Here is a 121,896-nt window from a genome sequence, read left to right as displayed (position 1 = left end):
TGTGTCCCTGGTTGTGTGCCCATTCTTGATGAATCTTCGAGTAGGGGTGTGTGCCACAGTAACACAAGTGGTAGGAAATCCTGAAACTGTGTTTGATACTTATGGTGCATTTCTGTGCCTACAACTGTCACCATCATTATTCCCTCGACCAGTACCGTCCATTGCCTTCTACTGATGACGTTGCTGAGTATACGTCTCACATTGTGCATTCGCTTGTTTTCCAGTTTGTAATTCGATCTAATTTTTTAGAGGTGCAGTGCATAAACATAAAAATTGCCGCAGATAAAAGCTGTGAACTTTGTAGCGGATAAACGTAAACGGTGCATGAGATTTCGCGTTGCATAGGCTGAAAGTTAGCAAAATAGTACGCATTCCTCTTAGTTGCAATACATTTCATTAACCGCTTCACTAAAATTTCGCTTCAAGTGGATTCCGACATGTACGTTAGATATCCATATTTCTTTGGAATAGTTTGCGACGGACCTTCCGTGTTAAAGGGAGCCCGTAAAATTTACGTAATAACAAGTCATCTTACAGGCCAACGCGTATGTTTATTCACACTCAGATGAGCCACGTTCTGTAAGTTTCTGTGGCGTTCCACTCATAAGCAAGAGATCGGGAGTTCGCCTCTCTTTGATCCTATTCCAATTTAAGGATGACTGAAAAGTGTACGCAGGTTTCGATTCGCGTTAAAAAACTCTAGGTAATCGAAAGTATTCAGAATCCACTAGCATTGGCCTCTTATGTAGACCGTGAGAGGTTTAGCTAACTTAAACCTTAAAATGTAATCTTTAATTTACGCAGAACGAGTCTTCTGTTTTCTCCTCTTTAAAACATTGAGGCGGCAGTACATGAGCACTGAGTAACCATATAAGCCCCTCTAATATTCCCATTTTTGTATCGATATTTTGCGTTCCTGACAACCCGTTTAACCTCTTATGACCTGTTGTCGCGATTTCGCATCATACCGGTTTTAAGCCGCACCACCAGAAGAAAACATCTGTAGCCGCTACCCCTGCGCTCAGAGGGAATCCACAGATGTCTGGCAACACGTGGAAAAGGCAGCGCCATCTATCGTCGATTCAGTAAAGAGCTGACGGCTGCCATTTCTCCAGTTGATGCCGACGAAGAACATTTCTCACTATCCATCCATTGACATCCGTCTCCATTCAAGGTATGTAAGTTTTTTGAATATAAAAAAATTTTGCATGATAGGCACTTGGTTGAATAATGCACGCAGATCACGTAAATAATTTGTTTTTGAAGATTAGTTGTTTTTTCAAGCGTGTGTCGCTTTGTCGCGTTTTCGCATCAACAGGCTGTAGCGTCCCGATTTGTGCACAACTTCGTCTTCCTCGGCATGTGGTCAAAAAACTAGTAATTTTTGTTTTTTGCAGTTATTCGGTGCTTTTTGTTCGTGATGGACACCAGAAGGTTCTACGGGATCAGGGTTCCACCCGTTGAAGAAAGCGAAGATAGCTGCCTCAGCGACAGCGATTCGGAATACAGCCCTGACACAGTACATGCTGCCCCATCAGATCAATCTGGGCAGTCTGGGAGCGACACAGGTGCGCAATTTTTTGTTTGTTGGGCGAGTTGCATTCGGCTGCAATGTGAAACGCCGTCAGCGTTCTTTCGTGTTGTATTGCAGTGGCGCGTCTTTTTCTTTTGAAGCCAAAAGCTTCACTACGATAGTCAACACCGCGTTTGTCGGAGCACGAGTGACGTCACGCACTGCGCAGGCTACTGCCCATGTGCGCCGTCGCTTCTCCGCGCCACCGTTTGACCTTTCGCCGCAGCCGTGCGCATTTGAAAGGAGGGGTATATAAGGCGCGCTTGCCCATAGAACAGGCGCACGCTGCCGCGCGCTATGCGTCATCGTTTGACGTTCGCCGCAAGCGCGTGTTTATCGCGGATCACCGCAGCTTTTCGCTTCGAGATATCCAGGCCCTTAGCTAAGCCCCAGCCAATTTTTTCAAGCCAAGGTTTTTGTGGCTTCTCAAATGTGGTTTGCGACCTCGCAGTGATTTCTTTTTCTTTTTTTGTTTGCAGATGAAGAAGGTGAAACGGAAGAGCCGTCAACGTCAAGCGCAAGAAGTTTCCTCTGGAAGCAAGTGAACCATCCGCGGACATGCCACCCTCAATGGGAAGACGGTCTTCCAGACCCTCCAGATGAGCCGAAAGCTCCCATTGCGTACTTCCGGTATTTTTTTGACGACAAGCTTCTTGAGGAGATTACAGACCAGTCCAATCTCTATGCAGTGCAGAAGAATGCCAACAAAGCATTGTGCCTAACACGCGCTGAACTGGAGCAGTTTCTTGGGGCCACAATGTATATGTCCATATACAGGCTTCCGCGATCGCGCATGTACTGGAACCGCGAGATGCGAGTAGAAAAAGTGGCAGAAGTTATGTCACGTGACAGGTGGCAAGCGATAAAGAACAGCCTTCATTTCAACGACAACAATCTCCTACAAGCAAATGCTGGCAAAGACAGGCTCTTCAAAATTCGACCACTCATTGACAATCTGCTGCTCAAATTTCAAATCCTTCCAAAGTCACAGATGCTGGTGGTCGACGAGCAAATTGTGCCGTTCAAAGGCCGCTCCTCACTCAAGCAGTACGTCCCTAGCAAGCCTCACAAGTGGGGCTACAAGATTTTTGTACTTTGCGACACCCACGGACTTGTCTCTGACTTCTCTATATACACAGGGGACATCCGCCCTGTTCCTGGATTACCTGACCTTGGAGCAAGCTCTAATGTTGTGCTCGAGCTTTCGCGCTCCATCCCAGAGAACAAGAGCTACTTGCTCTTTTTTGACAACTGGTTCACATCCATAAAACTGCTGGTAAATTTGCATCAGCGTGGTATTCCAGCAATGGGAACTGCACGCGCAAACAGAATTTCTGGATGCCGACTGCCCAGCGATGCAGAAATGAAGAAGAACGGTAGAGGAAGCCACGTGGAGAGGCAGGCTACTATTGAAGGGGTCGAAGTCCGAGTAGTGAAGTGGTACGACAGCCGGGGAGTGAATATTGCTAGCACATTCGGGAGTGCCCAGCCTCTAGGAAGCTGCCAGCGGTATGACCGCAAAAAGAAAGAAAGATGTGAAGTTGAGCAGCCAGCCATTGTGAAGGCTTACAACACTTTTATGGGTGGAGTCGACCTTCTCGATGGGCTCATGGCGTACTACAGAATTTTTCTGAAGTCGAAGAAATTCTACCTGCGATTTTTTTTTCATTTTGTGGACATGGCTGTTGTGAGCAGCTGGCTGCTCTACCGGAGGGATTGTGATGCTCTAGGAATCCCAAAGAAACATCAACTGGATCTTGTAGCGTTCAAGGCTTCTCTAGCCAGCTGCCTGTGCAATCAAAACAAGGACGTGATGAAGAAGAGGGGCCGGCCGTCTCTTTCCGTGGAAGGAGAGCTTGAGAAGAAGAAAAGAAGAGGACCAGCAGCTCCAACACCTAATGCTGAAGTCCGTCAAGACAATGTTGGCCACTGGCCTGAAGTGTCGCAGCAACGACAACGATGCAAGATGCCTGGCTGCAAAGGCCAACCTGTTTCCTTCTGCACAAAGTGCAAAGTTCATCTGTGTATAAAAAAAAGTTCAAATTGTTTCATTTCTTTTCATAAGAACTGAGATACAAATGTGCTAAACTCAAAGAAATGAGCTCTCAAGTGTGTTTGAAAATAAACATTTTTTGATCCATTACGACCTGTTGTCGCGTTTTCGCGACATAGCTGTAACTTTCTTCCTAAAACCCCGACACGCATAAAAGTTGCTGTGTAACTTCCTCATAACCAGAACATAAAAAGCCACAGCAAAAATAATTTTTTTATGCAGTATGCTAAATTCAGGCTAGAAGACGTTAATGGCGGTGCCTCCACATGAAGGCGCTACTTATTTTCAACGTAAACCTCTGGTAACCATAAATAAAGTAAAAGGTCACTTAGGGACGGAGTATACTGAAAAACTCATATTTTAACACGTCCACGAAATGATTTCACGAAAGGACGGAAACGATTTGTAGCGTAACGATGTGCTAGCTAACGAAAAATAATGTCATATTTCACGTCATAACGGGTAATCTTACAAAAGAAAATTGTACTTCAGGAGTAGGACTATAGGGTTCGCGAGTAGATGCATTCTATATTTAACTTAAACCTCGCCTAGCTAAATATATTCACAGCGCAGTGCCTCTTAACTCGGACAGACGAAATAAGTCCGGAGTGTCCCACCTTCCCACATTGACACATTCCACTCCATTGCTGAATTGATAGCTGCAAAAACAATATTGAACAAGAAAAAGCGTGTGAGATTGGTTAAAAAAACCATTGTTTCAAGCCTCTTGTTAACGGAGACTGGGTGTTGGGGGGGCATGGTGGATTGCTGAGAGTTGGCGGAACAGGCACTGAAAGGGTGTATAATCACATGTAGTCAAAATAGGGTGAGTTTTCGACGATGAGAAGTAAATTCATAGAAGAATAAAAAGGGGTTGGATAGCACACGGCAGACATTGTCAGCTCCAGACTGGACGGTTACCACTATCATTGAAAAGGAAGGTGTGCAATCAGTGCATTTTACCAGTGCTGACATATGGGGCAGAGACTTGGAGACTGACAACGAAGCTTGAGAAGTTAAGGACCGCACAAAGAGCGTTGCAACGAAGGTTGTTAGACATTACGCTAAGAGACAGAAAGAGAGCGGTTTGGATCAGTGAGCGAACGGGTATAGACGATATTGTAATTGACATCAAGAGAAATAATGGAGCTGGGCAGGTCATGTAATGCGCGGTTAGATAACCGTTAGACCATTAGGGTGACAGAATTGATACCAAGAGAAGGGAACGCAGTCGAGGACGGCAGAAGACTAGGAGGAGCGAGGAAATTAGGAAATTCGTGGGCGCTAGTTGAAATCGGTTGGTGAAGGACAAGGGCAATTGGAGATCGCTGGAAGAGGCCTTCGTCCTGCAGTGGACATAAAACAGGATTATTATTATTATTATTATTATTATTATTATTATTATTATTATTATTATTATTATTATTATTATTATTATTATTATTATTATTATAAACACGATTAAAATAGTACAGCTGATTTAATATATCTGCCTGTACAGTGGACTCTCGTTGAACGGAACCTCAAGGGACCAAAAAATTATGGTTCGTTTATCAAGGGTTTATTGCCCAAGAGATTCCGCGTAAGAGTACACGAAATGTTTTGATGGAGCCAAATTCGTTATTAGCAGAAGCCTATAAGTAAAGCAGATCTGATTAGAAAGCTCTTCCTAAAGAATGCAGGCGCTAACTAGAACCAGATGAAACCATGGGCGGTACAACGTAAACTATTCCAAGCTTTTCTATGGTTACTATGCAATCAGCCCTCGACAATTAGTAAAAAGTTGTCGACACATCGTCTATCTATCACGCGACACCTCGAAAACTGCGGCAGCTCCCCATCCGATATGACTTGTATAGATTGATTATGCATGAATGGACTGAGCGCAAGAAAAATACTTTTTTTTTCTGATTCGACATCTTTTTGCCATTAGCCCTCTCCTTGATCAAAGGCTTTGCGGCTGTGCCCACGGCACCTGCCTGTAACGCGACGTCACTAAACTGCGAAAGGTCACGCGTTAGTGTGACGTGCACACTTTAAAGCTGCATTCATACGCCAAACAAAATTTACTTTTCTTTCTGAATAGTTGGGGACTGCTCCGCTTGGAAAGGAATTGAGGACGGCTGCCGACCGATCGCTCAGGCACTGGCTATGCCCATCTGCCGGAGAGCACAGATTTTTTTTTTCATACCATACAACTTTTTGCGTGGCAATAAAACGTTGTCGAGCCCTTTCGGCACGTGCTACATATCACTACGCCAATTCTTCTTCGCTCAGGATCCGTTTTAGCGGCGTTCTTAGCCTTCGGCTGCACACCGCCGCGATTTTCGTTCAGCCACCGTAAGCCAAGAGGAAGCCGATCAATCGCAAACGCCGGCCCCACTCTCCTCATCCGGTTATCCAGTTTCACTGCGCTGCCTTGGCGCTATCGAAACCCTCTTCCCTTGAGTGCACTCCTCACCTCCTCTCAGCCAATGAGATAAGAAAGCAGTTCAATGTAGGCAATGATATTTGTTTTGAAAGGCAACAAAATTGACCTCCTATGCAAGAGGAGCGCTTTTGATGGGATAGTTTAGACGACGCTGCGGGCCACCGCCCGATGCTTCCGTCGGCGGTTACGTAAGTTCGGCGTCAGGAGATTGGACTTAAAACAGATTGGAAGAGCTTTACGTTATCGGGCCCCATAACTACAAAAAGCTAGAAAATTTGTATATTAAAAAAATATTGCCGTTTTAGTGGTGTAACTGCTCTCGAAAACATTGAATACATTGATCTTCATGTCTAACGTGAACGCATAGTGCAGGCGTTTTGCGGCCGCCGTTTTAAATGCTAAACAAACTCACACCTCAGTGACATTCTTCGCACTAAATTCACAGCCAGCCACGACTACGGTATACAGCCGTTGACGAGAACGTGGAGAACTGGTGGTGACTTGGAAAAGACAGGAAAAAAGGCGCAAAGAGTGATGGATAAAGGGTGATGTAGACGAAATTAGGCGTTGAGTTTCGTTTGTGTTAGTATCTTCAGTTTTGTTTGCCCGAATTTGGAACAAGTCTCCTTAAGCGTAAAGAACATGTTGTTTTCATTGCCTTAATGCAAAACCAACCAGCGATAAGGCAGTTCCAATTAAGAGGCGATTCCGCCTACGCTATTTCCGTTTACACAGATTCTACTTTTTGTTCTACAGAGTTAGGCATCATATTGGGTTGAGTCCAGTGATGACGTTCAATATCACGAATATGTAGGTTCAGACCCGTCCCACCTTTGAAAATAATTAGGAGAGGATTACCCTCGCGTATTCATACATATACCGTTTGCGATTTCGCTCGTGCTCTTGAAATTCATAGTCACGCACTTGCATTTTGACCTACATCCTGTCTCATTTCAATTTCTCTGAAGGGAGCACTGCAATGAAATCGGCATCTTTTTAAATGTTAGTTATCACATTCATTTGGGAAACACGCCATAATCTAACCCAATGAAATAGGTATTCACGGTCTCATCTCACTTAGTGCGAGAATAAAAGGTGCGTAGGCTCAAAGGTTACTGTGGCTGAAGAAATGAAATGCATCGGTTAGTATCAACACAAGAGTGCGCATTTGTTAGAAAAAGAAGGAAAAATGATCGGTGCAATTAAAAGGAGCAAAGAGGCACATGGTATATCTTAATTACTTAAGCAGACTGTGCCGATGTTTCGGCATGTGCTAGACCTCATTATAAGCTGAATAAAGCAGTTTATTTTTAAAGAAGCAAAGTATTTATCAGAACATCAGTTGCACAGATAATTTACATACGCCGTGAAGTTTCGGAGACTATTTGCGTCCTAACGGCGTCCGCCAACAAAGTTTGTGTCATTTTTTCGCTCTGTATAAGCAAACATTTATGCGCATTCTTACATAATGCGTCGTTATTCCTATTCTGTTCTGGCGTTTTCCTGCCGAATATGAAACTTTTGGTTCGGTTCCCAGCAGGAGCAGTCCAAATTATAGCGGTGTGCTAAAATGCTTGATAAAAGTTTTGTGCACATGGTAAATAATTGCAGGTGATGGAAATTAATCAGCAATCTACCATTCCTCCCAGCACCCCTCCTCCCCATACCTTCCTTCAAAAGATGGTGTGTTGCTTTTGGATGTTAAACCTTACAATTTTTTGTTGGCTATCAACGCTCTATGTTTCATATTCATTTCGCTTTCCTATATTGTGATGGTTTTCTGGAACAGGGTATAGGTAAACCAGACTAGTCTCAAATATATAATATTACATTAGGAGGGCTAAATCCCGCTGCATAGGAACAGATTTATGTAGACGGTTATTTCATGGATTTTCAAGATAACTGTAGTTGAAATTTCACAGTGACTGTACCAGAGACACCTTAATTCAACTGGCAAAGTGTTCTGTTCGTAAGTGAAGCAAGTCGTACTTCCCAGTTGTTGACCCCGTTAGTGCAACATGTAATTTATGTATGCAAAACAAGTTCAATATCACCTCGCCACCACAATACTCCCCATTGCCTAAATGAGAACTGCAAAAAATGGAAAAGAACACATTAAGCAAACAGGCCAGATAATATTTATCATACACATATGCAGTAAATGAGTGGGTCCCAAAAAAACACCTCCTTGTATGGTCGGTCATTCTAAAGGAGGTATATTGAATTTCTCACCAATACTTCACTTTTGTTGTGTACTATAAATTTAATTAGGTGCATGAAAGCGGGAATGCGTGCCTACCATTGGCAAATTATCGCTGGTGTCTCCCATGCATTTAGCCACGGCATATGTCCTCTTAACACCTACGTGCACAGCGAATCAAAACGCTAAACTGGAGCGTGGTAGGCCCTATTTGCGCACTACATGTGCGGTAAACCAGAAAATTTTACAGACAAGGGGATCTCGTAAAACGTTGAAGTTTGGAGCAACATATAAAGGCAGCCAGTAAAACTGAACATCACTATGTTGTTCTGGGGTACTACCAGTAGCTGGAAGTGCGAACACCAGGCTGTGATGTGAAGCTGCTGAGATATTAAGATTTTTCTCAGACTTCTTGGTCGGTGAAAGTTTGTAGACGACTGTACCAAGCAGTGACGGAGAGACTAAATAGTACTACATATGACAGATGTGTATTATTTATGTACTGGCCAATATAATATTTCTACCGAACAGTACTTGCGATCGCGAAGAGGCGAGCACTGTGAAGACGACGACGACGATTAGAGGCTAGCGTGGGCTGTTGCCTCTTGGCCAAGTGCGACGTATTTCCCTGTAAATATACTTGTATATAGCTTTTCGTCTGCGTCTTCCTACGTAACATATCTGGTCGAGGGAGACGTTCCCTGTACCTCGTCATGGAGCTTCCCAGTGGACGGTACGTCGAGCCTTCCTTAATGGCTCCCGGCGACGACAACTCGACTCTGCCAGCTCCTACACCTGCTGCCATTTCGACGACCTACATCACTCTCCCCGCTGCCCATGATCCTGGCGAATTCTCGGGCAAAGATGGGGAAGACGTCGAGGACGGGATAAGCCTCTACGAACACGTCAGCCGCAATAACCGGTGGTACCCTACTATCATGCTCGCTAACGTAGTCTTTTACCTCGTTGGCACACCTCGAGTTTGCTTTCGGACGCACGAAGATGAGCTCACCATTTGGGATTCGCTTAAGCAAAAGCTCCGAGACTTGTTCGGCAACCCCTACGGTCACCAAGTTGCGGCGAAGAAGGCGCTCTCCGGCCGCGTGAAAGACGTCAACACAGCCCTATATCACGTAAATTCAGGACGCGTTGGCTCTGTGCCGCAAAGTCGACGTACGCATGACTGAGTCAGGCAAGGTTTCGCACATCCTCAAACACTGCCGATGATGCCTTCAACTTGCTCATTTTCAACAACGTGGCGACGGTGGATGCAGTTATAAGAGTGTGCCGCCGCCTGGAACTCGCTAAAAGCCGACGTATTGACCAGCAGCGTGCCCGTCTGCCCTACAACCCAGCGAAATCTCCCTGTGCCGACGTTTCTCGTCCCAAGAACACTGGCGATGTTACAAGGATCGTCCGGCGTGAGATCGAGGCCACCTATCCGGCTGCCTTCGACTCCAGCCCCACCAGTCACGGTTTCCCTGATCCAGGCACTCGTCCGCCTGGAGTTCGAAAACATGGGTCTTCACACCATCTGCTCGGCCCATTACACAGATACCCACCCGGCTTCTTCAATTCCGCCCCGTACCGCATCTTCTTACCCATCACCTTTCCGCAACCCATCTGAATGGAGCACTGCTGACGACAAGCCCATTTGTTTTCACTGCCATCGAATCGGGCACATTTCTCGGCACTGTCGCAGTAGCTGGAGTTCCCCAACCCGGTCTACCTATACTGCCTACTCTCGCCCCCCCCCCCCCCCCCCGGTGGTCCTGTAGACGGCAGAAATTACGTGTGCAACATAACAAATCTAGTGATGATTCTGACGCGCAAGACATGCGGCAGTTGTTAATGACTATTAACGGAGAGCTTGACCATCTGTTGCCACTCCGAGAGGTGTTTGTAGGCATTGAAGACACTTTACAATTTCTGAGCGAACAGTACGATGAAGTGCAACAACGAACGGAGCGAAATGAAAATGAGATCAAGGATCTAAAACGCCGAACCGAAAGACTTGAAGGAAACGAGAGCGACGTAAATCAGCCTCACGCTGAAATTGACCAACTTGAATGGAGGAGCCGCAGCTTAAACCTGGAATTTCATGGGTTTTAGCACTCTGAAAAAGACAACGTGCTCGAAAGGCTAAACGTAGTAGCCGTGCAGCTCGAACTTCCACAGCTCTCAGAAAATGACGTTGTTTCAGTTCACCGGCTGCCGTCAAAGAAAGAAAAGATACCGGGTATAATCTGTCGCTTCGCGAAACAAGCCGATAGGGACCGCTGGTGGAAAAGCAGAAAGATTTTGCGTGAATCGAAAGACGATGTATTTCTGCTTGAAAATGCGACAAAAAGGACCCGCGATTTGCTCTTTCAGGCAAAGATATGGGCCAAGCTAGCAAACTACATATATGTGTGGCACAGCAACAGCCGCGTTCTTGTGCGAAAAGCCGACGGTGAACGCGCAGTAGCTGTTTCTACCGAGAAGGATCTTGATAAACTCGCTTAAAACAGTTCTGGATAACGATGGCTTGGGCAAGTGGGGAGACTTACATATTGCCACAAGTTTTCAGTCAGCATTTACGTAAAAAATGTCAGCAATCCGTTAAATGCTTTCATCTAAACATCCGCTGTTTCTAATAAGAAAAACGACCTCTGCTTGTGTTTTGAACAGCTAGGGCAATCATTTGATACGATAGTGTTAACAGGAACATGGTCAATGAACGATGCGGATATTTTCCGTATCCCAAATTATAGCACCTTCTACTTAAATCGGTCATACTCTCGCGGAGGCGGAGTATGCGTCCTGGTAAAGAAAGTAGGAAGTACGATTATCGGCTCTGTAAGGATACAAACAAGAAATAAAAAATGGAGCCAGCTTTCTAAGAACACTAGCGGATTTAAAAATCAACATTGTAACATATACGACAAGAACCAGACAGCTTTGGAAAGTAGAAACCGTTAGAACGACATACGGACAACAAAATATTCGTAACAAACTGCCAAGGTTACTGAATAAATTACACAACGAAACAACCGGATTGGAAAATACCTCTTTTAAAACTCTGTATAGTTATTTCTGCCTGCACTAGATTGTTTCCCTGGCTTTCGCAGGTTTTCCTTATCGTAACAAACTAGTCCCATTGTATAGCTTATATTCTTGGTTTTTCATTTGTTTAGTTAGTATGAGAAATGCTATTTTACGGTGTGTTATGATTATATCTTTCTCACCCTCGTGTTTTTTGAACGGTTGCGATACCGTTGTGCCGATCATTGTTGTTCTTTTATCCTTATTGGTTAGAGATGTTTTTTACTTTGCCCTTTGAGAGCACATCTTTTTTTTCTTAATTTGCTTCGCATGGTTCGCGATGCTCAATTTTGTGTAAAGGGCATTTGTAAACAATGATGTACTGCCTTTGTGTTTGCTAATGCCTCGGAAACGCCAATGCGGGGGCCTGCGGCTTCGTCAAGCTGTCCATGTGGCAGCTTTTTCTACACGCCCCTCGCGTCATGTACTGATGCAAATAAACGTCATTGTCATTGTCATTGTCAATTGCAATGGTTCAGCTTGTCGAGGTAGCCAAATTGAGACGTGCCAAGTGTCTCAACGCATTGGCCTGCCCACAACAAACTCATAAGGGTCTTGATCGATTGAATAAGCTTTATTGCAACATGGTGGAAACAAGTTGTGCCTCGATGGTGGAGGCCTCAGTCCGGGACATCAGAGGCAGCAGGCGCCGGCTCGGCAGAGTGTACCACCCATTTCTGGCTAGTCGCCCTCGTGTCGATCAGTCGCTCCTCTCGGAAGGTGCGGGTGCGTTTCGGAAATGGAGGGATGTTGGGGATGTCCTTGCAAAGCTAGAGCATATGCAGTAGAGTGGGGAGCTCATCGCAGTGCGGCCATTGAGCTTGACCACGGGAGGGGTAGAGGTAGGAGTAGAAAAGGGCGTCGGGAAAGAATTTGTATGTAGTTGTCGCCAAGAGACATCCTCTCGGCGATAAGGGAAGGATGACGTGTAGGTTGCTTGCCGAGTTAGGCGTGTTTCAACAAGTTGGGATGCGTGGGATGATGACAGAGCAATTCTTCAGCGTCTCGGTATGAGAGTTCTTGGGCCAGCGCATGAGCTCGCTAATTAGCGAAGATTGCTGCGTGCCCAGACAACGAGACGGACCGAAAAAAGTGTGAGATGGATGATAGGAAGGATTTGAGTACGGACGTGTTGCTAGAAGCAAAGTGTTGAAAACGCTGACAAGCTGCTTGGGAGTCTCTGAGAATATGATTGGGGTTTGAAGGAGGGAGAGAAGAGGTGGAAAGGAATACCCTAACAATTGCACATTCTTCTAGTAGGGAGATATTCGATAATTTACGTTTCGAGGCTACGAATACGGGGGCAATGAGATCTGAGTCCATTACTGCCGTGACCTCCCCTTGTTCATGCGGTCAGCTGGCGTCAGTGAAGAGCGCACGCACCGCGCTGCAGCCCACGGGATATTAGCGCAGCAAATAACATGACCGATGGCCCCGCGGGCAGTATGGTGTGTAGTGTGCATATGGCGGGGAATAGGAGATACCGTAAGCTTGGAACGCACTGCAAGGGAAATGGTCGTGTATGTAAAGACAGCAGCACTTGGAGGTTAACCAAGTGAACTAGAAGACTCCGTCCCTGGGTGGTTAAACGTGGGCGCGTCAGCTGGGCCGCCCGGTGGGCTTCTATAAGTCCGCCTAGAGTGTTAGTCACCCCAAGTCGCTCAAGCGTGAGAGTAGCCGTGTGCATAGGAAAACCAAGTGCAAGATTCTGCGCTTTCCTCAGTAGGATACACACAAGTTAACGTTCAGTGCGAGCGAGGTTGTGATAAGGTCGGGGGTATAGTTGGTGTGTGTGTACCAAAGCCTGCAGAAGGTGTAAAGCATCAACCTCCTTAAAAGCATGTCGGCGCTTAGAAACCCGCCGAAGCATATGAATGATTTGGTTACTTTGGGTGGTGAGTTGACCAAGGGTATGTGTTTTTTTGGCGTTGGCTTGTAAAGTGAAACCAAGCACCTTTATGACCAATATATGTGGAACAGGTTTCGCATCTAATGTGATATTAAAGGACAAGTTCATCTGTCTGTCTGTCCGAGAGCCTGTTTTGTGACGATGAGCAGCTCCGACTTGGCAGGGGAATATGTGGCATCTCCACGCCGGACCTATTGCTCGATGGTAGTAGCTGCTTCCTGTAGCTGGGTTTCAATGTGTCCGAGGGAGGTTGTCGCAACTCATACTGTGGTATCGTCTGCGTAGAACGCATGACGAGCGTCCTAGATCTGATACAGGAGTGGAGGGAGACCTTCCATGGCAAGGTTTAATAGGAGCGGAGATTGAATGCAGCCGCGTGGAGTTCCGCGGTTTGATACAGGTTCAGTAGGGGAGCGGAGATCACCGATGGCATGGCTGGAATATTGATCACGAAGAAACTTTCTGATATAGTTATACACGTTCGCGTCGCAGCCAGTTGCTGCTAACTGTTCCAGGATCAAATGGTCGGAGAGATTATCAAACGCCGCCTTGCGGTCTATTGCGAATACGGCGCGGTGTTGTGTAGGACATGGTAAGTCTATGACGTCGTGTGTCAGGTGGAGCTTTATATCCTGTGTAGATATGCCGCCACAATAAGCATAAAGAGTGTCGGAAAATGTGGATGCGTCAGAAAGAATTTCTGTAGACAGAGCTACGCAATTTTCTCAAGCACTCAGGGCAGAATGGCGCATACGAACAGGGACGAGATAGAAAACATGGGCGAGCGCAGACTAGCAACAATGGTTTATTCTGGAAAACAGGCAAAATATATACCCTGGCATAAACACATGTGGTATAGCGTAAAGATTAGTGGGTAAACATTCAATTTCTACCTCTTGCAGACTCAACAATGGCCTCGCGATGCACATGTCAGCGGACATGTGGATAAAGAATGCTTCAGCAATCTCCCTCACAGTATATCTTTATGTCTTGATAGCAACCTGATTTCTTTTAGCAGCGGTTTGCACTTTGTTTGCAACGTAGGCACATATTAGATGACGGCTGCCCTTTCAAAGAAGCTCTGTGGTTCACTATCGGTTATCCAAACATCGTCTTGTTTAGCGAACGTACCACTTCCCGCAGGACAGGGGAATGTGATGCACTACACCCTTTCCACAGTCAACCAGACCGTCATGGTGTTTGACGTCACAATCACCCGACTTCTGGGTATTACCTTCAGCCTTTATTTCTATTGCTATACAGATGCGGCCCAATGTGTTTTTTTGACGAGAGGACGAGAGGACGACCCACCTTTCTTTTATGCGGTGAGACATGGTGTGCATATATGGAATACAGGCGACTGGCTTATCATTAGCGTTGGCCTTTTCTCTCGCGACATCTTTTGCTTTCAATTTTAACTCCTTCAGTACCTCTAGATCATTTTTCCAAGGCACAAGTTGAGAGAAATCGGGCGCATACTCTCTAAGGAGAAAGGTTTTCTGTCTTCGGAATCAGACGGACTATGGCCTCTTTACACTCTTTTGGCAACATACCAGATTTACATACCACATTCATGCAAGTCGGAAGCTGATTGGTGTGAGAATCAGTAAGGTAGCAAATACTAGATCCAGTCAGGACAAGGTGATGTGTTACGGCGAATTTCGGTAAGCACTGCGTGAATCTCAGTGATAGTTATAGGCGCGTTAAGATCAGCCAGTAAGTTGGAAGGACCGGCTTAGTCCGCGTAACGTGGTGTGTCTAGTGGTGGGAGATAACGCTGTCGTAACAGTGCAAGGCATTTGGAGTCTGGAATGTTAGCTGTGTAGAGAAGTTTTCAAATGCTTCTCAATTTCTCTCATTTTGCTTGGCCGGCCTCTTTTAGGTAGCATAGTAGAGACCAAGTACGCAAAGTACTGAAATTGCCCTGTAGTTTCTCATAAAGTGAGTGCCAGTTCTGACTGGTAAGGCTCTCAGCGTAACGGACTGCCTCAGCAGAGAGCTCTGCGATGTGCAGCCTCAGCTTCCTGCTATGACACAGGTGGCGCCATCATTTGGTTAAGCTACGGTGTGCTTTCCATAATTGTACAAGGTACGCATCTATGTCTGGTGCATCCGGTGTTGTGGTGAGGGCATGTGTGTAAAGATCTAGCCGGGTTTGGAATGTATGCACTCAGTCGATGAGCGTGTCGGCTGCGGAAGTGGGGCAAGAGGATGAGCGGAAGGCAGGCCAGTTTGTTAGTCTGATCTGGCTGGCCTCCCCCACAGTATGTCGCATTAATTAGAGTAGCAATTATTGAGTGACCACTAGCTTAGTGCTCGTCAAACGTGTGCCAGGTTAAGGAGTAACGGCCATTCTAAAGGTTAGGAACTGGGCACGTGTTCTGAGAAACGCTTGTGCCAAGACGAGTTGGTGCCAATGGATCAGTAAGTAGAGTGAGATTGTGCTGCTATATCAAGGTGCCGAGCTTGCAGCCTTTGGGTGTGTCATGAGAATATCTCCAAGTGAACTGAGGGACGTTTAAATCATCCGCAATAATTTTGGCTCTGCTTATACACCTCCTTACTTTAAACAATTTGTCGAAACGTGCATGACGTTCTAGGTGGCGGTTCTAGACATTAAGCAGGCGTAGAGGTTGTGTGTTGTGCTTTCAGGCGCTACTGGGAAGAAATTCAAGCTGCACATGCGGAATGCCTTGGTGATGCAATGCAAAGTCGACCACCGCATGTACACGAATGACTAGCGTAGCCACGAGGTCGTTCTGATTGCGATCTTTATGTACAGCATATACTGCATATCCATGTATACTAGGAAGGGTGCGGCGTTCCAGAGGAAATATGATGTCTGGTAGATAGATGTATGTTTGTAGATACTGTATGAGGTTGCTGCGATTCTTTCTGAAGTTAAGGGAATACCACTGCTATGCCATGAGCTGAGAACAGGCGTTTGGGGTGGTAGGTACATACGCTTTACATTTCGCCATCACTATATCTAGTAAAACATAAACAGCCAAATTCATTATTTTCTACGTTACAATTTTCAATCCCAGTTAATTTCCCCGATGCTTTCCTTGGCTTCACATTCTATTATCTTTATATGGTCATCGCTATAGTAAAGGAAATTTAAATGGCAATATTTAAATTTTAATTGCTAACGTAATGTACATCATGCCGTTCCTTTACCATCATTATTTGTGCCTGACCGCTGGTGAACATTTGCATGTGTAAGTAGTGCAACACTAGCAATAAAGAAAAATAATGAAAGCCAGTATCTTTCATACCGAATTAGACGCCACTTTTCTGTACTGGGTAGGTTTCAAAGCTGTCTCCTTGGCGATCCCGGAGGTAGCGCACAGCCTGGCTAATAAATGCGCATTATTTGTCAGGTGTTTGTTCTTTCAGTGCTTGTGACTCCTAACATTTAGGTCTCAGAAGATTTAACATAAAAGTCATGTGCTGTTGGTGGTTCGTCTCACGGCATTTGATTATGGACTGCCATTCTCAAAATCCTGAGGTAGAATTGAGGTAGTGACTGGTGCGAGCAATTTGGTGTTAGAGTGGTGTTGTAATGTAACTCGCATATACCGTATGTGATATGGCATGGCATGGCATGTAGCATACATACACTTAAATAATTACGGAAGCGGACGACGACGATGACGACGACAACAAGAAAAATGCGCTTGTATCATGTAGACAAGAAAGAATTAGAAGGCGCCAGTGCATGCAGTTGATGTGCCATCATTCTTTGCGCTTCCAATCAGCTCCCCGGAGCAGAAAGCCCCAAGCGTTTAACTTGCATTGCTACGAGCCACCGGAAGCGTGTGCTGCTGACACATGCTTCAGAATGAAGCCTACGAAATTTCTGTAACACTTTTAGTGAATCAGACGCGCTCGCGTTTTTTGCGTGGCGCGTTGAAGAAAATGACGTAGACCGGCACCGTGATTATTGGAGTGCCTCAGTTGATGGCTGACACTCGCACACGCAGACCCAAAACGCGACTTTCATACTTACAGACCACACTCCAAAGTCAGCCTGTCTCGCGTCTGTAGTGTGCTTTGATAAAGACACTGGCCAAAAAATCTTATCTCACTTTTCAGAGGTCGAGAGCAGCAGCAGAATCATCAGGAGCGCTGCAGCTATGGCAACGTTGAAGTTCCAGTACGCCAGTCCCAGTGCTCTTTCTCGAAAACACCACTTCCGCCACACTCCTTTCAATTGATCGAGGCTAACCAGGGCGCGTATCTAGAAAATCTAGAAGTTAAAGCGCTTTATGATGAATTCCAGTGACACATTCAGAGCACTTTTGGTAGTAGTATTTCTGCTCCTTGCAGAGGAAGTGTATCTGATTGGGAGACTGAGAGTGCCTCCCGCATCTTTGATTGGCGGATTAGGAGCAGCTCTGCCGCTAGATCCACTCTACGGAGCATCTCCCACTCCACCGAGCATCCTGCATTATGCTGGGATCTGCAGAAAGGATAAACCCTATTTCATTTCTTGTTTCACCATTAGGGCATTTCGAGGTCGAAATTATTTTCCTACCCTTCCTAAAAATGGTGTTCATTTTTCGTAGCTTATTCCTTTCTGTCAACTCTACCAGCATGCATCCTCTAGCGTTCTTAGGATTGACTCCATAGTTGCCACTTGCTTGTTCATGCGCCTATTCTTTTTCCAACTTTTGCATTGAATTCGCCAATAACTACAGTATACTTAGTTTGCACTTTTCCATCGCTAGTTCAATTCTTTACAAAACTTATCTATTTCATCATCATCATGACTGGAGGCTAGAGCATAGGCGTGTACTACCTTTATTATATACCCCTTAAGTTTATTACGACTACTGCTGCCCTCTCATAAAGACATGCTGCCCGCCATGCCCTTATGGATGATCAATTCTGCTCCATACTGCTTTTTATCTGGGTGTCGTCTACTGCAGAGGCCGTAGCCGTTAGTCAGCCCCGCATAACCCTCATGAGTTCTTCTAACCTAACTAAGGCCATTGATATCCCAAACAATGCTTGGTTGTTGCATAAGAAGTCCTGCTAAGCTAGCTTCATTCACTATAGAATTCGGGCGTTGAACGCTGCCCATGTATAAATGGCAACGTTCAAAGTCCGAACTCTCTCTCTTATATATATATATATATATATATATATATGTATACGTGTGTGTGTGTAATGCTGTTGTAGTAATGGTACGAAAGCCGATGATAGCAAACTGGTCGTCTAAAATTTCGTGCTCTATAGGTCGAAAATGTGCCACGATAAAAAAAGGTAAGAATTGAAAAAGATCAACGTAAGCACAATCGTTCGCTATTTACCCAATGCGTTTTGTGACACCATACATTGTCTGAATTCTTTGTCTTCCATATTCTGTTAAAAAATGTACGTTTTCTAATGCCATTTATTGTGCGTTTTCTTTTATGATGTCCACGCTACACTACACTTTACTTATGTGTCCTGCTAATTTGTCTTTCATTTTTTTTTCTTGTTTACCTAAGAATGATTTGTACTTGCCTCTGAGTATGGGGTCCATTATTATACAAGCCGGCAATAGACCCAGAAAAGCATCCAACATGATTTGTGCTCATTAGGGAAGCAAAAGTAAAAATGTATATATTTACAATTCTATTTCAATAATATATTCATTATTATTATTATTATTATTATTATTATTATTATTATTAATAGTAGTAGTAGTAGTAGTAGTAGTATTCATGACTTATCGTACGTTTAAGCTCAATCGCTGGTGCTCGCATAAGTTAATGAATGCACACAAACATTCACTTGCGCACAGAGACTGATTAGACAAAAAAAGCTTTCGTTTAGAATTGGCTAAACCCTTTGAGAAAGACCCGGTAAGAGTAGCCAAGTCTTGCATCGAAGAATAACTTTAGAGCAGGGGTTAGCCGGTGAAAATTGGTCAGCAGAGAAACAAAAGCAATATGCAAATCACAATGTATACTGACATCACAAGGATATCAGTAATACCATTGTCTGTCATTGCGTTCGCAGTAAGACGCACACGTGTGAAATTACAACGAATCAAAAAGTAGACACGTTGACCTGAGATTCCTCATAGCTTTATTAATTGAGAACGCCAGAGGATGTTTAACCTTTCGTAGATGGCTGGCAAGTTCCTTCTCCGGCTGTACTCCCTCTACACACACAACCAGCGGGACACGGCCCATGCGATCCGCCGCACTGTAAAAATTTCAGTACATGAAGTTTACTTTCACAATGAGTGCTCTACCCTTTTTGACTTATTGCTTCCAAAGCAACTATTGCAGCTATTTCCATGACACTCTCGATACTTGTTTTCTTACCTTTGCTAATAAAAAAACAAAGAAGGGAGGCAAAGCAAATGAATCTGGTTTCTTGCTTAACTGTAGAAAGGTGAAGGAAAGCCACTATATTGAAGTCACATGTCCTGTTTCTTAAAACATATTTAGTACCCGACTTTCACACTCGCTAACGCGGGCTTAAGGTCTGTTTTGAGAAAAATACGTTTTTTATTAGAGCAGCACGAATGGAGGCCAGAGAAGGTCTTGCCGCAAATAACTTGCTAGGAGACGAGAGTCTTTCGCACACTAAAAATTCAAGCAGCTAGCCATGTAATTAGAATACTGTATTATAATACGCCCTCACCACAAAGCACATTGTGGCAAACAATACACCAGCGTGATTAACAAGACCCTAAAATGCAATAAATGAGTTCGCTGCCCATAATATAGATATGCAGATGCTCAAGGCATTCTTTACATATCACTTTGACAGCTGAAGGAGCAGGAGAATGTTGTAGGCAGCACACGGATCTAGCTTGCTAGGACTAGCTGGGCGCCTTCCCTCAGGAATGTTCGTCACCGTTCTGAAGCGCCGCAATAGGACGCGTTAAGGACGCGACAGCAAGACGAAGTAGGGGTGCCTTTAACGGAAAGCTATTCCAATATGTTTGTATGGAATTTTTGCCACTAGCCTCACTAACTTTCTGAACCTTTTTCGAACCATGCTATTTCGCCTGTCTGTCACGCGACATCTAGAAAACAGCGCAATCTTGTGATCTGATACGACGTATACACACTGATTTTGCCTAAGGCCGACCGTGAGAAAAAAGTTATTTCCGATGTTCCACCTTTCTTGGCCCGTGGCGACTGGCCAAAATTTATGCGGCTGTGCCCGCTTCGCCTGTTTCACATGCAATGTCACGAAAGCACGAGAAACTTACCACGCAAATTGATGTGTAAACACTAGAGATGACTAATGTGCCCAGACAACTGCCTTTCAATTTTTAAATAAACCGGAAGCTGTTACTTGCCGAAAGAAAGATAAGGTGACTAGCCGCCGTTCGCTCTTGGACTGGCTACTCGGAGCTGCTGGCGAGAACTGGGGCCGAATTCCCCAAAATGTTTAATCGAAGTGCTGTTTTTCAGTGGCTGATTGCCTTCGCTAAAAATATGTCCTACATCACTGTTGGCTCGCACGAACATTTTTGGCGTAAGAACAATTTTTGAATACCGGCCCTGATTCTTCACGCACAATATTTCTGTGTCTGTGGCATTAAACCAAAACCTTGCACTGTCAAAACGTACGCAAGATTTTCCTGCCAGCTCTCTGCAGAGTTGTAGTTCGGAATAGTTTTACGTTACACGGCCCAGCACACACTCTAGGAGACTGATCCAAACTGCGCATGGCACAGTGCGGTGCGCCTAACTCCGACCCTCACCCCCGCCCACCCCCCCAATGCCCGACATTACGCCCTGAAGTGAATCTACCAAGTGCTAGTAATAAAAAGAAATCAGGAGTAGTCAGACCCCATCTTTCCTGAATTCCCGCTCACCACGCATAAACACCGTGACATGCACCCTAGCCTATCATGGTGTTTCTGCGTGGGGAACAGGAATTCAGCAAAGCCTAGCATATGAGAGCCGAGACACTGTAGTGCGTGACAGAAATTTTTTTTTCATACTCCATATGAAGTGAAGGACAGTCCAAAAAAAGTACTCATCACCTCAAGTCTTAGGCAACAGGCAATGGCGACGTGGCGAGTCCCACCTTGACCTGGAACTCAGGCCGACAATAAAGGCACCCCGAAAACCCCAATGTATTCTAAAACAAGTGTACTCAGTAAATTTGACCATTTTGGTCACCTGCGTAATCAATGAGCTGAGCATGCCAGAGGTATCCCTGTTGCTTCTGCCATTGACTGGCGAGTGAAGTAAGTTCTCTGAATATTTTTGATAAATGCAGGATTAAGTAACAAAGCAACGCTACAGTCTTCCTTGAGAAGGATGCCTGTGGTACCATTGAGAACATGCGGGAAGCACTGCAAGCACTCCAATCGGTGATATCTTTCGGTCTGCACTAGCATGCTGCCTTTAAGCAGCTGAATTTTGAAGCTGAATAAGGCACCCTTCTTCCCCAACCATTCCGCCCAGTTAGATTGCCAACTTGGTTATGCTAATTATTAGAGAATATGATCTATGCCCGATATGAGGCGTAGTGCAAGCAAATAAGGTGTGTTTTTAGGATATTTGACAAGGCTTAGAAATCAAAGATGTATTTCAAACTCGCAGTCCTAACCGGACCACTGCTCTTCTATTTGCGGTTTAGTTCAGACACTAGTCCATGTCGTAGGGAACGTCATTTTCTTGTCGTTCTGCCATGCCCCACAAAAGTGTCTTGATATTGTATATGAAGGCTTTCGTGTGTGCAAGCTGTGTGCATCCGGTAATAGGGGGCAGAACCCTAGTCCGATACAAAAAAGTTGCTGTTTCGCCCGAAAGACGAGGCATCTATTATAATAGCAAATTAGTAGGCAGTCATAAGAAGTAACTATATTACTTTTAATGACCCTGTACACTTCTAAACACTCGCTTAGTAGCTAAATTAGCAAGCATGATGTCAGCTCGCACATGTTCACAGTTCACACTCGATGACCGCGCACACTCGCTGTCAAAACGCTGGCGTCAGGAAGCGTGGCAGTAGCAGCGAGCGAAATGATCGTCATGCTGTATATTGCTTCAACGCAGCCTGCGCGGCAAGAACACAACACACGGAAAGTTACGAGCCGTCCGGCCACTTATATTCTGCCCTCAAAACAGATCGCTTTTGGGACAGACAATTGTTTTTGCAGCTAAGAACATGATGGTCTAAAAGACCTCTTCCGTTTTATACGCGACTTCCCAGCCTCTTAAGGGAAGAGTTCCATTGTCTTTGGTATAGCTAAGAATTTCCTCAACCACATGAAAACGCGTATAATTGCCAAACCCACTACGCCTAAACTTCGCCGCCTACTATTGTCTTTACGACCTTTAGTTGCAGAGGACATTCGTCGGCTGAAAGAGACAGGTGTGATTGAACCAGACCACGTACCGGAATGGGTCTCCTCTATAATCGTAAAAATAAATTATTGTAGTATTTGCCTGTGTGTCGACCATTGAGAAGCGAGCAAAACCGTTCTTCTTTACAGTTATCCACTCCCCTATAACGAAGAACTTCTGGACAGCCTTGTAGAAGCAGGACACTCGCACAAGTTAGATACGGCACGCGCTTATCATCAGGTGTCGCTCCATCGACAAAGTGGTGATTTGGCAGCCTTTATAAATACACAAAGGACTTTAACGGTTTAACACATGTTTGAGATCGGCTTCGCTCTCCCAGCCTTCCAACGACTAATGTCTCAAATTTCAAAACAATGCTCTGGTGTTTTGTTTTACATAGATAACATTACTGCTTCTGGGAAAATTCAAAAAGTCTACTTGGCAAACTTTACGATTGTTCTAAGGCGCATAAAAGGAGGGCTCAAGCTCAATGAGAAGTGTGTACGTTGCAAAAATGATCTTTCATTTCTGGGCCACACAGTAAGGTTCAATGGCGACATTTCACAATTTAGACAACGCAGGAAACTTTAAAAACAGCTCTGATCCCGCAGATGCCGCCCCTCTTCGATCGTTTTGGTTTAGTGCATTATTATACCAAGTTCATTCCTAACTTAGCCGGTATTGTCGACCCTATGCTGGCTCTTCTTCGCCAGAGAGTACCCTATGTTTGACCTGAGAACGTTGGTGCCAGATTCTGAAACGTCAAGATGGTGCTCGATTCTGTTACATTAGGTAGTGGTGGTGGTGGTGGTGGTGGTGATGTTGAAGCAGGCGGGGTAAGCCTGGCATACATAGCCGCAATTGTTCCGCCTGATCCTCCTTCGAGTTGAGATCAGGGGTGTGTCACCAGGTGTCGATGAGCCCCGTGTCTCGCAGGAAGGCTGTCAGCAGTCGTTGCGCTCTCTTCCTGAATGCTGCGAGCCCTCCGGGGAAAACAACGTCTTCGAACGTCCTGTGAGTGAGACCGCTTTTTTGCAGGTTGTCGACCAACGCTTTTCTTTCTGTGTCAAACTGTGGGCATAGCCAAATGAAATGTTCGATGTCACCAATGTCACCACAGAAAACACAGAGTGGGGAAGCGCGAAGCCCAGTCTTGAATAACCAAGCTGGGATGTATGCGGAGTCGGTCCTGATGCGGTATAAAAGCGTCGCTCCATTACTCCAGATGTTCAATGTATCACTTCCAGTCGTTCTCACCGCAGATGCATCATAACGCGAATTCGGAGCTGTTGTTCACCATGTTCACGGACACACATTAGATACTGGCGTTTGCTTCAAGGACTCTGTATCCTTCATACAGAAAGTTCACCGTTGGAGAACACGAAGCTCTCCCATATGTCTCAGCGATCGAGCATTGACACACTCATGCTTGGGGGCATCGTTTCACACTGCACAAAAATCCCCAGACTTTAGTACCTCTACATTAAGGCCAAGGCACTGGTAGACGACCACTTCGTATAGCACCGTGTGAAAGCGATTTTTCTGATGTGACTACACAGCGCAATACAGGAAGGGACTGGAAAATCAATTTGCAGACGCTTCGTCCCGCCTTCCAATCCCATTACAGCAAGATGGAAATTGGACGGACGAAGTCGTCTGCTTCATTCAAGCCCCGTCTTGCATCACCACAAACCAATGCGAGCACTGTCTGGGATTAGACAACAGGTTACAGCAAGCCATCTTCCACGCTCAGTCGTCGTGGCCTTCGCACGAGTCAATTCCGATTGAACTTAAGAGGAAGCTTTAGCTCGGGCCCAACTGCGACGCGGCCTATTCATATACATGTAAAAAAGCAAAAACGTTTTTCTGAGATAACCCCTGGACCGAGAGAGAGAGAGAAGGAGATTCTTGTTGATGGGAAGGAAAGGTTGGGGTAAAGTGCAGCGCAGTAGCTGTCTCTCAGCAGAGGACACCTCAACCACGCTGCACAGGGGGTAGGGAATGAAAGTAGAGGGAGATAAAGTGCACCAGAAACAGCAGCACGCCGCGGAAATGCGATGGAGCTAAAGGCGGTCGGCGAGGCCGACAGCCTCGGCGAATGTCAGGAGCGCACGTAGTAGTGTCCTGTGTCGTGAAGGGCAGCCCGAGGGCTCCAGGACTTCAGTCACGGTGTCGCACGGCAGGCCGTGCCCACGGTAAACACGGGCAAGAGACGCGCGCGCGAGCGAAAAGTTGGGGCACTCACATAGCAGATGCTGGTGTGTCTCGATCGCGCCGCAGTCGCGGCAAAGGGGAGAGGGGGCTCCACGCAGTCGATGCCGCCGCTCGGCGGGCCACACAGATTTTAATGAAATTTGTTGCATTTGAGAGAGAAAGTTAAATTCTAGTCACTGTAGGAAGCGGAATTTTGATTTAGGGCTTGAAATTTGTTAAAAATATTTTAAAAATTCAGAAGTTAGAAAAAAATAGAAGAACGAAGTTTACAAACTAATAGCTCTGCATCAAGAAGAGATATCGCGGTTCTGTAAACGGCATCCATTAGACCATTCAAAGCGGACAAATTTGATATGTTATTTTACATCTTACGTGAACTTGTTATGTTGTTCACGAGGGATCTTCAAATTTTGTAATAACATAATAATAATTTTTTGGGATTCATGTGTAAGATGTAAAATTTGTCCGCTTTAGATGTGCTATCAGATAAAATTAACAGAATTGCGATATCATTTTTTTTTGCTGTGTTACAGAGTTGTAAACTTGATAGTTTTGCTTTCTGAAAATTTGTGACGTTGTCAATTTTTAATAAAGTATAGACGACGTAAATCAAGAATTCGAAACAAACAGTCACTAGAATCTACGTTTGCCTTTTAAATGCAACAAACCACGTCAAATTTGGTGCAGTGGTTGCCGAGAAAAACGAATTCTACTTTTACATGTATATATATAGGAGCACCCGAGCTAAAGCTTTCTCTTAAGCTACATTGTAAGGTATGTCAAGAATTTCCGTTGAGAATTTGATGCTCCTTCGAGAGCGTCTCTTTGTTGCAGAATCAATGACACAATTTGGGGAGAACTGAGAACAGTTTGGTGGCCAGGTATAAGTCGTAAAGTCGAGCTCGTGATTCAGGCCTGAAGCATCTGCCAGGTAGCAAACAAGAGCGCCAAGGTAACTGCTACTTCACCGCAGCTGGTACCATCCCCAGAGGGCCCACGGTCACCGAAGCAAATGAGGCCCCGCCCGGAATTGTCAGGACAAAGGCACGTCTAGGAGATCGGTTTGGTGGCCAGGTATAGATCGGCATGTCGAGCTCGTGATTCAGACCGGAAGCTTCTGCGAGGTAGCGGACGAGAACACTAAGGTAACCGCTACTCCACTGCAGTTGGTACCATTCCCAGAGGGCTCATGGCAATAGGTAGCGCTCCAGATCGTTAGTACCCTGGAGTGACCTCCCCACGACTTTCGATACGCGATTACATTGTTGAATTACACCGACGAAGTTTGGACAGGCTTCTAGGGGAGAGCGAACAGAGATAGCTGGCAGGCCAACTCTTCATGAATGAAGGTTTTGATTTGGGGCAAGCTGGAAATTAAAGCCACGTGAGGAACAGTTTGGTGGACGAGCGCTCGCTGCTGGCGTAATTCCTCGAAGCTTTGGCAGTAGGTGACTACGGTACCAACGGTAGTAAGATTCTTAGCTTTGAGCATTTGAAAAGCGTCGCCATTAATGTACTTTAGATTTTGTTTACAGTTCTCTTCCCCAGCTATCATTTGGCTCACTCGGTTGAAGAGATCAATGGCGTCCTCGATATTACATGTGAAATTCTCGCCCGGCTGTTACACTAGTTGAGCGAGGCACTGTTTGGCGCGAAGCTCTCGCAAGGCCAGACGGCCCAACACCTCCACGAGGGCAGTCTTAAACTAATTCTATATTGCAATCGTGGCGTCGTGGTTTTCGTCCCATTTGCTGTGATTGATTGCTTACCTGTTGGCACCACGAAAGCCAGTAGTCGACGTCAGTATTAGCGGTGCCACTGAGCACAGCTTGGTCTCGTTGATGAACGGCACCGCAGGTGACTGGTCCACTTGACGAAGTGGATCGCACTCCGACGTCATCTGGCATTGTCTTCGTGGTAGCGCCGGGGAGAATGCTGCTCCGGAGATACAAAGCGAGGCGTTGGGTTCCCCCGCTCCTCCACCAAATACTACGAGGTGTATTGGTCGTTAGCGGCACTCCAAGTCACGTCGGATCCAGTGCGGAGAGCAGCCGAGCAGTACCAGCTAAGCGCCAGCGCGAGCAAGAACAGCGACACCGGCCCTTTGCTCTTTGTCTTCCACACTTCAGGAGCCATACGGCCACAGTAACGCTTGTGCTACCTTCGTCATTACAAATTTAGTAATACTGACTAAGGCACTCTGAGCAAAATGTTAAAAAAAATGCCATCACTACATTGGGAATGGTGTGCAGAATAATCTGAGAGGCATACACCAGCCAACGCCCTGACTGTCACGCAGCATCATTCAGCATAAGCGTCCGCCGCGGTAGCTTGTGGCTAGGGCGTCGCGCTGCTAAGCAAGACGTAGTAGAATCAAATCCCGAACGCGGCGGCCACATTTCGATGGGGCCAAAGCCAAAAAAACCCATGTCCCGTGATTTGTGGGCACGTTGGAAAACCTCTGGTGGTCCAAATTTCCACTACTTCGTGCCTCATATTCTCTCTATGCCTCCCAATACGGCATGCCTCCTAATGAAATCGTTGTTTGGCCCAAAACTCCGTCGAACAAGGCTGGAGTTTCTGTTTAAAGATCAGTACGCTCACTTCAGGTTCTGAATCGCGGTCATCCACTTCAAATCGTTGCTTCAACCTTTCGAAGCGCACAGAGGCTCGCATCGGTGGTGAAACACCTCCGTGGCTTTTTAGCCTGCAGGCGAGCCAGTGCCTCCTTTGAAGGCGACGCCGATGGCATGCGGGTCTTCATATGGGTGGTCGCCATGTTAGTTTCGGAAGAAGTTGCTGGGTCTTCATTATCGACAGTAGATGGCAATATGAAATGGCAACAGGCAAAACAGATTGGTTGGAGATGATATTAGCCACAATCTTAAAACGCATGTAATGCATTTCGCTACGACGCACACCACCACAACAGAGCACCCCGCCATACTGTGCACTTGTCCATATGGACGCTGCCGAGCTAGAAGAAGAGAACAGGCTGAAGGCGGCATGACAGGCAGCTAAAGACGCCAAGGAGACAGAGCGCACTGCGCAGCTACAAGAAGAAAAGCGTCTGAAGGAGGCGCCACGCAGCGTGGCGCCACTATCGAGGCAACGTAACACGCGCGGCGCAGAACTCACGGAACACTAGCGTTCAAATGAACACAGGAAACCCCGTCTCAGCGCCAAGAAATCAGAATGAATTGTATGGTGCCCTTTATCTCCCTGTTGAACAGGATTATTAGAAAGGACAAATAAATCTTCAGCGTACGAGAAGTTGCAGCATGAGTAATGTTGTGAACAAACATAAGAAAGAAATCGGAAGTAAGTTTTTTTGCAACTTGTTTCGGCAGTAACTAGCGTATATAATGTAATGTGGGCCAGAAACCGCATTTTTTTTTTTTTTTACTGGTTGCCCGGTTGATCTCATTTTGTTCTCGCAACATGCCCGGATAACGGCTCTGGCTTCTGGCTCAGGGTCACTTAAATGTAGCCGACAACGGGAGCGCAAAAGCATTTCATTCTTAAAACGCTGGTCCGCTGCGCACGATCCACTGGGGACAACATCTGCTAGCGCCCTTGTCTTCAATGAGACTGTTCTTTCTCCCAGAACTCGTTGGAACAGAGTATTTGAGCTTCACCGCAATGTGCCATCAAGTGGCGACTGTACTGTCACGTTGTAGTGACCGTGGAGAACGCAGTAGCAAATCCGTGAATGACGAAACTAACTTTTAATTGGGCCAACTTATGCCCACAAAGACAAGTGACAACAGAAGCACAACGATAGCGGCACACACATTCAGCAAGCATTGAAAGCTGTTCTTTCGATCAATCGCGTCGGCTTTTATACATGAGTCATCGACGTTTCCAGAGTAATCGCTGGTGCCCAGGTGTCTTCCAGAAAATACTACACAATTCACCTCGCGCATATAAATTACACCAGCTTCCTTGACAATTTGAAACGCATAGAACTATCGATAAGGTTCCAGTAAGTTCCAATCATGCAGGAACGTCTTGCGCTGAGCGATAACATTGAGGTGTGTAATGTGGGTGAAATGGTGTCAAAAGCATAATTAAGTGCATGTATCAGTATTATCTATTTTGCATTTACAGCGTCTTAAATATTGTGGCCTGTGTAAGAAATTCTGCTATGGACTTGAACGGGTTGTGCATCAGTCCAATGAAGAATTCTTGTTTTGCACCACGCCTAAGAAAACAACATTTCTCTGCAGGCATGTCGGGATCGGTTCGGCTGAAGAGGCCAGTCATTTTCTCAGTGAATATCACGATGTTCTCGTTGGCTAGTTTAATGCGTGCTTCTAGCAGAGCTTGGGCTCGCTCTTTGAGCACGACGACCTTGAAGATCTGTTGGAAGCCACTGTAAAAAAGATCCCGTATTATTAGGGCGAGTTCTCGATTCTGGAAGCACGTCCTGGCGGCGTTTTCCAATAAGAAAATGACATTGCGCAGCATGTCGTCGCTGTTCTAAGTGTCGATGGCTGCCTGGTGTACTGCAGCACGATCGGTGCCAGTGGCATTGGGGCTGTCATTTCTGCAGCTCTAGTGGCCGTGCAGTTCCTCGTCTTCTCGAGAAGAAATCCATAATCCTGGAGCATGTTTCACAGCCTAAGGCTAGAACTACGGCCCAGGACAACATTGGTATTGTCCTCGTGCTTACGGCTTGCTTTGCGGCTTTGCTGGGACGTCCGGTACATGAATGCAAAGCACTTCCACGAGATGTCACGCTGTGATAATGGTAAAGAACAATGGAGCGAAAACGTTGCGTATCCTGCAACTGACTTCTATTGAGCCAACCTGTGCTTATGAAAGCGAGTAGTACTCTCAAAGCACAACGATAACGCCGGGCACAGTCAAAGATAATCGAAAACAGATTTGTGGTACCATCCGATATGCACCTTCCAGTTTAAACACTGGTGCTTGCGCAAGGTACGAATTGTAAACACCACTATTCACGTCGCGCACTGTATTTGATTGCACGAGGCTCGGCGGCAGCTTACGCAGCAGATCGAACCATCGATAACATTTGAGAAACTTCTGATACCGAAAGGCGGGTCTTGCGCTGAGCGATAACTTTTAACATTTGCCAACCGGTGATATGCGGTCAACTTATCAAGTATTAAGGCATGCGTGTCAATATAGTCTTTAAAGAATATATCGTCCGTCTAAACTAAATTTATGTTTCTCTTTAGTATCCTATTAATGGTGGGCAAAACGTACATCCTATGACCAAAACTGGGCTACCGCGCAACTAACAGTAAATTCCTTAGCAGGTGTGGTTATTTTGTCAGTGCGCTAGAAAGGCCGTGATCTAGCAGTAACTAGCATTTCACGTCAATGATCAGAAGTAGGAGATTATTTCTGATGACGTTGTGTCCTCTGTACGTTGGCAACCTTGCACCCATATGTGCCCTCGTGGCACCTTTGGAAGTACACTTCATATACAAATGCTATTGTTTCTTCATTACTCTTTGTGAGGCTGTTGGCATACGGGCCTCCTGCTTATGTCATAGAGCAAGTTTGCATGCATATATTTGACGTCAGATGTCCCTCTAGGCAGTATTGAACGCATCTCTGTGGTTTCGCGAGTGACATCCAGTGTGTGTTTTCCCAATGCGCACTAGCGTGCTGGTTGAATAATATTAGAAAAGAATATTGCACATATAACAAACGAGAGAAACCCAAGCCAATATGAAAATAACTGACAATATAAATAATAACGGGTTTATTTGCTTACAGCCTAAAATAGTTTCCAATGCTATGGTAATCATGCATTCAAGATAGTATGAATTGGCTAACATGTTACAAAACATATAAGAATGCGCGTACAAGGTGCACATAAGGATATGCGCCATCACCAGCACTAAATTTCTTGAGTAGACAATTTTCTTTTGTGGTCTCAAGAAAACTATTTCCAATATTCTTAGCTCACTGTGTTTCCTCATGAGTGCTACTATGTGTTCAATCTCTAACGCCTACTTTGTTTCAGTCGAAATGAAATTGTGTTTCTACTGCATCATTGATGTTTTAAATTCTCATAAACATTCTATTAAGCAAGGTCATCGGAAGACAATCAGATAAAGATGTTTGCAAATTGTGGGTACTAGAAAGTAATGACCAAAACCTTTAATCGTTATGATAGCATGCAAATACCACTATGTGTGTATTTCGTTGAATATTCAAAAATTGTGTAGCAAAACAACATCGACATAAGTAAGGAAGATATAAGATGAACTTACAAACCCAAAACAACTACTCGAAGATCTGAAAACGAAAGGGGTTAAAGGTTAATGACCGCAAAATGCCAAAACAAAGGTGGCATAGCTAAGGTTTAATTGAACGCATTTCATTACGCATTACAAACTCTAGCATATCTATTCGCCAGAGAGAATTACAAACACTGAAAGTTAACATTAGCAGAATGCGGGAACAATTGTGTCATGAATTCTATAGTTTTACAATAGAAAATATAATGGCTACTATGTTCCCAATAGTGTGGTGCAGGCCTGCCATGGCTGCTTAGTGGCTACGGTGTTGGGCTGCTCAGCCCGGGGTCGCGGAATCGTATCCCCGCCACGGCGGCCTCATTTCGATGAGGGTGAAATGCGAAAACACGCGTGTACTTAGATTTATGTGCATGTTAAAGAGCCCCAGGTAGTCCAAATTTCCGGAGTCCTCCTCTACGGCGTGCCTTATGATCATATTGTAGTTTTGGCACGTAAAACCTCATGATTTTTATACTGTGGCGGACAAGTGAGCAATAGGCATGCCGCAGCAAGCCAGTTCTTTGAGACAAGAGGCCAGTAGCCATTTCCTCGCCCGACGTTTTCTAGGAGGAAAGTAGAAATTGTGACCATTCGGTGGGTGGCGATGCAGTGTAAATACATATAATATAAAAACCCTTGGATAGCACGTAAATATTTCGGCATATATACCAACTTAAACTAATTTTAAACTTACGCTGTAAATTTTAAAGATAACAGATAGCCCAAAACAAACGAAAATTCATTAAGCGAAAGCAAAAATCAAGGCGTCAGGGACCAGGGTCTATTTGTTCTAATTTCTTAGAGTTCCTTCAAGCAATGTTTACGAGTTACGCACTCCTCGATACACCTGAAAAAGCACTAAGCCAAAAAACCGTGTACTCTCTCTTGGCACTACAAATTTTTAAAAACTGTAAGAGGATATCTGCAATCTGTATACAGTACTAGCATATAGCAAAATGCGCCTGCAGTCAGGAGTGCCTTTCATTTATATGCAGCACGTGTAAGACAGACCCCTCTAGGGGACTATCTAATAAGTGACTTTCACTCAGTTGGCTTTTACTAATGCCGAATATCTGCCACATTTCTTTACGAACCCGCACATCGTGTTATGTGAATGGTGGTGACGCCCAGGAAGAGTGCGTGACAGTGCACGTGCGCCAGCATTTAGTACAGAGTACCATCATCGATTCAACAGTTTTGCAAATATTACAGAAAAAGCTCGATGAAAAGCTATCGCATTTGTCAGCGTTTAATGCTGTTTGCTCGTTCGTTGATTTGAATGTAATGTATAGGTTAGAATGCTTTTTGCGGATGTGGGGACGGTTGGTTTGTTTCCTGCTACGTTCCCCTTGCATTTTAAGCTTTTTTCTTGCCTAAATCAAGGCGGATAGAAGAAGCAAAATCATACGACCAGCTGATTTTGCAGACAATAGCAGCTAGACGAAATATAATTGAACTAGAAAGTATTTCATGCAATAGGGGAAGTATTCGACAATCGGTATAAATTGGCTGTAAACAAACATATAGCTGCAGTGTGAGCCCATTCTTTTCAGGCCTTGCGCTATCACCCACACAATTGGCCGGATAAACTGGTATCGTTGTCTTTACACAAACGAAGCATCTCCACAGACGGTACGTCATACAAAATGGAAAATATTCCGAACAGTGACTTGGAGCACGCACAATTGCTACAATCCACCCTGACTTAGTATTGTGCACAAAAGGAACAGAAGGGCTTGGTACGGGCCACATGGACAGGCGTTTGTCAATGCTACTCACTTTTTTCGGGCACGTCAACTGCGCTAGGGGCGTGACATCGAATTAGCAGAAGACAGGACGGACGCAGCCTTGGGAACACAAACTGCGCTAGCGACGAAACACCGAAATAGAAGAAGGCAGGGCAAGCACAGCTTTGGGAACTTACACTGCTCTAGACAATGTCTTACCAACTTGTCTCCCAACACACTCCCCTTCAGTTCCATTTTTTGCTATATTTGTGCGCTACAGCAAGTGGAGCAACAACTAGCTAAACCTCTACGTTGCCTAATCATGTTGCTTTAATTTACCCATACCAGAAGTTCCTACAGAAGATTTGTAAAACAATACATATGTTTGTAAATAAGTGGAGAGAGGGACACGATGTTTAGTGGCATGCTGAACATTAGATGGAATCCTTTTGTTGCGTAAGTAATGAATATTACTGCCACTGTTATTGTCACAGCGCCATGGACACGCAACCATAAATTAAAATACAACTGATCTGCAGTGAAATTTTTTGAAAATTTGAGCACATGCTCTTGCTGTGCCCAGCATTAGAGGCCTCTTCAGTTCAAACCAAGGCCTCCTGGGAATCTGCCTTCAACTTTCTTGAGCATCTACTACTCCAGGCCGTCCAGAAGACCCATGATGTAGCGGTGGGTCGCGGCCTGGCAGTGCCATCATGGTGAAACCATCGGCTCATTGTGGGTTACCCGGAGGCGAGCTCTTCAGGACTTCAATAAAGTTTACAAATAAGGTACTTTGCGTGTATTCGCGGGCTTCTTTCGCCCTCGGAAAAACTTTGATACAGCACGTATTGAGCAACAGAAAGGTGTATTGGGATTTTCTCAGTTTGCTCTAGTATTCTCACTCACACTTTTCATCAAATTATCATAATTGAGAAAACTTGTTAATCATTTAAGACTAATTATCGAATTGGACGGAATGCAAGAAATGATATGAGTATCCCCAAATGACGGCAAACAACGTAACCTTGGTTCTTTTCAGCAGCGCTGCATTTCCATAATTTAAACTTTGGCTCAAGTTAAGTGAACCGTTTTCAATAAGTGCTCTCAGGCATGTCCTTCGTCATTTTTCGCTACATAATGAATACCGGACTTTCTGGAAATATTGACGTACATACCACATATTAAATATTCCTAATCAGTTTTAATGTATATCTTGTGGTAGATCGAGTTCTTTCAGCAAACTGTGCGAAAGTTTTACTTGATTCATACGTATCTAATGCCACTTTAATGCATTTAGAAGGAAGGTGTCAAACTCATTCCGCACCCGAACCAGAATTCTACCGTGACTGAACTGCAACCCAGACCGATATTCTTAGAACGTGCCTAAACCTGAACTGAACCTGCTCCACAGGACCACAGGAGCTGCTCCGAACCTGTGCCCTTGGCTAACGCTTGGACATCCGTCACGGAGTGGCTCTAGATCATGGTCATCCAGTCGTCCAACAGGGTCAGGGCTGTCACCACCTGCTCCGCCACCTCAGTCGACTTTGTTCGAACCGTCATAGAGTTCGTGGTTTTCCCATCGTGATCGCTGCCTGTAGCTACGAATGCCATCCCGTCAGGGGACCGGGCAGCATGAACAACACAGCAATCCTGCGCCCGTTCCCGAGCCTCGACCAACAGAGCCCTGGCCCTAGCTCGTCTACGACCAACGTTGTGTTCGGGATGAACACTACTTGGCATTGGAACGACAAGGATGCGTTACTGCTGTTCCCGAGGGGACAGCAGAAACGAGACTTGATTTCCGCCGGAGGAAACCCCCGTTCCCACAGGATGCTTCTGTCCACTTGGGTGGTGGACAGCCTGGCGTACTGGGCCCTCCCCTGTGCTTCCGCAATCTCTTCCAGAGTGTTGTGCATGCTGAGACACGTCACTCTCTTCGAGCATGTGTACATGGGGAGCCTGAGGGCCCTCTTGATAGTCTTCCCGATCAATGTGTTGAACTTGCCTGTCGCCAACCTTTGGCAATTATAATGGCAGCCACATTGGTAAAATGACACATTACAAAGGCGTGCACCAGTCTCATGAGATCATCCTATCCAACAACCTGCTGCCGGCTGGAAACTCTCGATGTGAGACTGATGGCATTATCCGTTTTCTTGGCTAGTTCATACACCATCAGGTTGGAGCCGTTCGACTCGATCGTCATACTCAGGACCCGGAGGGAGTCCACCCTGTGGATCATACCGGCCTGAATCGTCCGTAAAATGGTGTCGACGTCGTCTAACAATTTCCAACCCTTCGGTTCGAGCCTCTTTTTCCTGAGCCTCTAAAGGAGAAGTTCTGATTTCCACCGTGAACACCAAAGGCCTGTCGGCTTGAGATATTCTTCCGTGATCTCGACCGCTTCCTGCAACGCAGCCACACCCCGTACGTCACTGCTTCCGGTGCGCCAAATGGTGACGTCGTTGCAAAGATTGTCGATTAATGCCGTCAACTTAGAGTCTTCTCGACAGCCCGATCGTGGCAAGGCAAAAGAAGGTCGAGGACATGACAGACCCTTGTGGCGTCCCTCTGCGACCCAGCCTAACCGGGTTTTAAACGAGGTCTCCTGCCCTGAGAGGGGCTTCTCTGTCCGCAAATAACGAGCTCGTGTAGACGTGGAAGTGCTTGCCCAACCGGAGAATAGATATCTCGTTCCAGAAAAACTCGCAGGAAGCATTATCAAAGGCCTTCTCCAGGTCTAATTCGAGTATGGCTCTCGTGTCCGTCGTGTTGCGGTAAACGATCTTTGAGCAGTGTCGTGGCGTCCTGGGTTGACAGTACTGCCCGAAAGTCTATAATATTTTGCAGGTAAATATTCCGGTCGTCCAGGTATTGCGAGACCCTGTATAAGGTTGCGTGTTCGGCCACCTTGCCAATGCAAGTGAGCTAAATTGGCCGGAGATTGTCGAGACTGGGGGACTTGCCCGGCTTGGCAGTGAGGAGGGCGCTCCTCCACATCTCTGGTACACTTCTGTCATTCCACAGCAGGTTGATGACGTCCGTCAGCTACTCCTCCGACTGGTCGTCCAAGTTCCTGAATGCCTCGTTTGTAACTATATGCAGACCCGGGGCCGAGGAGTTGTTTCAATAGTGTAGGGCCCACCGAATCTCTTCTGTACCAAACTCCGAATCCGGTCCCGGATTCGTGACGCTCCCCTGTTCTAGGACGTGAGGCGCCAGACTGGAGGCTACAGGCAAATACTTCTCGATCAACCTTGACATCACCTCCTACTCCGAGGATTCTTGCCTGGCCCCGTACCGAACTCTTCCCAGCGTGCTCCGCTGGTTGCCGAAGCTCCTAAAAGCTTCGGCCTTGGCATCCTCAATCCCTGCCGCCCCCATTATTGCTCTGCCAGCGGTTGCTACTCCAACCCTGGATCCTTCGAGCCCACCGAGGCGACGAATTGAGATCTTAGTGTCTGTCTCCCTTGGGGGACACTAAAAAAGTAATTTTCTCTTTTGTCAATCTCCGCTTTGCGGCTCTCTGGCAGGCACTTCAGCCTAAGGCAGAACGCCTTCCGGATCGGTGACGAAGCTCCTGCCACCGGTCTCCTTGGTGGCCGCGCGCCTAGCCACGGGCGTATGTCAGCCCAAATCTTTCGTAAATAGCTCCGTAAGTACCTCCTCCCCTGCCACGGTCACTTCCATTTCGGCTAGAGTAAATCCGGAACCCCTTTCTCGGTCGCAGATGGCCACGAAGAATGGCGCCACGCCGGGGTTAGGCCTAATCTTGTGGGCCAAACAAGAAACACTGATAAAAAAAGCGAAAAGTTTACCCACCGGCAAAACTTTGGTGTCGGTGGAACTCTCGTCTTTATGCGTCCGTTGATATAAAGGTTCATTCGGTAAACTTCCAATAAATGGCCGGAAACTTTTCAAAAGCGGGAGCCGGTCTTCGCCCACATTGGCACAGATTTATACTCTTCGTCTTCTCCTATCGTCACAGTGTTACGTCATGTCAGCCCCTGCAGCGTCAGCTCCAAGTGTGCGCTGAAGCTATATCGCAAGCAGCTACCACTCAGACTGGCGATGTGCCAAGGAGCATCTACAACCAACGTACACACGCCACGAAGTCCTCTCAGCTCCCCCTATGTTTCCCCAGTACTGTTTGTTTTAGGGCGCAGCTCTAAAGCTTCCGTCATGCGCTGAGCATCGGCGTTTGCGTAACTGAGCGAAAGAGCACGGCGAAGAATGAAAGAGCGAACTCTAAGCGCAGCGGTGGATGAAAGACGGGGTCATAGAAAAGAGGGCAGGGAGGAAAGCGCATGAAGAGGGTGCAGTGGTGCCATAATACAGAAAGCGGAGCAGAAAGGTATGGCGAAATTGTGAGAAGAGCGCTGTGCCGCAGAAGATGGGCTCTGCGGCAACGACCGCTACGATATGGCGCCAGAGTAGCGCGACGTCGTCGGTTCGCTGATGGCAGGTGGCGAGGGCGTCCGCTGATACCATTATGGAAGCAGAGCGCTGCATTAGGGAACGTATGTCTGCGCCGGCTGCTGTGAATCGCGCCCCTACGTCAGCTACGGCCAACCTTTCGCGATATCCTGATGAGCGAGGCAGCCGCGCCAGACTTCGCTCGGTTCGCAGTGTGCCGCACGAGACAGATTACCCGGGCCAGCAACGCGACTCGCAGCCTTCTGTTCCTGTTATAAACCGTGCATATATAGGATGGTAATAAAAAACATTGACAGGCGAACTTTATTATTTTTTCCGTCACTGCTAACAAATGGTAAACGTTATGCTTCCACGCACGACGCACCTGCATGTGTATGAAGTTTCTCGAGTGTTAGCGATAGCTCTATCCGTTGGCTGTTGTCTTCAAAGCTGCGCTCAAATTTCGCGTTATAGTGTATGTAAGTGGTCGGTGAATTTTTTCATGCCGCGCCCTCGCTTGCCGCCTCGGCGACATAATGGAGGGTGCTTGGAAGGAAGGAAGGGCGGGAGCCTCGCCAGCGAGTGCAAGGCTTTGGTTCCATGCGATCAGTGTATGTGCCATGGAAGTATTACCTTACGCTCTTGCGAGGAAGATCAAATATGGTCAGCCTCTACGCCATCAGCATGGTCTGTTGGCAGGGTTTGTAGAAGCGAGGGTAACCGGGGCCGAATGTGGCACTTAGTTTGGTTGGTTCAATTATCCCTTTTGCTCAGAACTCCGTCAACTGGTACTTCTTTTATATTGTTTCTCTCTAAAGCGCGCGTGCTGCCTGGTCTGAGTGTCGGAGCGGTGGCTGTCACCTCGATGTCTACGCTGTGCACTGGCCAGGCTATGAATAGGTTCGTCAAACTTCGTATTATGCTACTTTGTTTTTTACATCTAAGTAGCACGCTGTCCTTTGAAATGCTTAAACTCATGTGGCACCTTCAATAACTGTGAAGTGAGCTGAGAATTCATCTCTGCTTTCTTGTATCATAGGTGCGGCATCATGTTAGTTTGTTTCGTTATTTTGACGCACCATTCAGTTCACATTCCACATGGCTTAACGTGAAAAACTTGACAAGCGTGGTACACAGCATTTGCAAGACATTTGTAAAATTGAGCGAAAGCAATATTTGCTATGGTATTTCTTTTTTCGAATTTTCCCCTTCATACAAGTTTTAAAAACATAAGTTTTATGAGCGAATTACCACCACTGTTCCGTATCAGCTATGGTTCTAGCCGATTTCGGGGACCGATCCTGAAGTTAGCGCATCCTTACAAGATGACCGATTTGTGCTATTATATACGTGCCCCAAGGATCAATGGTCGCCGTGATGCTGAGAAATATATATATATATATATATATAAATACGTAGCACAACTTCCCGGTTATTTTCGGTTCATCTTCCCAGCAATTTCGGACGGTTGACGGATTGATGTCAAGCCCTTGAAAAAGATTAGTCGACAGGCCGATACGGTTGCGCAAACAAACCGAAGGCACCCACAAGGCAGTACTTCTTATTGTTGTATATATATATATATATATATATATATATATAACTGCAGCGGTGGCGTAGAGGTAGAACACACGCCTCGCGTGCAAGAAGTCCGTGGTTCGAATCCCGGTGCCGCGCAATTTTCCACCGGATTAAAAAAAAAAATCCGCATGTTGGTATAATTGCATAAACAGGCCTGGAGTGTGGCCTGATCCCGGTGACCAGAACCGGTAACGCACTCCCTCACCAGAGCAGGATTGGCCACCCTGGTGCAGCACTTGGCCACAACCTCCTATATGAACGCAACAATCAAACCCCGGCCCTCAGTCCCCAGCAGCTGCGAAGCAACTGACCACGGCGGCGGTCAGACCTGCGACGCTGCAGAGGGTGCTAAGAATCCCTGGCTCCGGACAGGCCGCCATTGGAATATGAGCCTGGCAACGTTTACCGCTAGAACGTTATCTAGTGAGGCGAGTCTAGCAGTGCTATTGGAGGAATTAGAGGGCAGTAAATGGGATATAATAGGGCTCAGTGAAGTTAGGAGGCCAAAAGAAGCATATACAGTGCTAAAAAGCGGGCACGTCCTGTGCTACTGGGCCTTACCGGAGAGACGAGAACTAGGAGTCGGATTCCTGATTAATAAAAACATAGCTGGTAACATACAGGAATTCTATAGCATTAACGAGAGGGTGGCAGGTCTTGTTGTGAAACTTAATAAGAGGTACAAAATGAAGGTTATACAGGTCTACGCCCCTACATCCAGTCATGATGACCAGAAAGTCGAAAGCTTCTATGAAGACGTGGAATCGGCGATGGGTAAAGTCAAAACAAAATACAGTATACTGATGGGCGACTTCAATGCCAAGGTAGGCAAGAAGCAGGCTGGAGACAAGGCAGTGGGGGAATATGGCATAGGCACTAGGAATAGCAGGGGAGAGTTATTAGTAGAGCTTGCGAAACAGAATAATATGCGGATAATGAATACCTTCTTCCGCAAGCGAGATAGCCGAAGGTGGACGTGGAAGAGCCCGAACGGCGAGACTAGAAATCAAATCGACTTCATACTCTGCGCTAACCCTGGCATCATACAAGATGTGGACGTGCTCAGCAAGGTGCGCTGCAGTGACCATAGGATGGTAAGAACTCGAATTAGCCTAGACCTGAGGAGGGAACGGAAGAAACTGGTGCATAAGAAGCCGATCAATGAGTTAGCGGTAAGAGGGAAAATAGAGGAATTCCAGATCAAGCTCCAGAACAGGTATTCGGCTTTAACTCAGGAAGAGGACCTTAGTGTTGAAGCAATGAACGACAATCTTGTGGGCATCATTAAGGAGTGTGCAATAGAAGTGGGTGGTAACTCCGTTAGACAGGATACCAGTAAGCTATCGCAGGAGATGAAAGATCTGATCAAGAAACGCCAATGTATGAAAGCCTCTAACCCTACAGCTAGAATAGAACTGGCAGAACTTTCGAAGTTAATCAACAAGCGCAAGACAGCTGACATAAGGAAGTATAATATGGATAGAATTGAACATGCTCTCAGCAACAGAGGAAGCCTAAAAGTAGTGAAGAAGAAACTAGGAATTGGCAAGAATCAGATGTATGCGTTAAGAGACAAAGCCGGCAATATCATTACTAATATGGATGAGATAGTTCAAGTGGCTGAGGAGTTCTATAGAGATTTATACAGTACCAGTGGCACCCACGACGATAATGGAAGAGAGAATAGTCTAGAGGAATTCGAAATCCCACAGGTAACACCGGAAGAAGTAAAGAAAGCCTTGGGAGCTATGCGAAGGGGGAAGGCAGCTGGGGAGGATCAGGTAACAGCAGATTTGTTGAAGGATGGTGGGCAGATTGTTCTAGAGAAACTGGCCACCCTGTATACGCAATGCCTCAGGACTTCGAGCGTACCGGAATCTTGGAAAAACGCTAACATAATCCTAATCCATAAGAAAGGGGACGCCAAAGACTTGAAAAATTATAGACCGATCAGTTTACTGTCCGTTGCCTATAAAGTATTTACTAAGGTAATTGCAAATAGAATCAGGAACACCTTAGACTTTCGTCAACCAAAGGACCAGGCAGGATTCCGTAAAGGCTACTCAACAATAGACCATATTCACACTATCAATCAGGTGATAGAAAAATGTGCGGAATATAACCAACCTTTATATATAGCTTTCATTGATTACGAGAAAGCGTTTGATTCAGTCGAAACCTCAGCAGTCATGGAGGCATTGCGGAATCAGGGTGTAGACGAGCCGTATGTAAAAATACTGAAAGATATCTATAGCGGCTCCACAGCCACCGTAGTCCTCCATAAAGAAAGCAACAAAATCCCAATAAAGAAAGGCGTCAGGCAGGGAGATACGATCTCTCCGATGCTATTCACAGCGTGTTTACAGGAGGTATTCAGAGACCTGGATGGGGAAGAATTGGGGATAAGAGTTAATGGAGAATACCTTAGTAACTTGCGATTCGCTGATGATATTGCCTTGCTTAGTAACTCAGGGGACCAACTGCAATGCATGCTCACTGACCTGGAGAAGCAAAGCCGAAGGGTGGGTCTAAGAATTAATCTGCAGAAAACTAAAGTAATGTTTAACAGTCTCGGAAGGGAACAGCAGTTTACAATAGGTAGTGAGGCACTGGAAGTGGTAAGGGAATATATCTACTTAGGACAGGTAGTGACTGCGGATCCGTATCATGAGACTGAAATAATCAGAAGAATAAGAATAGGCTGGGGTGCGTTTGGCAGGCATTCTCAGATCATGAACAGCAGGTTGCCATTATCCCTCAAGAGGAAAGTTTATAACAGCTGTGTCTTACCAGTACTCACGTACGGGGCAGAAACCTGGAGGCTTACGAAAATGGTTCTACTTAAATTGAGGACGACGCAACGAGCTATGGAAAGAAGAATGATAGGTGTAACGTTAAGGGATAAGAAAAGAGCAGATTGGGTGAGGGAACAAACGCGAGTTAATGATATCTTAGTTGAAATCAAGAAAAAGAAATGGGCATGGGCAGGACACGTAATGAGGCGGGAAGATAACCGATGGTCACTGAGAGTTACGGAATGGATTCCAAGGGAAGGAAAGCGTAGCAGAGGGCGGCAGAAAGTTAGGTGGGCGGATGAGATTAAGAAGTTTGCAGGGACAACGTGGCCACAATTAGTACATGACCGGGGTTGTTGGAGAAGTATGGGAGAGGCCTTTGCCCTGCAGTGGGCGTAACGAGGCTGATGATATATATATATATATATATATATATATATATATATATATATATATATATATATATATATATATATATATATATATATATATATATATGTATGTATGTATATATATATATACATTTATACGTAGCACAACTTCCCGGTTATTTTCGGTTCATCTTCCCAGCGATTTCGGACGGTTGACGGATTGATGTCAAGCCCTTGAAAAAGATTAGTCGACAGGCCGATACGGTTGCGCAAACAAACCGAAGGCACCCACAAAGGAGTACTTCTCATTGTTATATATATATATGTATATATATATATATATATACATAATCATATCATAGGAAGCCAAACAACAAACAATGACACCAATTACATCATATCTGCAGATTTTAAGTGAAATACAGCAGCGATAGCTGACTCCAAACTATCAGTTCTGTAATACAGTGACGAACTGGAGATAAATTCGGCTAGGCGTCCCCTAGTGTCCTTGTTGTGGGCTTCTCATGGTATGACTTATGAAAGGTGGGTCTTGCGGTTTCCTTTCTAATCCCTCAAAAAATAAAGAAACGAATAATATATATATATATATATATATATATTTATATATATATATATATATATATATATACGGTCATATAAAGTACATAAATGGCCCGCCCATGGGATTCCAACGGAGGACCCCTAGCATATCGGCCCGATGTTCTATAACTATTGTGCTAAGGGCGCATGCTTCAGTAGGCGGAAGAGAACCTCTGTAAATAATATGCCCTGTATGCAAGCCAGCTTTTTCAGACGTTTGGCACGCTTTATTGCAATATTGATTATTTTAACACTCCATGCAAAGTTTACCGTTAATATTACAGGGTGAAATAAAAAGAAAACGTGTACTGTGCATTAGATGCACGCTTCGGCACCCCGTGTGGTCGAAAATAATTTGAAATCCCCCACTACCGCATGCCCCATAATATTACCGTTGTTCTGGCGCATAATAAAGCAGAAGTTCACTTTTAGAATTGCGCATCAAATACTGATTTCGTTGGATAAAGTACGTTTTCTGAATACTACTAGCATTAACTGTACTATTTCGGTTTAGATCATAATTTTAACGCCTGGTGGGGAAAGATGCCTATTTGTGTTCGTGTTCCTATGGTAGAGACAGGTTCACCGAAGATGTATTCCAAGACGTCAGGTTATACACCTTTACTTGCTGGAGCGAATTGCTGAACGTCACCGCCACCCAGACGTTGCGTGACGGGAAAAGGAGGGAGATGTCATGATCGGCCTGGAATTCAACCTCTCAAGTGTGGAAAACATTCCACCATGCTTTACCGTGTCGAGGTAATTGCCCTCGTCCCCAAGAAAGCGTCACCGCTCTGGCCCTTCCACACCCTGAGCAGACACAAAGGGGCCACCCCTGAGGAGAAGAAACGAAGAAGAAAATGTAATCGTCATCCCAACCTGAGATAGGTACTGGCATTACCACAAGTTCCGCAAGCTCCACAAGCTTTCCAAAGAGACATCGACTACCACAAGACCATGACGAGTGAACAACCCTTTCGGTGGGGACCTCTCCATCAATTATAACGGCTGTACACGAGGGATTATTTAAGGCCGTCCTGGCCCCGTCCTAGGCAGAACCACTCGAGACTCGGAAAGAGTTACAACCATGTACCAATGAAGTGAGTGCATCCTTTCTATTTTTTCATCATCACTTTGCCTGCCTTCCTCGTCGTCTCCTTTTCCTTGCGATGAAGACCCACCTCAGTCGGTCGAGGTCGTATCAGTGAACCTAAGCGACAACATCTAGAAGAGCTTGGAGGACGCTTAAGCTTGCTTTTAGGAGTAGAACGCGATAGAATTCGAAGGTACTTGACTGCTTCTTACGCTTCCCGGCAACTACAAGTTATGTAACTGGAATGTTTACCGCGAAAAGCTGGCGGTCACGAAAGTGAACTTCCTTACAGAAACGCTGCCTCTGGTGAGGGCTGATCCCGCAGGGAGTGCACAGCCACGCCAAAAAAAAAAATTACATAATTTTCAGGTTTCTGTTGTTGTTTCACACTTTTATTAGTTCAGTCAGAGAATAGTTAACCCGAAAGGCGTACGCTGTCAGGCTTTTGTTTCGGGAAACTTGGTGGTAGGCTGTCATTCTCAAAATTCCGAAAATCACTCTGGCAAGAATGTAAGAGCAGGTATGAAAATGTTTAGTGATAGAATGGTGCGGCACTACATCCCACATATACCGCATGTGTTGTAACACGGCGTGGCAAATACATATACTTAAATATGTACGGGAGGTTGCTATAGGGGCCCTTAACGCTATCGCGTTCAATCGCGCTGTTCAAAAGCGCAATGAAGACGCACACATTATGACCGCCGTAAGCATGTCGCAAAAGGGGAACGTGACGTCGACAGAAGACGCAACGCCACAAGACCCTGTAGTTCTAACAGATACGGCTGGCGGTGATCGAGTTCTTCCTTATTTGTGTGTCTACAGATTCCACAGGAGAAGTGTTTACTTAGACTCATTATGTTCACTGCTCTTCGTACTGCTACTACAGCTACGAGCCTTACATCATTCGTGTAACCTTCTAACATGGATTTATGGCTATCATTGCTTCGACTCTATGCCGAAACTGATTTTGAAAATAAATAAATCAATACAATTGTACCGTGGCCGGACTTCAACACAGAACACCTAGCGTGGAAGCCCTATAGTATAACGTTTGCACCATTGATGTTTATTCCCTACATTAGTGCGACTCATAAACACTGCGTCGTTTCAGCATCTCAAAACCAAGCAAAGTATTGCTAATTATGTAACATTTCGCCATTTAACACGTGGGGTCGCAAAATTTAAACCGATCGCGAATATAGTACAGTCTGAAATTGTGCGCCGGTCCCGAAAACAGCAGTACAAAAGTTTTAGAATGCAACGCCCCTCCTACTCCCATCAAACAATGGTTAACGCGACTAAGTGCGGTGCGCAGTTACTGCGCCCCTATATGCCCGAACTCATGCAGGAAGTCTTCGCCTTTCATAGACTTCAACTGGATCTTGAACCGTCTTCCTACTTTTGACGCGAATAGCATTCCTTGCGTGCTTCAGCTATTTCTATCTATCTATCTATCTATCTATCTATCTATCTATCTATCTATCTATCTATCTATCTATCTATCTATCTATCTATCTATCTATCTATCTATCTATCTATCTATCTATCTATCTATCTATCTATCTATCTATCTATCTATCTATCTATCTATCTATCTATCTATCTATCTATCTATCTATCCTCTTAGGACGGCCTAGTGGCCCAAGTTGTCTGTCTGCTTCGGCGACTAGGTCCGTGCTTCCTGGTCCTGATGCCGTCGTGGTCGTGTCATCGTCGTCATTTTCGCTTCAGGACCTTACATTCACGTCGTAGCGTTGTCGTCACGCCTTCTGCTCCGACCCCGCGGGTGGAGTTGCCTAATAGCTAGGTCCACCAGGTATGGTCTCATGTTAGTGACGCCGCGTCGACGTTGCAACGTCGCATTCGAGATATGTCATCAGACTCTGGGCGTGGCGTAGACGTCACGCCATCGTCTCCATGCAGTGGTCATGTATTCCTTGTCGCACAGCCGCCATGATCTGTTGTGGTCGCTCAATCGTCGTCATCCCACCTTCGTAATCTGACCAAAGTAATTTGGGTCGTAGTCACCCATCGTCGTCACACACTAGTCACTATGCCGTCTTCGTGACGCTGTAGTTTTATCATTGCTTTCGCTTCAGTAACATAAGCTCATTGTCGTCCGGCCACCATCTTCGTATCGCCTTCGTCGTTCCATTTACGCCAGTTTTTCATCGCCATTCTATTGGCATCATACTCTCGTCATTCAATCTTGATTATACGGCCTTTGTCATGCCCTCGTTTTCACAGTCGCTATCATGGAATCGTTATCAGACCATAGCCGTCATTTGAGCTTCGTCATACGATTCTACTCATGCCATCATCGTCATACAGGTTTCGTGATATTCACCATCACCCCATCGTAATCAAATATGCGTCTTTCTCCAATTTTCCTCATCCCGTTGCGATACCATTGTACTGTAGTTACTGCGTCATCTACATATATACACTCGTAGTGCATTTGTTGTCATACCACTATCAGAATTCCATCCTCGTGAATGAAACTTCGGCATGCGACTCTCCACCGGCCGTCATCATCAGTTATCGTTGTCACGCAGAAGTCGTCATACTGTGGCCGTTATACCATTGTAGTCAAGTTGGTATTGAACCATCATCGTGTTTTCAGCACCGTCATCCTATTGTCTTCATACCATCGTCATCATACCACTTTATTTGATCCACCTACGTCATTCCTTGCTTGGCATTTTATCGCAATCATGATGTCATCATTCAATCGCGATTATGCCGCTTACGTCATACCATCGTCGTCACTGCTCTGTCATTATGTAGTCGTTTGCGCGCATTCGTTGTTATACTATTGTCGTCGTGAAATCGTTGTCAGGTTGTTGTTTCACCATCTTCACTGCTACATTAATGTCCTGCGACCATGGTCATGCTATCTGGGACATGCCAGCCTTCCTCATCCGGTTGTTGTCATACATCATCCTCGCGCCATTGTCTTCTTATAGTCATCCTCAACCCATGGTCTCATATAATGTCTTTGTCGTCACGTTGTCGTCATGACGCAATCCTTATCAATTAAAATTTACATCAAGTTGTCGTAATGCCGACGTAGTTACACCGCCGATGTGATTTAATCGGTACCATTCTTCCTTCATCTGTACATTGTCACTGCTTCGGCATCATACAATCATCTTCATGCCGCCATGCTCACGGATGACCTTGGTAAGCGAAGGCCGTAGTAAAGTGCGATGAAATACGGGCACGTGGACACGTAGCTGATGCAACAAAAGTCCCAGAAATATCACTGCACGTGTTAGATTAACGTGGGTTCGGGAAGGCGCGTTCTCGCACATTGTTCGAATGTTATCCGCATTAGTGTTGGTCGTGTGAGTAGTTTTGTTGTAACTTTTGTTCTGCGATGTACTTTGAGCGGTGCACTTGATGATCACACCGCATCTTCATTATAGCTTGTATAGTTGACTTATAGACATTGCATATATATATATATATATATATATATATATATATATATATTCTTTTTTTACGTAACGAGGGTCTAGAATCCGGCACTATTGATGCCTTCAGGTAGCATGTGTGGGTTTATTCATCGGTCTCCTTCGCTCAAACAGATCACGTTTTCGTGACGCCTGCGGCAGAAGGGATGTTCCACATCTGCCGGCAAGGTCGGTGAGAGGTGGCGCTGGCTAACAATCTCAGGGTTCTACTAGGAAACATACATACCCAAGAAAGTGGATGGGTAAACGGCGCTGCGGTACTGCAATTTGTAGAGCATCACACGCGAAATGCGCAGGCTGTGGGATCGTTCCCCACCTGCGGCTAGTTGTTCTTTCATCCACTTTCATTTCTATGATTTTTTTATTCCTAATTTCATTTATTAAGCACAAGTAATTTCCCCTACCTTGTCCTTGGCGTCAGTGTTTGTTGGCGCTTACTGTATGACTATATATATATAAGGTACTTCGTCGCAAGTTTTGTGCTAGTTTACATCATTTTTGTGAATATTGTCGCGTGTTATTCCTGTGCATAGGTTATACTAGTATATTAGACTTCTAAATGGCTTGTATTTTTTCGTATACTCAGGAAAGTTATATTTTATAAAGTCTCGAATTTAATGCCGTTAATTTTCAACGTGGCATTTACGTCGGAAAAGCTCACAAGAAATCAATTCTGATGATAAAGCTCACTATGTACAAATTGTCTTTGCCTTCAGATGTTTGAAAACGGAGCTTAAGAAATAGTGCACGCATGCAACAACTAGCAGTTTTAAATTGCATTTGTTCATATTTTTGTCAGCATGTTTCTTGAATCTGCTTTGACTACAGTGTCCAAAACGCTGCTACAGAAGTAAAAGGCTAGTGCACTAGGAAAGAGAATGTTCCGCCATAGAAAACACGTGAAGTTGTTCCATACCGTCATAAAGTCGCCCACAACCTCAACAATTTTCCTTGGGGCATGGTGTTTCTGCTGCATTTTCCATACCAGGTAAGCTCACTCGCCTGTGCAAATGCGCTTCCTTATGCGAAACCAACCCAAAATGTTAAAAGAAGAATAGAAGGATCGTTCATTGGTCCATCCGCGTTGTTTATTTGATTCCATTGGCATGCGGAAGAGCGCACATAGGTCAAACGGGCAGGTTTGTCAAGGAAAGCTTAAGAGAGCATGAAATGTCTATATTAAGCCAGACGGAGTTCCATTCAGCACATTATTGCAAGAAATGCATGTGCAGGCCTATTCTCAATTACGTGAAATGTTGTTAAAGACGCGCAATACGACAGAACGGGAGTTAGCCGAGAGACTTTGTTATGAAACAACACGTGGCTGAGTACATCAGGACTCGTCGACATCTTAGTATCAAATTTAATTGCTTTCTTGGGGGTTATAACGTAAAACTGTTCCAATCTGCTTCTATTCCAATCTCTTGACGCCGAATTCACGTAACCACGAACGCAAGCATTGGGCGTTATGAGGAAGCTTTAGCTCGGGTGCTCCAATCTAAATACATGTAAGCGAATAATTCGTTTTTCCCGGCAACCACTGCACCAAATTTTACCAGGTTTGTTGCATTTAAAAGAAAGCTTAAAATCTAGTGACTTCGGTTTCGAATTTTTGAGTTAGGTCGTCAATTTTTGTATTAAAAATTGGGCAAAAATCAAAAATTTTCGAAAAACAAAACTATGAAGTTTACAACTCAGTAACTCAACAACAATAGGTGATAATACAATTCTGTGAATTGCATCTAATAGTACATCTAAAGCGGACGAAATTGATATGTTACACATGAATATCAAAAAATTTAGTAATAGAAAAATACAGCTTTTGCAGAACCCTTGCAAACAACGTAATAATTCACGTAAGATATAAAATAACATATGCGATTTGTCCGCTTTGAATGATCTAATGGATGCCGTTTACAGAACCACGATATCTGCGCTTGATCCAGAGCTATGAATTTGTAAACTTCATGCTTCTATTTTTTTCAAACTGTCGAATATTTGAAAAACCTTTGACAAAATTCAAGCCCTAAATCGAAATTCAGCTTCCAAAAGTCACCAGAACTTAACTTTTCCTTTCAAATGCAACAAATTTCATTCAAATAGGTCAAGGGGCTATCTCAGAAAAACGTTTTTGCGTTTTACGTATATATGAATCGGCGGCGTCGGAGCTGGGGTTGAGCTAAAGCTTCCTCTTAAGCCGCATCTTTGAATTGCCTCATCAAACGTACCTATTCTCGTTTATAGGATGTCACTTTTTTTTTTGCTTCCAAAGTGCATATTATTGACTCCATTGGGCAGTTTTTCTTATCTAATTGGCTGAGAAAAGGTGTCGGGTACGCTCAAGTAGAGAGTTTAGATGGGGCCGAGATGGCACATTGAAAGTACATAACCGGATGAGCAGGGCGGTGCCGACGTCTGCGATTCGTCCGCTTGCCCTTACGTACTTTGCGGTGGCTGGTCGAAAATCGCGACTGCACACAACGAAAGTTTAAACATGCAGCTAAAGCGGATCCTCGGCAAAGAGGATTTGGCGGAGTGATGTCGTATACTTGGCTGAAAGGTCTAGATAACGTTATGCGGTCGCGCAAAACCTTTTATTATACACAAATAAATCCATACTCTCCGGCAGCTCCGAGTAGCCAGTGCCACAACGATCGGCGGGCAGCCATCTCCCTTTCGGAAAGGGCAGTGCCCGGCTATCAAGAAAAACTTTCAATTTTGTTCGGCATATTATTGCGTCTTTAACGCGTACACGTCACTTTGACGTGATGACTTTCGGGGTTTTCGACGTCGTGTGACAGACAACCAAGATGGTTGCAGCCCGAAAATGTTTGACCAATAGCAATGGGTCAAACAACGCCTTCAGCGCTATTGGCGGGAAAGACATCGAATAAAATATTTCTCGTTTTTTTTTTCGTTCGTTTTAATCAAAAGTTGTTGGGCAGGCCCAAAAACTTTTTTGACCAATCGCGGAGGGTGCCTTGAAGAAAACGAATAGAAATACTTGAAATGGCTTTAACTTATAGGGCCCCTGGATTCCTTTTGCTGAAAATCAACACCCAATTTGTTCCCTTAGGTGCTATGGTGTACACGCATACATACGCGGAGCTATAACTAATATTTTTTCCGGAAATATAAAAATCACTTGTGGGGGATAGCATAAACCTTACCCTTGAGCTGGAATGCTTGAAGAAGTGGACATTACTGGTACAACAAGTCGAAACACATATTCAACTAAGTAAAAAAAAAATTCACCACTTATTTTACTAATTAAATAAATTATGGCACATATCACAATTTACTGATTGTAGCTGGTGAGGTCGCAAGGATGTGCCCAGTTGAAATAAATCTCCACCTCCACGTAGGGTGAAACATGCTTTGAGGTATTGTTACCCAAACTGTGGAACAAAATGCATCGGTGTCCAGTTAGTTTGTGCTTCAGTGCATAAATGAACGTTTTGTTAAAAGGAGAAGTGTAACAAGAGGTGTATGGTAGCGCGATTAATAGACGGGACAAAAGAAGACACAGAGGGACCTGTGTGTGTCCCTGTGTGTGTCCCTGTGTGTGTGTCCCTGTGTGTGTTCTTTTGTCCCGCCTTTTAATCGCGCATCCATACACGCCTTGAAGATGCATTACCAACAAGCCCACACTGCAACCCTCGTGTAACAAGAGCACATCTTTACAGTGATCTTCATGGCGCATATCTCGAAACTGGTATCATTCTTGAAATTCATTTCCAATGAATACGCTTTACAAACTCACCGGTTACCATTCGTAAATTGCAATATGTGTCGCGAAATAATTATTTAGGAATTGATGATTTTTTATTATTTCAATATGTTTGCGATGTTACGTGGAAGTAACGTCCACCTTTCTGGATAATCTAGCTCAAGGACTACAATTTTGTTATGTGCGACCGGTGGTTTTCAAAATGTCTGAAAAACGTAATAAATAACACCCGGTTTGTAGTGGGCTCAGCGATTTAAACGCAATACTCGGAAAACGTATTCCGCCTCTTTCTCTCGCCACCGGTGGCCACTGCGGACATCCAATGACGCGTTTTATTATTACACGAAAGCGGGAGCTGTTACAATGTATTCGGACTGCATTTTGCACCCTAGCAACCACAGAGCTCGCACCGGTGCCTCAAAAAGCACTAGCCACAAGTCAATCCCAGCATCGCGTTTTGCTTGCTCAGCACTGCAAGAAAGCTTTAGTAGACAGCGTAGGTCTTCGTCTTGTCGCCCTATTTTCTCCGCAGTTTTTCGCGCTTCACCAGGATGCAACTTTTTCTTTATTTTTCTGAAGCTCTGTACTTTAATGCAACACTTACCGTTTCGCACGCGCTTGCCTTCGCGCAGTGTGCTGCTTGCCACACACTAAGAGAGGTCTGCAAAAGAACAGAAAAATAAATATACGCTTTTTTTCTTTGCCATAAAAAGAAAGAAAGTTGGTAGGCGATTCAATGTCCATGTAAAATCTAAGTCTAGCTGGCTGTGTAAACACGCATGGCGTGATGTGCGCTGACACGCATGGACAAAAAGAACTCGATGATCGCGGGAAACATCGGCTGGAATTTCAGGGTGTTGTCGGCGATGCTGCCTTGCGTGGGCCTCACGTTGTTGTTCTTCGGCATGCTCACTGCGGGCACGACGTCTGCGTCGGCTTCACGCTTTTGAACTGCAGCGTTTTGAAGGAGTTACCGCATAAATTAGACCTCATGTTTCCGCATCGTGGCGTCTGGGTGCCGCGGCGTTGAGGCCCATCTTGCGCAGCAGACACGGCAGCACGGCGTTCCTAGACAACAGAGTAGCCTTGGTGCGTATGCGGGCCCTTCTTACTTCAGTGCAATTAGCATTTTACAGCAGCTTCACGGCTGGCGTTCTGGCTATTACCACGCGGAGGCATGCGCCAGTCCGTGCGACGGGAACACGAACACGGCTGGATATATTTCGCTACCTGGCGTTCAAGTATTGACTGAAATCGAAAGTGCAGAGATAACGTGTGTAATTTTTTCAGGAAACGCAATAGAGCTAAACAAATCAATCTTATATGCGTAATTATCGGCTACGGCAAAATATCCCATGGAGCATTCTAATTACTGATATTGCAATAAAATGTGCTAAGTCTCTGAACGCGCTGCCTTGCACACGGAAAATGCTTAAGGATGGTCTATTCCGCTTGCTTGGGCATGCGCCCCTTGTGTAATGGCTAGAACATCGGGTGGCTGTGCTGCAGTCCTCTGTTGGAACCCTGCCATCGGACAATTTTTACAGCGAAGCTGTTAAGGGATATTTTCCCCATTTTCGTGTCCACGTGTAGAAAAAATTACCATCATCAGCAATGGCTCGAGCGTCATCGTCTTCTTTCACAGCTGGCTCGCTGGCACCCCTCGGCCCTAGGGCGTGAGTGCGCTCGCGCCACTGCTCCTGCGTTCCTGTTCGTCGTCTTCCACAGCTGGTTCCGTCGCCGCTCATTATTTTAGCGAAGAATTTCACTTCTCTTCTGTCATCGTAATGGGGAGGCCGCATTTACGGGGGTATGAGCAATTGATTAAGAGGGTATAAGCCATTCATTGTCTTACGTGACGGACAGATTTAATTTTGAAGAATCGCAAGGCGGCAATGCAGAGCGGATGCCGCTAACCATGCCACCGAGTAAATTCGATGCATCGAACGCAAACAATAACTGCGGACTGCGGGCATACCGTCACTGACGACGTTCTCTCTGTCGCAGTCGAACGTGTGTGTAACCTCATTGAGAAACAAAAGATGTAACGAATAATTGAGAAAGACATTAATGAATCATCGGGATTTACCCAGTGATAAACTCCGGGGCCACACGTGTCAGGTTCGCTGGTTAATAATCTGTACGGAGTGTTTGGGCTGATAGTTTTTTTATGTTTATTTAACAAGTATTACGTACATAATTACACACATATTAACATTTGCGCAACATCACGGCGACTAATGCTTCCAGGGGCAGGGTAACGCCGCAGCGTCTCAACGCGAGCGCTCAAATGGTCACATGCTCCTGCAATTTTTGCTTTTTGTGGGTGCCTGTTGGCGCCAGATGCACTGATTCCCTGAATTGAGCTTTGCGAGTGTTATGGACACCTCTTGACATCTTTTTTGGCAAGTACGAAGTGGTTTACGTGAGCCGCAGCCTTTTGTAGGACTCCCAGCCGGCTGTCTCGCGGCTTGTGGCTAACACTCCGTGTAGGATGAGCGGAAAAACGAAGCGTGACGTAGCTGGCGCTGACGGTGCGTGCGCCTGTCGCAAGATATATGATAACCTGTCAAGGTTGTATAGCCTTCACCACCTGCAATCCCTGCGGTGGCTCAGCAGATGCAATAAAGAGGAGTACTGAGAGCCACACCGCTGCTGTGCAGTGGTTATAAAAGTACCCTAAAAGTTTGTGGGGGCCTTAACTGAGCTGGGATTTATTCTTGCGTGCTCAGAGAAATTATCCTCAAGGGTGCGGGGCTGCCCATCTTCGACCGAACTTGCTCTGACAAAATTCATGTGAATACCGTCACCCATAGTGTCCTAATCAGGACAACAGACATGGACGGTGTCAATCTCTACCACAGTGTCCGCACTCCGCAATTCAATGGTATCACCCACGAAGTCTCCGCCCTTGTATTTGATCCCGCCGATAATTTCAAAGGAACCATTCGCTTCCCCCAAGATTACTCAGACGACGACATCGCCTCAACCCACCACATATGCTATCCAAAGATTATTATTGGGGCTGCAAACCACCACCGCAATGAAACCATACTAATAATATTCCCAAAAAAAACAGTCCCTTTTTACATCACCTACGACGGCTGTACACTTCGATGCTTCCTTTCATGCAGAAGTTAGAAGTCTGCAAACGAAGCAGCGAGCTTGTTCATCGACAGGACGTCTGCACCAATTGCACCCATACGCTCTGCCCCAAGTGTGGACTGAAAAACCCACCAATGGACCACAAAGGCGACTCCATCTATGTTGTGCGCAATGAAAACCATGAAACCAGCTTCTCACAGTGCAAGCAAAGATTCAAGTCGTGCCCTAGGTTCACCAAACCCAAACACGACCCTGCATCCTCCAACCGACCTCCCAGTGTCGACCGTACTCAAGGCTCGGGCCAGCGAAGAACTCGCAGTAAAAGCAACGAGCGGGACCCAACCAATCCACTCAAGCAGTCACATGGCCAGCCCTTCCCCCAAGCCCTCCTCTCACCCACTCCTCACGCAACCCACACCAGATGAGATGGGCTAATGTAGCTTCCTCCAGCACCTCTTCAAAACAGAATGGTAACTACAACGGCTTAAACTGCAACTCGAATCTCATGACCCCTTTGATAAACCCACTCAAATTCCTCCATCTATATCTGTCCCTTCATCGCTCCAACGCATCAACCGACCGCCATACATGAGCCCCCGTCACGCACCCCCCGCCATCGACACCACTGTCTCTGCTAAGCTTGAACCTCTTCTCCCTCCCTTCTACAAGCGTAAAACTCCGCGCACTCCGCTATTTCAGGAGGCGCTAGAATATACAATTTTACATTATAACTTTAGGATAACGGCCTTTGAAGTTCGTAATATACTCGCCGTAGTTGAAAAATGAGAAATGAAAAACTCGATTAATTTGTGCACTTCGCACAAGCGCGTATCCAGCGAACTACAAGTTAGATATACGCAATCACCGCGACTCACCTTAACATAATCTGCCCCTGCTTTATTCGCCTCCCCAACAGTGCCGCTGAACAACGGCTCATAAGCCAACTGGCTCACACTTCGAAGTGTGGCAATGGAACTGCACGGCATTCGAAAAAAGCACGCATCAATCGGTACCTTGCATCCTGTTTTAATCTTCTAGAAGTCATTGTGCTTCAGGCAACTCTCAGACTAACCCATTCCCGATGATACAATGCTTGTCAAGCCAAAAGTGACTCCTGGCCCACTAACGCATTCTCGCGCAAAAATACCTCAGATCCAATAACTTCCAATTCGACAAGATCGATATGGAGCATGAGTTCCTGAAGATTATTCCATGCGAAACTGACGCCCCTGCTCTTTATATTTCGTCCACAAGACCAACACCTATCATTTGACTCCCTCTTTGCCCAGCCTCGTGCTGCAGCAAATCGGCATCCGGTCTTAGTTGTAGTAGCAGTAACAATTAATGTATCGTTCTTAAAAGCATTCGGGCATCGGGGTAGAGAGGGGAGAGGTCTACTCGAGGTAGTCAACGGTAATCATTTTAGCCCACCATAGGATGGCCTCCTGAATGTCGAGCGTAAAGCGGCGCACGAGGGGCGGCCCCTCCTGCTCATCACTTGTAATTAAGTTAGGAAGGGGAAGGTGCAATGGGTGTTGAGGGCACCCCCACAACGTGTGGTTTAGATTGGCCTTTGCCGCTGAGCAGAAGCGGCAGGCAGGGGAGGGATAGGGGGATGAGTGAGTTACACGAAGAAAGTGACGGGAGGGGAATGTGCCAGCTTGTAACTACCGCCGCAGGATCTCGTGCTTGCATGGATAATTACGCGCCAAATAGGAAATGCGAGCCAATCGAATGCGCAGATGAGGAATGTGAGAAGGCGATCTCGTGTGGAAAACGGCATTTTGACGGCAACTATTTCCGGCTCAATTAATGCCATCACCGCGACCGTTAATTCTCGGGCACCGGCGTAGCCACCACCTTGCCGGGGAGACCCGCGTGTGCGGGGGTCCAAATTAGGCCTGTCTTGTATGGGATGATGAGAGAGGATTTGGAAAAGGGCCGGCCGAGAAACCCGGCGTACTTCGATATTAATGACGGCCGTATCCGATTCGATGACATTGTCGGAGGAACTTAAAGCAAAAGCCAGGGCTGTGATCGTTTCCTGCGCCTCTTACAAAGAGGAGGCATGTACAAACTCTGGCGTAGCTAACAGGCCTTGCGAATTGGTTGCTGAAATGGAGCCTTTCAAACCAGTACTATATACAGTTGAATTGACACGGAACTGGTCGCTTGAAATTGAAAATGTTGTGTGTAGGATTTTGGTCCTTTGCCGCCGACGTGCAATGTGGTGTATAGGGTACGTGGTTTTAGAGAGGGGCAGTGTATATAGGTGCGCGTGTGCGTGCAGCGAAATGGTGTGTTTAGGCGCCCGAGAGATGGCAAGGAAGTGCCTAAGGAGTTAGCAATGTGTAGTCCGGTTTCCATTTCAGAAAGGCGGATGTATTGGGAGGTGAGATGGCTTTCATGAGCTCATCGAAAAGGTTGACGGTACCGATATGAATGATCTGTTCTTTGGGCGTGCGTAGTGGGAGGCCTAGCGCAATTTTTTAGATATTACGAAGGAGAGTGTTGACCAAGTGCGCCTCTTTTTTGAGAAGGTATAGGTATGGGAGGCTTGTACTAGATTTAGAGACTCCTTTTCCCACAGACCTACGTGTGGGTTGGGTACGCTGCCGAGCAGTGTAGAAGTGTTGTAGAAGGTGGATTGCAGCGTTCGTAGGGTGTGTGTGTGTTGAGTCGATTGCCTAAACATACAGACAGAGCACCCTGAGGCTGTTTATCCGACGGACATGTGTGCTGCCAAAGATGTGGTCGTCAGTAGTGTGTCTGCGGCTACCATTGTTGAAGGGAAGGAGTTCCGATTTCTAGGAGAAATAGACGAAATTTGTTCCTTCTGCAATGTGTTCTACCTTATTGGCAGCAACCTGCAGGATGTCTTGAATATCTGAGCCAGCTGTGATCTTGAGGTTTATGTGCGCATAAACAGAGAAATGCAGCCTAGAGTTGGTTTTAAGAGGGCCTGAAAGTGGAGCGTAGCGAGACTAGGAAGGAAGGAAGATAGCACGGACCTCTGGGGAGTGTCAGAGCTCGCCGGGGTATAGTAAGCTGATTGCTCGGTACCAATGAAAATTGTGGCGGCGTGCTTGCAGAGGAATGTGCGGCAATGTAATTATGGGCTTTTTCACCAACTCCCAGGAGGTTTAGCTGCCACGGTATGAAGCCATTACGTTTGGAAGCGCCGTGAAGGTCGAGACCCAGAATTGCTTCTGTGTCGTGAGTAGAGTTCGGTTTCAGGAAATCGTGATTCAGGCGAAGCATGCCGTCCTGACAGGAAAAAAAGCGGTGGAGTCGCACCATCCCTGGTGGTAGGAGCTTTTTGTCTTCAATATATTTATTGAAGTGGTTGAGGATTACGTGTTCAAAAGTTTTTCCACTGCATGTGCTGAGTGAAACTGGTCTGTGGTGGGATGTGCTGACAGGATTCTGGGGTTTTGGAATAAAGATGGCTCGCATCTTTCCAAGGGGATAGAAAAGTGGCTGAAGCAGTTCCAGAAGTAGGTTATGAAAATTTTCTTATTAATCTGGTTGGGCCAGGGGTGCAGGTCGTGTGGAGGTTAGCCAGCGTGTGGTGCACCTCGGCTTCTGTTATTGGGTCAGAAAGACCCGAATCAGGTTTGCCGATGTAGTGGGGAGTGAAGAAACCCCTGCGGGAGGAGAGTATTTTTGTCGAGCCTCGGCAAATAGTTGGCTTAATCACGTTTTTGAGCATGTAAGAGTTTGCTTATGTGGTGGTTGTGATGTGCGAGTGAGGTGGTGATATCTATGACCTGCCACAATAGTTACCGCGTTCGCATAATGCCGTTCTGACCGCGAATGTTGTCAGATATTAAGTTCTACTAACAGCTAGTAAGCTCGGTGGCACATATTGTAATTTGGAGGTCAAGCTGACCATTTGTAGTCATCAACCTTAGAATATGGTGACGTATTTTTCAACGTTTCAGGAGAGATGCCTTGGCTGCCCCCATGTTTAATAGCCGCTCATTGACTACGGGAAGCGGTGCGTCGATAGGGAGGGCTGCGGAATGTGTCTGCGTATTGGCTTGTTATGTTGGACTGATTACGCGATGTCCGAAATGTCGATGGGGGACAACCGTTGCTTTAGAGCGCGGAACTTGTCCCACCTAGTGAGGCTGAGAGGCTTTGGTATGAGGGCTTTGCGGCGGAAACGTAAGGTGGTTTAGATAATGTAATGATCCCTTCCGAGGTAGGATTGTAAGTTAGTCCAGCTCACGTGTTTGACTCTGCATGTGCGTGTTAGGGCGGGGGACTTGTTTCTGGCAATGCTGGTACCAAGTAATGTTGGTTTGTCAGTGTCGTTATGGAATGTAAGGCGATGAATTCGTATATATGCCCAGAGGGCTCTGCCCTTCGGTGTACTGCCAAAGTGGCCACATAATTTGTTGGGGAGCCACTCCTAGAATTAAGAGTCATCTAAAATTAGGAAGGGGTGTTTACCAGCCGCAGAGAGGACATGAGCGAATAGTATGTCGAATTAGTGTTGCTTTTTAGGGCCGCTGTAAAGGTTTACAACTTGTAATGCCGGAGTGCGAATTTTGCGAGGAAGAATTTTGATAATGTCGTGCTCCATGTCGATGATCTCGAATTTAGAGTGAGTGACGGTTAGGTGTTTGAGTACGGCCGTATTGGGTTTGGTGTTGCGTTTGGCTTGCATGATACCGTATCTAGGAAATCACACGCTTCCCTGGGTTTCATGTCAGACGATGATGTCCAGCGGATATGCGCAGCTGGCAATGCACTACTGAAGAATGAATGACTGTTATAACGGCAAAGCCCACTGCAGTTCTATTACCAGATTGCGAGTTGGGAGAGATCATGACTACTGGCCATCGCTTGGGAGGGTGGGTGGGAAGTTAATTGGGGGAGTGATGGCTTGGGTAAGAGAAAGTGGCTAAGTGTGCCGTGACGGACTCAAGTAAGCGGTCGAGTTTTTTTCTTAAGGGGGACAAGTTGTGCGGTGAAGCTTTGTTGGAAAGGGATGGGGTCTTGTTGGAGTTGGTAGACGAGTTGGTAGTTTCCAGAGAGCCAATTCTATAGATAAATCTAAGGACGATATCATATAGGTAATCTTCCGTGCGTGGTGTATCGGAAGTGTTGAGTATGTTGGATAGGGAGGGTAGCGCAGGTGATACATATTGAAGAGCAGTATCCATGGAAGAAGGTGGTTCAAGGAAGGCACGGGTAGATGGTGGGAGTGATAGTGTGAGAGGTTGCGAGGATGGTTGATTAGGAGGTTGGGAGGGTGGCGGAGTGCATTGAAGCGCTAATTTTACCTGGCGACGATCCTCCCCGGGAGTGGCGTGCTCTCGGAGGACAGATATATCGAGGTTGGAGGGCTTAGAGGGACGCGAGCAGGTGCAGGCTACCCTTGCCCAGCATACCTGGCATAGGGCTCAGGAGTGGAGTTTGGTTTATTCGAGACTACCCCGGATCCTGAGAACAATTTCGTTGTCGTTGGCAGGCAAAGTCAGAGGTTTCTGTGCGTTCATGGATGGCTGCGGTGGTGATGCTGCCGATATGACAGGCAGCGAGGGCTGTTGATGACGTCGGGCGAAGTTGGTATGCAGCTACCGCCAGTTGCGCGCGAACCCGACGCTGGCTGCGTATCTCTCAGCTCGTCCGTGTACGCCAGGAAGCTAGGCTTAGCGTGGAGCGTGCTGGACACCAGCCTTTAGATGGGCTGTATCCTTCAAAAGCTTCGCTGGAGCTTCCAAAAATGAGGAGAGACGTTGGATGTGGCACTCACAAACACCTGTTCATATTGAGGGACTCGGAGTCATTGGCCAACCGCCAGGCTGAGAAAAGCGGGAGCCGACACGAACTCTGGCTTCCCTCATCTCCTATTATTCCCATTCTCCTATTAACTCTGGCTTCCCTCATCTCCTATTATTGTTGATAATTTGAACTCATCCAGCTAGCTAAGGAATCATTCCATTTCGACTCCTAAGGGCAGTTCCTCAGGGACCCACATACAAGGCCGAATACTCATACTATATAACCACATGAATGCACCAACCAGGTTAGGCAACAAAGTAGCTAAGGACACTGCCCTCATCTTACTCTTACTCGCAAAATTCAACCACTCACATGTTAAGCTCGGCAGCGGCCACTACATAATTACCACCACAATAAATTTCAAATACAAAGCCTTCAAACTGAAACCCCTGAGCCTTACCAGTCGGGTGCAATTCAGAGCAGCCCGCCAGATTTAAACTCACATAGACATCCAGGGCATCTCAGAATGAGTTCAGTAACTTCAATCAGATATCCAGACACACTACTACACTGTCCTCCGACACGCCTCTCACTACGCTTGACGCCAAGCTCCTATATATGTGCTACGCCACGCAGTCCCTTGTTATGCAATGGAAGAGATGGTGGCACAACGGAAGGCTAATACCCAGAATTGCGAAAGTGAAACTCCATATCCAAGAGTACACCACGGAGCCGGCCTGTCAGCAGTGGGGCCAGGTATGTGAAAGCATGCATGGCTACCTAGACAACAAGTGCACATGGCTACCTTGCGACACATTAGTATGTATGTCACGCACAAACCAACTGCCACATGCACACAAAAACAAACCCAAAGGACTCTTCGATACCTCCGGCATAAACGCCGAACACCGACTCAGAAATATGATATACCAAAGTAAATTGCCAAACCCAACGAGTTCTTAAGCGCCCCTATCACGGATTCAGAGGATCGGCATGCCTAGCCACACTCTATGCTATATCAACACAAGGCCCTGACCTTATTAATAACAAGCTACTCCATTATTTAGAAACTAAATCCATCACAACCATCACGGCTTACTTCAATCACTGCTTGGCACCCTCACTGGCACATAGAACGATACATGGGTAATTATACCAAAGCCAAAAAAAAGCCCATTAGACACTTGGGTCACCAAGAAGGGTGTGGCGAACCTATGGCCGCAGCTGAAGTCACCAGCAGAAGGCATTGCAAGAAGACAGTTGACGCGTGCTGGCGAGTTTTTCTTTACAAGGACGTCGTTTCGCAATAAACACGAAGATAATGAGTGCTTAAATACTCTTTGGACAAAGTCGGTTTCCCCTTGCCAGAACTCGACAAGTCTTCATAGCTCTGGGTCAGCTCAGTTCTGTTCGGTGAAATTGTAGTCACTCATTGTCTTCTGTGCAGTAGAGCGATTCCAATTGCGGTGCAATATTCCGGTCGAGCAGGACTTGTTGGATACCCTAGACGACACCTTCTATATATGCTCGTGGTTCGCAGCGGACAGAAACAATTATACTGTAGCGTGGCCGGACGCTGAATTTTCTATATAGTTCAGTGTTTCTTCCTGACATCCACAGGCGCTAGACAAAAGCGAACCGTTTTCATGAAGGGTTTAAGCCATGTTAGTATATGTTATACTTTTACAAGAATGCTTACATTATACAGAAACCACTTGACCGTTCTAGTCAGTTTAGGGACATTGGAGGCAATTATACTGTAAATTTAGTGACTTCCACGCCTCAGTTTAGCGATAAGCGCGAAAGAAGAATGCCGACACAATACACAGAGCAGTGACAATAGGATTTACGGGTGTAGTAGTCGTGCTAGGGAAGAGCGTATCATTGCTCTCATAGGCAATTTTCAGCATTCTGAACACGGTGATGGCCCTGCTTAAAGAATATCGCCTTTTCCTTACCACTGAAAGAGAGTGAAAGCAATGACGCAACAGAAATAACAAGGTTTAAGTCGTTTTCTCAGTCTGAATTTATGGAACGCCTATATTAGAGACAGTAGCGGCCCCAGATGAGTTATATTCAAAGTGGTCCAATATTATATCGCATATCCCGTTGCGTGATTAAAGAGACATGTCAGAAGGAGGACCTTAGTTTTGAGGCGTTACTTCATACCATTATGCAGCAAGATTTCTACAACTTCTGATGGTGTCTCTTAGATGAGGCCTAAGAACATCTACTCATTATATACGTATATACTCACATGACCACAAGAGCGATAAACAGAAACAGTCGAAAAGTCTTGGACGCCTGCATACTGAGACCGTAAATATGTTCTTAGCTTCTAAGCACTTAATGTCCGCTAAACGTCTCTACCTTTTATACACAAAGATTTGTGGCAACCTTGGATATGTATGCGTCATGGTATTTTTAGTGGCAACAATAGCCCAATGACGATGCATTTTCTTGGACGATTTTCGTTCTTCTATTGTTTCCTTTTACACACTTCAGGTGACAGTGTCGCATTTCCGTGGTTGGAACGTATTCGGTTCCAGCATGTGGTAGCGAAAAGGCGAATAGAATAACACGTCTTTTCCAACAGCAGAGTATACATGCAGGCTTTCGAAGATCTAAAGAATTGCATGGTTTCACTTTGGCAAAACACAAAAGTGTTAAAGTAGGGCATAGCCGTTTGCACAATACATAATTCTACAGCTATCAATAAGGTCATGCATCATGCCGTTGTCATGCTTTCCTAACTAGAGCCTCGAGAGCGCGGCACTGCTGGCCCCTCAAGTTGTAAAATTTAGAGCAAGAACATTGATGTTTATGCTTGACGAAAGTGCGCGAAGCGTGTCAGGTTACCTTGTGCTCACTGTGAGCGTTGGACCAATACTGAAATCCAAACTTCTGTAACAGATCTGTTTATGTGTACACCGGTGGCAGTTACTGCTGCGAAGCCATCACTGCATATAGGCGGCGCGTATTCACAGCCACAAGGACTATAGACTTGGTTGAAATGCGTCTGTTTCGTAAATTTCTTTATGAAATATATGGACACTAGAAGGGCATTTGAACCGTGAACACCGTCACATTTATGATCTCAAGCTGATTACCCATATTCCGCGGTCAGTGCCTGGAGGGTTTGAAGGTCTCTAGAAACAGGCAGCGCCTTTTGCTGAAACATCTGCGAATCCAAGTGAACGCACCGTTCCGTGAGAGATATATAAAAAGACACTAATAGTACGCGTTTTGATGCGCTCAACATTTTATATTAATGCACAGTGACAGGCAATGGCTGAGCGGGGCGAGTGCGTGCACCAACAACAAAACGCCGTCTTCTTCGTCTTCTGTTGGCTCCCCGATTTGTCACCGATCACTCCCCGGTAAAAAAGGAGCCATGCTGACTACCTATGGAACATGGAGCACTGGTGGGTCGTAGTGCGGCTTCAGTCGGTCAACATGAACAGTTTCACGTCCGCGACGCTGTTGGTCCGTAGATGGCTCAATAGGCTCAATGACGTAGTTTACTGGTGACGCCTGTCGTATAACCCGGCAAGGGCCGTCATACTTTGAGCTGAATTTTGTAGAAAGAGCTGGAGTAGAGGAGGGAATACGCAGCTATACCAGCGTTCCAGGTGAATACGATGAAAAGGACAAGCTTGCGTCACGACCATGTTTCTGGGTGGCCTGGTCTTGCGCGATAAGTGAGCATGCGATCTGACGACATTATTCGGCATAAGTGGTGGCTTTGGACAGAGTCGTAGATTCGGAAGCGTCGGGGCGATACAAAAGAATCGTGTCCATAAACGAGTAACCTACACGACCATAAAGAATAAAGAAGGGAGAGCATCCCGTGGTATCCTGAGTGGCGCTATTGTAAGCATACGTAACAAAGGGAAGGATGCGATCCCAGTGGGTGTGTTCAGTGGAAGCGTACATGGCTAGCATGTCGGGGAGTGTACGATTAAAGCGTTCAGTGATACCATTGGCTTGTGCATCATAGGCGCATGTAGTTCTATGGACAATGTTGCATTCGCGTAGGATGGCGTCTGCAGCCTCGGAGAAGAACGAACGATCGCGGTGACTCAGTAGCTCGCGAGGCGCACCATGTCGAAGAACGAGGTTGCAAAGGATGGACAAGCCGACTTCACGTGCTGTGACCACCGGCAGCGCTGACATTTCGGCGTAGCGCGTCATGTGGCCCACGGCAACGATTGCCATCTGGGGTGTACGGTAGAGGGTCGTACATATCAATTCCGATATGGTTGAAAGGCCGGGAGGGACAAGGTAATGGTTGGAGCGGCCCTGTTATCTTGTGAGGTGGGCTCTTGCGGCGTTGGCACTTAAAGCACGAGCGGACGTACTGCCGAACGAAGCGGTACATTCCTCGCTAGTAGTATCGAAGCCGTAGGCGTGCGTATGTCTTTAGTACACGCGCATGGCCACATTGCGGATCCACATGAAAGGAGGCACAGATATCGGAACATAGATGGCGAGGAATCACTAGCAACCCTTTGCGACCTTCAGGTAGGCAGTTGCGGCGGTACAGGAGCCCTTGGCGGATGGCAAAGTGGCCGAAGCGAGCGGTCGGTAGTGTGTGGTGACGGCTTTGATAGATACTTCAGAAGAAAGGCTATCCAGCGATTCCGGTGTTGCTCTGCTGACATGCCCGGCAATGTAAGAGGCGGAAAATCGTATTTGGAGATATACGGAACACCATACTCCTCGGCGAGCGGTGAGAGCGAAAGAGCGTCGGCATCCGAAAGCTTACAGCCTGACCGGTAGACAACGCGGATGTCATAGTCCTGTAGACGAAGCGCCCAACGAGCCAGGTGACAAGATGGGTTTTCTAATGACGACAGCCAGCACAGGACGTGGGGATCAGTAATGACGTCCAATGGGCGGCCATATAACTAAGGTAAAGTTTGGTGATTGCCCAAACGATTGCAAGACCTTCTTTTCCAGTGACGGAATAATTATTTTTCGCTTTGGTGAGAGTGCGGCTCGCGTAAGAGCCAGGTTTCCGCTGGGCAAGAATGGTGCCAAAGCCTACTTCACTAGCGTCCGTTTGCATTTCTGTCGGAGCGTCGGGGTCAGATCGGCGTAGAATATGTGGGGATATCTAAAGAAGGCGTAATGTGGTGCAGGCGTCTTCGCAAGTGGTAGAACATGCCGAAATAATTTGGCGATGGGCAAGCAGCTGAGACGCGGAGGTGATTATGGACGCGAAATTATGCAAGAATCGGCGAAAGTTGGAACACAGGTCTATAAAGCCACGGAGTTCTTCCAGCGTAGACGGTCTGGGGAACTCGTCGACAGCGCAAAGCTTTGCAGGGTCAGGTAGGACACCGCCCTTGCTGACAACGTGGCCTAAGATGGTAAGCCGGCCGGCGGCAAAGCAGCACTTTTTCAAATTAAGCTGCATTTCAGCTTCTGAAACGCCAATCAAGACTCTTGAGAGGCGCATCAGATGGGTTCGAAACTCCTTCGAAAAGACTACAACGTCGTCCAGGTAGCAAAGACATGTGTGCCATTTGAGGCCTCTTGAGAATGCTGTTCATGAGATGTTCGAAGGTCATAGGCGCATAGGCATCGCAGGTCCTAGGCATCATGTTAAGCTCATATAGACCGCCTGGGGTCACAAACTGAGTCTTGGGACGGTCAGTTTCAATCATAAAGACCTGCGAGTACCTAGATCGAAGGTACAAAGAGGAAAAGAACTCTGCTCTTTGCAATCAGTTGAGAGCGTCGTCGATTCTTGGCAGCGGATAAACGTCTTTTTGCGTGATCTTGCTAAGGCGTCTATAATCAACGCAAAATCTGATGCTACCGTGCTTTTTTTCACCAGCACAACTGGGGAGGTCCAATGGCTGTCTTAAGGCTCATTAACTCCACGATGAGGCATGTCGTTGACCTGCTCTTCAATGACACGGCGTTCAGCGTGAGCCACTCGGTATGGACACTGACGTAGAGGTGCATGGGTGCCGGTGTCGATGTGGTGAACGATGGAGGATGTGAGGCCCAAGGAAGGTTGCTCATAACCGTACAACATCCGAAAGCGGTCGAGGAGCTCCAAGAGTTGGGTACACTGGGCAGGCGGGAGTTTGGGATCAATTGACGGAAGGAAGCCCTCTAAGGAGGACGAATCGGGGGTGGTAACAGGAGTAAGACTGTCGACGAGAAGACTGAACATGTCGTCAGGCAGTTTAGATTAGACGGAATCAATATCGTGAAGCCGACCTATATATTCACCACGAAATAAGGTGGCTGGTGAAGAAATCGATTCGTGACAAAAATGGCGCTGCACGAGTTTTCTACTGCGAGAACTGCAAAGCGGCAGAGTCAGTTCTTGCGAGAGGTGAAAGCTACAGAGGGCGCGAACAGAGCGGTGTAAGAGGGACCATAGCCGCAAGAAAGTGGCACAAAAACAGAAGACAAAGGAGAAATGTCAGTGTCCATGGCGACGACCACTCGAGAATAAGGTTGCTTGTCAGATGAGGCGTCAGCCATCGGAGACAACTCAAGTTCAGCACGCGCACAGTCAACAACAGCATGGTTGCTAGCAAGAAAGTTCCAACCCAAAATAACATCACGCGAACATGGTGAGAAAACTGCGAATTCGACTACGTAAAAAATGCCCTGAATAACATGGCGAGCAGTGCATGCCACTGAAGGGTGAATGTGGTGCGCGGTTACGGTATGCAGGGAGACGTCGGAAAGCGTAATTGTTGTCTGTTTTAACTTGCGGCACACTTCTCCAATAAGACCAGGCACAGCGGCTCCAGTATCGACGACTGCATGCACAAAAACATCTTTGACATTCAGAGTTATTTCGTTCGCAAGTAGAAATCAACGCCTTGAAGTTGTGGACACGAGCGCAGTTCCTGCCCCTGGAACTGCGATGGTTTTCCGCTTGAACGGTTGGGAAGCGACGAACCATAGGGGAAAGTGAGCGGCGACGTGGTGAGGGCGAGCTACGTGTGTCGTAGCCACGTCGATTCCCAGAGGAGGGGTCCAACCTTGAGTGGAAGGAGAGCGGGTGCGGTGGCTCAGGACGTACGTACTCTTGATTTTCTTCGCCCACATCAGTACGGAAGACGACGACAGAATTGAGGACATAGCCAGGTAGACAACGATAGTAGCAGATAGGCCTGTTGTCCGGGGTGCGCCAAGGATTAGGGGAGGGTGGTGTGGGACGGCGAAACAGTGGCGGGTTCGGGCGGACAGGCTGCCGCGCAGCATAGACGGTATTTTCTCGTCGACCAGAATCCGTGCCGAGTGGCATTGCTGCTGACTGCCTGCGCGTGACTTCAGCATAGGGCAGAGGAGCGGAATCAGGCGGATACTGGTAGGAGGTTGGCATCGCCTCAGAAATTTACTTCTCTATGACTTCCTTTAGCGTTGGAGCAAGCGTGTTTACGCGTTTAGATGCGCTCAGTGTTTTACAATAATGCACAGGGACAGGCAAAGGCCGATCGCAGGGAGCACTAACAACAAAACTCCGTCTTCTTCGTTTTCTGCTGGCGCCCTGAAAATTCTGGCATAATACGTGCCAGAGGCCCCATCTGATTATGAAGCACGCTGTGGTAGGAGAGCGCGGGGCAATCTTCACCACCTGGGGTTGCTTAACGTGCTCCAAAATCTAAGTATAGAAGAGCTTGTTTGCATTACGGCCCCGCCGAAATGGAGCCGCCGAAGAAGGGGTAGAATCGGTGACCTCGAGCTTAGCAGTGCAACACAATATCCATTGGTCCATCGTATTCGTCGTTTGTATGGAAGATACATGACAACAGTTAAAAGCGGACACCAAACACGAAAGTTCATAAAACGAAAGGACGTTTGGATACACGTCATATATAAGGTTTGTTGTCCTCCTAATCTTGGAAATCACAAAACAAACAGTAATAAATAAATATACATAATAATTGAAGAACGCCATGCTATGAAAGAATGCATTCAGAGCATGTACAAATGCATATAGCTGAAGCTATTTGAGCCGTTGCACAGCGGAGGACAAAGGCGAGTCCCCTGGCTGACCTCACGGGAGTGGGGTTCGCAGCGTCGCCATCACTCGCGCAAGAGGCTAGGGTCACAGTCATGAGCCGTTTAGAGTCATGTTTAGTCATTGTTTAGAGTTTAGAGTCAGACATAATCGTTTAGAGTAATGAGCGACCATCACGCACGGTGTTGGTTAGCCAGTTTGAACAACCCTTGAGGACGCCTAGCACGGTGGAGTCTCTCCGAGAGCAAGAGTTCAACATCATCGTGATATAGAAGTACCGAAGAACTCCCGAAGAAAACGATGAGGGTGACTGCCTCTCCCCCGCTTCTATTGACCCGGCACTGCCAGAAGACGAGGACGATCAGTCCTTCAATGGACGATGAGTGCCGACGACTACACCGAAGAGCAATGAGGAGACCCTTACCTAAGAAACCTGGTAGAGTTCTTGTAAAGGAAGAAAAACTTTTTCCAAGCATATTTAGGCGTGTATTGTCTTCTTTTCTATTGTGAAGCGACGTCTCTGTAAGAAAAAAACTTTTTGCCAGTACGCTTCATCTACCTTCTCGTTGTACCTTCAGTATTGTGGCCACAGGTTCTACATGCCCTTCACGATGACCCAATGGCCGTGTATATTTCCTTTTTCCGGCACTCTCGACGACTCAGGAGCAGATCCATTGGCCACACCTAAAAGCGAACGTCTCCCATTACATCAAGACGTGCTGAGATGGCCAGCGACCCAAGACACCCCCAACAAGGCCAGCGGGATTGCTACAGCCAATCGAGCCTCCTTGCCGACCAACCGTTTCAGCAGCTTTCGATCGGCTTGTTGTGGCTGATCCCGCTGCGACATTGGGCGCCAGAAGTCCTCATTGCCTGCAGCTTCGAATAAGCTTATTCGGGCCACGGTGCAATGTAGCCAGTGTTATGACTTCAGTAGACAACGTAGTGTTTGTCACGCGCAAGAGGGGAACCCGAAAACCATGCTTGGAACATAGTCGGAGGGAACTTCCCACCCTTTGCTGGGTGCTGCTAATTTTTCCGTAGCAAGCTTTCCTCGTCAGGGAAGCGCCCCAAAGGCAAGAAAGAGTTGCCTCTCCGGGAGAGGCAGAGACGACGCGAAGGGCTCATGGACGTTTTCTGAAAAGAAGGTGTTACGAACTGGTGGTTTTCTTATTCTTCTATCACGTCATATGGTGAGAAGCAGGGGAGTAAGCCAGTTCTGAGTGAAAAATCTCCTCTCCTATTTCCGCTGCCAGAGCATCTCTCCGCCTTTGCGCCCGCTAGAATTTTGTGGTGTCGCCGGTACCACATTCCGTCTGCGACCATACTGCTTGTGCTTCTTGATTGGCTGTCGACCTGATGGCTTGTGAACTGTGTGTGATTGACTACCGCCAAGAGCGGAGTGTCTGAACTGGGGTGGTATAATAATGGTGCGGAGAGAAAAACAGCTACTTTGGGCCACGTAAACGAGGCTGATCCATACGCTCGTTGCTCAAAACTTCACCATTTTCCCGTTTTGTCTACTCAACGACTTAAATAAGTTTTGTTGTTCCCGACTCGGCAATGAGCACGCAGAGAACTACGAGAACGTGTTCTGAGAAAGTGCAGACTTAGCGCGGGAGCGTGTAAACAAAGATTCAGGGACGCAAGAAGAATTGAGGGACGAGTGCTATCCCAAGTTTGTGTACACATTAGGAGTAAACTTAACCGAATGGTTCAAATGCAGATTCCTGCATTGACAGGGGCGCTTGTGAGTTTACACTAATAAGCACATACTTTCTATAAAATTGAAAATGCTACTTCACAACTGATTGTTCTATTCCCATCAAAATTATTGTCATTTGGTCTGGCGAGGAACCTCCCTAACGAATCTACGAAAATTACACGTTGGGGAGAAAAGAATGCTCAGAATAATATACATTGTAGCATATGACCACCCAGCTAAACTTCTCTTTACGAAAAACAACATAATGCCAATTCATGATCTGTACGCACACCGCCTAATTTCTCAATACATTACCGAGCTCAAAAGAAATGTCTCGTTCATTGCACAACTGGCATCACTGCACAAAAGAAATATCACGTACGCAACCAGAATCACCGATATTTGGCACGTACGTTCATTCAGAGCAGGTTACGGCCAACATACGCTCAGAAACATTATTCCGTGTTTCTTAAACCAGTGACAAAATTATAATTTATATCATCAACGCATTCGGAAAAAAGATTTGCGTCATTTTGTTTCAGTTATACGCGTAAGGGTAGCACTTTTTGTTTGAAATGTGCGACATGATAATGCGCACGCCGCTTTGTTTTTTGGAATTGTACATTTGTGTATAAATTGTCGTTTGTTTGTGCATTCTGATATTCCCTTTTGTCTGCTCATATGCTTGCACTGCTAGCATTCTTTTTTCGAAAATTATGTATTTGTATCGTGGAGGCGAGAGCCTGTCACGCTAGAAATCTAGCTTTTTCTTTATGCCTCCCAACTCCATGGGATGGAAAATAAAATCACCACCACCAGACCACCGCCGCCGCCATCATCATCATCATCATCGTCGTCGTCGTCGTCGTCATCGTCATCGTCATTATTATTATTATTATTATTATTATTATTATTATTATTATTATTATTATTATTATTATTATTATTATTGTGCTATCTTCGGGATCGGCCAACGTATGGGGAGTGCTTAATGCCTGCTGCATCCCCCTCGCTGGTCGGCCGAGCATTGAACCATCTTCGGGATCGGCTCACGTATGGGGAATGGTTAACGCCTGCTTCACTTCCGCCGCGGGTCGGGCCGCTATTGCACTATCTTCATGACGGGACCACGTAAAAGGAGTTCTTACGCTTGCCTCACCTCCACCGCTGGTCGGCACAGCATTGCACCATCTTCGGGTTCGGACCACGTCCAGGGAGTGCGTAACGCCTGCTTCACGTCCGCTGCGGGCCGGGCTAGTATTGCAGTACCTTCTGGATCGGACCGCGTAAAGCGAGTTCTTACGCGTGCTTCACCTCTGCCGTGGGTCAGGCCAGCATTGCACCATCTTCGGGATCGGCTCACGTATGGGGGTGCTTAACGCATGCTTCAGCCCTGCTGCGATTTGGGCGGGATTGACCAACGTATGGGGAGTTCTTAACGCCTGCTTCGCCTCCGCCACGTGTCGGGCCGCTATTTCACTATCTTCGAGATCGGACCACGTAAAGGGCGTGCTTACACGTGATTCACCTCCGCCGCGGGTCGGCCCAGCATTGAACCATCTTCTCGATCCGCCCACACATGGGGAGTGCTTAACGCCTACTTCACCTCCGCCGTGGGTCGGCCCGGCATTGCCCTGTCTCTGGCATTGGCCCGCGTATGGGTATTTTTTTGCTTACGACGCGAAAATTTCCTTAGAGGGTAGAGGTATACAACTTCGCTGTAAAATAAAGATGCGCAGCGCGTGCTCGAGTCAGAAGCTCGTCATGCGCAGTATTGTCCAGGAAGCCGGCCACTTTGACCACCGCAGCCACTGCTCCGCTCACCGCCTACGCTCTTCTGAGCAAATAAATGTAGGGACGATGGCACGGCTCTAGGGCCGCCATCAGGTCCTACTACAATAGGGCCTACGATTCCAGAGCCCGCGCGAGTAACCATTCTGTGAAGCGCTTTTCGAGCCCTCGAGTTGAGAGAAAGTAAAGAAAGGTCCCTCCAGGTAAAAATGAAAGATGGGACTACACTGAACCGAGTTTAAAAGTGACGAGCGCATAAAAGGCAAAGAACAATTTTGTGTCTAGGAAGCCGCTAATTTACTACAAGTGCAAGGAGCCGGGTCACAAAGCAGTAAACTGCACAAAGGAAAGTGTTGCGTTTCCGTATGTCAATAAGCGCGAAGAGAACATCAAGTTGTTAGAACTTTACATTAACGACCGGGTAGAAAAGGGGAAGCCATGCAGAGATTGTGCGGCTCGGCGGCAACAATGGATCTTGGTTATCCGTCGTATGTGTCACTGTGCGACTAATGAGGCCAATGTGCATGGATGCGCCATGTGGGGGAAGAACAGAACGTGTGCTTTCTAATCGTGACAGTGGTCATCGAGGGTCCTTTCGGTAACCTAACAACCTATGCTACTGTTTCAGGAAAGCTCTCTAAATTCTATCCGCAGTTATTCTCAAACAGACCATACATGTAATTGCGAGAGAGGTGTATTATATTCAGTGACCTGGTTGTACAAGCATTAACGCTTTCAAAGGCGCGGGAATGGGGAACTCAACTCGCTTCAGAGGATTTGGAAGGAAACACTGCGAAGGAAACACTCGTTTTGACTGTGGCGGAAACGGACAAACGCAGTGCAAATCACCGCGATTACGAGACATTCGATACCGGCGAACCCGAGAATCAGTCTCGCGAACCCCAGAACGAGGATATCCTTGAAAATGAGCTGCCAGAGTCAAGCAGTATCACTACGCTCCTATGTGAGAATAGAGAAGAGTTTGCATCTGAGCATGTGGGGGACCCCATCATTCAGGACATCAGAGAGCGCCAGAGAACGAGTACCCCATCAAAGAAGAACGTTTCTTTCCAGCTGAGAAGCGATGAGTTGTGTATGTTACACAAGGATAAGCGTGGAATAGAGCGAGATCAAATAGTCGTTTGTCAGAATTACCGCGCAGACTTTTTGCGGATTTCCCATTGCAGTGCGTGGTAGTGTTGTCTTGAAACCAGGAAAACAATATCATGGCTGTTACTAGATTGTTATTAACCTAGATCTTTTAAACACGTGGAGAAATCTGCGTGGTCATACAACACATGCCAGCGGGTCAGAAAATCGCAGGATAATTGGAAAACTGATGGTGTTAGTACTTATTATTACCGAGCTGTTTCAGCGGTTAATGATAGGTGTAGTTGTGCCACTCCCTATGACAGCGACAGGGGACCGGTACAGTCTAACAATACTATGCCCAGCCACGGAGACTCCAGTGCTGCTTACACTGCGCGAGGTGTCGTCGGAGAGTGTTGCTGATTCGCTGTTGTTGATCTTTTTCCGAGCAGGATTCCCTTCCACTATACAAACTGATCAAGGCAGCGCGTTCACAAGTGTCCTCACTACATCATTTCTAGAACTATGCGGCATAAAAATAGAGCACAGCTCAAATAATCATCGACAGAGCAACAGCGTAGATAGGTGGCATTCGGTTCTTATGCGCGTCCTGAGAGGACTGTCTTATGAAAATATACGCGACTGGAACGCATGCTTACCAACAGCACTTCTCGCTTTGCGGTAGGTACTGCCTGAATGAACGGGTTTCTGCCTCACGAAGTTGGTTTCGGGAAGGTCACCGCGCTCACCTTTGCGAATGGTGCGGGAAACGTGGAAAGGGCGCGGAGAAGACCCTACCATGGTGGAGTGTGTTTTGAATCTGCTGGAGCTTCTGCAAATTGCTAAAGAACTTGTGGAGGCCCGCATGAAGTCAGCTAAGACTTGATCGAAAGTCTACTGTGGTAGAACCAAATGCCACAGTCCGTTCCTTAACGGTGACTAGGTAACGTTAATAGGAACCTCAGGACAAAAGAGGCTCGATGGGCCGTGGGAAGGGCCCGCTGAAGTGGTTGCAAAACTCTCTGGCACTAAGTACTTGGTGAAAATCCCAGGGAAACGTAAAGTTGGGCTCATTTATCATTGCGACCCAATTAAACCTTACCTGCAGAGAGAGGCTATGGTGAATGTAACTCTGAACCTTCCTGAAAAAATGGAGCAGAACCTGTTTATCTTAGTGGAGGTAGAAGTAGCGCTGTAGAACTCCTGAAGAGGTCTGCACAGAGAGAGGAACTGAAAAAATCCCAGTTGTCTGACCTTGGCGAAATTATAGAAGTGTTTGGTGAATGCTTCGTCAACAGACTGGATCGAATTGATTTCACTGAGCACGATATTGAGCTTACGTCCGAGAAGCCAATGCAATCTAAGTGATATCAATTCTCTTCCAGGCAGAGAAAAACCCTTGACGGGGAAGAGAAGCACATGTTCGAATTAGGAGTAATTAAGACTTCCGAGAGCGAATGCGCTTCACCTATTATCTTGGTGGCAGCTCTGGGTAAAGACCCAAGAAGCGTAGTAGACTATCGGAAACTAAATGCTCTAACCAAGGATCAAGTGTATTCAATTGCATATATTGAAGAGCGGGTGCAACAGGTGAGTCGAGCAGCCTATGTGACTACGATAGGTCTTACTCGAGGGTACTGGCAAGTACAGCTCACTGAGCGAGCCAGCACATACGTGTCATTCGTCCCACCAACAGGCCGCTACAAAGTGAAAATGATATGCTTCCGACTCAAAAATGCGCCCTTTTGTTAGTCACGCATAATAGAGAGGGTTCTAAACGCACGAGAAGTATTTGCCGTGCCCTACATAGATGACATCGCATATTCTTTCTTATTCATGTGCAAACCACATGGTGCAACTTAGAGCAGTGGTCAGCCATTTGCGTAAGGCTGGGCTCACCGTAAGGGCCCAGAAGTGTACTGCAAGGGCGGTCATAAGATACTTAGGTCAACACATAGTCAAGGTAGTAGGAAACGTATTGATGTTAAAATATAAGCGGTATCAGACTGTCCTCCACCAAAAACTAAGACTGACTTTCGCGCATTATTCGGGATCGCTGGTTATTATAATCATTATATCCGGGATTCAACTTTGGCAAACCCTCTGAAGGATGCTCTCCGCGGGAAAGAACCGACAAACGTAGTCCGGGATGAAAAGGAGGAAGCTGCCTTCTTTAACCTGAAAGCTGTATTTATTAGTCGTACAGTATTGCAAGCTCCCGGTTGTCATCGAAAATTCGTGGTCGAGTGTGATGCGACTGAGCGAGGACTAGGTGCCGTTCTTTGCCAGAGGGATCACGACGGTAACGAACATGCCGTGCTCAATCTGAGCAGAAAACCAAGCTCACGTGAGATGGGATATTGCGATCTCACGTGCTTGTATTGTGTAGTCCATTCATAATTTGCAATGATATCTCGGGGGCGCCGAATATACCCTAGAGACGGACCATTGCGACTTAGCCGAGCTGCAAACCGCGACATTAAAGAACAGTCGCCTCTTGAGGTGGAGCCTCATTTAATCAGATCTGGGACGGGCGTCCACTCCCTCCCGATTGGAAGACCTCCTTGGTCACTTTCATCGCTAAGCCAGGCAAGACGGTAAATACCGACAACTTAAGGCCCATCTCACTGACTTCGTGTGCGGGCAAACTTATGGAGAAGATGGTTCGGGATCGCCTCTCTCCGTAGATGGAGGCTAAGGGCCTCTTTGCAGACACTATGTTTGGTTTCCGCCCGCATATGTCTGCACAGGGCATCCTCCTCCAACTACATCGCGACATAATACGACCCACGGCCATGTGCCAGAACGACAAGGCCATCCTTGCCCTCGATCTTAAGGGGGCCTTTGACAACGTTCGTCACGGCAGCATCCTGGCAAACCTGAGCACCACGGATTGCGGGCACAAGGCATTCGCCTACGTCAGAGATTTCCTCTCGAAGCGTCAGGCCCTCCTTAAGATCGAGGATGAGGAATATGGCCCATACACCATGGGCACACGGGGCACTCCCCAAGGAGCGGTCTTGTCGCCACTCCTTTTCAACATCGCCATGATGCAGCTCCCACAACAATTGGCCCGGGTGGAAGGCATCCAACACGCACTTTACGCGGATGACATAACAATTTCGACTACCGCAGGGAGCGTTGGGGAAATGGAGGACCACCTCCAGCGGGCCGCCTCCATCGTCGATAGCTATGCTATCCACTGTGGTCTCCAATGCGCTCCTGCGAAATCGGAACTTCTTCACATTAAAAGCAATCCCAAAGACAACACGAGTTTGCGTCTCTTTCTGATGGGAGGTCCTATTAGAGAGGTCGAGGAGATCCGGATCCTGGGTCTTTTCATCCATCACAGACTCAGCCCGAAATCCACTATCGACAAACTCAAACGCATAGGCGAACAGGTCGGACGTATGATCCACCGCGTTTCCAACAAACGCGGCGGGTTGCGGGGCAGGGACGCGCTTCGGCTCGCCCATGCCTTCGTAACCAGCAGGATCCTATACTCCGTACCCTACCTTCGAACTACAAAGAAACATGATGAACGCATCGACGCCATCATAAGGAAGGTTACAAAGCGAGCTTTGGACCTCCCGGTGGCTACCTGCAACACTAAGTTGTTGGCTCTAGGTGTGCTTAACTCCTACCAGGAGTTGAAGGAGGCCCACCTTGTGAACCAATACACGCGACTCTCGCAGACGGTGTCCGGGCGCCACTTGCTAGACCGCTTGCACATACAACACGAGTGCATTCCAGAGGAGACATGCAGGCTTCCGGAGCTCTGGCGTCACAAGCTCTGGGTCCCTCCACTCCCGCGCAACATGGACACGCAGACACATGAAGGCAGACGAAAGGCGCGCGCTCGGGCTCTCGAACACCAATATTGATTAAAGCAGGGTGTATACTACGGTGATGTGGCAGGGCCATCGCCCACTGGATTCTACACGGCTGCCGTTGTTCACCAGGACCAATGAGTTAACGGACTAGCACTTGCCGCCTCGGACCCGAATTCGAAGGTAATCATCACAGATTCGCGCAGAGCCTGTGAGCACTACCTGGCGGGCGAGGTATCACCTTTAGCCTACCGCATTTTACAGCGAGCCGTGAGGGAATCGCACCCCTCACCCAAACGCATTATTTGGACTCCGGGCCACCAGGGCCTTAGAGGTAGCGAGGCTGCGGACGCGGCCGCCCGAGTGCTTACCCACCAGGCACCTCAACCAGACTCTTCTGGCTCAGAGATTAGACAACCGCTTCTGCGGTTCAGGGAAATTCTGACAGACTATTGCGAACGTCATCGGCTTTTCCCGGTCCCTGCCAAGGGCCTGAGTAAGGCCGATGAACGAACACTGTGGCGCCTGCAGACAAACACCCTGTTGTGTCCCGCAATAGCAAAACATTTTGACCCAAAAGTTGATGGGCGATGCCCTCACTGTGGGGAAGTCTCCCATAACTTTCACATGGTGTGGGCATGTCAGATGAATCCGTCCCTTCCCCCCAACCCTTCCCCCACTAGAAAGGCATGGGAGGCAGCCCTACTGAATTGCTCGGCGCTGGAGTCCCAAAGGGCTCTAGTCCAACGGGCGCGGGTAGCAGCTTCGTCCAGTGGGGTCCCGGACTAAGGACTCCACCTATGTAAAGGGCCATGTTTGGCCTGCAAACTCTCAATCCGTTGAATAAACGTTTTTCATCATAATCATCATCATTTTACAGCAATATCATTTTGACGCAGAGTGGAAGAACAGCAAACTGATTGGAGATGCTTGTGCTCTTAGAGCCTCTTTCTAAGTGGTCCAGCGTTGCTTTTCGCCATTAAGAAAAATTTCTACTTGAGTTTTTGTTGGTGAGATTGCGCGTGCAGAAGCGTAATGAAGCAAGTCTGGTTCATCAGCAAAAGCGAGGCCAGAGAGTTTTGAGTGTGTGCATTTAGCAAACAGTTATTAACGAAAGTTTGATCGTCATCCCTCTTTTCACCGGGTTTGTTCAGAACTGGCAGAGTACATGCTTGCGCATGCATTTGAATTTCAGAGACACTTGAAGAATCTGGTCAGCGACACACCCGACTATGTGGCAATCGACGGCAAGTTTGCCGCATTAAACTACAGAGCATTTAGTGTCTCCGTGCAGGAGCGGCGGCTGCTACCGTCCGCGAATATTTTGGCAGTGGAGGAAGCTGTTATAACTGCACTAAACAACATGATGTTTCTCGCGCGCGGGATCGAAATAGAGGAACCACGATGGGAATATAGTCGCAGGACAGTTCTCACGCGATGCTGGGCGCTGCTATTTTTCCCGTAACGGGCTTCCATCGTCAGGGACGAAGGGCCACAAAGCGAGGAAAAAGCTGCCGCTTCGGAGGAGGCAGAGACGACGCGAAGGGCTCATGGATATTTTCCGGAAGCAAACCGTCACAAACTGGTGCCTGCCCTATCTCCTCTCCCATTCCTATGGTCAGACCTTTTATCCGCCTTTGCACACCTTGCAATTTTAGGGTGTCACCGGTCTGATATTCTGTCCGGGACAGTGTTGCTTGTGCTTCTTGATTGGCGGTCGCCCACGTGGGTTGTGCCCTGTGTGTGATTGGCTACCGCCAGAAGGGAGGGTTTGAACAGAGGTGTTATAATTAGAGTGCGTTTAGAAAAAAAGCTACTCTGCGCCATGGAAACGACGCTCATCCAAATGTTCGTTGCTAAGACAGCATAAACTTTATTTTCAAAGCAATAAGATTTGAGGCCGGCGTACTCTTAGAGGGTCTGGGCACCCGCCGCGGACACGGTTTCGAGACCTTGTCTCGAAGGGGCTTCCTCGGCTCGCTGGACGGCAACAGATTTTGGCTGTCAAGTTCGGGCTGAGCAGCGCGGTCTTCCAGCACGACCAGAGGCTGGCGGTGGAAGAGACGGAGGGTTCGGCACTGCACGACTTGTTTGTTAAGTCCCGACACTCCCATAACATATGAGCTCGTTGCTAAACACTTGACCTTTTTTCGTTACCTAGTTCACCATGTAAATATGTTTTGTACAAGTGCAAAGGATCCTGCTGGTTTTCATTTTCCAACTTCCAAGCTTCTGATGTTTTTGACCGGAGGCCTCCCCCACGCTACTATATGGAGGTGGGTGTCACAACTTAGCGCCGCAACACCACCAATTAAGTGGAGAACAACCGCCTGCCACCCGCAGACGAGTAATCTAACCGAACGCCTGAACAAGATGCTCACTGACATGCTAGCGATGCCCCTCGACGTTGAACACAAGACTTGGGTTGCTGGACTTTCCTACACAACTATCGCTTACAACACGGCAGTGCAAGAAACAACGCAGATCATGCCTGTTCAAGTTGGTTTGCGGAAGGAACCCAATGAAGACCATCGACGCCACGCGCTGGGCGTGTCACCGACGAAAAGAATCTCGATCTTGCCGCCTACCTGCAGTGCGACAAAGAAACACGACAAATCGTCCGCATGCGCATCCAGAAGCAGCAAAAGACGCACACCCTACACTACAATCTTCGACGACACAGTGTGGAATACAAGGCCACTTACCGTATTTAGGTTTGAACCCCGATTTGCCGACAAGGACTTAGTGAGCAGCTTTTGCGAAGCTACTTCGGATCCTACAACACCATCTTTCGCACTCGTCTATGAGGTCGTGCCAGACAACATTGCGCTATCACAGCGGCACAGTTCACTACCTGAAGTAATGCATGTTGTGCGCCTTAAGCCTTTTCAGCAGCGACGACAATTCTGAGATAATGCTTCTTCTTTATTTGTGATTTTTCTTTAGTACGTGCACTTTACTCCTAACTGCCCTGTTTATAGCACCGCGCGATGCTTTTCATGATAGGGCATTGACACGCGTGCTTTGTTACCCGTTTTCCCTACGCTTTTTTCCGCAAACTATTTCACCTGCTAACTTAGATTTATCGCTCACCGCAAGACGCGCTGCGTGATTTGGAACTTACTCGAACGTAATCATTGGTTCTATCCGCTGTGTATATTCTCGCCGAACGTTGCGTAAGGAGATTGTACGTGCACCATGAATTGTGTAGTTTTTTCTGGAAAGCGCGAAAGCACCAGCGATTAGACGGGGAACTTCGACGATTCAGTATAAAAGCCGACGCGCTTTACCCGCAGATCGGTATTCGACGATCGCCAAATGCGCTTGCCGCTGTCGTTGTGGTTGCTTTTGTAGGCGCAGGCTTGCCCTATAGAGATTTTGCTATGTGAGTCACAATTTTCCTAGCGTGTTCCTCAACGTCACTCCAACATGACAATATAGGCGTAAAGTGGCTTTGTCCCCCAAGCAATATCTCAATGTATTTTCTGCAAGTAGTTTGTTGTATAGAATTTTTTGGATTTGCATGCTAAAACTACGATTTCATTATGAGGCACGCTGTAGTGAGACGACTCCAAAGACATTTAAAGCACCAGGGGAGCATGAATGTGCCCAGGATTAACGCGACGAGGGCGTTTTTCAATTTCGACCCCATAGAAATGCAGTCGCCGCTCTCGGGATTTGATCCCGTGACCTCATGCTTATCAGCACAACACCACAGCGGCTAAGCCATGGTGGCGGGTGCAAGAAACTTGCTCAAGCGCAATGTTCAATTAGTGATGTAGATAATTTTCTTTGGCTCTTTTTCCCGTTTTCATAATCGGAGGAGCAGCAGCCCTCATTCGCACGCAAATTTCTTTCTTGCAAACAACTCCCTTCTTGAGGCGAACATGCCATCAAGCGATAGCTTTGTTGCGTCCGAAAGTTTCGACGATGCGACAGACAGTGGTGTGTTTCCGTACAACTTTGGCTGAATGTTCCAGGACGCTTTGGTTGCTGAAATTGGCTACGCGTCTCTTGTAGGAATGCGCCGTTTCTTTGACAGCTCATGGAAGCTTTGTTTGTTTCGACTCGCAGTGCCTTAAATCTTCATAATTTTTGCATTCAAGTTTAAGGCTCAGCGCATGCGGAAGAGGTTCATCGAAAAGCGCCACATACCAAGTAGTACAGTCAACCACAAACGTTTATGGACCGCGGCATCCCAGAAAACGTTAAATTTCCAAGCAGCCTGTAGCAGTAGTCAGTAAAGCCTAACATCACAAGTTTTGTTCACGTATACTGATAGAGGCTGTAAATGCGAATACTACGCTCCGTTGAGAGGAAGTGCAGATATTCAGTTTCTTTTTTCAGATCTCCTGATCCGTAAAATTGTGTGCTTCATTGTACCTATCCAGTTACCCAATTTGGCATGAACTATGTTCATTGAATAATGATTCATACCGAGTGCCACATACCGAGTGACCCAAGCTGGAGTGAACGATGCTCTGTGAAGAATGGGGTATGCCCAGTGTCACATGCCTAGTGAACCATTTTGGAGTGGAAGAGACAAGATGAGTCAAACATAAGTACCACGAATGGGGGGGGGGTTGTTTTCAAGGAATGCTACTTGCATTAAACCAAATCCTCCGGTTGGTTTCGATTCCGGTTTCCACAGCTCAACAGCATTAAGTTCACCCCAGGGACCGAATTTAGCGCGACAGAGGTTAGACACGAACATATATCAAAAAAGAAAATCTTATTTTCTCCCAAAAGGCGAAGCATCGATTGCGATGCCAAATTAGCAGACAGCTGTACGAAGAAAGGATACATTTATCGGCCGCATAAGGTTGTAACCATTCGCTTGTTCACTAAATTAACAAGCATGGTGACATGCACGCAGAAGAAACCATAAGCCCATCTCACGCGATTACCGCGGAAACTCACTGTCGAAACGCTGGAGTGAGGGAGCGCGGCAACAGAAGTGAGTGCTGCCTCTCTAACACGAAGTGGTGAGAACACAGCGCCACGAAGCTAGGGGCCCTCAATGCGCCAGGCGCCTAAACTCTGCGACCATCGCACATCGCTTTCAATATAAGGCACCCGAGCCCACGCCATACGCAGCAGCCGCCACAGTAAAACGACTGCCCCTCCTCCTCCCCCCCCCCCCCCCCCAGCCAGTGCCTTGCGTGTGACAGAAGTCTACGTGTTTCCTTGCCACACTCCTGCCTGCTCGCGCGAGGTGAAGCCGTCATCGTTGGCTCACCGTCGCACGCTTTCATTCGCACATAGAGCACACGGCGGTGGAATGATGTTATCGCGCCTTGAACTTTGTACAGAACAACATGGCGATGCTGATAGAGTTGGCAGGAATACGGCTATAGTGTCCGCATAATTGCTATCGGAATAAAACGCACTGCAAACTGGGCGAATTTTAAAAGAATGGTAATGACAATAACATGCGTCCCTTAAGGTAGCCACACTATTTCGGTTGCCATGTCTTTTTGAATTATCCTGCTTTCTTATGGCAGACAGTGGTGGAGTCTTTCCCCGAATCGCTCGCTAATGTTTTTGAAAATATTGCAACGGATGACTTTTTGTTTTTAATTTAAAGGATTTCACGGGGGTATTTTGGGAATAAGCGCGGCAGAAAATCTTGACGTTAAAATATTCTGATGACGCGATAGAGTCCTTGAAAAGCACGAATCCGGAGGGGTGGAATGGAACGATGACAAAGAATGGTTTCTTTGTCGGGTCATGACGCGAAGGAACATTCGAAGAGGCTCGCAGAGCAATTTACACGAATAGAACAAGCATGAGTTTCAGCTATTGTTCCATTGGTTGGAGTTCATTGTGGGAAACCGAACATGTGCGCAATGGTAATTTCGATGCTTGAGAGCGTCGGCATGCTGCACAAGCAACTCTAGCAACTTACCATGTTTGATATTTATGCAGAGTACGAAGATATTGCACATGTGTATACCGACGGCTCTGTCACACCATACATCTATGCCTCCACTGGAGCCTTCAGCGTCCCACATGTGATCTACACTCCGCGTTTTCAACTAGACCATAGGTCAATATGAACTGCCGCAGAACTTGTAGCTATCCGTTAGGCACTTCGATTCCCCTCCGAGGAGCCTCCTGGTGCATGGACGATATTCTGCGGTTCCAAGCTACCTCTTCAAACGATTTACCTGTGTCCAGAGAATCTCAACCATGCAAATAGAAGTGGCCACAATATCCCGTTTCATTGGATGCCTTCACACTGTGGCCTGATAGGGAACGAATAGGCAGACCTTGAAGCGAAAGCTCCTTTTCATAACGCTTCTGAAGTACGCATTCCGTTCTCACGAACAGACACAAACGCCCTACTTCGTTGCGTATTACGCAACTTTACGTTTGAGCGCTGGACCCAACTAGATCGACGACACAAGCAAGTGCACAAATTTGACTCAGAAATAAAATTCCGCATGCCTCATCAGTTCAAGAGAAGTCATACAAACATGGTGCACCGGTATAACTTTGTTGTTACATTCACAAAGCCTTACAGACATCTGATAGGCTGCAGTAACACTAGCCCAAACTTTTGAATCCTGTCAGGTACCAGAAATGCTTCATCATATAATTTTTGTTTGTCGCACGTACGGGCAAGAATGACAGCAACTAGTCTTTACCAGTACAAACCTCTATAAGAGGCAGCTACATGAGTTTTTTTAGACTCTTGGCCTTGAGCCAACAGCGCAGCCCTGATAGCAAGTGCCACTATAGGCTTTCATCGCACGCTTTTAGAGGTGCCACAATGTTGTGAACTTGAATGTACGCACCTTCTCCTCATGTCATCATCATCATTCATCAGCGCTCTTTCTCCCCGTACATTTTCCCCAGTGTATACAGCAGCAGGCCAGAGCACGTTATAGTTCAGGCACACCTCTCTGCCTTTCTTTAAATAAATTTCTCGGTCTCTTTCTCTCTCTTCGCAATGTTGAGACACAAAGTGTAGGAATTAGCGAACTTTCGGTAAATTTCGACAGTAGTATTCACTCAAGTTATAATTTGTTTAGCATTGCAGAAAAGAAAAGCGTGTGCCATTTGGGTTGATTTCTCTGCACAAGACATTGAGTGTGGTGATAAGTAAATTGGAATGCAAGTAGAAAATACAGTACATTTGCGCGAACGATGACATAATGACCATCGTGAGCATCATATCAGTGATGAGGACGTATTTTATGCATACACTTTGTGGCATGTTAGTTATTTAATGTGTGCAAACATTCTATTAAAGCATTTTACGGTGAAGTATTTCACTAAGATATATTTACGCAATGACTTGGGCATGTTTACCACTAACCACTTATCTCGGAACAGGCGCCACACCAGCAAGCGCTGCTTTTTAAACGGTAGCCAATTGAAGTCTTCTAACAAATTTGAATGCTCATTGCCCAAGGTATGGGCGCTTGAAAATAGCAGTCCTATGCAGCCCCTATAGCAAGCAGTACCACTAACACTAGCGACACAAAAGGCAACAGAACAAGTCCTGAACTCGAACTTTCTGCAACATAAATGCCCTTCAACACTGCCATTTTGAGTGGCTGCTTAGACGAACAGTTTGCAATTAACTTTAGCTTGGTAGTTCGACAGCGGTTGCGCTAAGGAAAAACAACTTTGTGATGCTTCGTCTGAGGAAATGTAAAAAAGAAAGGCTTGTTCCCGACATTTATGGTATGCTGGCTATAACCAACATGAAAAATGAAAACAGTACTTCAGTAAATATTGTAGTGAAGGAAGAAGCCCACTTTCATTTTTATTAGCAAAACATAACACTTTGTGTTTTAACGGCTTTATATTGCCTATGATATGAATTCTTGGACTGTTTATTGTGGTGCATCTTGCTCAATTTCTGCATTTTGCAAACCTTTGTGCGGTTCATTCAAGCTTTATTGCACGGTTTGTCTTTTTGATGCCAATTTCGATCTTACCTGGCCGTCATATTCGACAATACGTAGCGCTTTTGATGCTGTCAAAACAAGTGGTAAACAAGAATTATGCACTGATGTTTTGTGCAGTGCCTAGAGAGGTGAGAATTATTTTACGTTAGGTTTTTGATATTGTTTTACTGCGTAGCAGTCAACCTTTGGTGAATGAATTTCCGAATATTAGCACATTATTTCATGATTTACCTTAAGACAAGCTATGGTGCAGAAATGCCGTATAACATTCTGAAAAATTTTATATTGATTTTTAGTGTGACCATATCAGCTTTTTTATATGTCCTGTGTCGCGCGGCTGAAATTAATACGCACACAGTTCCCTTTTACTTGTCATAAACATGTACTCCCATACACCCACAAAGCAAAAAGAAACCTTCGGGCAGGTTAGAACAATCAAACCTGGAAAATTCTCGCCAGGTGATCGCTTACTTGCACTCGGGCGCACTGGGGACAATGGGACATCGATTCACATAGATTGCACCGAAAACAGACTTGTAAAATTCTGAAGCCACGAGGCGCTAAAAATACCTTGTTTTGCATGCACTTTCATGATGTTCTTAGAGGTATAATATCGTATAATAATCTTAGAGGCATATATAGGTATTTAATCTTAGAGGTACCATAGGGTACATATATAAACCATTGCGTTGTAGCATAATAAATTAGTAATATATCGCCTAACTTGATTTGCATACCAAATGGCCCACAGGCAATGCTGAACGCAGCCGTAGCATTTCGGATACCTCAATGGCATGCTAAAGATTACCCGTGTTCCTTAAATTACATTGTCTGGTTAGCGTATATTAAGCGGACAGCTGGCTGCAGTAATGATAGCTTTGCTTCGAGTAAATTCTGCAACTTTCAAAAAGCTTTACGGATTTGGGAAATGTATATATTGTGAGTAATGCAAGGGCTACTTTAAGAATGCAACTTGAACAACCTTGAATGCCTGCAATATTCCGAGTGATTATTTGGATGTGCAGGTTGAAAGGAAACCTTTTAGAAGAAGAGTATTCGCGAGGAGTTAGGTTTCCTCGATAATTTTTTACTCAGTTTAAGTCCGCAATGCGTTGGCATACTGCAACGCATCCTCGACACATATAGCTGCTCTTGTGTCTACGCTTACTTTTGTCTACCTCTAACATTTGTAGTTCGAGGTACTATAAAAATCATCCAGAGGTGCAATACCAACAGTGAGTAAAGTTGAATGTCAACTGGGTTTCGGCATAGCACTTCATTTTTCGATGACCTGCAGCATTCTTCTCGCTGGTGCCTTTTGTTTAATTTTCATATATTAAACCATTAAAATACTGTTTCGCGGTAAATCATAAAGGAGAGGGGGGGGCAGGTAAATCATTTATAACTCTAGAATGAAATCTCAAAAAATAACTTCGCCATATCAGGCCAACAGGCAATGAAGCCAACGAAAGCATTGGGGAAATTAGCTATAGTGGAAATTGAACTGTAGGAAATAATAAAGAAAGGGGGGGGGGGTGAGATCCAAACCTACAACCTTGTTATATATGTTTGAAGTCTGTGAGCGAAATCACAAGCTAAAATTTAAATTTAAACAAAGGAAGCTACACTCGAGTTATCACAATGCGGATATCTATGACAATGCATCCGAAACGATTACGTGAAAATTTATGCAAAGTTATTAATGAGCATAAATATGACAGTACAAGTACTTAAAGAAAGTACACAGCGAGCACAGTGATGGTAGATTGATGATTGAAATAACAAGACAGTGAGTGCTTCAATTTAAAAGGATCTATCTCATAGAATACAGCCTCTGGTACCGCGTTCCAATGTTCAATAGCAGTAGGTTAAAATGATTTGTTGAAAGCGTTGGTGGTACCTAGCAAACGCTGAATACTGAAGTTGTGAAATAGATGGCGTTAAGTACGGGTCGGTGGGACAAAAATTGTGTTCCTGAAGGGTGGCAGGTTATGGTAAAACTTATAGCTAAAGAAGTTTTCAAATCCCTCGACGAAGTAGTAAAGTAGAGATATTGAGAGATGATATAAGAGAGGGCATGGACGCACGACAGGAATGATGGCCTCACCCATCTTTTTGTTCATTCCACAGTTCTTCGACACCCTGGTCCTCGGCTGGGAATGTCACGCTGGCTCTCGTCATGGTGGCGTGCTCTGCAACGTTTTGGTAACCACGGAAGCAAGTTTTCAAATCATGTATGCCTCACCTGCCTCATCCTATCCTGGCGACTGCTGCTTGCCAACAACTGAAATGCTCCCTGTCGACCAGTGCCTCACCGGCAATGGTACAGTTGACGACTCCTGCAAAGAAACTGCGATGGCGGCTGCTTTCCCAGCTTCCATGTCTTCGTGCGCTCCTACCCTCCTCTGGCAGGGTGGTTGCGCCACTGATAACTTACCACATGATATCCATTGAGCGTCTTCGACGTCTTCAGCTGTGCCGATAGCGAGTCAGCGTAAAGCCGGCGCTCCGAACGAAATCTTCAGTGGGGATGGATGCACGATCGGAATGATGGCCTCACATATGCTTTTTGTTCATTCCACAGGTCAGTTGCCTTTGCATATCAAGACTAAAATCTGACGATCCGTTCATAATCCTGATCCATGCCCATAAGCAGTGCTTGGTCCTTTTTATTCGTTGCTATTGCTTTTGTGCGGCGACGTCGAAAGTAATCCCGGTCCTTAGAGGGAACAACAGTGGGATACATTAACCGAAGTTCTGAGAACGTTACGCGATTTGAATCAAAGGTCTAAAAGAATGGAGGATAACCAAAAAGCAATGCTGGGCGCTATTCCAGACCTAAAAACACATCAGAAAATGGTGGCGGATGCAATATCTGAAATTAAAGTAAGGCTTGCGACTGTAGAAATTCAGACCGGTAATATTGAAGAAATGGCAGCATGAACTCGGTGACGCGAGTGAAGCGGTTGGGAGTAGAGCAAAAGACGATGAATTCCTACGCTTTTGATTGGATGATGCGGAAGACTGCTCTCGTAGGGATAATCTCCTTTGTAATGGTTTAACGGACATCGCCACCGAGTCCGCTGTTCAGTCAGAGCCAAAAATAGCGGACATTCTAACAATCAGCCTAACTAGTGACAGCGTAGCACGCGCACATCGTATAGGCATATTTACTCAAGGGAAATCACGTCAATTGATAGTAAATTTTGCTGCCTATAAAACCAAAGAAATTTTGTCGAAGCATTCCATGCTAAAAGAAATCAGTATCTCTGTTAGTGAGTATTTCAGCCCCGCTACACGTTACGCCAGAAACGAAGTAAAACGAAGTAAAACAAAAATGTGCAGACATCCGACTCTAGTATTTCTCTAAGCTTTAATTCTTCTATGCAAGCAACATATTACACAAATAACAGAGGTTGCCTTCAATAACTCTCGAAGTCCCGTTCACCACGAGCGACGTCACAGCCCAAACACGTTCACGTAGGTGAACTATCATGAGCACGTCATCCTAGGGCTTGGAGGGCGGCTGCCACGAGGAGAAGGGACAACGGCGTTTGATCTGAAATCGCAGACATTTCAGCGGCTTGTAGTGACGTCATACTTTGCAGACACGTTCATTATCACGCATTGTGTGCTCTGCGCTTGTCGGCTCAATATGGCCACACCTGGTGATGGGGCCCTTAAGAAATGAACATAAATGAAAATGTCTGACGGAAGGATTCGAGCAGAGGACCCGTAGACAAACAACTCAATCCTCTAACCATTAACCCAAGGAGTACGCCTCAGTAAACTCAATAGAATATCCTTAATAATGTTCCGCCTGCAAGCAAGCGCGTACAGACGTTTGGAGGGTTTTATGAAAACTATGCGCAATTTTTCATCGTCATCAATTATTTACACATAAAAACTTATTTCTTTATTTTTGTAGTGTTTTCGGAAGAACATCACTCACTTTAGCAGTATGACTTTCCAATGCATCACTGACCGCAGTTGTTGAACAGCTATCATGTTGGGCTGCAAAGCACGAGTTCGCGGGATCCAAGTCCCGGCAACGGCGGCCGCATTGCGATGGGGCCGAAATGCAGACACCCGTGTGCTAGATTTACGTGCATGTTAAAGAACCCCAGGTGGTCCATATTTTGGCAGTGCCCCGCTACGGCGTGCCTCTTATCAGGTCATGGTTTGGGACGTAAAGCCGCCTAATTGAGCACTTTCTTTTATTGCGTCTTCATTTGAACGCCAGGTGGTGCAAGAAGCCTAGGCTTGTTCTTGTTCCAATCTCAGAGACTGGCGCATAGACGAAGCTGTACCTAACTTTACAAAACTGTGCTTGCTGGAACGAATTTTAGCGCAGCCAACGCAGTTTACGAGGACCATGCAGACCGCGCCGACTTTTTTCATCGTTTTCTGACACGTATTAGCCAAGGTACGGTGGCTCGTACCTGCCGGTGTTTGATTTCTCCAGCGAAGCACCGTTCCTGACGTGGTGAAAGCATGCCTCCCCCCCCCCCCCCTTGTTGTAAGCACGACATTGAACCAGCTCCAGTGAAACGCTAATCGCAATAAAGCAAGGTGGGCCTCATTACCGAAAAGATCCCTTCATTAGTTAATAAACGTTGTCATTAATCAATCAACTCTTCGTTAGTTCAGATTCAGAATGTGTTGCTGCTTGTCCAGCACACGCTACAGCTCAACGCCGGAGGTGCCCAGACATGGTACAGCGGGAGTAGGAGACCCAGGTTAAGCAACAATCCCGACAAAAGCGTGAAGTGGTCGCACCAATCGTATCTACCGTGAGCATGCCGCAGTACGGAAACGCGAGGTCAACACAAAGCGACAACGGCGAGAAGATCCTGCAGCTCTAACTTATGCTTCTCGCAGTCATCAAGTTTCCTGTGTTCATCTGTGTACACATTACACACTATGCGTGCTCACTTAGGTTATATTTAATGCAATTCATACTTCCACAACCCCTAAATACATTGCACTTCGTTTGATATCCTAACATGTTGCTGGCGCATTCATTGCTTCCCGCTTGTGGCAATATTGGGACATTTTTTCACGTTTTTTGCACTGGTAACGACCAATTATTATAGTAAATCGTCGTGCCTTTCAAAGCAGCGAAATACACCACGAATTTCGGCAGGCTACAAGTTGCAAACGCTAGCATGTGCGCGCCGTGAGCTTCAAGTATATATCAGTGGTAGGGCGAGCGCAGTTTTATAGCAGGAGCTATGAAACGGCTGGATTTCACAAGTTTCAGTTATAGCAAGATATATGGCGAACAAACAGAAAGCGAACTTTGCTTTTTGTTTGCTTTGTATTTGATCTCCACACCTGCGAACAAGGATTACATTTTCTAAGAAACTTCACGTGATTTATTGTTTTCGCCAGTTGTCACTGACTTGCGAACGATGTCCTGTAATGCTTTCGCGAGAACGACAAGATGCCTACTGTAACGGAGGAGAACAAGTTATACGGAGTGAAAACAAGGGAATCAATATACAATACCACACTGAGAAAACATGTAGACCAATCTGCCTGTTTTGCTTTCAGACAGCTGAGAAGTTATGATGCTAAAACACAGCGGCATGTGAGAATGACTCACATTTGCGTTCTTTGTAATGCACACCACTTCTACAAATTTCAGACTTTAATATAATTTTCTTGGCCCTGACGAACCAGAAAGTGTTAAATTTCCAAAGTACGTGCTTAAAACAAGCATGTAAGATCAAATATTAATAAAAATTAAAAAAAGAACGTTAGAGAGGCTACAATGGCTACAACGGCTAGAACGCTACAAGTGGCATAGAAGTTACAGAACAAAAACAAAGTGAACGAACAAATAGTGAACAAATTATACCTACACCTAAAATATGCACAGACAGTAAAGAGTAGATAATGAACAGCGTCACTATAGAAAAAAAGGAATAACGTGATGTCGCCCAGTAAAAATGGACATAATTAGGATCTGAGAGTCACTGACTGCAGTCAGCTGCACATCTGCGGTGTATGTCTTTTTATGACATATCAGCCGCAGTCATACGTGCACAATCTGTATATAAGGAATGCTCGAGTTTGTTGAGTTGAACGCCACTGTGAATCGCTCGGTTAACGTTGTGACTTTTCGCAGCAAGATGATAATTACTGAATTAAAATTTTGATCCGGGTTATCAGTGGCGTAAAGAAATTCGTAGTTTTCGTACATGACAGATGCGTGAATGCAGAAAAATCCCTCCAGAGATGTACACTACGTCAACGGAACATGCAGCATGAGTTTCGACCACCACGCATTTCGGCATGGGGTCTTTGACTGAAGCGAAGTCAAAATGTCTGTGTAGGCTTTGTGAGGCTGATGGTCGCAGGCGAGCATGAAGGCGTACTGTAGCATGTCAGAAACCTTGGCAACATGGAATAAACAAATTTTCTTTGGCATTTGCAGCTTAATTCGTTGCACATGTGGTCGTTTCACAATTCATTGCAGGCATTATTATCAATCCTAAAATTAATTTGATATTTTATTATGGTACCCTCAACGACCTATTCAAACCATATTGTTGCCTTGAATAGAAAAATTACAACGCACGCTTTTTTACATCCAGTGTGATATGCTGGAGGAGTATTGGAGCCACAAAGTTTCTTGTTCTAATTGTATTATTTTAAATATTTTTGTCATTCTATTCAAATTGCTTGAACCCCTAAGTAACGTGATTTTAAAGATGGCTCGACATCAATTTCCTAACTGGTCAATGATGAAAATTACCCTTCAGCTATAGTTCGTTGACAAGGGAAGTTCGAAGCTCGGTGGCCCGTCCGGCGTGTAATTTAAGAGTAACCTAACGTATACAAAAATACTTTGGCTGTCATGTAAATTGCTCTGCCAAAGTATTCGCTTGGGATGTTTCGTAATCATATTATAACAGCTCAACTTCTAGCCTTGACAGGTTTGAGCAGTAAATGACACCAGAGTATGTTTTAGCACCATTTCAAAATTCTCTTGTTTACGATTTGTTTGCTGTTAGGTCACAATCTTAATGAAATTAATCTGCATCTACTAGCTCAATTCAACCTAGTTCAAAGCCGTTTGAAGTCACTTACATGAACAAGAACTTCGAAACGTTTGGTAGTCTATTAAAGCCGTTAAAATGCAGTTATGACTTAGGATTAGCTTACTTGCAATTTTTTTTCATTTGATAAGTGCCCTGACGCAGGAGTCATTTACGTAAACCTGGCGGTATCCTCGGTCGTGCTTTATTGATGTGCTCAAATATTTCCCCCTCCATGCTGCTTTCGCAATACAAGAAATCAACGAAGAATTAGACTGATAAAACTAGGGGCAGGTAAAACTTATATATGGAAACAAGGTATAATAGAAATTGTACACATATTATGAAAGTAGCGTTATTATAAATAAACATGTATTAGTCGGTAAAGACATATCGTATAACAAATAATATCAAACTTAGAGGTATGCTTGCTGAAAACAACTGGTTGGCAATTAATAATCCAATCTAACTGTAAAAACAGCTGTCTTACCTTATGGTATTCTTGTTAACACTTTTCCCCCACAACGTGTGCGTGTTAGTGTCTGTTGAAAATTGATCTGAAAAATGCCACATTAAAAAGTTTTGCATCAATTTTATTCTGTCATACAACATGCAACAGTGTATAAAAGCTTCACAACAGATAATATTACAAAAATAAATACAGCAACACTTATACTAATTGTTTATTTATGTTGACAAACATACTTTTCCAAGACGAAGTATAATAGCTGACACAGACAATTTCACAGATTGCAATAACCACTAATACAAAACTTGGAATAATGCAAACATGCTGACAAAATATGTAGCACAGGCAGCTGAATTTTGTTACGGCAAAGATAGCACATGAATAATGAGGACAAGGGAGGAAGCAGAACACATAAACAAACTATACCCAGCTGCATGCACGCAGCTGTAACAATACGCATGGTGCACCAAGATCCAAAAGAAACTAATAAGAAGATGTGAGGAAGGCGTCTTTTACTCATCACAAGTTATCCTGTAAGAGCAGATTATGCACTGGCTGTAATCTACCCTCAGCACATACGTAAATAAGTTACATTAGGTGCCAAATTTACAAATCACTCATACGATGCTCTTGTGATTGTCCTTACTCTGATTTTTAACTTGGGAAGCACGGCTGAGTTACGTTAAGCCTCCCTCCGGCTTGGCACATATACAGAAAGCCTCTTTTAATTCTTCTGTCTTTGTCTTTATGATTATCTACCACAGTAGTCTTTTGTAGAGTTAAACACATACAGATAATACACTGTGGGCAACAAAGTGTGAATACCTGCTCTTGATTTCTACCCTTCTCTGGTGTCGCACTAAGGTAAGATTGGTGAAAAAAATTGTCTTCCCAATGTATGCGTTCCCACAAAACAAAACAGGAGCAGATGATAAGCCACATTAATGGTGCGTGAAATAAAACCTCTGTTCTTAACTCCAATCCCAATTCCAATCTAGTGTGATTTTCTGCTTTGTTGTGTACTCTAGCACAGGTGCTAAGCAGTTTACTTGGTGCCCAAAGCAACTCTCACACCATAGCAGGATGTCAATTTTGTTTTTCAAATTCTAAGCGAAACTCTGGTTATGGGGGACAATTGAAAACTTATAGTTTTGCTTTGTATCTTCATTATGTTGTAGAGCAGGGTAGAAAGCAAGAACAGATATTTATAATTTGGCTTCCCACTGTGCATTGCATGGATATGTTTCAATGAATGATAAAACTACTTGGTTGACAAACATATCCAAGATAAGAGAATTAAGCTCGAAGTCTACAACATCAGTAACTGGGAATTTTATGTGTAATTGAAATTTTGTGATTCCCCGTGATGAAGAAACAGTTTTGACAATATGTGCCAAGGCAACTAAGTCACTCATGCTCACAAAGGACACAAAATAAAAAGAAGCAAGATTACAAGAAGTTCGAACTTGCAACATAAAGTGAGACACCTCACATGACTGATTTATTTATTTACTGAGCATAAATTACATCTGGCGCATAGTCTGCTTGTACAAGATGACGAACAATAAGTTACTGGTGCTTTCTCTCTGGGGCATTTGGCTCTTCTGAACACATGCACATTGTGTGGCACAGCTGTTATTCAGCATCAATCTGTGTTTATGGTCCTGTACTATTATCGTTGTAATTTATAATTAGCAAAAGCCTAACTATTGGGTTGATCAGCTCCATTTTAAACAAAACATACTGACAGATTTCCCTGTTTATCGCTAACAAAGAGATGGGTACTTCATTTCAGATTTCAAGAAACAGCTGTGGAACAGAACAAATGCTGAAGACAGAAAATCTACAATGACCAGTACCTTTTTTATTAAATGCCATGTACTAGCTCTTTCTGTAACGAATACCATTATTACCAAAAATTGCAGCCTGAAAAAATAATTGGGAAATATTTACAAACATGACAGAGATTAGCATTGCATGTTAATTTCAAATGTCTTCTTAAACAAGATCACTATAATTGAAGTTTCACTAATTTCAGTAAAATGCTGAAATCCCATTATTGAAGCAAGTCAGTGCTGAAGCTATTGTTAGGTTGTAGTAGTGCTCAGACCCGCAAGTCTGAAACATTTGTCACCATACTTGGTGGAACATGCTTTGCTCTTTGAGATATTACTTTGCAAAAAGCCTTCTGTAAGCCTTGTGGGACAATTCTCTGTGGCAGAGAAATCTATTTGATGATTACTTTTTTCGGTATGTGCATCTCAGAACTGGTGCTAGTCTGAGTTCTTACAATGTAGACGTTATTGAGTACTGTAGTTCTAATGCCTGCCACTGCTATAAATTTCTATTAGTGAAAATTATCGCACTGTCATGAAGCAGGTATGTTCAATAATTAGTGGCAGTCACCGCTGAAACACTCAGTACAAAACACAAAATAAATATATGGAGTCAAAATTTAAATGTCCAACAAGGTTATAATCAAGTCTACATTTCACAGAACTGTCTTTTTTTCTGTTAGTGTGCCAATACCAATTGCACATTCACAAACATTTTAGTATTGCACTTTTCGCAAATGCAGCAAAATTCATCGTCTTTAACAGAAGCCCTTGGGAAGACAGCCCAGATTCGCTTCGACAAGAGGACTTCCCTTAAACTTTCCGTCGCTATGTTGTAGGTCACTGTAGCATGGGGAACGTTTTGCTGATTGAATATTACTCAAAATATTTTTATTATTTGTACTAGAGGTTTGAAAAGAGAGCCAATTGTAGAGTTCGTCATGCAGATTTCATATATTCCATTAGTTCTTGTTTAGCTGCTTCTTGAGTTATGCCCTACACAATGGCAAAATACACAGTGATATTTGCGGCCACTTTCTTGTGTATTAAATTTTCACAAAAAGCAGTGTGCTGCAGCTAACTCAGCTCCCTGTAGACTGCAAGGTGCCGATATCTATTAAAACAGCATGTAAAGTTACCAGAAGTATGCAAGATTTGTAGGCAGGCAGACCTGCCTAGTAATCTTGCATACCTCTCATGTACTCTGAAAAAATATTATTGAGAATACTTCAATAATTTCTTCTCACAATAGCATGAGAATGACCTTGTGCACTTATAATTGTCCCATACAAATGAAATTCGGCATATATAATATTTCAAGATATGCAGAATACCGATATATAATTGAAATTGCAATCTGTGAAAATTATTTAATGTGGCCTAATATTTTTTGCATAGCTCCAATAATTGTACAAGCTGTTTGGATAGCTATCGCCACTTTGTGGTATACCACTAGCTAAATAAGATACAGCATGAAACTATTTGCGAAACTTTTATACACAAGAAGTACCTATAAAAATATATTGTTACTACGTAGGACATAACTAAAGAACACTAGCTACACAAAAACCAATGACAATTCAAATCTACATAAAACTCCCTATGAATGGCAGTACATTCAAATGTCTAGTAGAAATAATTAAAAAAAGTTGTTTCAAGGAGCATTTCCCCTTAATAAGTAGGTGTCAGTGTTTCTACCAAAGGGTTACAAGATGCCTTGAGGCATACCATAGGGAGATTTAAAAATAGCACACGCACGCATCTGCCTAAAAAGCCCCAGGCCTGGTTGCACTCCTTAGGCATTTTTCAGCATTCTGTTGTATGTCACCGTTTGCATCCCTTAACACTGAGGGCGCAAAACCAAAAAAACAGCCTATTAATACACCGAATTTTTAGCCTGTAAAGGGTTTGTATTTGAATGGGCGCAGCCAACTCTAGCATGAGAATAAACAAATATTTGTTCTTGCACTAATGAAACCAGTCAAAATATAATCTCACAAATCTGGAATTTAATGCACAAAGAACCTTGCTGATTGTTACATTAGTGTCCCGAACAAGATCTTTTGATGTTTATAATTCCTAGTTTAATTCACTTTCCTCTAGTAACTGGGCTCTGACCTAGAATACTCTGTGTAGGAGACTAACCCAGGCCTGGAGGCCGATATTTAAATCGGAAATAGACATTCATCCTCCGACCACATGGCACTGCTACGTCATCAGAAGCATGCATCCATGGACATATACTCTGTAAAATTATTTTTACATGATCTGTAGCGTTACTCTTGCACTAAAAAATTCTGAAAATTAGGAAATACATCTGCTATTTAAAGCACTGCTGCAAACCTGTGTGTTTGAGAAATGCAATACTCAAAAGGCGTTATACAACCAATGTGTGCATGAAACCTATGCTGGCTTTGACATTCGTCAGTGTGGCAAATAAGCACCGAGAAATGCCAAGTATATCATAGCTTTCCTGTCTCAAACCTTGTATGCGAGTACCAGTATCTTTGGAGTGAAAGGAAGTCACATTATTACCAGACTTATGAGGGGAACCAATGTTTCTCTAGTTCAATATTTTCTTTCTTGTGCTCCTATATCCTTGAATTTTTCAAAAATAATGGGTGCTTGAAATAAGCACTCGATATTGCTCTTAAATTTATCCTGCAACATAGCCCGTGTTATGTTACATTTCTTGAACACATTGCAGTGCTGTAGATTATCAAAGGAAGAATAAATGCCGTAAGTTCGCATTTTAGCCTTCTGTACAACAAGAATTAAGAACCTATCAATCACATCCACAAGTACAAAAGAACTTCGAGAAACGGGGCTTGAAGGCAGGTATACATTATAATAGCAGGAGTTGATGGTGAGAATTCTAAGAGAAAGGAACTGTTAAAAACTAGGTACTAAAGAGACATATGAATCATAGTAACAAATATTTGCAAAGAATTTGAAGAGACAAATAGAATGTCTATTCAAATCATTCCACCCCAACATTCATCCATGGTTCGACAAGTGATCACCGCTGGTGATGCTGTTTGGATACATGGAACGAGGGCACAACTGCGAAATAGGTAGAACATGTAGAGGGACGACCAAAGGTTGCACGCTGGTTGCACAGCAGGTTGCCTTGATCTCTGGACTCACTCGACACTGATGCGTTGAGCCTGATTATACGTCGTTCGCAAGAGGCCTGGCCCGAGTGTGTGGCATGGCTTGGGTAAAATTTTGAGGCTACCTGAAAAACACAGATCCATATATTTGAGCACCAAAATATTCTGTACCATAGGGCAAATCTGAAGTTTACCATCTGCACATAGCAGATGATGAAAACAGACACAAGTCAGCAGACTCAAGGTATATGAATGTGCAAAAGTGTGAACGAATGTGAAGAGCTGCTTATAGGATGGAATCCCTAATTTTGTCTCTTGTGGATCAATAATAGTATCTTAACATAATGTCAAGTGTACATGACCCTCCCTACTTGTGTAAGTAGGCTATTCCATGCCAGCTGTTTCAACCTGGCACACGACCACTTGGAATTTCTTTTTGAAAACTGAGGGCCCTTCAATATAGAACAAATCTCAATTTCACGCAATCATCATCATCATCATCATCAGCCTAGTTACGCCCACTGCAGGGCAAAGGCCTCTCCCATACTTCTCCAACTACCCCGGTCATGTACTAATTGTGGCCATGTTGTCCCTGCAAACGTCTTAATGTCATCCGCCCACCTAACTTTCTGCCGCCCCCTACTACGCTTTCCTTCCCTTGGAATCCAGTCCGTAACCCTTAATGACCATCGGTTATCTTCCCTCCTCATTACATATCCGGCCCATGCCCATTTCTCTTTCTTGATTTCAACTCAGATGTCATTTACCCGCGTTTGTTCCCTCACCCAATCTGCTCTTTTCTTATCCCTTAACGTTACTCCTATCATTCCTCTTTCCATGGCTCGTTGCGTCGTCCTCAATTTCAGCAGAACCCTTTTCGTAAGCCTCCAGGTTTCTGCCCCGTAGGTGAGTACTGGTAAGACACAGCTGTTATACACTTTCCTCTTGAGGGATAGTGGCAACCTGCTGTTCATGATTTGAGAATGCCTGCCAAACGCACCCCAGCCCATTCTTATTCTTCTGGTTATTTCAGTCTCATGATCCGGATCCGTGGTCACTACCTGCCCTAAGTAGATGTATTCCCTTACCACTTCCAGTGCCTCGCTACCTATCGTAAACTGATGTTCTCTTCCGAGACTGTTAAACATTACTTTAGTTTTCTGTAGATTAATTTTCAGACCCACCCTTCTGCTTTGCCTCTCCAGGTCAGTGAGCATGCATTGCAATTGGTCTCCTGAGTTACTAAGCAAGGCAATATCATCAGCGAATCGCAGGTTGCTAAGGTATTCTCCATCAACTTTTATCCCCAATTCTTCCCACTCCAGGTCTCTGAATACCTCCTGTAAACACGCTGTGAATAGCATAGGAGATATCGTATCTCCCTGTCTGACGCCTTTCTTTATTGGGATTTTGTTGCTTTCTTTGTGGAGGATTACGGTGGCTGTGAAACCGCTATAGATAGCTTCCAGTATCTTTACATATGGCTCATCTACACCCTGATTCCGTAGTGCCTCCATGACTGCTGAGGTTTCGACTGAATCAAATGCTTTTTCGTAATCAATGAAGGCTATATATAAGGGTTGGTTATATTCCGCACATTTCTCTATCACCTGATTGATAGTGTGAATATGGTCTATTGTTGAGTAGCCTTTACGGAATCCTGCCTGGTGCTTTGGTTGACAGAAGTCTAAGGTATTCCTGATTCTATTTGCGATTACCTTACTAAATACTTTGTAGGCAACGGACAGTAAGCTGATCGGTCTATAATTTTTCAAGTCTTTGGCGTCCCCTTTCTTATGGATTAGGATTATGTTAGCGTTCTTCCAAGACTCCGGTATGTTCGAGGTCATGAGGCATTGTGTATATAGGGCGGCCAACCTTTCTAGGACAGTGTTCCCACCATCCTTCAACAAATCTGCTGTTACCTGATCCTCCCCAGCTGCCTTCCCCCTTTGCATAGCTCCCAAGGCGTTCTTTACCTCTTCCGGTGTTACTTGTAGGATTTCAAGTTCCTCTAGACTATTCTCTCTCGCGTTATCGTCGTGGGTGTTACTGGTACTGTATAAATCACTATAAAACTTTTCAGCCACTTGAACTATCTCATTCATATTAGTAAGGATATTGCCGTCTTTGTCTCTTAACGCACACAACTGATTCTTGCCTATTCCTAGTTTCTTCTTTACTGCTTTTAGGCTTCCTCCGTTCCTGAGAGCCTGTTCAATTCTATCCATATTATAGTTCCTTATGTCCACTGTCTTACGCTTGTTAGGCCCCGGTAGCACAAGACGTGCCCGCTTTTTAGCACTGTATATGCTTCTTTTGGCCTCCTAACTTCACTGAGCCCTATTATATCCCATTTACTGCCCTCTAATTCCTCCAATAGCACTGCTAGACTCGCCTCACTAGATAACGTTCTAGCGTTAAATGTTGCCAGGTTCATATTCCAATACTTAAAGCAAAAAAAAAAAAAATGTTTACTGGCGTAAACATTTTGTCGAACTTTGTGTAACGCACCAAAGTGTGCATCATAAAATGGCATAGCCAAAAGTTTTGTTCCTTCATTCAGAGGGCCAAATTTTTAACGACAATGAACAGAGGCCTTACACCAAAAACTTAACTGCTTATTAGCCACTTCTCAGTTTATTATGGCTGATTAAAATTGACGAAATGGCTTATTAGCTTTATTTTCACAGAAGTGACCTACAGCAAAAGCTGCGAATTTAGGCAATCCATGTGTTTAGGACTTGTGCTGTGTGCAAGAATGGTGTCAGAAAGATACATTATGCAGCAGTGCAGAGAGAGGAGGATGAACTTGGAAAAGAAGTCAGTTTCGGTGTACGTTGATCGGCCTACTTACCATTGAGGCAGCCCTAGTAAATTTATTCCAAATACCATGTATGAGAATACATTGTATTGTTTTTAAATTGGTAAAGCTTTATCAAAGTAGTTCGTGTGAAGAAAGAAAAAATTTGCACAAGTGGTCTCTTGTAGTTTCAAAATTAGCATCGCAGTTCGTCTAATACACATAGCCTCTTGGCGGCTAAGACAAAATGCATGGACTTGAGCATCCCTGCACAAATAGAAGGGAGTATAAACTGTTTCGAAGTTACTTCTTTCAATGCTGAGTAACTACAAGCCATTTCACTCAAAAAGACGCCGCTTAATTACAGGTATTTGCCTGAATATTTTTGTCGGCTGTCAGCCTGCTGGCATCATCAATAAGGCTGCCAACTCCCTAGTGGACGTAGTCGGAACATGGTGGCGGCAGGATGCAGTGGCAGAAGCCGCCAAAGGCTCCCAACTACCCAGTGGACGTAGTCAGGACATGGTGGTGGTAGGACGCAGGGGTAGGCGCCGCCAGCGTGTACCTACAACAAATTTGTACAAATGTTCCTAGTCCTACCATGTCACGATTTACAATAAAAATTGAGCTGTCTGTAACATGGCTACCAATACAAATAAAGGTAAACAGTTAGGTCCTACGACACAAATAGAAGCCTGACAGAAAAGAAACTGTAATTATGTTTATGAAAATCCAAACAATGAAAAAAAATGTGCAGCCGATTTGTGCATGGAAGCTCGGTTGAAACCTGAGCTCATACCATCAAGTGATCTGCTAGTCAATTGCAAGCCTGCTACCTTAAAATGTCATTGTAAATTTTTTTTCATGCATTATTTTAAGCTGCATTAATACAAGTTCAAAATCGCTTAATATAAGTAAATCACCAAGCTAATTCAATTAACGAATTAACGATTGCAACAAAGTGCAAGCTCGCAATGGAGCTGGCCAAACTTGGCAGTGAAAAATAACAATGTGGTTCTCTACATGTTGTTTCCTGGCTTTCGCTCTAGCACTGGAATATACGAGAATTTTGCCATTCCTGATATTTCCCCTTGCTAATTTTTATGCCATAATGCATAATACTTCAGCAAGAACAATAATGCTTTCTTTTAACCGTAAATAGTGATAGAACAAGAAAATTCATTGAAGCCAACGTGTCGCGAAAACAAATCTCCTTCTCTTTGTCGAAATATTCGCTCCAGCGATCCTTGTTCGACGGCTCTTCATCAGTTCAAGTCCCTGTATTCCTGTGTACCTCTGTACTTTCAATGTTATGTCAATGAAATTGTAATAACGGATCATTAGTAAATGTAGCTGATGAGGAACTTGGGCTTGTTGGTAGATAACGACAGAGTAACTGCGCAACATAGAGATACGGACAAAGGAGGCTTGTGTGTGTTGTCCCCTCCAGCCATGTCTCCCCTTTGGGCGATTACTCTGTCTCAATGTAAAACTGTTACCCTTTGCACAATAATAGTAAAATGCATAAAGACAGGAAAGTGGACACAAAAATTACAATAAATAGCATCATATGCTAATGAGATATGCGAAAGTGCCTGCTACAATTTGTCTCACCCATAGGTGCTGGATAAGATGGCGACTTCTGGCTGTTTCCATTTCTTGAATACCGAAAATAAAATACATTTCAAGATAATAAAAATACACAGGACAACAGCAGTAGCCGAGGACATAACGCATTGTTTAGTACAAGATAAACTAATCTCTGATACACCGCAGACGAAATTTCCGTTATTAAGTTAGTAGAAAAATACACCACACTTCATTTCATTCAATACTGTCAGCGTTTCTTGGTACAAGAAAAAAGATATTTCTGCACGGAAGCAGCAAAATAATAAATGGCCTTCTACTTTTACAAAATATGCTGCAGCGACTGAGCCAACTACAGCTGTATATACTTAAAATTGTGTATGCACATTACAATAGCCAAGACAGGATAAACTTGGGTTCATATGCAGCTCACTGGAAGGTACAACTTTGAAATCAACTCTTTTCTGCTTGGCAAATATACGCACTAAAATAAAACTACAAATAAAAGGACCCCTTTTTTAATAAAACACCGTACTCAATATAAAAAATCCAGTAGCAATATTACAATTTCACCACATAACAGAGCCGTGTTTTGTAAGCCTAGTAGGATTTACTATCTAAATGTTGCAGCATATTCACACTTTTAAATAGTTACAACCGTGAAAATAAAGATTACGTAAAAATAATACATTATGTATAGGCTTAGAATGTGAGCTAATGTGTTTTCTACTTACAGCCAAATGCACATAAAATTTGTTCTGTTTCAGCGCTTTCAAAGCGCTGTGTGTTCGCTTATGCATGCAGCCACTTTACCGCTCATAAAATATCTGTGCTACCACATCGCCTGACACTGGCATACAGCGTTGTAGCGCTTTTATAATTCGCGGTAATATACCTAAAGCGCTAGTAAACCCTCAGAATACAAAAGCTGTCTTTTCGACTACCTGTCTTCGCCAGCGAAAGTCACACTAGTGCTAGTATTGTATTATTTATTTATTTTATTTCAAAGTACCTTACAGGCCCCAAGGGGAGCATTGAGTAAGGGGGGCGCCATTGAACAAATGACAAGAGAAAACAGATCTATGAGCACTAAAAAATGTGAGAGCTACAAATGTTTGTAATGATCACATGCTTCCAAAACAGTGTAAAAACAAACGCTAAATCAATACAAAGAGTTATCTGGAAAGGAATGAAAAGTACAATTCACCCTAACATAAAAAGCGCTGTAACACTCGCGCAAAGTAACATACATAGCGCGAGTACACAAAGCAAACAAAATTGAAACAACAATAACAAGAAGAAAAAAAGTGACGTATTATGTGACATGACATATGTACAGATGAATATATTTGTTATGATGACTGTAGGTTTAGTAGTTGTCTGAATTTATCATTGCTCATTTGAGCGACAGTGCTATTAGGAAGCGAATTCCATAACCGAATCGCTCGTGGTAAAGCCGAGAAGTTAAATGCGTTAGTGTTGCCATAAATGTGAGTGAGGCTTAAATCATTATAAAGTCGTCGTGATGTGCAAGACGCGCGTTCCAGTGGCAAGTTTGATGGCTTGATTTGGTAAACATATCGATGGAGCAAAGACAGGAGTGCTATGTCACGTCGGCTACTCAGTGATTGAAGGGAAAGGTCGAGTTTTATTTGGGTAATGCTTGACTGGTAGCTGTAATTTCGGGAAATAAATCGACTAGCTCGGTTTTGGATGGCTTCTAACATACGGATTAAGTATTCATGGTAGGGAGACCATATAGGGGACGCGAACTCAAGCTGAGGGCGTACAAATGATATGAATGCCAATTTACGAATGTTAGACGGGCAATTACGCAAGTTGCGACGAATATACCCAAGAGATTTAGAAGCGTTTGCGCATATGTTTGAAATGTGAAAGGACCAGGAAAGGCTCGGTGTAAGATTTACGCCTAGGTATTTATATGCTGATGCCCGACATACTATATTTGAGTTTATATAATAGGAAAACCTATGAGTTGATGTTTTTCGCGTGAATGTCATTAGTGGGCATTTAGATGAGTTAAGTTTCATTTGCCAGTCTTCACACCATTTGGTAACGAGATGAAGGTCCTCTTGAAGAATGCGATGGTCATCAAGGCTGCGAATTGGTCGATATAGTATACAATCGTCGGCGAAAACACGCATGCAGGATGAGATGTTATTGGGCAGATCATTGATGTAAATAAGAAAAAGCATGGGTCCTAGTACGCTACCCTGCGGTACACCGGAACTGACATATGCAAGGGGTGACGTAAAATTATTAACGACTGTAAATTGCTGACGATTCGTTGGGAAGTTACGAATCCAGGAGAGCGTTAAGCAGTCTAATTTGAGAACGGATAACTTGGAAATTAAACGGCAGTGAGCCACACGGTCGAAGGCTTTGGAGAAGTCGAGAAAAAAGCAATCTGTTTGAAGATTATGGTCCATGTTAAAATGCAAGTCTGTAGTGAATTCTAGTAACTGCGTCTCACATGACAAACCTTTCCTAAACCCATGTTGGTTAATAAAGAAAAAATTATTTGATTCGAGATGATGATATATGTGAGATGCAATGATATGTTCAAGCATTTTGCAGCAAATACTTGTCAATGATATTGGCCGATAGTTTTCTGGGGAATTCTTGCTACCACTTTTGTGGACTGGTATCACTTTTGCTATTTTCCAGTCTAAGGGAAGCTGGCCTGATGATAACGACTGGCGGAAAATATTGCATAAAAATTTGCTAGATAGCGTGACTGTATTCTTTAAAATTTTTGAGTTAATATTATCGACACCCGAAGAAGTAGTCAACTTAAGGTTATTTATGAGACCTGCGATACCATCCTCTGTTACATCTATGGATTGCATGTACTGGTAATCTTGATCAGTGACTTCCGGCAGATTAGAATGGTCTTCTATTGTGAATATGGATGAAAAAATTAATTAAAGACGACTGGGCATTCCTTGTCACTGATTGGAGCTTGATTCCCATCACTTAGTGAAATGTGATGCGAGCCACTATTGGGTGAAATCTCCTGCCAGAATTTTTGGGGGTTGTTTTTAAGTAGTGAAGGTAGATCTTGAGAGTAGTATTTTTCTTTAGCCTCTCTTAAAGATGAACAGTAAACTTTCAAAAATGAGCTATATTTATCCCATACCACGGGTGAGTTTGTACGGGTGGGTCTACACTTCAAGGTACGCAGTACTCGATATTCTACGGATTTTTCAATGCGACAGGCCACTCGTCACTAGAGTCGTTAAGAACGGTGTTTCTCCTGGCAGTACAGCTTTGCAATAATTTCAGATGCTCTCCTGAGGCTTCCGTCTGCCAGTAGTATTTTCGCATACATACGCGCACGCATGCCTAAGAAACGTCTGTGAACGGCCACGAGAAACGTGGCGCAAAATGTAGCCATACCGGAAGGGCCGAGTACGCGCCGTTTGTAAACCCGGAACAGAAGCTGATATGCTTACCTGAGACGTTAAGAGAAATATGGCACAAGTCACAGGTCCCCGCAGGTAGTGGTTCGTATGCATCTGGTCGTCTCTGTCCGTTGCGATCTCCCATATCACAATGAAAGATGCAGTGCAAACCGCAGCACTTCGGGCGCTTGTGACGGTCCGGCGAGCTGCACTTGCTCGATGCCGGCAAAGACGAAATCGGTGACACACTGCTGCTGGAGGCTGTCCCCCTCGTCGCAATCACACAGCACGGACAAAAGCTCCCACCGTAACTTGCCGCAACTCCTGGTTGCAGTCGCCCCTAACGCAGCGATTTCAGTACCACTCAACGACAACGTACTCGCACGTGATGCAGCGCCACTGCAAAATGGCGTCATGCTATTGACGGCTTCGGCTTTGGATCATTTTGTGTCTGCACAACTGAGCAAAACAGTTGCGCTAGTTTCGGTTTTGTTTCCTCGCGTTGAAATAAAAACTGTTTTGCTCACTCATAATTTTACGTCACTTAAGTAATGTTCACGAATGAAACAGCCATGAATTTAACACGCGTCTTGGAATACCCACTACGTTCACTTGGCAGAAGCAAAATTTACTCGTACGAGTGTGGTTGCGTTGAAGTGGCGCTTTTATAGCGCCATTTCATGTTCCGCAGACGCTTTGAAGGATGAGGCAGCAGAAGCGTTCTGTCCGCTCTGTTCGCGCCCTTCATCACGCCGACGCTGTGACAGCGAGTGTTCGCGGTCATTGAGTGAGATCTGTTCATGTTTGCACGTGCGCGCGTGACCCCGTGCTTGCTAATTTACAGAGTAAGCGATTGTTTACTGCAGTTTATTCAGGCAATGAAACTGCGAACCTTGGTTCGTGCAGTTGTTCGTGCAGTTGTTCATGCAGCATTGGGGGGGAACTGCTACATTTTTGTTTTTACATATCTAGGGGGTTCAATCGCAGTGCTGCGTACGCTAATGTTTGTTTCTGGTCGCGGAACGCAACGCACTGCGGTAGCCCAGTGGCTTTGGTGTTGCGCTGCTGAGCTCGAGGTCACGGGTCCAATCACAACCGCAGCAGTCGCATTCCAATGGGGCAGAATGCGAAAACGCGCGTATACTGTGCATTCCGTGCACGTTAAATAACCCGAGCTACTGAAAATAAATCTGCAGTTTTCCATTACCGTGCGCCTCATAACAAGATCTTGATTTTGGAACCTAAATCCTGAAAATTTAATTTTACGTAGTGCAATTACATTTACAGTCGACACTGTTAAGTGCACCTACTGAACTTGTTATCTCGTTGCTGTGCTCTCTTTAGTAGCCAATGCTTTTTTTCTTAGATTTACTTATGGTCAGAATCCAGTGTGACAAATCCGGGTCTTCCTTAGTATAGGAAGCCAGCTATCGCTTAAGCGTGTGAGATATTAACAAACATGTTCAAGGAAAATCGATATTTAGAGTTCGATGTAATTGCAGAACATGACAAGGACGAAAAAATGGTACACCGCATTACAACCAGGACAGGAACCCGAGCGCCTGCCTAAAACAGAAGACGTTATCTGGTATTTCTTCTCCTGCATTTTAATCTTTCTCTCGCCAGACTCATCTTGAATATCAGAGGGGTCGCGATCTTTCACGACGACTCTTCGCGTGCTATTAAGAGTCAAACAACCCATACACAAATGTTGACTCTTGTTTTGTGACTCTACCCGCGCGAAAATGGGTCTTCGTAAGAAAAAAGAGAATCAAGTTGCCGTGACTCACTTTTTACTCTCATTTTTTTTAGAGTGTACGACATACTCAGTGACGTAGATTAATCCGATGGTTAGTTTCGTACTCTGATAACGTAACGCAGCTGCCCGATGCGCTTCTCATTCAACCACTTACCTAGCAGTGACCAAGGTGGGCAGGAGAACGGTTACATACAAACATACATACATACATAGATCTATAGGTACAAACATACAAAAATAATATGTATGCCCTCCCAAAGTAGTTTAAATACCATATTGCTACGGGATAGTATTTCCAACGACGAAGAGCCGAGCAGTAAGAAGACGACGACGACGATTAGAAGCTAGCGCGGGCTGTTGCCTCTTGGCCAAGCGCAGCGTATTTTCTTGTAAATATACTTGTACATAGCTTTTCGTCTGCGTCTTCCTACGTAACATATCTGGTGGAGGTGGACGTTCCCTGTACCTCGTCACGGAGCTTCGCAGTGGACGGTACGTCGAGCCTTCTGTCATGGCTCCCGGCGACGACAACCCGGCTCCGCCGGCTCCGACACCTGCAGCCACCTCGACGACCTACATCACTCTCCCCGCTCCCCGTGATCTTGACGTATTCTCGGGCAAAGATGGGGAAGCCGTCGATGACTGGATGAGCCTGTATGAACACGTCAGCCGCAATAACCGGTGGGACCCTACTATTAGGCTCGACAACGTAGTCTTTTACCTCGGTGGCACGCCTAGTGTTTGGCATCGCACGCACGAAGATGAGCTCACCAGCTGGGATTCACTTAAGGCACAGCTTCGATACTTGTTCGGCAACGCCTACGGTCACCAACTTGCCGAGCTGAAGGCGCTTTCCGGCCGTGTGCAGACGTCAACAGAGCCCTATGTCACGCACATTCAGGACGTCTTGCTTCTGTGATGCAAAGTTGACACCCACATCACTGAGTCCGACAAGGTTGCCCACATCCTCAAAGGCATTGCCGATGACGCCTTCAACTTGCTCGTTTGCAACAACGTAGCGACGGTGGATGCTGTTTAAGAGAGTGCCGCCGCCTGGAACTGGCTAAAAGCCGACGTACTGACGAGCATTTTGCCCGTCTGCCCAACACCCCAGCGACATCTTCCTGTGCCGACACTCCTCATCCCAACAACACTGCCGATGTTACCAGGATCGTCCGGCGTGAGATCGAGGCCACCTATCCGGCTGCCTTCGACTCCAGTCCTACCAACACATCTGCAGTCACGGTCTCACTGATCCAGGCAGTTGTCCGCCAAGAGTTCGAAAACATGGGTCTTCACACCATCTGCTCGGCCCATCGTCCTGATACCCGCCCGGTTTCATCGATGCCGCCCCGTCCCGCATCTTCTTACCCACCACGTTCCCGCAACCCATCGGAATGGCTGACGACAAGCCCATTTGTTTCCACTGCCATCGAATCGGGCACATTTCTCGGCACTGTCGCAGTCGCTGGAGTTCCCCGACCCGGCCTACTTATACTACCTACTCTCGCCCTCCAGGTGGCCCTTCTCGTCCCTATGCCGCACGCTCCGATAACGCCGCCGCTGATTCTCCTGCACCGAACCGCTCCTATTCTCGTTCGCCTTCGCCCCAACGACGACAATCTCGCTCTCCCCAGCCCCGTCGCTCCTATTCGCCGACTCCCTTCAGACGCCGCTCCCAGCCGGAAAACTAGACGATGCAGCGCCTCGAGGTGACGCTGCATTGCTCCCTACGCCGCCAAATCCTCTACTGACGTTGCCCACTCATCTGATCCTTCTTGACGTGCAAGTCGACGGTGTTTCTGTGTCTGCACTCATGGACACTGGGGCTCATTTGTCCGTAATGAGCGCTGACCTTCGTAACCTGCTCAAGAAAATTATCACGCCCGCCACGACGCCTGTTGTCCGTGTCGCCGATGGCGGAACAGCCCCCGTAATTGGTATGTGTACCGCCCGCGTCTCCTTCGCCGATCGCTCAAGAATCGTGCTATTCCCAGTCATCGCTCACTGTCCCCACGAGATCATCCTCGGATTAGACTTCCTCTCCGCATATTCTGCTCTCATCGATTGCTCTGCCAGTATTCTCCGCCTCGACCTGCCTGTTCTGGATCTCGCTGAACAACACCCTACTCGCCTCAGTTCCGTCGACTTCGTTCGCTTGCCACCTTCGGCACTGACTTACGTTGACTTCGTGTCATCCCCACCAGTTCCCGACGGTCACTACATCGCGGCTCCTATGCAAGTCGTCCTCCTTACACACGGGATCACAGTACCTCACACAGTTTTATCTATTACGGCGAATTGCGTCTGCCTGCCAGTGGCCAATTGTGGCTTGACGACACAAGTGCTGCCACGCGGGATGTCTCTGGCCCATCTTTGCTCATTCGAGGATCACTCTGTAGCATCGATTTCAGTAGACAATTCAGCCGATCCTCCTCTACCGTCGCGGTCAGCAACTTGTACCATCGCCAACTTACAAAAAATTATTGCACCCGACATGCCTTCCGAGCACGCTCGTGCGCTCTACCGCGTTCTCATTTCCTACCAAGATATTTTGGACTTTAACGATCGTCCTTTGGCCCAAACAACAGCTGTCAAACATCGCATTAATACCGGCGATGCCCCTCCTATTCATCGTCGCCCGTATCGAGTATCACCGGCTGAGCATCAAGTTATTCACACCGAAGTCCGCCAAATGCTTGCCAAGAACATTATTGAACCGTCATGTAGTCCATGGACGCCACCTGTTGTGCTGGTAAAAAAGAAGGATCGCTCATTGTATCGTAATCTGACAGTACGATTACCAGCGCAACCCACGTCATTATTTCTACTCGGCACGAGCCGTGCCCTTTCTCTTTACTTTTCCCTCTTTGCTCTTGACGTGCCTTTATAAGCAAGCGCAATAAAGGACGCAAGCAGTTTTTCACCCTACACCATGTCGGCCTGGTCAATGCTTCGCACACGCCCATAACGCACGGAACGTTACACTCATGGAGCTTTTGCGTGGATTGCGGGCACCTTAACAGGGTTACCAAAAAGGACGTGTATCCCCTACCTCGGATTGATGACGCCCTTGACTGCCTCCACGGTGCTCGCTATTTCTCCTCTATTGACCTTCGCTCCGGCTATTGGCAGATTGCCGTGGACGATCTCGACCGCGAGAAGACTGCCTTTGTAACATCCGACGGTCTTTATCAATTCAAAGGGATGCCGTTCGGTCTATGTAACGCTCCTACCACTTTTGAACGCATGATGGACTCCCTTCTTCAAGGTTTCAAATGGTCCACGTGCCTGTGCTACTTGGACGACGTTATAGTATTCTCCCCAACATTCGCTACGCACCTCGAGCGCCTCTCAGCAGTCCTGGACGTTTTTCGGCGAGCCGGTCTCCAACTCAACGCATCGAAGTGCCAATTCGGCCGTCGCCAGATTACCGTCCTTGGACATCTCGTTGACGCGAACGGAGTGCAACCGGACCCAGGCAAGATTCATGCTGTTACGCACTTCCATGTTCCGAAGTGTGTCAAGGATGTGCGCAGCTTTGTCGGCCTTTGTTCGTACTTCCGCCGTTTCGTGAAAAATATCGCGGCCATAGCACGACCACTAACCGAGCTTTTGAAGAAAGACGCCCCTTTCTAGTGGGGCGATAACGAGGCCTCTGCATTCTCGCATCTAATCGACCTTCTCACAACGCCTCCCGTTCTTGCCCATTTCGGTCCTTCTGCACCTACCGAAGTCCGTACTGATGCCAGCGGTCAGGGAATCGGCGCAGTACTGGCCCAACGCCAGCGTGGCAACGACTGTGTTATCGCTTACGCCAGCAGGCTCCTCTCGCCCGCGGAGCGCAACTATTCCATCACTGAGCGTGAGTGTCTGGCCCTAGTGTGGGCGGTTGCCAAGTTCCGCCCATACTTATATGGCCGAACCTTTTCCGTTGTCACAGACCATCACGCGCTTTGCTGGTTATACTCATTGAAAGACCCTACTGGAAGACTTGGTCACTGGGCCTTACGCCTCCAAGAATATTCGTTCTCTGTCACCTACAAATCTCGCCGACTACACAAGGAGGCTGACTGCTTGTCTCGCTACCCGGTAGATGAGCCTGACGACGCCGACAGTAGTACCGCCAACGGCATTTTCTCTGTGTCTGCCTTCGCTATCATCGCCGATGAGCAGTACCGAGACCTATCGCTGCGAGTACTCATCGAGCGTCTGCGCTCTACACCTACCGACGCATCCGTTCGCCGATATGTCCTACAGGGCGGCATTCTGCACCGAATGAACTTCCTCCCTGACGGCCCTGATCTTCTTCTTGTCGTGCCAAAACATCTACGAAAGACTGTGCTCTTTGAGATGCATGACGCACCCACTGCAGGACATTTTGGGGTAACCCGCACGTACAACCGCGTCCGCCGCCGCTTCTATTGGCCTGGTCTCGCTCGCTCCGTCCGACGCTATGTTACTGCCTGTGATCCCTGCCAGCGTCGGAAAACACCTCAGGTGCTACCTTCCGGTCATCTCCAGCCGATCACAGTCCCTGTGGAACCGTTCTTTCGTGTTGGATTAGACCTCCTCGGTCCCTTTACTCTGGGAACAAATGGGTAGCCGTCGCAACTGATTATGGCACCCGATACGCTATCACGCGGGTTCTCCCTACCAGTTGCGCCACTGACGTCGCGGACTTTCTCTTGCGTGACATTATCTTAGTGCATGCTGCCCCGCTGCAGCTGCTTACTGGCCGTGGTCGTAACTTCCTCTCGAAAGTTACCGCCGACATTGTGCGTTCCTGCTCGATTCAACACAAGCTGACTACCTCATACCATCCTCAAACCAATGGCTTGACAGAGCGGTTAAACCGTACTCTTACCGACATGCTGTCCAAGTACGTTTCGAAGGACCACCACGACTGGGACGTTGCCCTTCCTTACGTCACATTTGCTTATAATTCTTCCCTGCACGACACCGCCGGATTTTCTCCATTTTATCTACTCTACGGTCGCGAACCGACCTTGCCCCTTGACACGGTACTTCCTCCTGCTGCGATCTCAACAACCGAGTATGCGCGCGACGCCATCGCCCTCGCCGATCATGCACGCCAGCTTGCCCGTGCTCGACTGACGGACTCGCAAACCACGCAGCAGCGTCGGTATAACGCCCGCCAACGTGACGTACAGTTTTCGCCTGGTGCACTCGTGTTCCTGTGGTCGCCCTCTCGTCACGTCGGACTTTCAGAAAAGCTCCTTTCGCGATACACAGGGCCCTACCGCGTGCTGCGCCAGGTGACGCCTGCGACGTACGAAATTGCTCCTGTGAGCTCAACCTCGTCATCTATTCTGGCATCTAGTGATGTCGTGCACGTCAGTAGGCTCAAGACCTACTACACTGATTCAGACTGAGGCCTTTAGTCACTCCGGGACGGCGCTTTTGCCGCCGGGGGTAGTGCTACGGGATAGTATTTCCAATGACGAAGAGCCGAGCAGTAAGAAGACGACGACGACGATTAGAAGCTAGCGCGGGCTGTTGCCTCTTGGCCAAGCGTAGCGTATTTTCTTGTAAATATACTTGTACATAGCTTTTCGTCTGCGCCTTCCTACGTAACAATATTACCGACACCGCATTAAAGGTAACGAGGCAGAAGGCAAAGAAGATAACCAGACGTCTTCAGTTTGTTATCAGCAATGAAAAAGGAATATAACGGAATATAAAAAGGAAGTAGCAGTGCTAAATTTGTATAGTGTTTATACGTTGTAGATGTATATATTTTTAATTGATTCGCAGTTGTACGCCTCCTCTTTTTCTGACACAAAGGCTAGTTAAATACTGAGGAATTATTCTCTTTCACGGCGGACGACGAACATCGCCCGCCAACGGACGTCGCTAATCTAATAGTGTAAGCAATTAAGAAGCTACAACTTGTCAAATTCTCTTCATGACTGGAGACAGAGCACAGTGACCTACTCGCAAGCGAAGTGCTTATGAGGCCAATGTGAACATATTCAACGGTAATATTGAACCTGGGGCGCTATAACGTAAAACTATTCCAAACTTTTCTATTCCAATTCTGCTATCAGCCCTCCGCGATTGGTCAAAAACCTTTTTCGACCACCCCCCCCCATTCACCTGTCTGTCACGCGACGTCACGAAAACCGCAATACCTCCCCATCTGATATGATGTGTACACACGTATTATGCATGATTTGACAGAAAAAAGAAAAACAGTTATTTCTGATTCGAACCCTCTTCGCCATTAGCCCTCGGCTATTGGTAAAAAGTTTTCGGGCTGCACCCACTTCACCTGCCTGTCACACGACGTCACAAAGCTGCACGGACTCACCGCGTCAAAGTGACGTGTACGCGATAAAGATGCATTAATATGCCGAACAAAACTGAATTTTTTTCGGAATAGCGGCAGGCTGCCCCGTTCCGAAAGGAATAAAAGATAGCTGCTGCCGATCGCTGAGACGCTGGCTACTCGCACCTGCCGGATAGCATGGGTGTATTTGCGTATAATAAAACTTCTTGCGTGACCGTGTAGCATTTTCAAGCACTTTCGGCACGTTTACTACCTCATTCTGCCAACTCTTCTTTGCTGAGGGTCTGTTTTAGCGTCATTCTTAAGCTTCCGTTGCATGCCGCCGCGATTTTCGACCAGCCACCGCAAGGCAAGTAAGGGAAAGCCGACCAATCGCAGACGCCGGCACCACCCTCTTCATCCGGTTATCGATTTTCAGCGCACTGGCTCTGCCCCAGTGAATCCCTCTCCACTTGAGCGTTCTCCTCGCCTCTTGTCAGCCAATTAGACACGACAAGCCGCTTAGTGAAGGCAATGTTATTCGTTTTTCAAGCAAACAAAAGTGACCTCCTATAAACGAGGAGAGAATTTGATTGGTCTGTTCAGACAACCCTGTGGGTGACCGCCCGGTGCTTGCGTCGGTGGTTACGCCAATTTGACGTCAGGAAATTGGAATAGAAACATATTGGAATAGTTTTACGTTATAGGGCCCCTGTGTTCTATTGACGTCACCCCCACTACCCACGAATTCCCTATTGCCACAACATAAGTGCAACAGATATTTGTTTGGTTTAGACAACCTATTCAACAATATAAGCCATCATTTGCTAAACCATGGTCGCTACGCGATCTTTTTCTCTATCTGAGCACACAGCCACCCGCTTATTATCTTCTTTACTAATGAACACTAGAGGGTTTATTATACTGAATACCAAATTATATATTACCCTTCTAACTAAACGGCTTGCTCAATCACGCTGACTTTTCGTACATCAGTATTATTTCCTGGAGCATTTTTGTTGCATGTTTCGGGGCTTTTTCTGCTTTCCACACATCAATCAGAAAGCGTGCGTCGTCTCCGACGCTCACTAAAGGAATGTCAATTTTGATTATCACAGATGATTCGCCCTCCCCCCTCGTGACTGCAAATAATCACATAGGTCGTATTAGCTACATACGCATTACCAAACCGTACTGAAGTATTCTGCCTAACTTTGATTTATCTCGTAGCGATACCTATGCCAGTGAAGATTGCTGTTCACCCGTCTTCCCGGCATTTTATTGCGAAACATTCATGGGATAATTCCAGGTACTTTGTCATAGATAGGTAAGTCGTTTTGTTCCTGTCGCGCATTGCTTCTTAGCTCTACAACAACGAAAAAAAAACATTCAAGTGCCCGAAAGTTGGATCAAGCCTCTGTGCTCCAGCACAACAGCCCGACGCTCTATCCAGTAGGGAAAAACATTTTGTGCTTAGTTTTTTACAAAAGCTTCAGTCAGTTACGAGATTCAGAAGTTACGAGAAAAATAGGCACAGAATTGGCTGAAGCGGCTGAGGAATCAAAACTCTCGTATGCTATGCACATCAGCGCCTCTAATATAGGAAGCCCGTCAGATTGCGTTTGTTGAAGCTTATACGCTGAAACCATTCCGCTTAGAGATTCGCCGAAGAAAACACTCATTGGGCCTGATGTTCAGTCTGTACAAAAAATGCTTTCCTTGACGACTAAATGCTACCTCGGCGTAGAACAATTATCACGTGAAAGGGTATTGCTTCGTTGTTATCAAATGATAAAAATTCAAAGCCATATTTTTTCAATAGGGAAGGTAAAGCTCTTTGATAATTACGGCCAGGAAAGTCACCTTCACCACAATCAAGAGAAGCTTGTTTAGTTGATTTAGGTTTCTTCCAAGTAAAACATTTGTTGCACGAAGGTAAAATAATTACACTTTTACCCATACATGCCTTTACTTCCACCTTCTTATAATGCGGCTTGAAGAAACCATTTACACGTGCCGCAGCAGCCGTCTCTTTCTGAGGACTCTATTAGGACATTTCACCTGAGCCAGCTGTGCGGTAATGTATATCGGGTCGCAGCCAGCTTTATTATTGAATAGGGGCCTATACAGAGGACTGGGAGGAAACACGCTTCAGATGCCATCATACAGTGTTTTCCAAGACACAACACAATAGTATCAAGCAAGAAAGGAGCCTAAAAAATATCGCACGAAACAAACGCTTTCTATATGTATGTATAAATTTAACCGGACATATTCTTCGACCACGCAACTAAGTTTGGCATGAAAATACCTACCTACGTTTGACACGCAGTTCTTAAGACTGAGTCCTTAGCATTGCGAATAAAGAAATCGAATCACCCGTCGTCTCGAACAGAGTTATAGACCTAGTCGACAGTCTTAGCAGTGTATTTTGCTTGCGTGACTTCACATGGCCACAGATGCTTGCATACGCGAGTGGCATCTAGCACGTCAAGACGATGTGTTACACTGCGCTTGCTACGGCCTCAGCCCACATTCCACAGTCCTCTCCTAAGAGTAGTTAACGTTCACTCTATGTTGTGTGAAGTTGTACCGCCTTCCGGTTTGGTCCGGGTTGTAGTGGGAACGGTTGCAATATTTCCTCGCCGCAGTAAAAAAAACAAAAAAAAAAAAACAGTCGTCCCATCATGGTCGACCTAATGTAGTTTCGTCGTTTTTCTGGCGTCGTCATCCACCCCACGTTCATGTCACGAACTGAAAAGCTTGGCTTAAAGAAACACGTTGGTCAATGTGACAACACCCTTCAGAACCAAAATTATGCTGGATAGCCGGCCAGCTACCAAATGCACCATATAGTATAAATTCTCACAATGCTTAGGATTTGCATATTTCTTGCCCACCTAATCCCAATTTGTTCCTTGATATTTCGATCCCTCGCCTCGTAATGTTCTCATCAACATTGAACATCAGCGGTTCCTGAACATGGCCGTTCCCAACCGCATTTCCGGAATGGGTATTTTCTCTTTCTTCTGCAATTTACTCAGTATGGATGTTTTCTGCGGTAAGCACCAGCCGGATCTTCTCGCAAATATTTTTCTCCTGTATGGCTTTGTACTCAAGCACCAGCATAGAAAAGCGCGCATTTTTGTTTGGGAGGCTTGTACCGATTTCCTGTCTTGAAACCTTGTTTGCGAGCTTTGTGAAACTCCTAGGCTTCTTGGTTTCCATATTCTATAATTAATTTACTGTTCCCGTTTCTCTTACTTTTTCAGTGCTACGCCGTCTGTTTGAACTATATAATAACCTGTACATGGTTGCCAACTTTCCTTAATACGTTTTTTGTCTATTTTTATCTATTTGTATATTTGTACAGCTATCATTGCAGTTTTGAAGCCAATTTCTTATCATTCATGTTAGAGTGTGTCTTGAACGTTAATCTTGCTCTGATATATTATTAATAGGAAGGAGGCACCAACCATCACATTCTGTACTGTATAACTTGTGATGTTACCATAGACAGCCGAAAATCAATTTTTTTTAATAACCTTTGGCTAATTTCTAACCCTCATATGATCTTTTATTTTGAGTTCCTAATGGACATCGAAAACGCTTTGCGTTGGCATTGGTACTACTTTCCAAATCGCTTTTCGCACCTCATATTTACTATATTCCGAAACTGTTCTATCATTTATTGTAGCTGCGTTCTTCTTCTCTTCATTGCCACCCTGTTTTGGTAGCTGTTCTAGCAAAATCTTTCCTTCTATATCAAGAACCCACTATTTACACAACTCGAACATATAGCCTAAGTTTCCTCTCGGATTGTACCAATTCATTACTCGTTTCTTTGTCAAGAACTGCCACATATAAAGTTCGCTGAAACCAAACGCGGGCGGCAGCTCGCACCGCTGCGCTGAACACATCTGTTTGCGCAACGGCAAAATACAAAGTTTGGCGTAGAGGCGACAGATGCTGCCGATGAATGTCGTAGCACAATACTGCTGAAGTTGCGTCAACAGAGAGCTTTGAGATGTTTTCGACTACTTTTTCTTGAGCTACGCTGGTTGCCGAGTGCTTTTTCTAGGAAGGGAATGATTCTAAGAAGTGCTTAAATATTTAAAAAAATGACGTCAGTGGAAGCAGGTGTGGCTTTAGGGAAAAAAAATATTACTTATAGCTACACGTGGCGATATTCAGTCGGTGGTTGAGATTAGCTGAAATGCAAGCCAGATATAGCGCTTAAATTCGCACACGCGTGATTCTCACAGACGGTAAATATACACACAGTACTCTACAGCAAACACAACACAAGCTTCCAATAACATAACGAACTGTGGAAACAACGCTGCATGCGCCTTTCTTCGCATTCTTCACAGAACGGCAACGACGAGAAAAAGTGCGCTGCATGCTGAACAAGCAATAAATAGGAAGATGAGACTAGAGGATCAAAAAAAAAAAAAAGACACGGCCGAAGAACCTTCCGGTTGATGTTCCTGTAAGAGATGTAACTTGCGCATTACGACAATATAACACCTACATATTTGCGTGACGAACATGCCTCTCAGCCGCCGTGGTGGACCTGGCAATGGCATTTGGTATTTTCAGTCAGTACTAAAATCTGTGTAATCAGAAAAATAAAACACGACGCGACTCAACCTTGCAGAAACGCACCACAACGTAACAGTTCGATTTTCGACGTGCGCTGAAGTTATTTTTCTTGCCATACAATAGGTCATACTACAGGAGATTGGCCGTGAAGCACGCTCTTTCTTAAATGTTCCTGTTAAGATTGTAACAGAATAAAACTTAGCATATCCGAGTGTAATTTCTGCGAATGAACGCACCCCGTAACTTATTTTTTCATCGGCATCTAGAAAATTCGCACGCCCAGTTTTTAGAAGAAAAATGTTGCTACTGTTTTACTAAAATGTTGCTCAAATGGCAAGCTTGGACTTGCACGACTTCCTTCCTGCTTTTTAGGGGGGCGCCCGTGGTTTATTGACATATATTCACAAAGAATAAGAAGCGTCCGTGGGCTAAAAGACTCTGATTCTTGCAGCATAGCTGAAAGTATCGCAGCACAATGAGCCCCGTTGGAGCAGCGTTCACAGCTCCTGGTCGCGGCAAGAGGCTTTTGTCCGCTGAAGGCAACAGATTTCAGGTTATATTACCTCACCTGCCAAAAGGCCATACTGTAATTACTACAGTAATTTTCAAAGTGGCGTGCGTGTTCCACCTTCCCGCATTGAATATTTCCGGGACACGCACGATAGCGTTAATATGCTCACAGTGGTCGTGGCGCTTTGAGGTTCTACCAAGCCAAGCATGCATGGGCGCTCACGCTGAGCACAGCAGACTCGACCAACTGGTGACGGAGGTCAATTAACGATCTTTGCAGGTGGATCAGATCAAAATGCTGCAACTGCATAGCTTCAGTATAGTGTGGCTAGACAAAGATGTACGAACGGCGTTAATCAAGCGTTGGCGGCCTTCGGCAAATGACTGGGGTGATGCGGGAAAGCTGGTGGCTGGAAGGCGTAAACGACTAGGGGTCGACGAGTCGTTCCACGCTATAGTTACGCTCCGCATAGCCTGGAGGTGCTACCATCGGATAATAAAAGCGCCACCACATGGCTATTATAGCGTTTATTAGGGCATTGCCTCTGAAATCGGCCTTAATGTCATCTGGGAGGCGCTGATTGGGGAAAAGACAGGGTGATTTCGCAGCCAAGTTAAATATAGCCGCGCGTGGTTGGCGCTGCGCTCGTCATAGCAGTAAACAGCGTGCTTGTGATCATAAAGTCAAAATGCATGGAACTAGGAGTATGGGAGGCGTTCTTTCGCAGCAGTAACCAACGGGCAAAGGTCGTGTTTACAGCAGGTCATGTCTACGAAGTCCAGGAGGTGGCCGTTGCAGAATCACCTGGACATTCATTCCTCAAGCTATAATCAACCCAGTGATAAACGATAAGAGTATTATACAAATTACTTCCAGCAGAATGGACATCGGGGGTGCTATAACGTAAAGCTATTCCAAGCTTTTCTATTCAAATTCTGCAATCAGCGCTCCGCGATTGGTCGAAAACTTTTTTGGACCACCCCCACGCGACCTCACGAAAACCGCGGAAGCTCCCCATCTGATATGACGTGTACACACTGATTATGCATTACTGGACCAAACGAAAGAACAATAGTTATTTATGATGCAAAGCCTTTTTGTCATTATCCCTTGGCTATTGGTCAAAACTTTTTGGACTGCACCCATTTCAACTGCCAGTTACATGACCTCACAAAACCCCGAGGACTCACCGCGCCAAAGTGACGTGCATGCATTAAGCAAAGCACAAGAAGCCAACAAACACTGACACCAAAGACAGCCTAGGGGAAAATACTTGTGCTTCATAAATGAAATAAAGAAACAATAAATGAATGGAAATGAAAGTGGAAGAAAAAAACAACTTGCCGCAGGTGGGGAACAATCCCAGAATCTTCGAATGCGAATGTTGTGGGATCGTTTCCCACCTGCCGCAAGTTTTTTTTTTTTTTTCGTCCACTTTTATTTCCATTAATTTATCGTTGCGAAGCTTGTGGTATCGTTCCCCGCCCGCGGCAAGTTGTTTTTTGATCCGCTTTCATTTCCATTATTTTACCGTTTCATTATTTCATTTATTAAGCACAAGTAATTTCGCTTATGTTGTCATTGGTGCCAGTGTTTCTTTGCTTCTTATGCTATGACTAATAAAAGATTGGGCCCCTCGGCTAACCTCTTTTCTTCTCGTGCATGCATTGAAGATTCATTAATATGCCGAACAAAACTGTTTTTTTTTCTCTGAATAGCCACAGGCTGCCCCTTTACGAAAGGAATAAAAGATGGCTGCGACAGACGCTCGGGCACTGGCTCCTCGAACCTGCCGGAAAGCATGGGTTTATTCGAGTACAATAAAACATTTTGCGTGGTCGTGTACCGTTTCCGAGCACTTTCGGGCCATTTACGACTTCGCTCTGCCAATTATTTCTTGCTGAGGACCTATTTTAGCGGCATCCTTAACCATTCGTTGCATGGCGCCGCAATTTTCGACCAGCCACCGCAAACTAAGTAAGGGAAACTGGACCAATCGCAGACGCCCTCATTTTCCACTTCATACGGTTATCAATTTTCAGTGCAGTGGCTCGACCCCATCATACCCCTCTCCACTTGAGCGTGCTCCTCGCTTCTTGTCAGCCAATTAGTTAAGATAAGCCGCTCAATGTAGACAATGTTGTTCGTTTTTAAAGCCAAAAAAATGACTTCCTATAAACGAAAGCATTTGATTCGTCTGTTTAGACAACCCTTTGGGTCACCTATCACACGGCGGTTTCTTCGGCGGTTACACAAATTTGACTCTCTTCTAGACGCGCTATTTCGTCATCAGACTCACTATTTTGTCATTCCCTTAGATGAGTGCTATTGGTCGATAGATGACATGAAGCTGCGGTGGGCTACATGGCGTAGATGCCAAGACCGCCAAGGGGTGCCGCCACGAGTCCACTGGCTAAGCGCATTGTATCTCGCTCCGGACAACCGCGTTTGGCTTATGTTTAGCGCGTTGTAGGTACTAATGGCGGAAGTCGTGACGTCTGCATTAATGTGCGAAATGAGACTTGAACTGTGCGCCACGGCTACATTAAGAAAACTGAGCATTGTGGGCACACCCCACTGCGCCATAGCAGTACAAGTCATTGAAGAAGCAACGGGAGTACAGCGAAGGCTGTGTTTGAATGTCAATAACTCCGCTTCTGCTGAACGCATTGAAAAATGTTTTTGTTCAAAGTATTTCTGAAATAGCCTATTTTCACTTCAAATGCATTTCTCAACTTGGATAAAAAGTGCTTCAGGGCCCCTTTAAGAAAACGTTCACCGTGGTGTCGATATGTGCTATCGGTTTTGGGGCTAAAAAAATTAAGTTCTGGGGTATAACGTGCCAGAACCACGATGTCATTATGAGGCATGCCGTAGTGGGGGACTCCGGAATAATTCAGACTACCAGGCGTTCGTTGTTGCGAATACTCGTTGCTCGATATGCTTGTTTCAAACAAACTCTACGAGTTTGTTCGAGAAATTTCCCAAGCTTATCACCCCGGAAGAAGCCAAGTGCCAGGCCGGGGGAGGCTTGTGCCCACTTCGGCAAACCGGTTGGGGACAGGCGGAAGCAAGATTTCAACCCGCGACCTCCCGAAGTCGAGGCGGACACTTTACAACTGGGCCGCGGCTATCGTGCTCTTACACACGCGCGCACGAGGGCAGAAGCGCTGACGTGTGGGGAGACGCAAACAAATAGGATACTTGGAAAATTATGCATGACCACTGAAATCCGATTGAAGCCATGGCAATTAAGAGAACGATTTTAAAACATAAGGGTAGGGACGACGTACTGTGATTTTAGTGAATGATGTTATCTGTATTTCATATGCAGCCTCTTGTAGTTGCATACTTATCGTAAACGTTCCTTTTCCTGCTTGTACAAACCGCTCATTTAAGCAGAGTGTATGTATTTATTGAATATGTTCATTTTAAGCGTGCTTCTTTTCTTTGTTTGCAACACTAGTATAACTTTTTTTCTCTTTGTTTTCTTGTTCATTTAGTGTATTCCATGTAACCATTCCTGTAACCGCTCTTGCATGGTCCCGAGGAGGGCCTGCAGTATTGTTAAATCAATCAATAAATCAAATAAATATATACCGGAAAGTGTTGACACGTCATGTCAAGTCGGTTATTGAAGAGGTGGTTGGCACCCATCAGATCTGTTCGATATGCGGAAGGTCAACGTTTACTAACATCCATGAGATAAGGTGCGGGCTGGAGTGCTTCAGCGTCACAAACCATGATTTTGCAGTTCTAAAACTAGGCATTCAGCAGGCCTTCGACTGCGTCTCACATGAAATCTTGCTTTCGCGGCTCCAACATGCTCACTTTGGCTGCGTAATTAAATGCCTTACGAGGCTAATAACCAATTAGAATTTGGGTGTCACTATCGGCATCGTGAGTTCGGTGCGTAAGGGCTGCCAAGTCAGCCCATTTTAGTTGATATTTACAGAGAAACGCTATGTCTGGTCATCATTAAAGACGGGGGTATTCTGCGTTTTCGTTTGCAGTCAACAGAAGCCAAACCGTTGGAATAGGCATGCGACATAGTCATATGTTGTAATGACAAGAAGAGCATTCAGAATACAGTAGGCGTTGTTAATAAATTGAGCTACCTTACAAATAGCTTGGCTATTAGCCAGGAATATCTGGCATTCTGGCTAAGCGAGTGGTCATCAACCTCAAACATTTTTCGTAATGTATATTGGGTGACGACACTCATGAAGTGCCTAATATTGACGCTTATAGAGAAAACAACGGCTAATATAAACAGCAGTAGATCAATTGAGTGAACAGGCGAAATATGGGAGGCGGGCTATCTACCTAAATTTGGTACGGCTGCGATATGTAATATCTTCTTTATAGTCAAGATATGGTACCTTATGCAGGTCCTACATTGGCCCTCGTGAATGTG

General features: G+C 45.6%; 1 long non-coding RNA gene and 3 pseudogenes across 1 annotated transcript; 3 read left to right on the top strand and 1 right to left on the bottom strand.

Annotated features, from left to right (window-relative positions):
• The first annotated feature begins 958 nt into the window (after positions 1-958).
• On the top strand, positions 959-3,716 carry LOC126544233 (piggyBac transposable element-derived protein 3-like; annotated as a pseudogene).
• Positions 3,717-6,225: 2,509 nt separating this feature from the next.
• Positions 6,226-10,762, top strand: LOC126543132 (uncharacterized; annotated as a pseudogene).
• Positions 10,763-19,313: 8,551 nt separating this feature from the next.
• On the bottom strand, positions 19,314-62,077 carry LOC129380441 (uncharacterized). The gene is made up of 4 exons (XR_008608466.2): positions 61,956-62,077; positions 51,462-51,518; positions 31,036-31,060; positions 19,314-19,451 (listed from the first exon to the last, which is right to left on the bottom strand). It is a non-coding gene; the product is annotated as an uncharacterized lncRNA (long non-coding RNA).
• Positions 62,078-74,969: 12,892 nt separating this feature from the next.
• On the top strand, positions 74,970-76,901 carry LOC140216511 (uncharacterized; annotated as a pseudogene).
• The last annotated feature ends 44,995 nt before the right edge of the window (positions 76,902-121,896 follow it).

This window comes from Dermacentor andersoni, chromosome 3 (assembly GCF_023375885.2).
Source record: "Dermacentor andersoni chromosome 3, qqDerAnde1_hic_scaffold, whole genome shotgun sequence".
NCBI classification, from domain to species: Eukaryota; Metazoa; Arthropoda; class Arachnida; order Ixodida; family Ixodidae; genus Dermacentor; species Dermacentor andersoni.
The sequence above is the reverse complement of the archived record's forward strand: the minus strand, read 5'-3'. Positions and strand labels throughout refer to the sequence as shown.